The sequence below is a fragment of the Cornus florida genome, unplaced genomic scaffold (genome assembly GCF_030987335.1).
Source record: "Cornus florida cultivar Cherokee Brave unplaced genomic scaffold, ASM3098733v1 CherokeeBrave_3.0.0_Hap2_Chr02, whole genome shotgun sequence".
NCBI lineage: Eukaryota > Viridiplantae > Streptophyta > Magnoliopsida > Cornales > Cornaceae > Cornus > Cornus florida.
The window spans coordinates 27,189,745-27,333,923 of NW_026775572.1; the positions used below are offsets into that span (position 1 = coordinate 27,189,745).

Here is a 144,179-nt window from a genome sequence, read left to right on the forward strand (position 1 = left end):
TGTCTCACCCTTACATCACACTGAGCATGAACAAAAGCCTGTGGAAAAGCGTGTGGAGCGTGTGATAGACACATGTTTAAAAGAATTATGTAATTTAAGTACCAACCATCACTTTGCAGGTATCCATAGTGTTGAGGGAGAGATTAGAATTGCTTAATAGTTTAATAGTGTTGGAAAACGTACAAGTTTTAAAAACTTTTTAACAAATTTTCATGTATAGATCTTGATTCATCATATAGAGACAAGTTTTATGCAAAAATAAAATATAATGTATTATTCAATTAATAGGTTGACTACTTATATCAAAGATTTGAGTAAATCTTTAAATCTTTCCTCTAAAGTGAATGTTGTCACTTATTGTAAATCCCTTAACAAGATACCTTCTCCTTGAATCTCCATCTTTTTGGTAATACTCTTATCTTTAGAATTCACCCATAAGCCTCCATGAATGGCCTTGGAAAACTAGGTTTGTGGGAGTATCCATTAGATGAGAACATTAATCCTAAAAATCTAGAGAGAGAAAATATATTCTTTTTTTTCTTCCAAAAGTCTCTCCTAAAATATACATGGATCATGTATATATAGGCAACATAAAGATAAGAAAATGAAACAATAAATCATTCTCAATCTCTAATTCACATGCCTCAAATTTAATAGGATTCCAATATCAAATTGGGTTATGAGTGAGAATCCTTTGGGTTTATTATTTTATTGACTACAATGAATTAATAATTGGCCCGATCCATGGACCCAATTCAATTAATTCAATAATTAATTTCTACTCCACTAAAAGAAATTAATTGAAATCCAATTAAATAATAAATAACTTCTAAGTCAATGTTGCACTTTGACCCCTCTATTCATAATTAATTATCGAATAAATAAAGCCACCAATCTGACTACTTAATTAATATGTTTATTTTGGTACCTCTAATTATTTCTTGCTTGATCACAATAAAACATTTGTTTCTAAAAATACACGAAGGCCTTCGAATTTACTTTGTGATCAACCATAATCAATACAAAAAAAATGCAAGTAGCAATGATGCAAATATTGAAAATATAACCCTCTAACTATTAATTACATAATTACCCAAAGTGTCGGTCTAAGGATTCCGAAGATTCCGCCGAACAAATCAAAGTAATTACTAATTAATAAAATAGTCTATATTTCTCTCATACTTAAGAGTCAAATGCTATGACGGTGATAGGGAGCAATTGCATACGACGGCTCTCGCAATATATCTCAACCTAACGCAGATCCAGTTCAAGTATTAGTTAATAATAAGTCCATCCATAATTACCGACTATGAACTATTTATGATTACTATTTATATTCATGTATTGATCGCTATCACATATATATATAAATATCTCTTGTAATCAAGTGGACACTATCAATTCCATAATGAATCGAAACATAATACATTGAATTCACCAATTATATAAATCATAAATATTTCAAATATGTCAGAAACATATGTCACTATAATCCAAATAAGAATTCGCTATGTCAGGGCATATAAATCCCAACAGCTCCCACTTGCCCTCATAGCCAATTCAAATTGCATCTAACTCCAATGTTATCCATGTGATGATCAAAACTATTGATCGATGACACATTTGTTAATGGATCAGTAAAGCTGTGTTCCAATGCAATGTTCTAGCCATGAGTACATATTCTTGCCGGACAATATCATGTAAGACATGATACTTCCTCTCAATGTACATTGTTCCTCTATGGAGCCTTGGGTCATTGGTTTGGGCTACTTTTGCACTATTATCGCAATATAGCTTAATAGGCAAGCTAGTATGCTCCACAACCCTAAATCAGTAAGATCAAACCAAAAGGTTTTCTTTGCTGCCTTTAAGGCTGCAATGTACTCCACCTTCAGGTTTGAGTAAGCAGTTGAAAACTGCTTATCACTCTACCAACTGATTTTCCTTCCATTGAGTGAACATACACCAAGTTAAGAACCTCATAGTATTTACATCTGATTTAAAATCAGAATCAACATACCTGACTAAGACCATATCATCACATCCATAAATGAGTATGAGATTATTGGTTCTCCTAAAGTACTTTATGATATTTTTCACAACAAACCAGTTGTCAAGTCCGGGATTGAACTGATATCCACTTACTATCCCTACTATGTAGCGAATGTCCTGTTTGGTATAGACCATGGCATATATGAGAATCCCACATGCCGAAGCATATTATTTCATTATCATTTGCTCAATCTTATCTGATAGTCTTGGAAAACTACTGTGATACCCCCGGATTTCCGGATGCGAGTTGGCCAGGCCCACGCCCGATAACCCGAGGATATCAAATCAATTAGCAATAATCGAACACAGAATATAATTAAGATAAACATGAGTAAATAAAATTCACTGGAAAGAAACTAAATGAAAATCCTTTATTAAAAACTTCAGAATAAATCTTATAAATAAGAACTAGTCTGTTACAACCAACTTTTCCAATTATAATACAACTCGAGAATCCATCTGGTGGACCCCTAATCAAAAGCCAATACTAGAAAGCGAACAACTAAAAAGAAGTCCCCTGCTAAACCATGAAGAACCTCCTACATCGTCGGTAGAATGAGTAGACGTCTCTGCTCAGCACGAACAAGCTCTAATGGAACCATCCGTTACCTGAAAAATAATAGTGGGTCAGGCCCATGAACAAGTTCTATCCTAACTACAATCCAAACAGAGACCCGATACGCAGATACATCCTAGACATCTCAATCATATCTATATAGTCTGTAATAGATAAATATATATCCACACTACAGGACTCTCACTAACTATGCTGAGGGTCTCAACCTGAATAGAAGGTAACATGCAATACGCACCTGAGTGGGCATGACTACCTAAGCCTAACAGGGTATATCTCAACCAACATAGCTAGCTACGCATCCTACTGCATATACGCACCCTAACCGTCGATTATGAGACTCAAGCTCAAATCTCGGTACCATAATTTATATATATAAATTCCCATCCAAACCAATGTAGTGCCGCTCAACTGATTCATTGCCATGACACGACATAAAATTAGGATTTAAATGTTTTAGTTAAAACCCTATTCATCCTAACGCAGAAATATAAACAACCATCCAGCATGTCGTTCAACTGTTTTAGTTGGCAGGACATGAAACCATGTAGGATTTAACTGTTTTTAGTTAATCCTTTCCGTATGTATGAATGGGTAGGAATTAGCGTTGTGACCTAATCCATCCCTCCGTATGCCACCGTCCCATACCAGTGCATATATGCAAATAATCCGTAAATGATGCAACATTATAAGCAGTACATCAAATAAAGTCCACATTATCCATATAGTTGATAAACACAGAATTTAAACAAGTTATCAACTACAAATCCAAAATCCATCCATGTAATCAAACGAGACAAAGTTTACTAATTCGTCAAGTTAAATTCCAGCATTCATCCATGTAATTGACAAAAAATATATATTTAATTTTTCAATTAATTCCAGGCCAACATCCAATTAGATTGACAGAATCTAAGTACTAGTTCAGCAATTTTAGTCCAAACCCTAATCCAAGTAATTGCAGTGAAATGCTTAATGTTACCGCAATTAAGATTACAAGCTTAAGTCCATGCATTCCAGAAAAATATTTAGTATTTCAACAATTAACATCCAGGATATGCCTAGATCAAACTTGTTAATTAAATGATCCTAGCATGCCACCCCAACATGATTTATAAATATATACATATTCCGTTAAATTGCTAAAACTAATTTAGGCAATTAAACCCCCTTCATCCGTTAGCAGCCTACACCGTTGTATACTTCTCTACGGCTAAATCCATGAGCACAAGGACACTAATTATGCATATTAGGCTCTAAAACAACCCATTATAATTTTTGGAGTCTATACTACAATCCGTTAAATTTTTAAAACAAGATTTAGCAAATTAGTCCTTCCTATTCGTTTGCAGCGTGCAAAGTTGCTTATTTTTACACTGTTTATTCTAATTGCTCTATAAACCAAATTTCCCAATTAGAGAGTTTAAAACCCCTTGAAATTACTCTTAAAAATTTTATTTCAGGCCTTGCGACAATTTAAAGTTCCAAACAGTGCCCAAACCATCAGATTTCACGCATAAAATGGGAGTCTGCTCTTAAACTAGTTGAGCAGGCTCCTAAAAATGATGGAGCAGGCTCCAATATTTATTGGAGCCGGCTCTAGAAGGGTGGAGCCTGCTCCACTTTCCCTAGAGGCGGCTCCACTCTTGGGGGGAGCCAGCTCCCTCTTCCATGGAGCCGGCTCTCTCCCTCTCTGAGAACCGTCTGCGTTTCTGCCACTTCTACAGCCTTCTGCACCGTCTCCGGCCGCTTCCACCTCCTCTGTTCTTTATTAAAACTAAACCTAAGGGTCTAAATTTCATCTTACATCATTCCAGTTATTTATTTAAAACAGTTTGCATTCAAAAGAAACATATAAACTATTACCGATTCAAACATGCTTACAAATCAACCACTGACCCAAACTTTCCAGAACAATTTTAGTTTAATTTCAACACATATAACTACTTAATTTAACCTATATAAAGCATGTAAGATCCATTTAATATCCAATTAAAATCCTAGAGATATCTAGGATGCACAGAACACAAGCCAACGAAAGAGAGAAATGAGAGAACTTGCCTTTACAGTTTTGGATTCAAAACTCTGTTGCTGTCGTTCTAAGTTTTTCTGGCGATCCCATTCACTGTTAAATCTCCTATTGTTCCATCTTCCCTTCTCCTACGTCCGTCCTGTAAGCCACGGCCAAACCATCACCAAAGTAGCTCTGTTTATTTCTCACGACCCCTCTCTGTTGTTCTCTCAATACTCTGACCGTAAATAAGGTCTGTGATTGCTAAAACCCTAAGGTGACATACTGCTCTATATATATATAGACTTAATTGAAACCCTATTCCGTGTAAGATTAAAAACAGAGCCCTAATCTAAATACTAGTCGGCCCATAAACAGAACCTACGTTTAAAATCTATGTCGGATACACTTAGGTGACGTCTAAAAACTCACTTAACTTAATTATAATAATTTAAACCCAATAATGAAATTAACGCAACCAATACCAATAATCACCAATAAATCCATTCAGTCAAATAATAATATCATTAACACAAATAATTCAAATAATTACTAATAGGTCCAACAATTCAAATAATAAAATAAAAAACCAATTAATTTAAATATCACAATTACCAATTAAACCAAGGATAAATAAAAAAACTAACAAATCAATTTAATGTATAACCATTTAAATTCACCCAACACTTAATTTAATTCAGAAAAGCCTAACCACATAAATACCAAAAACAAATAAAATAAATAATAAAAACAATAAAAGGAATATTAAAATTCGAATTATAACCCTTCTAAAACTAGGGGTCTTACATTCTTCCCCCCTAACAAAAGGAATTCCGTCCTCGAAATTCACGAAACTCTGAATTATTTTTATTAAAATTCATTTCCATTCTCGTGTAGACTTCGCTCTATCAGTACGAATAGATTGAGTCATAACTTGGTAACTAACCCATGCCTTCCTAAGTATAGTTATTTATACTTTGGCAAATAAACCATGCCCCCTTATTGCATATTGTGATAACCGTTGCAAATCAACCATGTCGACAATTCAACCATGTCTGTGGCAAATCACCCATGCCACCTTAAGTATATTTAGTTATACTTGACAAATCAACCATACAGACTATTCAACCATGCTTTTAGAACCATATACCGATTTTAAACTTAACAAAGAACTAAATCTCATTTAATACGAGCATGCATATCAAACGTATTAATTTAAAACAACCAATCCAGATAGACAAATGAACATGTCTTACATCATCTGGTTCACGTGACCCGACAGTCGAAGTCCTGTTGTACCGTATAATTATCCGAGTACATTAAGAAGAAGTGCCGATTTTAAATCGTAATTCATTCCGACAACCCTAACAGAAACCACTAAATCTCCGTCAGTACCTTAAGCTCTAGTTAAGTAAAGTAACACCTCCACAAATATCAACCTTAATATTTGCAGTTGTCTTCCTTAATTTCCGTGATAATAGCCTGTGTCATTATTATACAGGCGAAACTACAACTACGAACTCAACAATGAGTCGCAAAATATGAATATAAGATCGGTTGTTGAGAGCGTCCACCTCCCTATTCCTTTCCCCCGAACAGAACTTAATGCAAAGTGTGAATCACCATCTTGATGCATCTAAGTCATCTTGTATTCCCCTCTATTCAGATGAACTGATGACCCACCAGTTCGCAATAAACCAGAATTTAGCTGACTTAATAGAGAAACGAACCAACATCCTAACCAAATCCGAATCCAAATCAGTGAAAAGGGTCTATCAGTTGAACATAGAAAATGTCTACAAGGGTCTAGGAGTCTCGAATGGTCCATCTCGATCATATTAGAAATGTTGTCAAAATCACTACATCCCTCTGCTTGCCAATTCCCCAAACCTCGGCTTCACACCGTGAAACGTTTTGTTTTCACCAGGATAAATAAAGAACTAACAGGGGTGAACCTCAGTCCTTACATCCTTCCTTCCCGTTTATCTCCAGAAAGTACCAACTGGTCTGGTACCACCAGCTTCTGTCTGCACCCATTGCTTACCTCGAAACATCATCAAAAGCTAACCCTGCAACTATATTGTTGCATCACCAGTAAGTGATAAATTCACCGATAATAAAATGAACCGGTACTTCCAGTCAGCGTAGGTTAATTCCTTGTCTCATTTCAATTGAATATAAAACCTTTGTTATCCTCCATATAGTCATCAGTATCGGAGCAATAGCTAATTGTTGCAAAAGATAACCCTGAAAAAAAAAAATCCACTTTTTTATACAGTGTAGAAACTTTGGTTCCTCCTCCAAGTGTAACACCAGCAACTCCTCCAAATGGCACCATCGTAAAATAATGTCTTGATTACGAATAGACTGCTAAAGATTTTATCAGCCCACTTGTAATACCCCTAAAACTTAAAAAGGATATAATTGAAATTTTATTATTTATTTTATTGTTTTTATTATTTTTTATTATGTTTAAGGTGCTTACGTGGCTAGGTGTTGATGGGTTTAATTAAATAATTGATTATTGATTTACATTTATTATTTACAATTTGAATTAAATGGATTTAATTGTTTTATGTGAATTCTTTGATTTATTTAAATTGTGTTCTATTTAATTTCCACTATGGTAAGATTAGGTTAGGGTTTTAGTATTATTATCACCTTCATTTATGCAGCCGACGTTGGTATAATATAGGTTGGTCTATGGGCCGGATAAATCATTTAGGGTTTAATGGAACCTAGAATTGGTGGTCTATAAATATACCAGTGATGTCCTGCCTAGGGTTGAGGGTTGTATTCACGATATAGAAAAGGCAGAAGTAATTTGGGAGAAGTCTGGGAAGCAACAGAGAGGGAAGAAACAGGGGGTTAGCCGGAGACTTTAGGACGACGTCGGTGTAAGGCAAGTTCTAATCCTAACTCTATCCCGTTGATTCGTGTTCTTTGCATGTCTAACATAACTCCAGGGAAACTGTTAAGGATTAAAATTAAACTGGTTTTCTTGTACCTCTGTTGTTTTAAAACTGATTGTAGTTGTAATGTGTGTACTGGATGTTTTAATTTCTTCCTTGTGTAACTTCTGTTTAATTCGTGTAATCTAATGAGTAATGATTCTAATTAGTTCTACAATATGTTGGGAAACGCTAGAATTAATTTAGGTTGCAAGTTTGATTGGCTACAACAGTCGATGCTCAAGAATGCTTAAACTGCTCGTATTAAATTCTTTTTGCAAAATCCATGTATTAAATTGAGTTTGGTAATTGAACAGAGAATTCAATAGATTCTGGAACATGTGGAAACTTAGTTTAAACATCTAAGAACCTTAGGATTGGAAGACAGTTCCTCAGAAATTCACCGGACGTGGAGACGATGAACACACAAGAAGAGAGACGGCTCAAAGTTTAAAAAGCAGGCTCTTTGGAAACAAAGAGCAGGCTCTTAAAATCAAAGAGCCAGCTCTTAGGGGACTTGGAGCCGGCTCTAAGACTAGGAGAGCCGGCTCCTAGCAGAGGAGAGCAAGCTCTTCTTTTAGAAGAGCAGGCTCCTTCAAGGTTTTTCCAATTTTTGATGTTTCGGCGACCGTTTGGGCTACGAGGGTTGGATGTTGGAAATTTCAAATCCTGTTAGAAGGTATAATTGGGGTTTTCAATATGTTCTAAGGCATATTAAAGTTTCAAAGGGTTGGTTAACTGGAATAAAATAGTGGTGTTTATAGTAAAACAATGCATAAATTGTTAGAGGCAAATCGGGTTACCGTTTTTGGAGATGTAGAGGTTTAATTGCCTTTGATCTAATCTAACAGATTACTAAGGATGGTTACACCATGTTAAACATGGAACTATGGTATGAACAAGTATGTCTAAGCTTTAATTACTGCTAGCTACGGATTAACTGTCATATAAAACTTAACTTGTTTCAGTTTTGAGCATAAGGACATGTTACGTTGATTGTTGTTTTGATGTCGTATTAAATTCCTACTATTATAACAATCTGATAGGATGCTGTTGGGTGTAAATTAGACTCATATGATTAGTTTTAAAAACTAATAGAGTGATAGGAATGATCCGGTGAAGGAGTAGAGAAGCTGAAACAGAGCAGAACGGAGAGAAGGCTCACAGGGGGAAGGAGAGCCGGCTCTGGAATGCCAAGAGCCGGCTCCCACCTGATTAGAGCCGGCTCCAAGGTTGTATGGAGCCGGCTCTAGGCTGTTTTGGAGCCTGCTCTACTTTGCCAAGAGCAGGCTCTTTCCAATTTGATGGAATTTGACGAATACTGTAATGTTTTTAGCTTCTCTTTGGGCACTTGGGGTTCTTGAACAATTTTAGAATTTTAATGGGGTTTTCATTAATTAGTTTAACCTGTAATCAAGGTCTTTAATTGCATAAAATACCCCTTTGTGTTAATGGAATTAATAGTACGCTATTTAACAACTATGCGTACGGTTAATGTAATACCCCTAATTTTAAAAAAGATATTCCTGGTATTTAATGGTATTTAATTTATTATTTAAGTGCATTTTATTTGATTATGTGTCATTATTTTTTTTTATTAGGTGCTTAATTGTTTTCTTTTGTGGTGATTTAATTTATTTAAATGATATTTATTTTTAGTTATTTGATTGGAATTACTTGTTAGTGTTTTAATTATTTAATTGGCATTAATGGTTTAAGTATAATTGGTTTAATTATTTGATTGGTTATTTGATTGGAATTACTTGTTAGTGTTTTAATTATTTAATTGGCATTAATGGTTTAACTGTAATTGGTTTAGTTATTTGATTGGAATTACTTGTTAGTGTTTTAATTATTTAATTGGCATTAATGGTTTAAGTGTAATTGGTTTAATTATTCTATGTGTGTCTTATTTTATGTGTGTCTTATTTGGTTTAATTGGATTTACTAATTATTATTTTGTTCAATTAGATTATTTGTTAAGTATTTAATGGTGAATAGGGTAATTAGGTAAATACATCTAACTAGGGTTTTAATTACAGTATAAATTAGGGTTTTATATTATAGCCGTCGTAGGTTTCTACGTTAATTGGATGGGCCGGTTAGGATTGTGAGTTGGACTTAAATGAACCTAGGGTTTAGGAAAACTCTATAAGTATAAGGTAGACGTCTGTGTAGGGTTTTTTAAACAAAGCACACATTTTGTGGAAGTGGAGAAGGAAAAATGCAGTTTTTTACATTCTCCCAAGGTTTGATCAAAGTTCCGATCCCACTTCGTCCGTGGTCCGATCGAGCTAAATTTTGGAGGAGAGGTTTACGACTCAGTGACGCATAATCTGAACGGTGGAGATCAGAGTTTGACCTCGGGAACAGTGATTCGTACTCGTGAACAGTAACTGGGTCGCACAGGTTTTTTCCATTCTGCCCAGATTTCATCAAACATCCGATACCGCTTCGTCTGTGGTCCGATCGAGCTGAATTTTGGAGGCAAGGTTCATAACTTAGTGATACATAATCTGAACGGTGGAGATCAGAGTTTGACATCGGGAACAGTGATTCGTACTCTTGAACAGTAACTGGGTCGCACAGGATTTTTTTCCATTCTGCCCAGATTTCATCAAACATCCGATCCCGCTTCGTCCGTGGTTCGATTGAGCTAAAATTTGGAGGATAGGTTTATGACTCAGTGTTGCACAATCTAACGATGGAGATCAGATTTTGAGTTCGGGAATAGTGTTTCGTACCCGTGAACAGTAACCGGGTTTTGGAACTCGCCGGGATTTTTTAAGAAGACGACGTTGTAACTTTGAACAAAAGTTTCTGAGGCAAGATTCTATCCTTACTCTTTCCCTTAGGCTTCATACTCTTTGCACTCTTAAATGATTCCAGGATTAATGAAGATTAAACCAAACTAAAATGATATCTGTTTTGCTATGAAACTGGTAGTTACAGTAGTGTTGTATGCTTGTTCAACCTAGACTAAGCATGTTTGTGGGTGCATTGTGGTTCACGTTTTTCCTTACCACTGCTAGTATAAATTATTGGAAGGATGGGTCTAGATGATAGTTATCTTAACTTCTGTAATAGCAACTGTTGGAACTTAAATACTAGGAGGATTTGAGTTTAACACTAGATCGGTTTTGTGGAACACTATAATTTGAGCATGTCTACATACATACTGTGAATATTGTTTTGATGCTTACATTATCACAGTTAGTATCAACTGTGGAGGTTAGGATTTTGTGATACATACCCTACATATCTGTATGTCATTTGTAAGGTGTTAAATGGAAGTTTTAATTAATTCTGTTTTTATATCAGACTAAAGGGAACAACTTAAATTGGGCATGTATATGTTGTTGTTGTGACCCTGTTTATCAATGCTTATTTTATCACTGCTAACATTGAATGTTGGATGTTGGAATTTAGTTGATATATACTTGATTTATTGGTATTATTGACTACTGGAGGATTGGAAAGTAGGCACCGGTATGGGACGGTGGCATACTAAGGATGGGTTTGGTTTTTAAAACAATACCATTACCCACCTAGTTGGAATAAGGATGGGATTAACTAAAAGTTAAGTCCTGTGGATTTGTATTGTCATGGCAACTACTTGTTGAGCGGCAATACCAGGGATTTTGGATGGATTTTATATATGTACTGTTATGGTGCCTCGGTATGAGCTTGAGCCTCAGGACCGATGGCTAGGGAGCGTATATGCATCGGGATGTGTAGCTGGCTACGATGGTTGGAGGTGTACCCTGTTTAGGTATAGGTACATATGCCCACTTCGTGTGCGTTTTAGCATGTTACCTCTATTCAGGTTGAGACCGGCCTGTAGTCCAGTGAGAGTCCTTTAGTGTGACTATATATATATTTACGGACTATTAGCTATTGTTGAATTGTTTAGGATGTACATGCGTATTGGGCCTCTGTTTGGATTGTAGTAGTATAGAACTTGCGCGTGGGCCTGACCCACTTCAATTTTTTCAGGTACACGACAGTTCCAGGCTTAGACGTGTTCGTGCTGAGCAGAGGTCTCTATTCACTCTTCCGACGATGTAGGGCTCTCTCTATAGTTTTATTTCTGGACGTTTATTACAGTTGTTCTATCTTCCGTTTGGATGTTTAATAGGGGTCCACTAGAGATGGATTCCTAAGTTGTAAACTGATGGAGTTTTGGAGTTTGGGTTTGATGGATTTTAATAATTATAATATTTTGCGGATTCTATTTTTAGTTCCTTCCAGCTTTAATTTCATTTCTTAATTTATTTTGTATTCCGTGTTCATTATAAAATATTAATTGTTTGATATTCCCTCGGGTTTGGGCCTGGGCCTAATCAACCCATGTCTCGGATCCGAGGGGTATCACAGTTGGTATCAGAGCACTCCGAGTTCAAGTGTCTCTAGGATGTTTTCGTATTAAGTCTTCCGCGTAGCGTTTTCTCTTGAATAGAGCTTAAGTTAGGATTCATTGTATTCCTTTTGGTTCGTATAGAAAGGGTACTGACGTCTGTCTTTTCGTGTTAACAGATGGTTAACGCTAGAAATGGACAGAACATGCAAGGAACTAGGAAGGAAAGGAGAACGGCACGTAGGCAACAATATCTCCTACGACGTCAGCAAATGGAGGAAGAGCAGCAAAGGCTTGGGTTTCATGATGACATGGATCAGTTTCAGGAGGAACAGGAGAATGTTCAACAGACTCTGGACCAGGTCAGAGATCCAGAGATTCCTCCTCACCTCAATGACCTCGTTGCTCGGGCTATAGAGGCTGGGGTAACAGCTGCACTTCGGAATCAGCCTCAGGTACAGCCGGCACCTGTACCAGCACCAGTGGTTCAGACGGATTCTTGGGGAAAGGCTAGGAGCTCTTTCACAAAAGGGAGTCCACCTGTGTTCTCAGGCTCAACCGATGCGAGAGCAACTCACCAGTGGAAACAGGATATTGAGCGTCATCTTCGTTTGGTTCAGTGCACGGAGGTTCAGAAGCAGATGCTTGTTACTTTCAAGCTAGTTGGGGATGCACTACAGTGGTGGGAGTCAGTTACCACCTCAAAGGAGAGGATGACATTGTCTTATGATGAGTTCAGTGCTCGCTTTGATGAGAAATATTTTCCCTATGCCGTCAAGGCAGCTATGAAGACCGAGTTTTTAAGTCTACAGCAGGGAAACATGACAGTGGCGGAGTATGAGCAGCAGTTCACACGCTTGTCTCTCTTTGCACCGGAGGAGGTGGATACAGACGAGAAGAAGCGCAACAGTTTTGTCAAGGGACTGATGTGGTCTATCAAAAGAGCTATTACAGGTAGTCCAGCCTATACTACCTATGCTCAGGTGGTAGACGCCGCTCTACAACAGTATCAGTTGACTGTGGACATCAGACAGGCTCGTGGTGAGAAGCGGGGAGATAAAGACTCTACTAATCAGTCAGCTGAAAAGGGGAATGGCAATGGTCACCGGCAGAATGACAAAGGCAAGTTCCAAGGACAACAGCCTTGGAAGAAGCACAAAGGTGGTTCAGATGCTCACCGGAATGGGGCACCAATTCAGAGGCAACAGAATGGGGGACTACAGGCAGGACAGGGTCAGCCACAGGCTAACCGACAGAGGAGGCCATTTGGTACTTTCCAGGGTACTTGTTACACTTGTGGAGAGTATGGTCATATCACCAGGCAATGTCCTAAAGCAGGACAAGGACAGGGACAGAGACAGTATGTGTAGCAGGGACAGAGACAGTATGCTCAGCACGAACACGTCTAAGCCTGGAACTGTCGTGTACCTGAAAAAATAAAAGTGGGTCAGGCCCACGCGCAAGTTCTATACTACTATAATCCAAACAGAGGCCCGATACGCATGTACATCCTAAACAATTCAACAATAGCTGATAGTCCGTAAATATATATATAGTCACACTAAAGGACTTTCACTGGACTACAGGCCGGTCTCAACCTAAATAGAGGTAACATGCTAAAACGCACACGAAGTGGGCATATGTACTTATACCTAAACAGGGTACATCTCCAACCATCGTAGCCAGTTACACATCCCGATACATATACGCTCCCTAGCCATCGGTCCTGAGGCTCAAGCTCATACCGAGGCACCATAACAGTACATATATAAAATCCATCCAAAATCCCTACTATTGCCGCTTAACAAGTAGTTGCCATGACAATACAAATCCACGGGACTTAACTTTTAGTTAATCCCATCCTTATTCCAAGTAGGTGGGTAATGGTATTGTTTTAAAAACCAAACCCATCCTTAGTATGCCATCATCCCATACCGGTGCCTACTTTCCAATCCTCCAGTAGTCAATAATACCAATAAATCAAGTATATATCAACTAAATTCCAATATCCAACATTCAATGTTAGCAGTGATAAAATAAGCATTGATAAACAGGGTCACAACAACAACATATATATGCCCAATTTAAGTTGTTCCCTTTAGTCTGATATAAAGACAGAATTAATTAAAACTTCCATTTAACACCTTACAATTGACATACAGATATGTAGGGTATGTATCACAAAATCCTAACCTCCACAGTTGATACTAACTGTGATAATGTAAGCATCAAAACAATATTCACAGTATGTATGTAGACATGCTCAAATTATAGTGTTCCACAAAACCGATCTAGTGTTAAACTCAAATCCTCCTAGTATTTAAGTTCCAACAGTTGCTATTACAGAAGTTAAGATAGCCATCATCTAGACCCATCCTTCCAATAATTTATACTAGTAGTGGTAAGGAAAAACGTGAACCACAGAACCACAATGCATCCACAAACATGCTTAGTCTAGGTTGAACAAGCATACAACACTACTGTAACTACCAGTTTCATAGCAAAACAGATATCATTTTAGTTTGGTTTAATCTTCATTAATCCTGGAATCATTTAAGAGTGCAAAGAGTATGAAGCCTAAGGGAAAGAGTAAGGATAGAATCTTGCCTCAGAAACTTTTGTTCAAAGTTACAACGTCGTCTTCTTAAAAAATCCCGGCGAGTTCCAAAACCCGGTTACTGTTCACGGGTACGAAACACTATTCCCGAACTCAAAATCTGATCTCCACCGTTAGATTGTGCAACACTGAGTCATAAACCTATCCTCCAAATTTTAGCTCAATCGAACCACGGACGAAGCGGGATCGGATGTTTGATGAAATCTGGGCAGAATGGGAAAAAAAACCTGTGCGACCCAGTTACTGTTCATGAGTACGAATCACTGTTCCCGAGGTCAAACTCTGATCTCCACCGTTCAGATTGTGTATCACTGAGTCGTGAACCTTTCTTCCAAAATTCAGCTCGATCGGACCACGGATGAAGCAGGATCGGAGCTTTGATCAAACCTTGGGAGAATGTAAAAAACTGCATTTTTCCTTCTCCACTTCCACAAAATGTGTGCTTTATTTAAAAAACCCTACACAGACGTCTACCTTATACTTATAGAGTTTTCCTAAACCCTAGGTTCATTTAAGTCCAACTCACAATCCTAACCGGCCCATCCAATTAACGTAGAAACCTACGACGGCTATAATATAAAACCCTAATTTATACTGTAATTAAAACCTTAGTTAGTTGTATTTACCTAATTACCCTATTCACCATTAAATACTTAACAAATAATCTAATTGAACAAATTAATAATTAGTAAACCCAATTAAACCAAATAAGACACACATAAAATAAGACACACAAAGAATAATTAAACCAATTACACTTAAACCATTAATGCCAATTAAATAATTAAAACACTAACAAGTAATTCCAATCAAATAACTAAACCAATTACACTTAAACCATTAATGCCAATTAAATAATTAAAACACTAACAAGTAATTCCAATAAAATAACTAAACCAATTACACTTAAACCATTAATGCCAATTAAATAATTAAAACACTAACAAGTAATTCCAATCAAATAACTAAAAATAAATATCGTTTAAATAAATTAAATCACCACAAAAGAAAACAATTAAGCACCTAATAAAAAAAAATAATGACACATAATCAAATAAAATGCACTTAAATAATAAATTAAATACCATTAAATACCAGGAATATCATTTTTAAAATTAGGGATATTACAGAACGGTTTTACCTGTTCTGTCAATTATATGGATTTTGTGGATTGTATGCACCGGTATGGGACGGTGGTATACTAGGGACCGACTGATTCAAAATACTCAATCCTACCTATTTTGGAATAAGGGTGCGAATTATAAAAACATAATTCTCCTTATATTTAAGTCTGTGCGGTTGAATAAACTGAACGACTTATTGGATCTCTTGTATAAGTCTGTGCAGCTGAATAAGCTGAACGATTTATTGGATTTCCTGTGGATGGATATGTATGGATTTTAAATATATTTTTATGGTACCACGAGATGAGCTTGAGTCTCAGGCTCGTTGGTTAGGGTGCGTATATGCAGTAGGATGCGTAGCTGGATATGAGAGGTTGAGGTGTACCCTGTTAGGTCTAGGTACTCATGCCCACCTATGGGTGCGTTTTCGCATGTTGCCTTCTATTCAGGTTGAGGCCCTCTCCATAGTCCGGTGAGAGTCCTGTAGTGTGAATATACATATCTACGGACTATTTAGTTATTGTTAAGTTGGTTAGAATGTATATGCGTATCGAGTCTCTGCTTGGATTGTAGTAGGTTAGAACTTGTTCGTGGGCCTGACCCACCTCTATTTTTCAGGTTCTTGTCAGTTCCAGACTTAGACTTGATTGTGCTGAGCGGAGACTACTACTCACTCTTCCGACGACGTAGGACTTTCCTCCATGGTTTACTCTGGATGTTCTTTAAGTAGCTTCCATTACAGTTTGGATTATTGTTAGGGATCCATTAGAGATGGATTCCCGAGTTGTATTAGAATTGGAGAAGTTGGGTGTATCAGACTAATTATTTATTTATAAAATTTTATTCTGGGGTTTCCAGTTTTGGTTTATCATTCTAGTTTCTTTTCAGCAATTTATTTATTCCTGTTTTCTTAATTATATTTTGTGTTCGTTTATTACTAATTGATTTGATATCCTCGGGTAATCGAGCGTGGGCCTGGTCAACCCGCATCCGAAAATCCGGGGGTATCACAGTTGGTATCAGAGCCTGACCCAGCAGGAAGTGTGCCAACGGGGACGTCGGGCCTCCAAGGGGGGTGGATTGTGATGACCCTGTGGGCGGGTGTGCCGTGGGCGGGTGCGAGAGACATTATCAGGCTACCATACTGGCGAGCTGCGGGTGCACAGTCCCACATCGCCTGGGTAGAGGAAAGGTGAAGTGCTTATATGTAAGTGTGTAACCTTCAATTGGTATGAGGCCTTTTGGGATGAAGCCCAAGAGCAAAACTGTGCGGGCTCAGGCCCAAAGCGGACAATATCATACCATGTGGTGGAGTGAGTTCTTACACCACTATCCTTTCTCAGCGTCATTCTAATAAGTACCTACCAGTACAAAATCCTCCGTCTGAACCATAGTAGAATTACAATGATCTTTACCTATCACAACCTCACGAATCCCCAAGACACTAACAACCACCATTATTATAGCGTTGTAAAAAACGAATCCCCACCTAGCATTGAGCATATCAAACTAATCCTTTTTTATTATTTGTCTCATTTTGATAGTTTAACTATCCCATCCTAACTAGCATACCATATTGATGCATACCCAGATCCAATAGATTGGCTATAAGTTTGTATTTCTACCCAATCCTATGACCATTCTGTCACAAATCCTAGCGTACATAGCGCTATTATCCATGTCATCAACATAATAGTTAGTTGATCACGTACTTGTGTCCCCAACCACTCTATACTCCCAATCCGGACAAATTAACAAAAACAAAACGAAACACATAATATCAAAATGCAACACAGAATAACAAAATCAAACACATAGATACACACAATGCAACAAAACAACCAAAATATAATTCCCAATTAAAACATCCTCCATTCCAGAGAAGAAAACCTCCTTTGAACTCAAGTTCGCAAAAGTTCATACCATAATTTCGTTGGTAATTATCCAACCTCGAAACTTCTCCATTAACCGTAGTTTAACTGCACAATCGTTTGCTTAAACAAATATCCAAAAAGCTTAACCCTCATCCTCCTAATATGCGGAATGTAAACCGTCTATCGTGGCTTTACAAACTAACTTAGAATGTCACAACCTAATCCCCATACTCTCCGGAATGTGATATAAAATCACGTCTTTGTTCTGGTAAGAACTCCATCCGATTCTCAAACTCCTAAAGGGTACTTTTCAATTGACTCTCTGAGAGACGATATGAAAATTCATCCATATATAGATTGGTTCACACCAACTCTACTAGTATCATGCACTATATTGCTGGTGAACGAGAGCACCCTCGTGCGATCCTTCATCTTCAAGCTTCAATATCCCCTTTCTTGGAGACGCTGACATCTCCTCCCTTAGGATCCTCTTCAGAATCCTACTCTTCATTTGTCTCCTTTTTGAGATCATCCGAAGTTATGTTGGCCCCGACATGCGGTGACCTAACACCTACACCCTGATCCGTTCATGGTGTATACTTTCTAAGTAATGCCAACCTTGGAACTAAACTTTCGATCCCAAGTTCTGCTTTTGGCAAAGAACTCGACAACCTACTCCTTTACTTCTTTGGGTCTATATCGCTTTCGCCTTGAACCCCATCCTCCTCCTAGTGTCAACCATTTATGGAATATAATTGACATCAACTAATCCGAACGAACCGTAAAGAGAGTACAACGAATCCTAATATGGCTTTAAGTTTTAAGAGACGCAACGCGGAAGTCCTATAACGAAAAACACTCCTAAGGACACTAGAACCTGGAATGCTCTGATACCAACTGTGATACCCCCGGATTTTCGCATACGGGTTGGCCAGGCCCACGCCCGATAACCCGATGATATCAAATCAATTAGCAATAATCGAACACAGAATATAATTAAGATAAACATGAGTAAATAAAATTCACAGGAAAGAAACTAAATGAAAATCCTTTATTGAAAACTTCAGAATAAATCTTATAAATAAGAACTAGTCTGTTACAACCAACTTTTCCAATTATAATACAACTCGAGAATCTATCTGGTGGACCCCTAATCAAAAGCCAATACTAGAAAGCGAACAACTAAAAAGAAGTCCCCTGCTAAACCATGAAGAACCTCCTACATCGTCGGTAGAATGAGTAGACGTCTCTGCTCAGCACGAACAAGCTCTAAGACCTGGAACCGTCCGTTACCTGAAAAATAATAGTGGGTCAGGCCCACGATCTATCCTAACTACAATACAAACAGAGACCCGATACGCAGATACATCCTAGACATCTCAATCATATCTATATAATCCGTAATAGATAAATATATATCCACACTACAGGACTCTCACTAACTATGCTGAGGGTCTCAACCTGAATAGAAGGTAACATGCAATACGCACCTAAGTGGGCATGACTACCTAAGCCTAACAGGGTATACCTCAACCAACATAGCTAGCTACGCATCCTACTGCATATACGCACCCTAACCGTCGACTATGAGACTCAAGCTCAAATCGCGGTACCATAATTTATATATATAAATTCCCATCCAAACCAATGTAGTACCGCTCAACTGATTCATTGCCATGACACGACATAAAATTAGGATTTAAATGTTTTAGTTAAAACCCTATTCATCCTAACGCAGAAATATAAACAACCATCCAGCATGTCATTCAACTGTTTTAGTTGACAGGACATGAAACCATGTAGGATTTAACTGTTTTTAGTTAATCCATTCCGTATGTATGAATGGGTAGAATTAGCGTTGTGACCTAATCCATCCCTCCGTATGCCACCGTCCCATACCGGTGCATATATGCAAATGATCCGTAAATGATGCAACATTATAAGCAGTACATCAAATAAAGTCCACATTATCCATATAGTTGAGAAAATATATATTTAATTCTTCAATTAATTCCAGGCCAACATCCTATTAGATGGACAGAACCTAAGTACTAGTTCAGCAATTTAAGTCCAAACCCTAATCCAAGTAATTGCAGTGAAATGCTTAATGTTACCGCAATTAAGATTACAAGCTTAAGTCCATGCATTCCAGAAAAGTATTTAGTATTTCAACAATTAACATCCAGGATATGCCTAGATCAAACTTGTTAATTAAATGATCCTAGCATGCCACCCCAACAAGATTTATAAATATATACATATTCCGTTAAATTGCTAAAACTAATTTAGGCAATTAAACCCCCTTCATCCGTTAGCAGCCTACACCGTTGTATACTTCTCTACGGTTAAATCCATGAGCACAAGGACACTAATTATGCATATTAGGCTCTAAAATAACCCATTATAATTTTTGGAGTCTACACTACAATCCGTTAAAATTTTAAAACAAGATTTAGCAAATTAGTCCTTCCTATTCGTTTGCAGCGTGCAAAGTTGCTTATTTTTACACTGTTTATTCTAATTGCTCTATAAACCAAATTTTCTAATTGGAGAGTTTAAAACCCCTTGAAATTACTCTTAAAAATTTTATTTCAAGCCTTGTGACAATTTAAAGTTCCAAACAGTGCCCAAACCATCAGATTTCACGCATAAAAGGGGAGCCTGCTCTTAAACTAGTTGAACAGGCTCCAAAAAATGATGGAGCAGGCTCCAATATTTATTAGAGCCGGCTCTAGAAGGGTGGAGCCTGCTCCACTTTCCCTAGAGGCGGCTCCACTCCTGGGGGGAGCCGGCTCCCTCTTCCATGGAGCCGGCTCTCTTCCTCTCTGAGAACCGTCTGCGTTTCTGCCACTTCTACGGCCTTCTGCACCGTCTCCGGCCGCTTCCACCTCCTTTGTTCTTTATTAAAACTGAACCTAAGGGTCTAAATTTCATCTTACATCATTCCAGTTATTTATTTAAAACAGTTTGCATTCAAAAGAAACATATAAACTATTACCAATTCAAACATGCTTACAAATCAACCACTGACCCAAACTTTCCAGAACAATTTCAGTTTAATTTCAACACATATAACTACTTAATTTAACCTATATAAAGCATGTAAGATCCATTTAATATCCAATTAAAATCCTAGAGATATCTAGGATGCACAGAACACAGGCCAACGGGAAAGAGAAAGGAGAGAACTTGCCTTTACAGTTTTGGATTCAAAACTCTGTTGCCGTTGTTCTAAGTTTTTCCGGCGATCCCATTCACTGTTAAATCTCCTATTGCTCCATCTTCCCTTCTCTTACGTCCGTCCTGTAAGCCACGGCCAAACCCTCACCAAAGTAGCTCTGTTTATTTCTCACGACCCCTCTCTGTTCCTCTCTGTTGTTCTCTCAATACTCTGAACGTAAATAAGGTCTGTGATTGCTAAAACCCTAAGGTGACATAATGCTCTATATATATATAGACTTAATTGAAACCTTATTCCCTGTAGGATTAAAAACAAAGCCCTAATCTAAATACTAGTCGGCCCATAAACAGAGCCTACGTTTAAAATCTATGTCGGCTACACTTAGGTGACGTCTAAAAACTCACTTAACTTAATTACAATAATTTAGACCCAATAATGAAATTAACGCAACCAATACCAATAATCACCAATAAATCCATTCAGTCAAACAATAATATCATTAACGCAAATAATTCAAATAATTACTAATAGGTCCAACAATTCAAATAATAAAATAAAAATCCAATTAATTTAAATATCACAATTACCAATTAAACCAAGGATAAATAAAACAACTGACAAAGCAATTTAATGTATAACCATTTAAATTCACCCAACACTTAATTTAATTCAGAAAAGCCTAACCACATAAATACCAAAAACAAATAAAATAAATAATGAAAACAATAAAAGGAATATTAAAATTTCAATTATAACCCTTTTAAAACTAGGGGTCTTACAACTACTTACTAGAAAGCAATCCATGTCAGTAAAGCAAGAACTCATTCTTTTGAGTTTTGCATACCAAACCTGGTCAAAACTTTATCAATGTAGGATTATTAAGATAAGCCTGTTTTCCTTTTAACCTGATCTTGCAAAAGCTTGATCTTACGAATATAGCTTATATCTTTAAAATCCTTCATTTCAAAGAAATTGAACAACTATTTCTTTACTGATGACGAAACTTTCCATATTATTCTAAATGAGTAAGATGTCATCAATATATATAGAATTAGAAAAATAAGGGCATTCCCTGTACACACATGGTTCATTCATTAAGAAATCTTCTGGTATCCTTTTGTAGATTTACTTGCCCTCTATAGGTATCACCCCTACTAGAAAGTTCTACAAGATTACAGATTTTATTAGATTACATAGATTCCAACTTTGATTTCATAGCAACTTGCCAAAACGATCTGTATCCATATCGGTTCACACTTCCGTGTAGCTTACTGGATCTAACTCATATTTAACAGGGATGTCCATAAAGGTCTCACCTAAAAACATGATTCTGTCGGATTGGAAGATAATCCTCCCACTACATTAATGTACTGATACAAGAATCTATGTTCTAAATGATACCGACGCATCAATAGGGAATTCATATATAATTCTTAATTTTTATAATAAGTGTGTTCATATGTGGTGCAACTGGTACTAATACCATATTCTCTAACATTATGCTACTAGGTATATGATTCATAATATGATCCTCCTATAGATAAACAGTGAATGTAAAAACAATAAACTTTTATCATTGAAATTATAAAATAATCCAACCTAGTGCCTTTAGAGTAGCCATCAAATCAAGCATGTATATGATCTGTTTCCAACTTACTTGTCCATATCAAGCGCACATGTGAAAGACTACCCATATGTGCATGTGATTCAAACTAAGATTTAGTAAAAAAAACATAGCACAAAAGATATCCTTGAGACAGACTAAGATGGAATGCAGTTCATAATGTGCATCGATATTGTCAAGGCTAAACTCTAAAATGAAATAGATAATATAGCATATCTAATCATAGATCTAACCATGTTAAGCAGAATTCTATTATTCCTATTTGACACCTCAATTCATTGAGCGTCAATTGCGGAAAACCTGTACGCAACACCCTCATTAACCATATAGTTTTTGCACTATCCCGAGAAATACTCAAATCCACAATCAGATCGAAGTGTTTTGATAAGTTTACCTAATCTGTGCTCCACATCAGTCTTGACACTTTCGGAATATACCAAAAGTTTTAAACTTGTGTCGCATCAGGTAAATTTATCCAAAACATGAATAATCTTGCTTGGATGTTCGTAAGACCACACGTGTCAGTGTGTACTGACTCCAATTGTTCTTTATGTCTATTTCATTTGGTTGATTAAGCCCTTAAGGTTATCTATCATTCAATACAGGATTCACAAGGTTTAGTCTCCCCTGCCTCACTAGGTTATAAACCTTCTTTTACCAATCTTTGAATCTCATTTTGACTGATTACAACCCAAAAATAGACACTAAAAATACAATGAGTCAGGAATAACAAATATTTTCATAACATTCAATCTAAAAAATGCAACATTAGTTTCTACATCATGAAAATATTAAGAGCTAGTGATTATAGTATATTAACCATCTTTCAATGCACCAGAAGCAATCGCACATCTATTCAATTTTATAAAAGCAGTTTACCAAAAGTAACAACACAATTTTTATAAACCAAAAGTGAAACAAGAATGAGATTGCATCTATCATCTGTGCATAAAGATAGTTTTCTAATACTAATATCCTCATACTCTCTAATTTCATATGTAATTGGTGCGACCGAGCGTGTGCACAAAATAATGCACAACACTTTAGGTTTAGAAATAATGTCAAGTGGGCACCATATTTTAAAATTTATAAAACCACTAAACACTTATACTATGGAGTATGAAGTGAGCAGGGATCGTCCCAAGAGATCTAAACAATTATAGGTTTTCCAGAATTGAATTATACTTTAGTGCTTCTGTGATTGCCAAAAGGGTTTTGTTTGTGATTAAAACTAATTTTAAACTAAATGATTGCAATAAAGAAATAGAGTTTAAGAGATTGGAAAGAGACTTGGGGTGTAGGATTCACCACTAAGCACATTCCCTAACTCACTCACTTTCAACTAATTGGGGAAATAATACTATGTAATCTATATGTGGCTAACAAGAGCAATGAAAAGTGTAAACCATCAATTTCAAGCATGAATCAACTACCTAATGACAATTAAACTAAGTGTAGTGCAATTCACCCATTCAAAGCATGATTTATCAATCCAAGTTACAAATTTAACACACATTAATCTAAAAGATAATGCAATTGTGACAAAAAGTATGGAATTCAAACATAAGTATGGATGGTCTACTTACCTAATAATTGAATTGCAATTAAATTAATTAAACTTAAATTAAACTAATTAAACATGAATTTAAAACTAATTAAACAACAAATTAACCTAAACATGTAGTACCATCCATCAAATGTAAGCATTTTTCATCAATTTGAAACACAATTACAACTAAGCAATACCATGCATAGCCATCACAAGAATCAATTAACAAAGAATTCGTGTGTAAAATTTGTTTATCAATCAACCGCACATAAGACAATATGAGATTAATACAGATAATCAATTGGAAGAATTTAATTCATAATATTCAAGACTATACACTAATTACATAAATTAATCCCCAAAAAGTATGAAAAGAGAGAGAGAATAGGTTACATGCTTAGGGTTTATCCAACCCTAAGTAGAAGAATCAGCCACTCATGGTTGATGGAGTCGAAGATAGGACAATCCCCATCATCTGCTTCATCTTCTCTGAACTTTTCTTCCAAACCCTAGCCTGTTCTTCTTTTTCCCTTTCTTCGCGTGTTTTTCCAGAGAGAAAATACGATACTACGATACAGAAAAAAAATCAAATAAAACTCTTTTTTTTTTTTTTTTTTTCCAATAATCTTTTTACCTAAATAAAAACTAAAACTAACCCTAATCTAATGGCTCACTGGGCCTTAAGTAACAATCTCATTAAAGCCCAACAGTTCCCAAAATGAGCCCAAAAATTAAATAAAAACTGTAATGTTGCTAAGTCCTGGGGGATCGATCCCCCACCCTGGGGATCAATCCCCCAGAGTTGACAAATTCCTTTAAGCCTTATTTTTGCCCCGGGCTATTTGGTTTGCTTCTCCATCTTTGGGAACATCATCAAAGGCCCGAAATTGACCGCTTTGTGCCATTGTCTGAAAATCTTTGCTTAACTCCAAAAAGGCTTAATTGGACCGTTCTTAGCTCATTTTAACTTTATTGCCCTGAAATACACATAAACATAAATTAGGACTAAAATATAAAATTAAGATAGATGCAAAGACTGAAATACCTTAGCTTAGGTGCTGAAATGTGCAACATTTAAGCACTTATCACGCCCCCAAACTTAGATATTGCTAGTCCCTAGCAATAAACAACAGCATGGAAATGAAACAAACATATATACGATTATGAACTAATAAAGCAAATAAAGATAACACCACTTTCGTAGGGATCACGGTTGCATTTAGCATATGCAACAAACCTTTTAAACCCCTAGGTTACCCCTAGTGGACGAGTGAAGTCTCGTGAGGGTTTACAGAAATGGTACCCACAAACATCAACAGCTCTTTCTTACTTGAGAAGTAACGACACATATTAAACAAGTGTTGAAAGTAGACTACCTCAAGTATGCAAATTTCTGCCATTTCTAAGCTATTATCAACGTTTCAACATCATGTAAGCAAAAACGGTCCTCCACACATCAATCAATTAATCATGCAAATTGAATCAATTATATCATCCTTTTAAGTGAACCGGCATCAAAATGTGTTGCTATCCTAGCAAATCAAAGTAATGGCATAGCCTTACCCTCAAACTAGCATGCAGATATAGTACCAGACATCAAGACATTGAATGAACCTTGTTATTTAATCAAACATTTTTTTTTTTTTTATTGATTTCATTTTTTATTTTTATGTATGACCATGTGCAATGTCCAAGTTCCTTAAGCTCTCTAATCACCCCATGTAACAAGCGTTGAGCCAACGACTCCCAAACCAGATGGTCTTAGGGCGTTAAGTGTAAAGACACTCCTAAGGGCGTAATGACTCGGAATGGCTAGGCTACGAACTCAAACTAATCATACATCTTACATTCTTCCCTTGTCTTCCTTTTTAATCAGTTGACATGTTGAAAGAATGCAGTTTTTTTTTTTTTTTTTTTTTAATTTATTTCTTTTCTTTCCTTCGCAAGGTCATTTTATCAAGAATGAAAGCTTTCAAAGCATACTAGCTCAATTGGAACAAACCAAAACAATAATCAACTAAGCATGTACCCCACAAATTGAATGCTAGTGTGCGCAAGTGCAAATGTAGAATTCTAGAATCAACTCTCAAAGCATTTTTAACCAACAAGATGATGTGTACCACAAAAGCAAACATGATGTCAAAAATTAAAATTTACCCCTAAATGGCATCCTAGAGCATACAAGAAGTATTAGACTCTAACAACTTGTTTTTTAAAGGCACTATGCTTCAAAAGTTCAAAATCATTGCCAAATATATCTCAAATCTCAATCATGCATCTAAAACTCAACTTAAAGTAGAATGTAACAAGGCTACTTTACCCCCAAACTTAAACTGCACATTGTCCTCAATGTGCAATGAGAACAATGAAAGAAATGGAAAGAGTATACCGTGATGGCAAAAGTTAATGACGTCCGGTAATGATCCATGACGAAAGAGGTCTTCCCCAAACTTGGATGCAAAAACCTACTAGAAAAGCCACACTAGCAACTCACATCAAATATCAAATGGAATAAGTAAAGCATACATTCCAAAACAATATAGAATAAGATGTAAAGAGATATGATATCAAGCCCTTTGTAAAAGATGAAAACATGCATAACTAAGCAGAAGGGCATAACGGGAACACATATTTTTGAAATTTTGGTGATATGTTTTTTTTTTTTTTTTTAATTTCAAGAATGGGATTGATTTCCCAGTTTTTTTTTTTTTTTTTTTTATTTTTATTTTTATTTTTTTTAACACAAAGAAAAATATTCTAAACTAAAAAGAAAAAATATATATTAAACTAAAAAGAAATAAATATATACTAAAATAAATCAATTCAAGTTTTTTTTTTTTTTTTTTTTTTTTTTTTTTTTTTTTTTTTTACAAAGGAAAAGAACATGTATATACAACCAACAAAATAAAATAAGAAAAATGGGCTAAGTTTAACGTCTCTAGCAAGACGGAATGTTACTGAAATTTTATTTTATTTTTATCAAAAATAAATAAAGAAATAAATAACTAAAAACACTACTACAAATTCTACTTAGCCTTTTTTTTTTTTTTAAACATCAATGCTACTCTTTTTTTTATCTATTTTTTTTTTTTTTAATAAATCAATTCAAAATATATATATATATATATATATATATATACTTTTTAATTATTAAAATTTTTATGTTATGTTTTTATTTATTTATTATTATTATTATTATTTTTTTTGTTTTTTTTTTATTATTTTATTATTTTAATTTTTTTCTTTTCTTTTTCTTTTTCTTTTTATTTTTTTTTATTTTTTTAAATTTTTATGTATCAATTGGAACGGCGAAGCCAAAAGCTCGCCGGAGAAGATGAACAGCCGCGACCGCTGTTGGAAGAACCAACCGCCGGAAATCGTGGCCGGAGAAGAACCAGCCTTGTTCGCCGGCGAAACCAAGCCGAGATCGCCAGAGAGAAACGAACCCGCGACGCCGGAAAAATGAACCCAGTTACGACCCAGCAGCGATCGGAGAAGAACCCAACCGCTATGCCGTTGGACGAACCAGCAGCAATCGCCGGAGAGACGACGCCGATGCAGCCGTAAACCAGCCGCGATCGCTGGGAGAAAAGGGACGCCGATGAAGCCGAGATCGCTGGAATATGATGCCGATGCAGCCGCGACCTCGCTGGAGAATAACGAGCCGCGAACCCACCAGCTGGAATTACCGGCTAACGAACCCAGAAAACGGCAAACGGCGTCGGAAAGACGAACCCAGATGCAACGCAGGAAAGCAATAGAGAGAAATGTATTCGTGGCTTCAAGGGCTAAGGTGCGATCGATCTGCTTTGATGGGGGATCGACAATTTTAGGCAAAAATTGTCCCCTTCACTGTTTAATAAGAAGGGAGAAACATAAGTAAAATGGGATCGATCCATTTCGACGAGGGATCAATCCACTTGGCCTATTTTTTTGTTGCTCTCTGCCAATAAAATGGGATCGATCTCCTACCCGTTTGGGATCGATCTTTCTTTTTTTCTTTTTTTTTTCAATTTTTCAATTTTTTTTTTTTAAATAATAATAATAATAATAATAAAAATAAACAAAAAAAACAAAACTAAAAAGAATATATACACTAAAATGAAAAATAGATAAAAAATAAAATTAAAATAAAAATAATAATAAATAAAATTAAAATAAAATCACTTGTCAACCTATACTAATTAATACTTTTTAAATTTTTTTTTTTTTTTTTTTTTTTTTTATGTTTTTGAATAAATCAAAATTAACATGAAATATATACAAAAATAATAAAAATAATAATAATAAAATAGATAAAAAAATCAAACACCAACCTACATTACTCATTTACAATTTTTTTTTTTTTTTAATTTTTTTTTTAAATGTAAAAATGTATAAATGTACAAAAGGAAAAATAGAAATAAAATAATAATAAAATGAAAATTAAAATGCAACGAAGGAGAAACTCGATACAACTAGTGTTTAACGTCGCTAGAAAGACGTGAGATATTCTCAATCTTCAAAATAAATGGGATCTACCAAGAGGGCAGATTCCACATTTCTTTGAAAATTTTGTCCATCAATATATGGTTTAAGCCTTTGACCATTAACTTTGAAGGTCCCTTCATCTTTTAGATTTTTAAGTTCAACAGCCCCATGAGGTGAGACGGAGATAATTTGATAAGGGCCTTCCCATTTGGTTCGAAGCTTTCCAGGGAAAAATTTGAGCCTAGAGTTGAATAACCAAGCCTTTTGACCGGCTTCAAAGGACTTTTTCACAATATGTTTATCATGAAATGCTTTTGTCCTTGCCTTGTAAATTTTTGAACTATCATAGGCATCATTTCTCAATTCATCTAGCTCATTGAGTTGGAGTAAACGGTCTTTTCCAGCCTTATTAAGATCAAAGTTGAGCCTTTTTATTGCCCAAAGTGCTTTGTGTTCTAGCTCAACCGGAAGATGACAAGGCTTCCCATAAACAAGTCTATATGGAGACATACCTATTGGAGTCTTGTAAGCTGTCCGGTAAGCCCACAAAGCATCGTTCAATTTTCTTGACCAATCTTTTCGGGTCGGATTGACAGTTTTCTCAAGAATATGCTTGATTTCCCTATTTGACACCTCGACTTGCCCACTTGTCTGGGCATGGTAGGGAGTGGCCACTTTATGTGTGACGGAGTATTTCAAGAAAAGTTGCTTCAAGAATTGATTACAGAAATGTTTTCCTCCATCACTTATCATAGCCCTTGGCATACCAAAACGAGCAAAGATATTTGATTTAACGAATGCAATTACCACGGAGTGGTCATTCGTTTTGGTAGCACAAGCCTCAACCCACTTTGAAACATAATCAACGGCAACGAGGATATATTGAAAGCCATAAGACATTGGGAATGGTCCCATAAAGTCTATGCCCCATACATCGAAGATTTCAACCACAAAGATTGAAGTTAAGGGCATCATGTCTCTCTTTGACATTGATCCCAACTTTTGACACCGAACACACACCTTACAAAAGTTATAGGCATCTCGGTGGATAGTGGGCCAGAAGAGCCCACTTTGAAGAACCTTCAACGCGGTGTTTTTTCCACTAAAATGCCCACCACAAGCAAGTGTGTGACAAAACGCAAGGACGCTCGGAACTTCACTTTCCGGCACACATCTCCTGATGATTTGATCCGGGCAATAACGAAACAGAATGGGATCTTCCCAATAGTATTTCCGGATGTTAGCAAAGAATCGGTCCTTTTCTTGTTTTGACCAATTAATGGGAAGTTTGCTGGTTGCAAGATAGTTAACAATGTCGGCGAACCAAGGCAACGTCCCATTTGAGATTTGAAAGAGTTGTTCATCCGGAAATGATTCATGAATTTCAAGATTTGGAGAAGATTCAACCATTAATCTAGACAGATGATCGGCAACGACATTGTCGGAGCCCTTTTTATCCTTGATTTCAAAGTCAAATTCTTGAAGAAGTAGAATCCATCTTATCAAGCGAGGTTTGGTTTCCTTTTTCATTAAAAGATGCCTAAGAGCGGCATGATCGGAAAACACAATTACCTTGGATCCTAAGAGATATGACCGAAATTTATCAAGGGCATATACTACGGCAAGTAACTCTTTCTCGGTGGTAGAATAGTTCAATTGGGCACCTGAGAAAGTCTTACTCGCATAGTATATAGCATATGGTAGTTTACCTATCCTTTGCCCCAAAACAGCACCCATTGCGAAGTCGGAAGCATCACACATAATCTCAAATGGTAAGGACCAATTTGGAGGTTGCATGATAGGAGCGGATGATAGAAGAGTGCGAAGTTGATGAAAAGCATTTAGGCATGCTTCATCAAAGACAAATGGAGTCTCCTTGGCAAGAAGGTTACACAAGGGTCTAGCAATTTTGCTAAAGTCTTTGATGAATCGGCGATAAAAACCGGCATGTCCTAGAAAGGAGCGGATTTCTCTCACCGTAGTAGGTGGAGACAATTCAGAAATTAGCTCAACTTTCGCTCTATCTACTTCTATTCCTCTTTTAGAGATGACATGTCCAAGCACGATTCCTTCTTGAACCATGAAATGGCTCTTTTCCCAACTTAACACAAGATTAGTCTCACGACATCTTTGAAGCACTTTTTTGAGATTTTGGAGACACGAATCAAATGAGGACCCAAAAACCGAGAAGTCATCCATGAAGACTTCTAAATACTTCTCCACCATGTCCGAAAAAATTGACATCATACACCTTTGGAAAGTGGCAGGAGCATTGCACAATCCGAAAGGCATCCGTCGATAAGCAAATGTACCGAAAGGACATGTGAATGTGGTCTTTTCTTGATCCAATGGATCTAAGGCCACTTGATTGTACCCCGAGTAACCATCTAGGAAGCAATAGTATTGTTGCCCAGCCAATCTTTCCAAGATTTGGTCAATGAAAGGCAATGGAAAATGGTCCTTCCTAGTAGCAGAATTCAGCTTTCGGTAATCTATACAAATACGCCATGAAGTGGCGGTGCGTTTCGAAATAAGATCACCCTTAGCATTTTCAACAACTGTGATTCCCGACTTTTTAGGAACCACTTGAGTTGGACTAACCCACTTGGAATCAGAGATAGGATAAATGATTCCCGCATCTAGAAGTTTCACAACCTCCTTCATGACCACTTCCTTCATATTTGGGTTCAATCTCCTTTGAGCATCCCTAAATGGCTTTTCATCATCTTCCATGTGTATGCGATGCATACAAATAGAAGGGTCAATGCCTTTTAAGTCAGCCACACTCCATCCAATGGCTTCTTTGTTAGCTTTAAGCACTTCCAAAAGATCATTCTCTTGGTCATTTTCAAGATTGGAAGCAATGATGACCGGAAGAGTCTCTTTTGGGCCTAAGAAGGCGTATTTCAGATTTGATGGAAGGGGCTTAAGCTCAAGAATAGGAGGAGAGATGAGAGATGGAACTGGTGGAGTACTAGAGAGTGAAGGAAGAGGTTCTTTCTTGCTTTTCCAAGGTGGGTAATCCAAAGTGGCCACAGAGTCCATTAAAGCATTCACCTCACTTATGGATCCTTCTGTGTCAAAACCACAACTTTCAAACATTTCGCAAAGGCACGCCTCAAGAGGGTCCTTAGATAAAATAGAGGGAAGAGTCTCCTCTATGTTTTCATCCAAGACATCTACTAGGAAACACTCGTCTTCATCTGTGGGATGTTGACTTGCATTGAATACATTAAGCTTAACCATCATGTTGCCAAAAGAGATGTCCATAATGCCGGATCTACAATTAATGGTGGCATTGGCAGTGGCAAGGAATGGCCTTCCTAGGATGACTGGAATGTGATTGGTGAGATTAGGGACTGGCTCAGTATCTAGTACCACAAAATCAACCGGGAAATAAAATTTATCAACCTTAATTAGAATATCCTCAACAATCCCCCTTGGTTTCTTAATTGATCTATCGGCTAGTTGGATTACTACCGATGTTGGCTTCAAGTCCCCTAACCCTAACTGCAAATAAACAGAGTATGGAATGAGATTGATACTTGCACCTAAATCAAGGAGAGCTCTACGAACTTCTTGGTTTCCAATAACACAAGAAATAGTCGGAGCACCTGGATCCTTGAACTTAGGAGGAGTGTTAGAAAGAATGATGGAACTCACTTGTTCTGTTAAAAGCACTTTCTTAAGGTCCCTTCCCTTGCTCTTCCTCTTTTGTGTGCACAAGTCCTTCAAGAACTTTGCATATGGTGGAATTTGCCTAATTGCATCTAGAAGAGGAAGATTGATTTTCACTTGTTTAAACACTTCCATCATATCATGAATTTTTCCTTCTTGTCTCCCAAATGATGAAGTTTCTCTCAAAGCTTGAGGAAATGGAGCTTTTGGCTCATAAGGCTTCTCTAATTGGGGAGATGATGATGAAGATAATGGAATGTCCTTTTTGGAACCACTAGCATCCAAGGAAATTGGAATAGAATTTGGAATGGGATGGATGCAACCACTTGGTTGTGCCAATTCATTATCCTCCTTAGGTACCTCTACCTTATTATCCACTTTCCTACCACTCCTCAAGGTAGTAATTGCTTGAACTTGCTCATTTCCAGAAAATTCTGATGAAGGACTTGCTTGCGCCATAAATTGCCCTTTAGGATTGGTCTCAGTTTGACTAGGCAACTTACCTTTCTCTCTCATATTTAAAGAATTAGCTAATTGCCCAATTTGAGCTTCAAGCTTTGCAATTGATTGAGAGTGAGAATGAAACAGTTGATTATCTTTTTGAAGATTACCTAAAGCCTGCAAGACTTTGTCCTCAAAAGCTGAACTTTTAGGAGGCGCTTGATTTGGATTAGAGTAAGATTGAGAATTTGATGCTTGAGGATGAGAGTAGGACTGAGGATTTGATGCTTGAGGTTGAGAGTATTGATTCACATTCTGAGGATAGAATGAAGGACGGTAACCTTGAGAATTCTGATTTTGATTTTGGAGATGTGGGGGAACATACTTTGCTTGGTAACCTTGATTTTGAGGAGGGTTTGCACCGTCTCCTTGATTTCTCCATGCAAAGTTTGGATGATTTTTCCATCCCGGATTGTAAGTATTGGAATAAGGGTTGTTCCCTTGATGAATGAAAGCAGCATTTGCTTGTTCTTGAGACTCACTTGGTATAATTTGTCCAAGAGGGCAATTTGAAGTATGGTGAGTGTAACTAGAACAAGTCATGCACATTTCATTGGAATGGTGAGGATATGATTGAGTTGCCGGACCTTGATTCAAAAGGAATGTATCAAACCTTTGAGTAAGATTTTTGACCTCAGCGGCAATTTCCATGGAAGAGTCTATTTGATTTATAGCTTTCTTTCCTCCCATATGTGCTAGGTGACTACCCCTAGAAGATGAAGATCTATGCATTGAGTTTTCACTCATTTTTTCGAAAAGTTGCCAAATTTCATCTTCATTTCTTTCAATGTAGCTTCCGCCACAAGAAGCATCAACAATGCCCTTATTGGCATCGGATAAACTTGAAAAGAAACATTGAACTAATTGCCACTTAGGAATGTCATGATGTGGACACTTCCGTAGCAAGTCATTCAAACGTTCCCATGCTTCATGAAGGGGTTCTCCTTCTTGTTGTTTAAATTCACGAATGGAAGTTCTCATGGCATCAGTTCGACTTGCGGGGTAATACTTTTTTAAGAACTCTTGTTGCAATTGTGCCCAAGAGGTGATTGTATTTGGCCGCAAGTTGTTGAACCAATATTTAGCTTTATCCCGAAGAGTGAAAGGGAAAAGCTTCATTTTTAGGACTTCTTCCGGAACATCCGTGATTTTCACGGTGGAACAAACTTCCAAGAACTCATCTAAATGTTTATAAGGCTCTTCATTGCTCAACCCATAGAAAAGGGGGCACATGTTAATGGTGGAAGCCTTAATCTCATAATGATGAGCACGAAAATTTGGCAATTGAATGCAAGTAGGTGCATTATATTGATTTGGAGTGTAACGATCCCTAAGGACCATTGGAGGATTGAGAGGATTGAGAGGAGGATATGGCATTTGACCTTGTTGATGATATGCCATTTGACCTTGTTGAGGGTATGCCATTTGAACATATTGTTGTTGTTGCTCACCAATTGGGGGAACAACATTTGGCCTTGGCATCCCTAGATTAGGTTGTTGCACCGCATGATTAACTGGTTGTGGCATTCCCAAGGGTGGATGCACACCTTGAGGATCCACAATATGAACTTGTGGTGGGTGGTGCACACCATTATGATCCACATGACCAAGATCTACAACGGGATCTTCAATTGGATCTTCCATTAAAGGTGATGGAAGATCAAAATTTAAAAGATTAAGATGACTATCCCTAGTACTACTTCTTAAACGCCGAAGAAAAATTTCGAGATTTTGATTTACAGGAGCAAGAGGACGATTAAGTGATCTACGACCATGCATGCACTAGAACAAGTCAACACACCAACATTTCAAAATTTCAACCTCCACATACGATGTTCCCAAACTCCTCAATAATATCAATGCACTTAAAACAAATAAATGCCTCCACACGGGCCGATGCCTTCTACAAGAAGGTATGCTTGGACTTAAAAATAAAACTATTCAATTTAAGCCTCCACTTGGGCTGTCCAAAGCATGCAAATTGGTATACAATTAAAGTACTAAAATTAAAGAGAACTTACAGATGGTCCTTAAGCAACTTCAAATTTTTTTTTTTTAATTGCTTCTAAGTCCAGCGTTTGCTCCACTTTGCTTCAAGTACCTAATTGACAAATCAAATAAAAAAAAAAATTAAAAATTAAAATGACTTAAAAGTAGACAATCAACAAAGAACTAATGTTTAATTCAATTCTTCAAAACCGTTAGATCCCCGGCAACGGCGCCAAAACTATGGTGCGACCGAGCGTGTGCACAAAATAATGCACAACACTTTAGGTTTAGAAATAATGTCAAGTGGGCACCATATTTTAAAATTTATAAAACCACTAAACACTTATACTATGGAGTATGAAGTGAGCAGGGATCGTCCCAAGAGATCTAAACAATTATAGGTTTTCCAGAATTGAATTATACTTTAGTGCTTCTGTGATTGCCAAAAGGGTTTTGTTTGTGATTAAAACTAATTTTAAACTAAATGATTGCAATAAAGAAATAGAGTTTAAGAGATTGGAAAGAGACTTAGGGTGTAGGATTCACCACTAAGCACATTCCCTAACTCACTCACTTTCAACTAATTGGGGAAATAATACTATGTAATCTATATGTGGCTAACAAGAGCAATGAAAAGTGTAAACCATCAATTTCAAGCATGAATCAACTACCTAATGACAATTAAACTAAGTGTAGTGCAATTCACCCATTCAAAGCATGATTTATCAATCCAAGTTACAAATTTAACACACATTAATTTAAAAGATAATGCAATTGTGACAAAAAGTATGGAATTCAAACATAAGTATGGATGGTCTACTTACCTAATAATTGAATTGCAATTAAATTAATTAAACTTAAATTAAACTAATTAAACATGAATTTAAAACTAATTAAACAACAAATTAACCTAAACATGTAGTACCATCCATCAAATGTAAGCATTTTTCATCAATTTGAAACACAATTACAACTAAGCAATACCATGCATAGCCATCACAAGAATCAATTAACAAAGAATTCGTGTGTAAAATTTGTTTATCAATCAACCGCACATAAGACAATATGAGATTAATACAGATAATCAATTGGAAGAATTTAATTCATAATATTCAAGACTATACACTAATTACATAAATTAATCCCCAAAAAGTATGAAAAGAGAGAGAGAATAGGTTACATGCTTAGGGTTTATCCAACCCTAAGTAGAAGAATCAGCCACTCATGGTTGATGGAGTCGAAGATAGGACAATCCCCATCATCTGCTTCATCTTCTCTGAACTTTTCTTCCAAACCCTAGCCTGTTCTTCTTTTTCCCTTTCTTCGCATGTTTTTCCAGAGAGAAAATACGATACTACGATACAGAAAAAAAATCAAATAAAACTCTTTTTTTTTTTTTTTTCCAATAATCTTTTTACCTAAATAAAAACTAAAACTAACCCTAATCTTATGGCTCACTGGGCCTTAAGTAACAATCTCATTAAAGCCCAACAGTTCCCAAAATGAGCCCAAAAATTAAATAAAAACTATAATGTTGCTAAGTCCTGGGGGATCGATCCCCCACCCTGGGGATCGATCCCCCAGAGTTGACAAATTCCTTTAAGCCTTATTTTTGCCCCGGGCTATTTGGTTTGCTTCTCCATCTTTGGGAACATCATCAAAGGCCCGAAATTGACCGCTTTGTGCCATTGTCTGAAAATCTTTGCTTAACTCCAAAAAGGCTTAATTGGACCGTTCTTAGCTCATTTTAACTTTATTGCCCTGAAATACACATAAACATAAATTAGGACTAAAATATAAAATTAAGATAGATGCAAAGACTGAAATACCTTAGCTTAGGTGCTGAAATGTGCAACATTTAAGCACTTATCAGTAATACTCCCACTGACTTAGCTACAACTTTGGCATCAGATCAAAAGACATATATATACATATCATCGAGGCTTCTAAATTCCTAAAATCCTTGCAACGAATTGCAAACATGTTTAGTGGCTCCAAAATCTATCCATCAGGAATTAATAGATACAACCACATAACATGGCTCAATGATTAAATATACATTTTCCTCTGCCACATCATTGTTTAGACAGTTCGTCCTTAAATGTCTTAGTTGGCCGCAAAAGAAATAGTTTCTTTCGCCCTCAACTTACACTGTCTTATTCCCTTAACCTTTTGGATACCCATGTTTTGTGCTAGCCTAGTCCTATTATCATCCTTCTTCTTTCATTTGCCGATCCACTTGGGCCTAGAAGAAGATGGTATAGACTAGGTTAGATTGATAGGAACGCCCATACTTTTGATTATCCCTTCATATGTTATCAATTCTATAAGAATATCAGCGAGTGTGAACTCAAACTGGTTCCTTATTTAGTTCACTCTAAAAGAGTCGAACGAGTTTGGTAATAAGGCAATAATCATGTTAACTTGAAACTTACCATCTAAGTCAGCCCTATTGACCTCCAGTTAAATTTTTAAATAATAAATAATCATTTTAAAAACACGATCTTTTACTGGAATTCCTTAGGCTATCTTAATGGTATTCAAGTCTGACGCAGTACTAAGGCGTAACTCTTTCTAATCTCAGCAAAACATCTCATTGAGATATATTATGATGCTTAAAACAAATAAAATAATACAAATATTAGCTTTGGAACGTATTCGAGATGAACTCTAGAATGTTGCACTGAGCCATATCATTTGTCTTATTTCACTTATTAAAAACATTAATATCAAACTGGGTATCTTAAAGTAAAACGATTAGGTATAGGAGTAGTAAATACATTTTGTACTCTTACGTTGTGAATAAAATATCTAAGTTCCTTTTCCGGTCAATATAAATGAGGTCCAAATACATTGAATATGTTAGCAAGTAGATTAAAATGGATTAGACATAATTAATCTAAATATAAATGCATTCGTACAATATGCAAGGTGAATTTATTAATACTATCATGCATACTTAAAATTAAAATAAGTTCGCCAACCACATAGTATAATAAATCTCAATAGAATAAGATTTCATTATCACTATTGGTGAACAATCCCTTTTAATTAATGTGGGTCCCTCAACTTCGTAGCATAATAAATCACACAATCAATACGTCAATAACTTATCCTGTTGGAGGAGTTAATTATTATTATTGTTGAGATTCATTTGCTATTAGGCGAGCACTTCCATTAAAATAATATGTGGGTCCCTTAACCACTGCATGAAAAATCGGATAACTAATATGCCAATCACTTATTCAGTTGGCGAAGTTCATTATTGCTATTGGCGGGAAAAATCCCATCATTTCCATATCTCTTAAGACAATGCCTTATTTATCTATATGAAATGATTCCCGATAATGTTTAACCTTTTTCTAAAATTAACTAGTGTAGACCACTCCGTTGGGGAGTTGACATTATTAATTTTAGATTGAGTGTATAACGTTATTAATGCTCCAACGAAAAATAAAACATTAAATATCTTGTCATTATAATCTAGACTCTTTAAATCATGCGTAGGGCCTTATTTTTAAAGATCTACTTACAATAAACATTTAATATTTTTATTTTCACGAGACAACCATTCTTGTAATTTTTAGACTCTTCAAATCATGCGTGGGGCATTATTTTTGAAGATCTAATTACAATGGTTAGAGCATCTCCAACACATCTGTTATATGGGCTGCTAATTCAAAATATGGCAGGTGGGCTTTTAACTGGGCTCTCCAATGCAATGTTATTTAGGCTGCTATTTTTTAACTTTTCTATTTTTTATGCCAATTATAGCAAAACAAATAGCAATTGCTATATGGGCTGGGGGCTACAGAAAAGAAAGGACGGCTCCAATTTCACTTGTATTTGTCTAGGGCAACACAGAGAGAGAGAGAGATGAGAACGGTGGCAACAGAAACGGAAAAGACCGGCCATCAGCAACAAAAGTTAATCTCTTCCTCATCGTTGTCTCTCCGATTCGTCATTAGGTTACCATCAATCCATTGCTCTTACTCATCGTTGTTAGACTCATAAACCCCCTTTATGGTTAGACTCATAAACCCCCTTTTTGTCCCTCATCGTTGTCTCTTCGATTCATCGCCAGGTCACCGTCAATCCATTGCTGACCTCTAAGGTACATTGTTGTTCATTATCTTCCTCTCACCTTTAATTTAAATCTTCTAGAAAGCAGAATCAATCAAAAATTGATTCATTAATATTATTATTATTTAAAATGATCGCAATATAGGTGAGGGAAAATTTGGATTTTTTAAAATGATCGCAATATTATTATTTAGTTCATTATCATGACCATAATAGTGACTTTGGACCAAGAATTTAAGATATTTTTGTTATGGCACAAGTTTAGATATGTTGTTCACTTATATTCATGTTACATATATTCATTGTTAAGCATATACTTTTGAGTATATATATGTATATATATTACTTATCAAAAAAATAGTATATATATGTATATATATTAAAAATATGTTGATCCATGAATCAGGTCAGAAATCTTTTGGACGACGACCCTGGAAACTCTGAATATGCTGACATGGAAAGGGAGCTTGTAGAGGTGTGATCCTTACTCAACTTATCCTCGTCAATTTGTTTTCTTTTTTATTTTATTTTCTTAGTTATAAAACTTCCTTGGGTATTTTGTTCTGTTCCTTTAACTTGAAATGCATGGGGTTGAGCTTGTTTTTGGATATTTGTTTTGAGAGAGCAGTGTTCATATTCTTTGGGCATAAAGGGATAATATTTGACTGTAGGTGATTATTTGTTGTATATGTTTTTTCTGTTATTATTATTATTATTTTATTTCTAATATTTCCCTCTTTCTCAAATAATCATCTGTTCAAACCAGCAACATCAATTAATTGCGAATTACTGGAGAGGATTGTGTTTTATTCTTGGGTTTAGAAGGTGAGGACACTATTCATGTTTTAAAAAAAAAGTAGTGGTAATTGTTTGATGCACTTTTTTTAATTGAAATATATGTTACATCAATTCTTCTATACCAGTGCGAAATGTTATTCTTGGGTAATGCCTTGAGCTGTTAAAAAAAAAAATGCCTTGAGAGCCATTATTCGCTGGTACTTCGAGACTGAGTCTTGTATTCATGTATGTTTATCCACAACAATAATATATATTTCTAGAGTCTGGAAAGTCTTTATATTCATATATGTTTTTTTTTTTTTTTTTTCACAACAATAGTACTATATATATATTTCTTGGCTAGTTAACCACGGGAGGTATTACATATAGAGACTCCTTCACCGTCAGTCCCAAAATATTTAAACAGACCAAACAGTTTCCTAAATATAGATCAATCATCAAAGCAGAGCAACAAACATATTTACCCCTATATATAAACTTCAACATTCTAACAAAAATGTCAACAAATATGAGAGTATGGAAGAGGTAACGTACATGTTGAAAAAACAATTTGCAAAAAGACATTCCTTTTATCGACCTTCTGGCAATGTGATAGTAACCTCATTTGAAGCACCAACTTTTTTCTTACTTTAATGAAGAATCAGTTTCATTGACACACCTTTCTGTGAAAAATCTAGGTTGTTTAGGTTCTGGTAACATTGGTTCTTCTCCATCCAACATCATAAGAACAGATGACATCGTTGGTCGGTCATCTGGTCATTGTTGCACACTTGCACACACAAAAGACCACCATGGATACATCTTATTGCTTCATCCACTTGAAATTAATCCTCCATTGACACATCCAATAATTCCAATGCCTTCCCTTCATCCCATTGCTTCCATGCCTAAAGGTCAAAAAAATTATGATATTTTAGTGAATTCCAAATCATTAGGTCCAAACTGTTCTCTCTCTTCAACCACACTATTTACGTTTGTGTTTTAAAATAAATATCAACTTCAATATTTCCCTCTTTCTCAAATAATCATTTTAATTTCCTTCTAATGTCTGTGCCTAATATTAATATTACTGATGCAAATATAAATGGTGAGAATGGTTGTTGAAAAAGAATGGTGGTTGTGTTAAAAAATAGCATTTTGCATGAAATACGCCATTGAAGCAGAATTGCTAAAATGTAGCATTTTGACACTGTAACACTGTCAAAATATAGATTTGGCATTCGAATTTAGCATTTTAGCATTGGAGATGCTCTTATAATAACGAAATTCATGAGATAATGTATAAAAATTTCCGCTCCCACTCAATTTTTAATCATTCATAATTAGGGTTTTCAATTTATTCATTTACATAATATAATACATGCAAAATGCCTTGATCTTAATCCAATTAAATTTAGAATATATCTGAACTTTTAAATGATTCACTAATATTTAATTTGAGTTACAATTTAAAAATAATTTTTCGTTTCCCAATAAGTGTCCTCTAATTAATTAGTAATCAAATCCAATTAATTTTTATAATTTAATTAATATAAATCAAACCATTTAAAATAATATCATGGATCCAATGCATGAACAAAAAATAATTAGCAATTAATTATTCCCTGCATCACATATATAAATAAATGATAGATAAAGCAAATTAAATGGCCAATGGATTTAGTTTTTAACATTTAACTGTTCTAAGTATTGCGAGGGGTTTTCCATTGGCTTGCAAACACCTGCAGGAGACTGATATACACTTGGAGAAGTAAAACAGCGCTTAGGACGCGCCCGAGAGGTCTTGCACGTGTTGGCACGCGCCTAAGAAGGTTCCCAGCGCGTGCCACGCCCTCACGCACAGAAAGGGAGGTCACAGTGCATGCCACACGCCGGCACGCCCGTGTGAGAGGTTGCCAGCGCGTGGAACGCGCTGGCACGTGCCATTTGGCGCTGGCTGCACTTGCGCATGAGAATCACGCGCCTATTGGTTGGAGCGCACCTAGGCCGCATTGCACCATATCATTCTCGCCACTTGATAATGATCCAAGGGCTGATGGTACCGGCGCATGTGTACCGCGCCGCACCGGATCATCCTCCCATACTCCAGCGCTATACTTGCCGCCGGCGACAATCCGGTTGTCGAAAAATTGCCGAAAAATTCCAGAAAAATATAAAAAAATTCCTGAAAAATTCCAGAAAATTCCTGAAGCCTAATTTAACCCTTTTGGACCTTCTTGAAGCTTCATAGCATCCTTTGATAAAGATTACACGGCTTTAAAAAAAATATTTACACTTGAAATACAATGAAAAAAATTAAATTACATTATTGAACTTTCAAATGGCTAAATCAAAGCCTTAATTACATTCATCCAAAGATAAAATTACATAAATTCAACCTATAAGCTTCATCCTTGGCCCAATCATACATTATCATCCATTCACAATTATACATACATCATCATGCATCAATATATATCAACATTTTAATTCATATATTAACATACATTAGTATATATATATATATATATATATATCCATGAATGATGATTTTGATAAAAACATGATCTCTAGTAATGAATCAAACCATGCTCTGATACCACTGTTGAGAAACGTGCAAGTTTTAAAAACTTTCTAAGGAATTTTCATACATAAATCTTGATTCATCACATAGAGACAAGTTTTATGCAAAAATAAAATATGATGTATTATTCAATTAATAGATTGAATACTTACATCAAATGTTTGAGTAAACCTTTAAATCTTTCCTTTAAAGTGAATGTTCTCACTTATTGTAGATCCCTTAACAAGATACCTTCTCCTTGGATCTCCATCTTTTTGGTAATGGTCTTACCTTTAGGAATCACCCATAAGCCTTCTTAGAAAACTAAGCTTGTGAGAGCCTCCATTAGATGAGAACATTAACCCTAAAAACTAAAGAGAGAAAATATATTCTTTTTTTCTTCCAAAAGTCTCTCATAAACTATACATGAACCATGTATATATAGGCAACATAAAGATAAGAAAGGAAACAATAAATCCTTCTCAATCTCCAATTCACATGCCTCAAATCTAATAGGATTCCAATATCAAGTTAGGCTATGAGTAAGAATCATTTGGGCTTATTATTTTATTAGCTACAATGAATTAATAATTGGCCCGATCCATGAACCCAATTCAATTAATTCATTAATTAATTTCTACTCCACTAAAAGAAATTAATTGAACTCCAATTAAATAATAAATAACCTCTAAGTCAATGTTGCACTTTGACCCCTCTATGCATAATTAGTTATCGTATAAATAAAGCCATCAATCCGACTACTTAATTAATATATTTATTTTGGTACCTCTAATTATTTCTGGCTTGATCACAATAAAAAATTTGTTTAACAAAAATAATAATTTAAATAAATAAATATATAATAAATCATTTTATCAAAAAACACACGAAGGCCTTCGAATATACTTTGTGATCAAGTATAATCAATACAAAATAAATACAAGTAGCAATGATGAAAATATAACCCCCTAACTATTAATTACATAATTACCCAAAGTGCCGATCTAAGGATTCCGAAAATTCCGCCAAACAAATCAAAGTAATTACTAATTAATAAAAAAGTCTATATTTCTCTCACTTAAGAGTCAAATGTCATGACGGTGATAGAGAGCAATTGCATACGACGGCTCTCGCAATATATCTCAATCTATCGCGGATCCAGTTCAAGTATTAGTTAATAATGAGTCCATCCATAATTACTGATTATGAACTATTTATGATTACTATTTATATTCATATATTGATTGCCATCACATACATATATAAATATCTTTTGTAATCAAGTGGACACTATCAATTCTATAATGAATCGAAGCTTAATATATTGAATTCACCAATTATATAAATCATAAATATTTTAGATATGTCAGGAACATATGTCACTATAATCTAAATAGGAATTTGCTAAGTCAGGGCATAAATCCCAACAAATGGGAGAACTTTTCAAGGATTATTGTTTATGCTTGTGGAATTGATTATTGGGTGAGCAAGTTCGTTATCAGAATTGTTCTGGGACTCGCCAAGTGGAATCGGTTGGACTTTGGCATAATGTTGAGTAAGTTTATTTTTGTGGTCTGCTCATATTGGTGATGATTTGTTTGTTCGGTGATGAGGGTTTACTACAAATTGCAAATGAGGGCTTACTACAAATGGTTACAAGTCGGGGTTTTTGCCATTTGTAGTAAACCCTCATTTGGAATTTTTTTTTGACACAAAACCCCCTCAACTAATATAGGGGTTGCTCAACTATTTTTTGAGACAGAAAATACCTCTTTACTTGCTTTGCTGGTGCTGGAATTGAAGCAAGTCACAGGCAAGAAGAGTAAATCAAAGGAGTGATGGAAGAGGTCAAATGAAAAAGAAGATGAGCGACAGGGCTTGAACTGCGTGTGAAATGGTGGTGGATTCTCTTCACGCCAAAGCCGATTCAATCAATCTGGCTAGTGTTTCTTTTACATGAGTTTCTGACTTTGGATTAGAAATTCAAGTCATAAATGAGCAAAATAAATTTCCCTTTAAGCCAATGTACTCACGAGAGATTAATGTGACTGCCATTAATGTTTTCTCTGTTTTTATATCCCTTGAACTAGGAAACAACTCCCATCTTTGGGTCCCCCTTCAAGGATTTACTTAAGCTCATCATCATTTCTAAGCTTAACGATGAAAAAACCCATTATTCAAAGTATTTAATTAAAAAAAAAAATTAGAACCAAATCTAAAAGTCCCATATATTATCAAATTTAGGCCTCAGCCCAAGGATTCCAATCTGTAAAATGAACCAAGCACCAATCATGCACCAGCATCATCTGTGGAGTTACTGAGTGTCCTAAATGGGCAATATATATATATATATATATATATATATATATATAGGGAGAGAGAGAGAGAGAGAGCCCATGGACAGATTGTTTTCTCCTTCACTTTCTCAGGGCTCAAGCTGTAACTCAAATGGATGAGAAAGGGAGAAAATAGCAGCTTCCTGATCATACTATTCCTCTAATTTATTTCTTCAATTCCTCTAGCAAGAAATAGATTGAAATAGATTATACCAGATTGTGTAATATACTCATATATTATTCAGCCGCATAATTTTCGGATACAATATCCAGGGCATGCATTAGCAAACCATGCAGATATAAAAGCATAGCTCAAGCTTCTTACCCTACTATGGTAAAAACAATGATTTCCAGTACAAATAAAATTAAAGACCCTCAAAGTATCTCATATGGTCTACAAATGTTTCTCCGTGTCGGATCTTGGCTACTGATCCATCTTCTTCAACCTAAAAAACATCAATTCAATTTCTCAGCACTTGGAATCCTAAAGGCAAAAAATTATAAGCGTAAGTTTAATTTAGTCAAATACACACAAGTCATTATGCATGCCAGTTTGAACATAAAATTTCCCCAGCCATGGGATTGAAAATGAAAAAGAAAATGACAGCCCGGGTGCTCATTTAGGGAAGAATTAAGTTTAGGAGAAACATTACGGAGAAAGACAGAACGAAGTTTTAATTATTAAATTCATGTTTAAATGTCATCTCTTCAAACTCTTTTGCATCATATGTGTGACAGGGAAATGCTCAACCTAGTTAAGTCAATAAAAAGGTTCACAAGACAAATTCTTCTCTTCCTTTATAAGCAAGCAGAAAATTTTCACTTGAGGCTTTATTTGGTTAGTAGGTTTAGAAGTGTTAAGGGACTCGAGTAACAAAACTGTTTAATAACATAATAACAACAAAGAAAATGCCTAATAAGTGACTTCTAGAGCCTATATATAAAAATAAAGGGGATATACGAAGTTTTACTAATTATTTTGATATACTATGAAACTTTGGAGAGAATCATTGGACAACAATTTAGACAGGTGACAGGAAAATCAATTTAGAATTATACATCGGAGGTCAATATCGATTGACGGATTCAGGTTATTTACTTATTGAGGAAACTAAGAAAAGATATAGAGAAAAGAAAAAGGATTTTCATATGGTTTTTATTGGTTTAGAAAAAGCTTGTGATAGGATTTTAGAGATCTATAATGAAGTTGTTAATCACCATCTACTCTAAAAGTTTAAGCTGTCAGAGAGGGTGTAACTTAAATATATAAATCATTCAACACGCCCCATCATGTGTGGCCTTCTTTTTTGGTCCAACACATTTTTTTTATTTATTTTTAATTACGGTAACGGTGAGGTTTGAACTTTGAACCCAAGACCTTTGGCTCTGATACCATGTTAATCACCATCTATTCTAAAAGCTTAAGCTATTAGAAAGAGTGTAACTTAAATATATAAATCCTTCAACAGAAGTCAAATGGCATACCCAGTACTCAGGTGGGCGCATCTTGAGATTGTAAGTTGATGCCATGCTCATGCAATAAGCACCAGCATCATGAACTACCAGGCCAGCTCCCTGAAAAGTGAGACTCCTGATAAGTGAAGAACAGAATAGTATTGCTGAAACCATCCCATAAAAAGTGGTACAACACATTACCCTAGCTGGAGTGGGAAGTTCCCTATCCTTCCCAAGAAATCTGCAGACTCGCAGACTGGGCCCACAACATCAAAAGTAGAATTCTCGGCTTCAGATGGTGAAGGAGAAACTAGTTTTATGTGCTGCACTCAGAAAGGAACAAGTCAACGATGATGAGAAGCAATAAACAAGTTATCTGGAAAGAACAACGATTATATTCAAGGTTATTGCTTTCTATTAGACACAAAGTTTTATGTAAACAACAGACTTGCAGGGTAATAAAGGTTTAATGGTCTTCTCTTCAGAAGAGGATATATGTAATTAGTACGAATTTGGCATTGTAGAAGCCAAAAAAACGCTTTCTGGAGAACAACAATGTTGGGTTTTGCTTTATATTAGATTAAAATTCTTAAAAGAATAAAGCTTGATGGTCTTATCTTCAGAACAGGATGAATCTATAGAGTATGAATTTTAGCATTTTACTAAAAGAAACAGCAGGCACATCATCAACTCCTTCAGCATATTAGGGTTGCAAATATAGGGAAATTTGTGAAAAAATAAAGCCATTTACTAACCTATACTACAAGAGCTCTTCAAAAATGTATGTACTATCCATGCTAGACGCATCACTCAAACATGGGTATGGGATGTGTGTCTTGACACTCATGGTTATACATGCACCAAACAAGCATATCCAAATAATTCAAATTTAATATTATACATAAAACTCATTTACTGTGTTCCTTTTGCTTCAAAAGAAGAGAAAATGTTATTATACATTAGAAAATAAAAGAAAATATTAAATAATATGAATATTTAGCCGTGTCCTTGTGTCCTTAGGTTTAGATACATTCCAGAACCCAACAAATGTATCCTGAGTCCATGTGACATAGTTGACACCTATATTTACTGTAATTATCGGGCTCGCTTACCAAGGAGAGATTATTAGATGGTTCAATCAAAATTATCCAACTAAAAAAAGTGAACCCAAAAAGTTTAATAAGATATTATAAAGAAACTTGAACATGGGGTTTGATTGGACTGGACCACCAGGTGGCATATGGTCAAAGACCATCTACTAATTTCTCATTACTAAGTGGTACACTTGGACAAGTGTTGGTGCCCAATATGGGTATTAGGCCTCAAAAATGCTACTTCAAACAAAAAATTCACTCTTATTGTTATTTATTAATATGGTGATCCACAAGGAAATGCATCAATGTGTCAACATGGCAAAAATGCCACAAGAAGAGTCTTGTAGGGTCCGAAGTATTTGGCTATCACCACTGAGAAAAAATTTCTGAGGGAGAAACTGTCAATTATCCAAATTTTATATTCTAAAGTAAACAACAACAAAAAAAGTGAAATGTGTGGAAGCACCATCCTCAAATGCCAGCAAATTTGGCATTAGGACTAGCTAATAAGACTAGGAATCTTACTTGATAAGCATCATAAAGGCTAGGACGGATAAGTTCTGACATGCTGCCATCGATGACAATAAAATTTTTCATCCCATTAGTTTTGACCCCGTCACACGATTGACCAAGCAGCACGTATTTGCAATAAGAGATCTCCCAGGTTCAATGATGAGATTGAGATTTCGTGAAGGACCAGCTCCCGTACCTGCAGCAACCATCCATGAAGAGAAAAGATAGTGAACATCAGATATTCCAAAGAATAAATTCCACCGAGTCTCTTTAATACCTGCAGCACTAGGAGGTAAGTTTTTAATCATCATTTAAACATCTCTTTCAACATTGAGTGGACCAAGAATAAAAACTGATTTCAATTTGGTTAAGTAATGTTCAATTTTATTAGGCTTCACTCCTTCAGATATATCAATACAGTACTATGACCGAAGATATAAACGATTTCTGTCTCTTGGTAAATTGTAGCTACTGGACACATGTATGACCACCGTGATCAATGCAATACAGTTTGGATCCTTGTCAACATAAGAATTACATACTAAATGTGTCCAGTTATAAAATCGCTTCCATTATATAGACTCAAAACACATAAAGAAATGTAAGATGTATACATGCAACGCAACACCAGGAAAAACACAGAATAAAATAAAACAACTAAATCTGAGGGCAACTTAAATGTAACAACAGTAACTGGACCCATCATCCTAGACCCATTAAGGCAACTTAAATGTAAAATAATACTGTCTAAGGTAAGAATGTGGTGTTCTCACTTACTAGAATATTTTGTTGACGACAAAAGTAATTTGGCAATACTTGGATCATAATGAGTTATCTAATACGAAAGTATTGCAGAAAAAAACTAGCTATGTATCAAGAACTACCATAATATTTACCATACTAAATAACATCCTTGCCATCAAACTAAGAACCATGGATGATCACGTCTTCCTTATAGCATGAATTTCATGTGACCTGTGACCATATGACTAGATTAGATATATGGTCTCACAGTGTTAATAAGATCTCTGGGAGTGGGAAGAACTGCTCCAGTGTGATAATAATCAATCCCTAGACCACCTCCAATGTTCAAGTAATTTATTTCGAAGTCCTGTGCTCAAATTTGGTCGATGTAGTTCACCATAAGGACTGCAGCATCCCTGAAAATGTCTACCTGAAAATAATAGTACTTTTAGACTTACAAATAACATAGAAGAATTTGATGCACAAAAAAAAAGTAAATATTTTTTTTAAAAAAAGCAAGTATACTGGATACAAAAAATTGCACAATGTCAGAACAAAAATAAATAAATGCAAATAAACAGAAAAGAAGTTGAATGGCAGACAAATCAAATTGAAATTGAGGAGATACATATACAAACCAAGATGTAAAGGCAATTGTCCAAGATTGGAAGACAGGGCAGAGCTACGGTAGACCCTCCCCCGTGCCCCAGTAACAAAAAAAATTCAAAAAACTGTTACTCATGACACTTCAGAAGTAGGGGTTTTACAAATAAACCTAACTTGAGTCCCCAAAAATCATTAAAATGAAAATAAAAAATTAATTAGTGCCCCCAACCCTAATTTTTTCACAGCACTTATTTATTGGCCCCAAATATAGTGAGTTCACAAATAAAAATAACTGTCCCCTTAAAACACACAAAAAATTGTAACTTGAACTTTTTTAGCTAACTTTTGAAAGCCCAAATATTGTGAAACAAAAAATTAAGTTCATTATTATAGTACTTCTTGCTGCAACATATCAATACTTAATTCACATTTACATCAACGTGTAATCTCCATTACATGAATTCAAGAGATTAAAAAATGGCAAATTACCTAATGATCCCTCAGGTTTGATAAAATACACAAGCTTCTGTTAGACATTTTCACTGGAAGGCGTTTACAAGAAAAATATTTATAAGGATATGCTAATACTCCATTGCACAAATTCGGAGGAAGGGGGAAGGATGGAAAACTAAAGTATTGCAGGACCAGGAAGACAAGAATTTCAACGACGACAATGATATCATATATACTAATATTTTTAGTTGTCACTTTTAAATGAAAAATTCTTTAGCTACTCCTCATATAATTTACAAAAACTTCTCTATTTTCTTCTTGATAATTGTTTTTGTTTAAGTTTACAAGATTTTGTTTATTTAAAATGGTACAAACTTTTCTTAACAATTCATCAATATAATGACATGTTTTCCAAACATGGAATTGAAGTACTCTTTTCTTTTCTTTTTTTGGGTTCAGAAATTGAATTTTTTAGATTGAAATAATTTCTGGAATTTTTTGAATTTTTAACAATGTTATAAATTTTCCAATTCTCTTGAACCTATAACTTGCCATTTCCTATTCTGTATGGTTTTTCTTTTTCATATCAATTTTCCAATCCCTATTTAATCAGGTTGCACTTTACTCATTTTTTTGGTTTTATTTTCTTCAATATATACTAAGACTAATATTATAGAGAAACGTATATTACAATTGATTTATTACCAAATGCATTAACATACAAATATACATTCATAATTGGTGTCATACAAATGGCAAAAGGAATCAATGAATCAGTTTTTTCAAGTAAATTTCAATTGTGTGACGAAAATTAATGAACATATTATGAGCACTGCTTGTTCCAAATTCATTTCATTGTAGTATAACATTGTAAAATCATATCCTAAAAAGCAAAGAAGAAAGCAGAGTCACGTTAAGGTACCGTGGTAATAGTAGAGCCAAGATGGCAATGGGCGCCCACAAGCTTCAGTTCATCTGGATGTGCCTTCACAGAATCCAGAAACCATTGCAGCTTCTCATTTCTAATACCAAATTTTGAATTCTTATTCCCAGTGGCAACATAAGGATGGACCTAAGAAAACAATACAGATTCAGCAGACACGAGTGAAATTTACAATTAAAACAATGAGAAATTAATACCTTCCCAAATTTATACACAGAACAACATATAATTGCAGAAAAAAGGAGAGAGAGAGGTAGCGAAACTTCCAAGGCCACGTACATATCATAGACATTAATAGGGGGGTCGAGGACCTTCAGGTGTAGTGATAGCAGGACATTGGCAGTGGACTGGTGTGGATGTGGTGGTTGCAGGGTGTCAAAGCAATAAGTGGCAGTAAGGTGACGGTCGTTTATTAATGCTAACACTAGTGGCAGTAAGGGGCAGCTGCAGCAGAAGTGGTAATGGTTATTGTGGTGGTGTCAGCACAGTGGCATGAGATTGTTTTAATGGTAGTGTGGTGACCAAATAGTGGTTAGAAGGAAGTGGCTGTACTAAATTTCTGGTGGTAGAGATGATTATGTTTCACAAAAATCAATGTCAAAAGGCTTAATGCAAAGCCTATGCATATCAGTGTCAACCATTTATCATGAAACAAAGCATTGTTTTATTGGCTTATTACAGAGAAGAAATTTCAAGATAGCTTCAAAGGTAACCTCACCTTAATCATGTAGAACAGTAGATACAATAAAAAAAATTACAACGATTTACTGAGAGAGTCCAAAGTTTGATTTCTCAACCAAAATTGATATATGAACTATGATCGAGTTGTGACCAAAAGAGATTTATAAACTGTGATTATTTTATGATTAGAGGAGATTTATGAACTACGAACAGAGTGACAAGATTGATTAAGGTTGACCTAAGTAGCAGTTGTGTTTTGCTGTTCAGGTCTATATCTTGAAGCTCGAGAAATCTTCATGACATTAATGGTAAATTTCTTCGATATACAGAGAAGATAATGCACTAGTATTGTCCGGTTCAACATGACAATATAGCAATCATACATTCACAAACAATAATTCTGAATCTTAGATTTTACGTATGACATTATCATAACGCATGAGTTATAATTTGGCACAACTAACCTGAGGGTCAACATCTGGATTTATCCGAAGTAATACATTAACCTTCTTCCCAGCAATTCTTGAAGCTGATACAATATTTTCCAAATCAAATTCACTATCAAAATTGACAAAAACACCTTCCTGGGCAGCTAACACCAAATCCTCCAGGAGCTTTCCGTATGGAGAACTAACAAGCACATTCCAAAACTACACTTAAACCAAGAATGAAATAATCAATAGGTAGATCGGTTGAAATTTTCATACCGCATATTTATATTGCCAAAAATATATTGCAAAGTGAAATTTGTTCATGATATTAATCTGCCTTTTTGTACAACTTATTTAGAAACTTGGCATCCATACCTTGTGGATTACTAATGAAGCAATTTTATATCTATCAGACAATTTGAAAGTTCTAAAATATAGCACTTCCATCCCTACTCTTAGAAATTTCGAGAGTGGAAAGCATTTTGATTTAAAAATACCTTTTTCTTCTTTTCTTTTTTCTGTATGGATTCTTACTATCATATTGATCCACTTATTGTTATTATTATATCATATTGATCCACTTATCAAAGAACAAAATGAACACATTGCATCCTCTATGAAACCATTTGCAAAATACTGAAGAATTGAATAATTCACAGTTTATTATACGATAAAATCATATTGTACAAAGATAAAATTCATTTTTGGTATGGTTTGCAACTACATTTGTACATACTACTTCTCACAATGAGCAGCTGTCTTAGGTCCAGAATGAATGCTCATTTTAGCACTGTCCAATATACAACAGACACCTTGTGAAAAACCAAACATTAATCAAAACCTCTCTGCCAAAACCCTAGTATCGATTTCTTGAGCAATACCACAATTACAAAAACCTCTGAATTTCTACTGATTCTATAAATCACAAAGATGCAATCTTTAGACGCTAACAGACACTATTAAGTACCAAAATTCCAAAACAAAGCACAACTATATTGTGACACCAAGCTAAAAATGTGTGTATAATGGCATATACCATATAATTATTTTACCTGGTGGGATCGAACCCGGCACGAAGTGCCACTCTGAGCTCATTACCACTGACCAACACAGCACCACAACCCAACTTTCTCAAATGCTCTAAAATCTTGAGATTATTGTTGGCTTTGATTGCATACCCAATAACCGAATTCAAACCCTCCAAAGCATCCCTATAGGCCTCGAAGTTTCTTGTGATTTGGGGCTTACCGTACATATAGAAAGGCCTTCTCTCCACAGTTTCCATGACATCCTGAACCTAAGACCCTCACAGTACAAATACCCATTTTCAGATTTGGTGAAACAATGCTGAAAATTTTGGGTTGGTGTATCAGATGCTAGGGTTTGGGGACAGAACTGCCCTTAGGGTTAGGGTTCTTGAGGTGGGTTTGAAGGGGATAATGGGCTTGAGAACAAATGGGGTTTTGGTGGAGTTTGAAGGGTATTTAAGGGATTTAGGAAAAGTTGGTGAGTGAGAGAGAAGATGAGAAGCTGCCATTGAAGGAACAGAGAAGAGTTTGAGTGAGAAATGTTTGTTGCACAGAGACAGTGTACGAAGAATGATGAAGTGTTTTAGGTCTTTTGCCCGGTTTTGATCAAACGGGCAGTTTTTCCGGCCAGATTGAAATCTTGGGCTGCCTGTGAGGTTTTTGGATGGACAAAGATTGGGGCCAAATCTGTGAAGCAAATTGGGTCATTGAGGCCTGGGAATGGCCCAATAGACGCAAAAATAAAAAATAAAAAGTTGAGAAGGCATTTCATTTGTGTATCTTGTAAAGTCTTTGGGGTGGGAATTGTCATGGGACTCCACATGGCCCAAATGGGATGTTGTTCAAAAGATAAATAGTTGTAGATGTACCAAGGGCTTCTGCCCCAATGGTCTTTTTTTATACTTCTAAAAGTAGATAGTGAGGATTCAAGTTTTTAGAGAAGTAAAATAGATGCATGGTGTATTTGAGTTTCTTACCAATTACCAAATACATATATATGATGTATGCGTCTCACAAGGTAAATAAATATATAAATTTGAATATATATATATATATCCTCTGAATTCGGAGGATGCCGGTGTTATATGAGTGGAGGTGTGAGCTTCAAGCCCCCATCATATAATATCGTCTGATATCATGTGGTGAAACTTATACTTTCGGCATCTCTAAATTCGGTCTTAAATTTGAAATCAAAATATAAGAGAGTTTTGTTTACCGACTAATGTCACAATTACTGGTGGGAAAGATGAAAGGAGAGTCCATTCTCATCCCTTTTGGTTACTCCCAGGTAACTCATCATCACACTTGTAAGAAACTTGTAGCTTTTTCACAGATATGTCAAGAGGCAAGGCTGAGTACCTCGTGCACAGGGTAGCATCTTTTCTTTAAAAAACTCTATAATGCTCATTAGATAGAATAGAACTCATAAAGGCATATAGTGAAGGTCGCAATGACTAAAGCAAGTTAATCTGCAAAACACTTCTCCAGTTATACTCCAATCTCCTCCATTGAACAATTGTTAAAAACACATAGCCTTGGGAACTAATATGTTTTCCAAATAATAACTGAAGAATAGTAAGACAGACGCGAAAATTCCAGAAAAATATGTATTATTAAGAAGTAAAAGGTTTGCTTATTAATTATTATTGAATTAAAATAAAAGGCTTCTAAGATGGGGAAATTGATTTGGCCAAACATTGAAACCTTTTCCACTCATCACTAAAACCTTCTTTTATCATAAACTATCCAAATTTCAGTAACATCCATTGTTCATGCATTCCATAATATAAGACATTATGTTTCACGACCAGCCAACTTGATTCATTTTATGCCATAAACTTCCTTTTTGTGGTCCAAGGACTATGCTACACAGTGAGATAGCCTTCCCTTCTCGGAACCCCCTAACCCGGATGAAGGCAGTATTCAATCTCGGAGCTCTGGTATGACTAACAAGATACTCGACCATCTAAAATAACTCACACCTTTGTAGAAAGGATTTCACCCTTTTGTGGAAAATTGTTTCTGAGGAAGTGCTCTCCAACCAATGTCTCGCCGGTAGAACCCTCCTGGCCAGTTGATTTCATCGATAGCTCGGTAAGCTCTTTCCCGTGCCTCTTCAAGATCTCGTCCCTTGGCAGTGACCCCAAGTACACGCCCTCCAGTAGCAATCAAGTTGCCATTGGAGTCGAGTGCTGTTCCAGCATGGAATATCTTAACTGATGGAATGGCATGCTCTGCTTCTTCAAGGTTTCGAATCAAAGTTCCCTTTTCGTAACTCCCAGGGTAGCCGTTACTTGCCATGACCACCACCATTGAAGGTTCAGGGGACCAGTTCAGAGATACCCCAGTTAGCTCTCCCCTACATGCTGCAAGCAGAACTTGTGCCAGATCAGATTCCAACCGAACCATCAATGCCTGCATATCACAAAGAGCAAACAATACGAAAATTTATGTGGCGACAAATAAGATCACGCAAACAGTTATAATATTCCAAATATGGGCAAATGAACCAGCATCTTACGTTTCTCCAACATTTGAATATAAAGCTCATTCTCTGAGTTCTCAATCCTCACCAACCCATTCTATACACTTCAAACAGTTTCCACCAAACCAAACCAAACCCAAAGAAAGATGTTTATTTTGGAGACACAACTCGATAGAGTATAACTTGTTCTCCTTCAACACATTATTATAAGCCATAATATAATTTAAATGTTGGCAATTCAACTAATGTTTTTCCTTATTCCCTTTTAGTCTTTAAATTTTCACCTTTTACCTTCTTTGATAGAGATCATTTTGGTGATCCTCATTTAATTAAACCGTCCCATCTCAATGTGGCTCCAAAGACTTGAAATAAAAAATGATAATGCATCAATGCTATTCATACATGCATATGCCATTTGTCAGATTAAATTATATATGGCACACAAAACTATGCAGGATGGTGGTTGTAATTCACCACTTATTAGAGCATCAAATAATTAACAATGATCAGAAAGAGTTTACTTGGACCATTGGCACCTTCAAACGACAAGATCTTCAATATAGGAGCCATTTTAAGTGAGAGATACGGCGATGAACTTCATAATCATAAAGTACAAACACCAAATTACTTAAACCAAGTAGCAGTTAGTCACTGAAAGACACAAGAATATTGCAAGAAGATGTGAGAACAAAGAGAAGTTGAAAAGGAAAATTACAACCTAAATATAAGGACTAGCCTGCATGATCTGTGCTTTACAGTCCTAACAAAAGTCATTGCCAACCAAAATTCAATTAAAACCAAGGTTTTTTGTTCTTGAATTATGACAAACATATTTTATTAATTTATTAGATAAGTACGAAGCACATTATCTGCAGTTATCCCAACAAAACTCTAGCTGTATAACAGATCAAAGTTTTCAGTGAATTCTGGAAGCCAACCGATGGAAGAGTCAATTCTTATGCAAGTGTCACAAAACTAACAATAGCATTTGAATAATTGAATCATGTTTGATTTTGATTGGAATATCAATTAGATGTATGTTAACTGACCTGGCATTCTGGGTCTCCAAACCGAACATTGTACTCAATTAACTTAGGTAATCCAGACTTCTTCTCAATCATGAGTCCAGCATACAAAACCCCAACAAATTTGCAGCCCTCTTCCGACATCCCTTTTACCGTTGGGAAAATTATAGATTTCATGACCAAAGATTGAAGTTCTTTAGTTAAGACAGGTGCTGGAGAGTATGCCCCCATTCCACCAGTATTGGGCCCTGTATCACCATCACCTACGCGTTTATGATCCTGAGCAGATTCTAAAGGTATTGCATTCTCTCCATCCACCAAAGCAAAGAATGATGCTTCTTCTCCTTCCAAAAATTCCTCAACAATGACACGACAACCGGCAGAGCCAAAAACACCCTTTACAAGCATTAAATCAACAGCTTCATAAGCCTCCTCCAGTGTCATCGCAACAGTAACTCCTTTTCCAGCAGCCAATCCATCTGCTTTGATAACAATAGGTGCCCCTTGCTCTTTTATGTACTTTTTTGCAGCCAAGGGATCTGTAAAAGTTTGATACTGCACAAAATTAAATAAAGCATTTGTAAGAGAGTTTTCTAAAGTCTGGTGAAACAGACTTCATAAATTACAAAATATTAATAAAAATGATCGAGCTAAATTTTATGTAGTTGGGAAAAAGCCGTGGTGGTGGTTGTTGTATCGAGCTAAATTTTATATGTAGGCAATAAATTCAAGCAGGCATGACAACAAGACAATAGAGATGGCAACATTGTCAAAATTATGAGATAATTCTTGGAGCTTGCTTGGTTCAGATTTTTTTCAGCTGATTTAATCCTTAAAACCAATTTAATCAGTTTTTTTTATCTGAAAAATATATTTGAACCGGATGGAATATGATTATATTATAACAACTTAAGCTGGGAAGCAAAAATAAAGTGCTTAAAACATAATCAGGTCTCAAGCTGATTGATTTAAAATAGAGTCATGCTAGGAGCTAAAAACAAAAAAAAAGGAAATCCAAACGAAATTGATGAAAGTGTTTCCTTTACATATCAAACAAATAAAAAAATTTGCAGAAATGTTCAAATTTTAATCCATTTTTTGATGTGATAATCAGAATCAACTGAGCTAATTGTATATCCATGACAAAACAATTCTGATTTTAACACCTATATATATAATAGTACAATATAAGCTTTTACCATTTTCTGTCCAAAAAGGTGTGGCAATGCTCTGAATATGAATGTTAAAACTAAATCAAGCTTACTGAAATTTTCATAGATAAAGACAAAAGAAGGAAACGATACCCTCTACATTGCATTGAGAATTTGAGATAAAGGGACAAACCTTAGCAGTGGGAATTCCATATTTGTCACACAAATTCTTCATGAAGTTCTTGGAACCTTCCAAGGCAGCTGCCTCCGATGAAGGGCCAAAGGTAGGAATTCCAGCCCTAATTAAATCGTTTGCAAGACCTGAAACAAGAGGAGCTTCTGGTCCAACTACAACCAGTCCCACTCCCCATTTATTGCAGAAAGATATGACAGCTGCACTGTCTAAGATTTCAAGGTCGGAAATGCAAGTGGCATTCCCTGAACTAGAAATCCCAGCATTGCCGGGTGCACAAAAGACAGCATCGCAGGAGGGAGATCGTTGCAAGGCATAACAAAGTGCATGTTCCCTTCCCCCTCCACCAATGACCAATACAACAACCCTCTCCTCTACAAAACAACCACCACCAAAAAAAAAAACAAAAAATGGATGGATCAATCAATAACAAAACATGACTTATCAAAAAAAAAAAATCAATGACAAAACATGACCATGTAAAGAAGCTATGCAACCAATATTAAAATAATCTTATGTTTTCAAATGTTGGTTGTGATAAAATACGTATACATACATACATACATACACACACACACACACATATATATATATATATATATATATATAATATCTCAGATTTTACTGGAAACAGTATAAATATTGAAGCAACTTTTATTCTTTGAATGGTTTCTTACTCAATGTAGTGTCATTCTCTCAGTCCTTTACCTCTTTTACTAGAATAATGCAATCCGGTGAAATTTCCTCTATTTAACTCATTAATTTTTATGCATTTAGTCCATATTCCCTTAATTCCCTTTTATTCTCTGCATGTTGGTTTCGTCACATAGTTGGAATCCTCCATCTGGGAAATAACTCATGACCAAGGCAAGTGCACTATAATCTGATTTTCTTTAGGCCACTCTTGGCCTTTCAAAGATAGTTTGGCTATTTGTGTCATCACACGCTTGGGCTTTTTGAGCCCTGGCATGCCTACATCCTACAAGACCAAGAAGCCAAACATAAATGTAGTTATGTATACATGCATACAGATATATATACATATGTTTTTATAGATAGATATACAAAAACATAAAAATATAAAACAAAAGTATATGCAAATATGAACACAATAAAGTAATAAGAATCAAATGGGAGGATTTAATGGTATCTCCAAAATGAGCAGTTGATAATGGCAATCAAAGGGTGATTGAGGAAAGGATCAAACTGAGTTTTACAATTCTTGTACGTTTTTTAGGATTTTGATTGGCTTTGTTGAGCAAATAATTTAGAAATTTCCAGCATGTGTATTTAGCAAACAGAACCAGGCAGCTGTTAGAAATGGACAAATTTGAAGACCCTTAGGTGGATTTTGATAACTGCGCAAAGAAGCAAATATGATTAGTAGTAAAGAATTAGCATGCATGCATTTCAGTTGCCATTATCTAGGGTTTTGGGTTTTGAGGAGTTCAAAAAGTGATTGAACTGTGAAGGAGATTGGAAGCCTAGTGTGGCTCATACACTTAACTTGCCAGTAGGACATTAAGAATGGAATAGTACTGACTTGTAAATTTGTTCTCAACCCACAAAGTCTTTCCCCAACTACCTTGGATTGGTTACAAACTTGTAAATTTGCAATTTACATATTCCGTTCTCAATCAGAACACTTAACTTTTCATCATCAAAATTTAACAACGTTACTAAAAACTGGATCAAAATCCCCAAAACCTTCAATACTACACAAGGAAAATTTTCTAATGGGTCAAAAATCAAATTAGAATCTCAAATATTTATCAAGCTTCAATAAAAATAAAAAATTTAGCCATATCCAAAAACTAGAATCTCCAAAACAATTTCATTGTAGTAGCATTTGGTATTTGCCTAATCGTCTGGTTCTCAAAACTACTATTATAATTTCCTTCATTTTCCCAGGAAACAAAAGGAGAGGGTAGTGAGGGTCTTCTCTTACCAGAAATGTCATTATCCGAAGAAACGGCATTAAACACGGTGGAGAAGGATCGAAACCTGTTTGGAAGGCGAGAATCACAAGGACCTCGAAAATTCGGAGATTTGGAATTGAGTTTCCTCAAGAAGAAATCTGATTGATTGCCGAAGAAGCAGTGACGATGAGTGGCTCCAAACAACTTTGATGAGCGATGGTGATGACAATCCAGGAACTTCATTGAAGCTCCTCCAATGTAGTGTGAAACGCAAGCCATTCTGTTTGTTAACCTAGAAAATCTAAATCAAAGCCAACATCAGTTGTTTTTTAAAAAATTAAAAAAATAAAATAACGACATTCAGACAAATATATAGGCGAATATATATGTGTGTATATATTGATAGATAGGGAGGAGGAAGAGGTGGACATATAAAGCAGTGAGGGTTTTAGATTTTAAAACCTCTGTTGGGGAACGGTAGGATCACTCTCTTCTCCGCCGCTGCCTTGGCACCAAATGTCTCAGACTCGCCGCCGTCTGCGGTGGAGGCACAGTCAAGGTTTTCGAAGAAGTAACCGTCGATCGACAAGCCCCCGAAGTGGCCACCTACTTTGCTTTGGGCTTGAACTTTTCGCCGCCAGTAGGAATCGACGGTCACGGTAGCGAGGTTAGCGGTGTCCGAGGAGAGAGAGCTCAGAAAGTGCTGACAACGTAATTCGCGGATGGGAGTCATTTTAGCCTATTTAGGGCAAGCAAAACGATGCCGTCCGGCTTGTCCTCTTTTTTAAAATTTTTTTATCAACCCTGCTGTATTTAAACATTTTCAAAGTTCTGTTTCCACCGAAAGTGGACATTAATGAGTGTGACTGTTTTCTAACCAAAAAACAAGGTTTGTTACAAGTTTGTTATTGAGGGTGAATTTTGCACTTTATTTTTGTCCAAATTTTATACTTATGTTTGGGAGCATGTCTTGAATTAAAAATGAGAGGATATTTATTTCAAAATGTTAAATTGAATTTTTTTCAATTGACAAAATACGTAATTTTGGAGTAATAATAATTTTTTCATATATCACTTGTTAATTTTATAGTTTGTTACTACCAAGCACATTCATTGATTTATTAAAGGAGATAGTTTGTTACTACCAAGCACATCCATTGATTTATTAAAGGAGGAGATACCATAACAGACCGAGTAAATTTCACTTTATGATCTGTATCACATTATGTAAACTTTATGATCTGTTTCATATTTATTTAATTTCGTAATAGGCAAAAACATCAATGCTGAACAATAAAAATTATAACAAACAAGACTAGTAGTGCTTGAGGTTCCAGTCATCATAAAGGGTTTAATTTATGGAGCCTTACCTCTGCCATGGGGGAGGCCAAGGTTATTTCATGTTCCAAACTTGATTCATGACCCTATATCGTGGCACAATAGCACAACTTTACCATTATATCAAATCCCGCCGAAGTGTACAACGAGGGGAAAAAATTTGCTTCTGCCGTGAGAAATGAAATGAGGGGAATGAATATTCAATTATCTCATAGTGGGGTTTTTTCAATACGAAAAATAAGCAAACAAATCAAATGAGGAGAGGACGCACTTTCTCCTATCTTTGAAAACTTTTGGGCGGGTAGCCCATTGAGGTACGGCCAAAAATCTTCTCTTATTTCCTGTTCAGTGCAGTGAGATTTGGGTTTCTCTTTTTTGCTTTCTCAACCTTTTTTCTTGGCAATCAAACACCGTACAAGGGAAGGAAAAATTCTTAAAAAGAGAACTACTCAAAACGTCTATCCAAAAAAAATTCAGCACAGTGATAATACATTACACTCTCATTTTGTTGTTTGGCAGCAAGCCATATTACATCCCTTTACAACAGGGTCCCTATAAATATGCACATTATAGGTTTACACTGTCCATGTGAAATCACAAAAATGAAAGAAAAGAAAAAAAAACACACGCACACCCTCGTTGACATTCAAACTCAAATTTCGCGTCTCCCAAATCGTCCCGGGACTTCATTTGCAAATCTTTACTTAGAAAGTGAGAGATAATAAAATAAAATAAAAACATGTGGGAAGGGAATTTTACAGACGTTGGCACAGAACCAGATTCTTGTTGCGAAAGCAAGTGGAGGATTATAAAACACCAAATAACTGCTAGGCGTGCAGAGCCATGAACAAATTCTGCTTTCGAGCATGCTCTGGAACAAGCCGGTGGATAACATCAGGTGGGATGCCCGTAAGCTCTGTCAAAAAGAACAAAAGAGAGCAGCAATATGCATGAGAAAATAGGTGTAAAAATGAATGACAGTGAGTGCGTGCAAGAGCTGAAGAAATGAACTTTTTAATTGTGGGACAATTAGAACAAGCTGGTACTGTTCAACATAAATTACCATCCAATGTGGCTTATATTCAGATACATATCTAGATTTTTTTTTTCCCCTGACAAACGAAGTGTTTTATCCATCTAGATCTCATGGTTCTGTCGACGCTTATTATACTGTCTGATGCAAGTGGATGCAGAAAGAAGAATTTAATACCCATAACTTTTAAAATACACTATAAAGATAGTCCTTAGGTATTTGCTATGAGAATAATCCTTTTCTATATTATGGTTGAGACTTTTCGCTCCTTTCTTAACCTAAAGATTCATTTATCCATGAAAGAAAAAAGGAAATAGATAAATATAAATAGCCATATTAAAGAGGACAATGATGCAATTTCAATATCTAGAGAATATTTTAGCTGTTCTGCTCCAGGTAAGTTTCCTCATTCAGGCTCAAAAAGGACAAGAAAAAAGAAGCCAATAGCCTTGCAAAAGTAGAATATCAAACTTAAATAAGGCTTATACAATGAATTTCTCTAGACTCTACATGTTCCAGAGAGGCATAAAAAAGGGTAAAATTGGACATCTCACTGCTGAAATACTTCCTTGAGCATTACCAGTTTTTAACTGTTTGGGAGATCACTGCATGCCTGTGGTTGCATACTTGTCTTCGAGGGTCAAGCTAAAAGATTTCAATAGACGGCTACCAAGAGACTTTGGTGGTTTCAAACCACCTTTGAGGATTACAAATTGCATAGTTGTAGTCAAAGATAAATAAATAAAAATAAAAAGCTCTTATGGGGGCACTGCACCTCTTCTTTTTTTTTTTTTTTGGTAAGTAAGAATTTTATAAAAAAATGCTCAAAGGGGAGCGAAACCCATGGAAACAAGAAGAAAAGGCCACAAAAAGCCTCAAGCCTTCAAAGAGGCCAAAAAAATAACAATCTCCTCAACAGAACGATAATCTCTCCCTGAGACCCAACAAAAGAGAGTAGAAATAATAGAGAACTTGAGCATAGAAATGGGTTTCTCCTTGCCATCAAAGTATCTCCGATTCCTCTTCAATGCGAGGTTTGCAAAATTTTCTCACTTGGAAGACCATTGCACCCCCTGGTTGAAGACTTGCCAGAAAGGAGCAAGTGTGGAGAAGTGTGAAATCTATTTTAAGAAACAAATGGGAGATTGTCATGGTACCAAACCAGTAAACCACCTTCACCAATTATGAAGTTGGTCTGTCAAAAGATATTGATGATAACCTTTTTAATTTTCTCTTTCATTTTTTGGGGGAAAGGGGTCAAGTGATGATAAAGCTTCTACTGGCATAAAATAGCAAGCAGACTCTGCAGAACTTTACAGCGGGGAGAGAAATATCTTCCCTGGCTGGCTCCAGTGCCTCTAAGTCACACCCATTTTCATGCGGACATCATTATATAGAAAACTCTACAGATAACTTGTTTAAGAAAAATATTAGAGTTTCAAAGAAACATTTCTTTTGTGGAGCTGAAGTTGATTCAATAGAGCAGGTTGTCAACTGCCAAGGTTTGGGAGTGGAACTTGATATTCAACTTTTTGTATAAACAAGTATGCTGGATAACAAAACTGAATACAAATACTTTCTTATTCTCCACTTTATGCTATCCTCTTATCATTAATAAAATTAACATGCATAAGATATTATTCAATAAAAACCGATCCATGTAGAAGATAGTTTTCAAATTAAGATCAAACATAAAGATGTGCAATACACATTATTATTGTGCCCGACTATTTCCTAAATTGATTTTCAGGTTAATGAAATATAAAGGCATAACCATTAATTTATTGCCTTGAAACCATAATCACTCTATCATCATACTTCAAAGAAAATGACGAGCATTGTGACAATAAATGTGCCTTTTTGTTTCAGGTATTGAGCAAAACTTACCTTGGGGCTTGAAATTAAAGAGTGGGGGAAGAGGGCGGCCGTTAGGAAGGCGGGTATTTGGGTCCCTCAATTCGTCAAAGAAAGGGTGAATGCAAGCTTCCAACTGCAGAACAACCACGTGAGAAATGATAATTGATACTTCATCACTGGAGTTTTAACAGCTTAAGTATGAAAGTTGAACGTACAGCAGTGCATCGCAAATTGGGGGAGTACTGGAAAAACCTGCAGACAAGGTCCACTGCTTCGGGAGGTAAACGTTTCTGGAAAACCTGGAAGATGAGAATTAAGTTCACAGTGAATCTTGCATGCAAAGGGACACGTCGTAGGAAGGTGAAATCTCACCCAATTGTAGTCAGGAAGAAGTTACACATCCACATACAATCAAAATGGAATCATGACAGGAGTCAGTATTCAAATGGATGAGGTGAAGGTGGATAGAAAACTATTATAAAACCGAGGAGGCCTTTAAAAAATAAATTAAAACAATATGGCGAGAGCAACTTTATTTCTTTTAAGAAAGCCCTTAAAGTTCAAAGAAGGAAGAAAAAGTTAACTTTTTTTCTGGGTGGGGTAAAACAGGGGCCTTGCTCACTTCACAACCCAGTCACACACCAAGCAAACCTCTCCACTCAAAACTGAACAACAAAACCCACAAACTTATTACAAGGAAAAAAATTCTGCTTCTGGTCAATTACATGTTTGATTAAACCACACAGGATAAAATATTCCTTCTTGAAATCATTACAAGGAACCAATAATGATCCATATCACCAAACTTGAGTGAAGTCCATATAGCACAAATGAATAATGTCAAAGTGTGGGCACTAGCATGCTTTGAACAAGAACCAGGAGCCCGGAAGAACACCACACATCACTGACCCAAAGCACCATATTCCGAGGCAACTCAACTCAAAAAAGCTTTAAATTGTAACTAGTTGGGATGAATAACACTTGTTTTAAAAATAAAAAATAAAAAAATTCAGTTCTACCAAGAATTGCAGTTAAAATAAAGTTGAGTTAGCTTAAAAGCCATATTCTCAGCTAATTCTAGGTCGTAAAATTTTTTTCAAACGGCCCGAGCCTGGGCCCTTCGTGGGAATTTTTTTTCTTTCTTTCTTTTCCTACTAAAACCTTTAACTTGAACCCAGTAACTCTTCCTCCAGGTTTATTCTGTAAAAGGGACGCTAAACATGAAATAGTTGAGGTTTACCATGCTGCTAGACACCATACTTTGCTGCAAACATTTTAACTGGAGGGGTTTCAGGTTCCAACTCATAATCCCAGCAACAAGGTTACAAAATGACTTCGGGTTCATCATATTCCAACACATCTAAGTATTTTTGAGTCTCCATGATGGCTCACCTTGTTCATCACTTGGTTGAGTGCAACTTCAAATTTGCAACAAGGGCACATAATGCCATCACTTGGACCATAACAACACATGAATATGAATAGTAAATTTTAAATAATCAAACCTCAAATGCCGGACTTTAGCTCTATCTCAACAGCAGATGTTATATGTAATACTGAAACTTTTGGAGCCTTTCAAGTAAAAATAAATTATGTGAATAACATAGCATATAAGTGAAGATGAGGAAAAAGAATTTTACCTTGTGCCATGGATGAGGTTTTATCTGTGGAAACTTAAATTCTGTATAGTTTGGATTCATGCATTTTATCTCCTCCCTCGTAGGTGTACCCAAAACCTGTATAACAATTTAAAATGCAAAGAACCAATATTTTTAAAATATGGGGATAGTTTGGGTATTTGCTTCAAAAAATTAAATAAATGACAGTAGTATTTGTTAGAAATGTTTCATGCTCATCGGGCGCTACATTAATTTTTTCTGTATTTACAATGCTAAAATCTCCTTTTTCTTATTCCTTCTTCTTCTGCCTGGTATTTGTTGTTGTTTTTCAAGAAAACAGCAAGATTAAATCTCAGCTGAGATTACAACCTTCATAGTCACCAAACAAAACCCAGCAGTAATTTCTGTTGCCAAAAAGTTCCAAAGCAGAAAAACAAGTTTCAGAAATCTATTTCATTTCCAGAGTGACTGAAATATGATCTGAAGCAGAAGTCTAATACATGGTACACCAAGATTTAATGCATTGGTTTTGAATTTCCTTAAACTTCATCTCTCAACTACTTCCAGTTCTAGGAATGGACAATATTTAACCTTTTGTTCAAGCCATGCCTCAAATATCAATGAAATTTATTAAGACAGATGGCTCAAAAATATCACCTTGATTATCTCAATTAATTGATCGACTCCACTCTCTCCAGGAAACAAAGGCTGTAAATAAGTTGGTTATATAAGTAATGAGAAATAATGAGATTATAAATAAAACTCTTGAGAAGCTAAGATACGCATTCACGCACAAGTATATCAGACATAAAATACCTGTCCAAGAAGTAATTCAGCCATCACACAACCTGTAGACCATATATCTATAGCAGTTGTATATTCAGTGGCACCAAATATGAGTTCCGGAGCACGATAATATCTTGAACAGATGTAGGAAACATTAGGTTCTCCTTTCACCTGACGGGTTGGTAAAGGAACCAAAATTAAGCAATTAAATAAACAAACAAGACACTGCCATGAAAAACCAATATCCCATGAAAGAATTACCAAAACTTTTGCACTTCCAAAATCGCAAAGTTTCAGCTGATGCGTGTGCGGGTTAACCTGATTGCAAGAACTTAGCAATTTAGTCTTTCATAATACGCTAATGTCATAGATACAAGATATCACCATGGACCTGGAGATACTAATCTATCTAGTGGGACAAATCTAACATCCTAGATGGGCACCACAATATATGTCTCTCTCACTTACTTTTGATTTATTTGATTCTATTAAATATTACGCACCATAATACAATAACTACCAAAAATGTTTCTTTTTCTTTTTTTGGTATCATATCCTTTACAGAATATTTCCTACAATTTTGGAATCTTTTGCGCCAATAATAGTTTATCTAATCAGTTTAAATAAGTCCCTTTAGGTATTCTTTATTCTGAAAGGGCAGCCAAAAATAACATGAGGTTATTAAAAATGATTTAAAAAATTTAAAAATAGTAGGTGAATTGGCATGAAATAGAAAAGCTTGAAGAGAGAGAATTCATGTGGCCGACCCCATGCACATGGGATTAAGGCAAGGATGATGATGATGATGAGGTATTCTTTATTCTCTCCTTCCAGAAAACAAGCAAAGGTAAAATGCTAACTGCCTTAACAAATATGAATAGATGAATTTAGGTGAGACGGGTCTTGATTTGGTAAAATCCTAGACCTCAGCCTAAAATATAAATATAACATATTCTCATCCAAACCCCAGTTTTCTATTACATCATGAACAGTGTTCAAGATCTAATTGCACTGGTTCGCTATTTGACCCCATAGTTGAGTTAGTGTTGTGTGTAAGCAAAAAAATATGCACATGCTCCCCCAACAAAAAAAGAAGGAAAAAAAAAATTAGCTACAGATGGTTGTCGTGTTATTTACTTCCATTACATTACAATTCAATGTAGATGAGTATACTTCTCAATATCCCACTAATAATGCAAAATTATCACATGTTGTCTATAAATTTCTAGTGAGAAATGGACACTTGGCAGTGACTAGTAAGTTTATGACTTAGAAGGTTTTCCTGTACTAATGCAACTGGAAAAATCAGATAACATGCATATTTGCAGATCATAAACAGTTAAAAAACGAGTTGCAAATCCCAAATCCTCAATTCTCAAAGAAGAAGAATCTTACAAGTAAATTCTGAGGCTTGATGTCACGGTGACAAATACCAATACAGTTGTGAATATAAGCAAGCGCCCTGCATATCTGCACCCAAAATAAGAAAAGAATCCGTGATAATGAGAAATCAATTAAAAATGATTAACCCATACACTAGTAAATAAGCTTGCACCACCACAAAACATTTCATATTGACATTTAAATTCCATTAAAAACAAGTTAAAGATAAGCTATTATATGTATTGCAGAACAGTTCATATTGAAATCTCAATTTCATTGGAAAACGTCTAACTTTGCACATGCATAACTATTATATATATTTCTTATTAATATTTTTTGAAAGATATGCATAATCAAGCCTGAAAGGCAGCACAAGGAGATGTCTGAACTTTCTCCTCAGCGGCTAGATTATTACATGGGGAATACAACAGCTTTTGCAGGAGTAAACATACAATAACACTTGATACCACATTAGCATTCTAATGCAAATATTATTATGAAGAAAACATTATATTCACTGTTTCTCCAACACTCTTGATAAGTGAACTTATGTATGTCATATAGGTTCTATCTACCGCTGTTATAATCGCACAGGTAGGTGCATCAAGTCAAATTCTAGCTGAGAATGTACTACCAACTTAGAGAAAAGGCATTAAATCCAGTAAGGATTAGCTGATCGAATTGGCATGTGATCTCTAGACAATCACATCCTTTAAACAGAAAAGATAATGTTTGAACATCTTCAAATTTGACAAGCCTCGCCAAACTGCAAAGCCTGGTTGTAAAAATGACGTTACGACTTTAGGAAGCTCTGTCAGAACTCAGGCCCCAAGGTTACCACAAAGTCCGAATCTCATATAAATGACGTGATAAAGTGTTGCACCTTATCACAAAATCAGTCATTAATTATACAATTAAAAACAATGCTGCATACAATGGGAACAATGAACAAATTTCTTATAAGAGTAGCACTTCACAACAAAAGTTTAGTGAAACAGTACGTTCATAATAAGTATACTCTCAAAAGGAGACATTAGAAGTGACACTAGACCGAAGTCCAGCAAGAGTATAAACCATTAAAGAACAAGTTAAGTACACGCGTGTGATACCCCCTAATTTTGGAACACGGATTGATCAAGTCCGCGCACAAAATCAAGGGATATCAAAACAATTTAAGTATTTAACAAGCACAGAATACAAAGATGAATAATAAAGAATAAATAAACCGCTGAAGAAAACTAATAAATAAATATTACTTAATGATTCTCCAACAATTACAATTCGGAAATCCCATAACTCAAGGACCCCTTAAAACATTATCCAATAATCCAATACTATTTAAAAGTACACAAGATGAATAGACGAATGACAGTCTCCCAGCTGCGGATCCTCAACCTCGAGACTGGAACCTCTAATAACCTGAAAAATAAATCGTGGGTTAAACCCTACGAGCAAGTTCACTCTACCAGGCCTCTGAAAACCAATAAGCAGATCATCTCTGATCAAAACCAAACCTAATAAAGTTTTAACTTTAATAAAGCACGATATACATGTCTATATATAATTATATATACTATACTAATCACATCCATTAATAGGTTTATTAAATTTCCATACCTATTAAATAATTATTAAAATAATATTCATACCTAGACCAATCTACCATTTCATTTTATAAAAACTCCTTTGACCTTAATCCCATCCTAGTCAGTTGTTTAATCATTTAAACAACAAATTATAATAAAAGAAATACTCTATTTAATCCCAACCCGATAATGATTTTAATTGTTTAAATCACATATCAAAAATCCAAGTTTTGACAAATCATCCACGTCTTCCCCAATATTATTTTATTAATGTAAAATAATACACTAACCAGTAAGTACTAAACTATTCTCATTTAAGAATATCTAACCCTAATCCAATCCATGCATACAACAACCATAGATGATATTTTAATCATCTAACACATAACAACGTAATTATGCTTTGGCAAATCAACCATGCCATTGTAAATATTTTTATTTATATATTGGCAATTCAACCATGCCTCCATAGGTATATTTATTTATACATTGGCAATTCAACCATGCCTCCGTGTATGTATATTTATACATTGGCAATTCAACCATGCCTCCACAGGTATATTTATTCATACATTTAATTAGCAATTCATCCATGCTTTCCATATATGTATTCTATTCATACAAATATTTAGGTAATATATTTAATCATTTGACAATTCATCCATGCCCACACTTTAACCATGAATTAACTTTAAAATTAACAATACGCTAAATCATACATAGCCATCACATGCATATTATACGCATATCATTAATTTAACAACCAGCCTATTAAGATATGCCAAATAAGAATGATAATATTAATCATCTTAAATGATTTTTATATATATATACCTACACATATGTTATTTAATGTATATATGTGTTTAACACCTTCTTTAATAATCCTTGATTATTTAAAATCAATATACATACATACATACATATATACATATATATATATATATATTCATCCTTCCATACAACTCATAGACAAATTAAACTATATATACACATATATAAATAATTTTATATATATATATATATATACACTTCCTTCCATAACAAATTATTAATTTATTATATTTACGCAAATTAGTGCAACTAAATATGTCAGAAATAGTTTCCTTTAAATACTCCATATTGGTTTAAATAGTTTTCCGACACTTTCTCACTAAAACATAAATATCTCCTAGTAGGATGGGAATCTGATAATGAAATTGGTACCATTGGAAAGAAGACGAAAAATCCTTGAATTTGAGCTCAAGAATGACCCGATTTCGATTTAAAATGACTAAGTTATGACCGTTTTAATTTCTAGTGTCGAATTAGGCCAACATAGTTTCCCACGCGCGCCCACGTGCTTACTATGCACTTGCACGCACTGGATTCAAGCCTCCTTGTGTGCTGGTATTGGCTAAGCTCTTTCAGCTACCGTGGGCTCACCACACTGAATCCATCACTTCCTTTATGCCGCATCCAATGGTCATAAATGAGTGCGCAAATGAACACGCTCACACTAGATTATTTTCTATTAACTATAATAGATCTAAGGTCCAGATCAGCGAGTGCACCATCTTCTCATGGTCTGCAATACACCAAATAATCCCATAGTTGACCAGACCACTTCTATGGTCCAGATACACATGCGCACCAAAGTTTTATGTGCCGCGATGCACCATATCAATTCACATAAGTTTAATTAATCAAATGGCCCTAATTGGCGTATACACCCTATTATCCTACACCGCACCGCACTGGATCAATTCTTTATTGTGCCGCCGCACCACATGCGCCAGTTAACTAGTATATATATATATAATTATTTTCCTAACAAATAATAGGAAAATAAATCCTAATAAATTCCTAAAAATATCAGAAAAATTCCAGAAAATTACAGAACAATTCTAGAGAATAAAGAAACCATAATTAACTCTCTTGGGTCACAAATCCACCTATAGATTGATTTTAGAATATACATAACACCTATATATATCAATTAAAATTCAATAATCTAAAAATCAAATATAATAGTTTATACTTTTTAATTATTCCGATCTAACCATAATTTTTAAACAAATAAATTAAATTAAAGCCTTGATACTCAAGGTGAAATCCTTATGAGTTCTAAGAGGAAAGTTAGAGAAAACTCGCCTGAAGGTTTCGAAACGAAACCGACGCTTTAAGCTTTAATTATCTCTTCCAATTCCGACGTCCTCCTTTTCAGATCCGACCTCCTCCTTGTCAGCCCTTCTTCTTCCTCTCTCTCTGTCTGTTTTATTTTTCTAATGTGTAAAACCTTTAACCCTAAAGCCTTATGTGTATTTTTATACACCTTAAATTCCAAATCCTATTCCAACTAGTATTATGAATTAAAATAATAATCTTTAAATAATTTATATCTATAAACATATATATATATATAAATATATATTCCTTCCATAATTAACTCATTAGTTAATTAAATCATATATACTTATAAATATCAATAAATATATATCTATATATATATCTTTCCATGACAATTATTAATTAATTATATTTATATATAATTATATATATATATATATATATATATATATATAATTGATACAAAAGTGATCATTTAAATAATTAAATAACCACCGGCCTTCATTAAGTAATCCAATAAGGTTTCATAGAAACCCAAGACCACATCTTTTGGTCCAACTTTCCTTAAACCCAATCCAATTAATTTAAATAAATAAGATAATTAATTAAATACTAAAATTAAAATAACTAATTACATGAAGCACATAAACAAACAAGAATTTACAACTAAGTCACACAATACCAATAAAATCAACACACCAATAATTCAATCAATAATCAACCACACAAACAATCAATCATCATACATAATCACGAAATATAACTTAATTAAAATAAGATAATTAATCTAGCACTCAATAAAATAAAATAAATCATTGAAAAATAAAATAAAATAATTAATCCTAATTAATAAATCCTTTAAAAATATCGGGATATTACATTCTTCCCCCCTAACAAAAGGAATTCCGTCCTCGGAATTCACGAATCCCTGAAATGAAAACTTTCATTATTTAATTTCAAATTTCATTATTCCTTTTATCCGTGTGGAAATTAACCCATCCACACATAATCATAATTAGCAGGCACATCTCGTAATTAGTTAATTCCATATTTATATAATTGATAAATATAAATACACATTAGAGACTCTCACTGGAATAAAGCAGTCTCAACCGGATAGTGGGTATCTCATGTAAAACGCACACAAAGGTGGTTACGAGTCCTCCTTCTACCAGAGCCCACACATCCTTAAACCCAGCTACCCATCTCAATAGGCAATATACGCCTCCATCCTAACCACTGATCCTGAGACTCAAGCTTATATCATGGCCCATATATGTGTGTGTGTGTGTGTGTGTGTGTGTGTGTGTGTGTATATATATATATATATAATCCATTATATCCACATAAAAGTAAACTATCCAACCATATTATTTCAATGGCATACCATCCAACTATTCCGTTGACCTGACACGAATAAGTAGGACTTAACGCTATGGTTAATCCGTTCCCTTATAAATATACAGGTAGGACTTAACTTCTTTGGTTAATCCGTCCCTGAAATGCCACCGTCCCATACCGGTGCATTAAACCATATAATTCATAAATAAATAGGTAGGACTTAACTATTCCGTTAATCCGTCCCTAAAATACCTCCATATTATTTTATTGGTGCATAAATCCATAAAACCCATACTTCAAAATTAAGGGAAGACTCAACGATTTACCAATACCTTCTAAATCGATGTCTTACCATTTTCATGATAAGACTCAATGATTTACCATTAGGACACACTAACGGACCGAATATAGAATACAATGAATCCTAAACTTAAGCTCTAAGTAAAAGAGTACACAACGCGGAAGTCACACAACGAAAGACACCCTAGGGACACTTGAACCTGGAGTGCTCTGATACCAACTGTGATACCCCCTAATTTTGGAACACGGATTGATCAAGTCCGCGCACAAAATCAAGGGATATCAAAACAATTTAAGTATTTAACAAGCACAGAATACAAAGATGAATAATAAAGAATAAATAAACCGCTGAAGAAAACTAATAAATAAATATTACTTAATGATTCTCCAACAATTACAATTCGGAAATCCCATAACTCAAGGACCCCTTAAAACATTATCCAATAATCCAATACTATTTAAAAGTACACAAGATGAATAGACGAATGACAGTCTCCCAACTGCGGATCCTCAACCTCGAGACTGGAACCTCTAATAACCTGAAAAATAAATCGTGGGTTAAACCCTACGAGCAAGTTCACTCTACCAGGCCTCTGAAAACCAATAAGCAGATCATCTCTGATCAAAACCAAACCTAATAAAGTTTTAACTTTAATAAAGCACGATATACATGTCTATATATAATTATATATACTATACTAATCACATCCATTAATAGGTTTATTAAATTTCCATACCTATTAAATAATTATTAAAATAATATTCATACCTAGACCAATCTACCATTTCATTTTATAAAAACTCCTTTGACCTTAATCCCATCCTAGTCAGTTGTTTAATCATTTAAACAACAAATTATAATAAAAGAAATACTCTATTTAATCCCAACCCAATAATGATTTTAATTGTTTAAATCACATATCAAAAATCCAAGTTTTGACAAATCATCCACGTCTTCCCCAATATTATTTTATTAATGTAAAATAATACACTAACCAGTAAGTACTAAACTATTCTCATTTAAGAATATCTAACCCTAATCCAATCCATGCATACAACAACCATAGATGATATTTTAATCATCTAACACATAACAACGTAATTATGCTTTGGCAAATCAACCATGCCATTGTAAATATTTTTATTTATATATTGGCAATTCAACCATGCCTCCATAGGTATATTTATTTATACATTGGCAATTCAACCATGCCTCCGTGTATGTATATTTATACATTGGCAATTCAACCATGCCTCCACAGGTATATTTATTCATACATTTAATTAGCAATTCATCCATGCTTTCCATATATGTATTCTATTCATACAAATATTTAGGTAATATATTTAATCATTTGACAATTCATCCATGCCCACACTTTAACCATGAATTAACTTTAAAATTAACAATACGCTAAATCATACATAGCCATCACATGCATATTATACGCATATCATTAATTTAACAACCAGCCTATTAAGATATGCCAAATAAGAATGATAATATTAATCATCTTAAATGATTTTTATATATATATACCTACACATATGTTATTTAATGTATATATGTGTTTAACACCTTCTTTAATAATCCTTGATTATTTAAAATCAATATACATACATACATACATATATACATATATATATATATATATTCATCCTTCCATACAACTCATAGACAAATTAAACTATATATACACATATATAAATAATTTTATATATATATATATATATACACTTCCTTCCATAACAAATTATTAATTTATTATATTTACGCAAATTAGTGCAACTAAATATGTCAGAAATAGTTTCCTTTAAATACTCCATATTGGTTTAAATAGTTTTCCGACACTTTCTCACTAAAACATAAATATCTCCTAGTAGGATGGGAATCTGATAATGAAATTGGTACCATTGGAAAGAAGACGAAAAATCCTTGAATTTGAGCTCAAGAATGACCCGATTTCGATTTAAAATGACTAAGTTATGACCGTTTTAATTTCTAGTGTCGAATTAGGCCAACATAGTTTCCCACGCGCGCCCACGTGCTTACTATGCACTTGCACGCACTGGATTCAAGCCTCCTTGTGTGCTGGTATTGGCTAAGCTCTTTCAGCTACCGTGGGCTCACCACACTGAATCCATCACTTCCTTTATGCCGCATCCAATGGTCATAAATGAGTGCGCAAATGAACACGCTCACACTAGATTATTTTCTATTAACTATAATAGATCTAAGGTCCAGATCAGCGAGTGCACCATCTTCTCATGGTCTGCAATACACCAAATAATCCCATAGTTGACCAGACCACTTCTATGGTCCAGATACACATGCGCACCAAAGTTTTATGCGCCGCGATGCACCATATCAATTCACATAAGTTTAATTAATCAAATGGCCCTAATTGGCGTATACACCCTATTATCCTACACCGCACCGCACTGGATCAATTCTTTATTGTGCCGCCGCTCCACATGCGCCAGTTACCTAGTATATATATATATATATATATAATTATTTAATAGGAAAATAAATCCTAATAAATTCCTAAAAATATCAGAAAAATTCCAGAAAATTACAGAACAATTCTAGAGAATAAAGAAACCATAATTAACTCTCTTGGGTCACAAATCCACCTATAGATTGATTTTAGAATATACATAACACCTATATATATCAATTAAAATCCAATAATCTAAAAATCAAATATAATAGTTTATACTTTTTAATTATTCCGATCTAACCATAATTTTTAAACAAATAAATTAAATTAAAGCCTTGATACTCAAGGTGAAATCCTTATGAGTTCTAAGAGGAAAGTTAGAGAAAACTCGCCTGAAGGTTTCGAAACGAAACCGACGCTTTAAGCTTTAATTATCTCTTCCAATTCCGACGTCCTCCTTTTCAGATCCGACCTCCTCCTTGTCAGCCCTTCTTCTTCCTCTCTCTCTGTCTGTTTTATTTTTCTAATGTGTAAAACCTTTAACCCTAAAGCCTTATGTGTATTTTTATACACCTTAAATTCCAAATCCTATTCCAACTAGTATTATGAATTAAAATAATAATCTTTAAATAATTTATATCTATAAACATATATATATATATATAAATATATATTCCTTCCATAATTAACTCATTAGTTAATTAAATCATATATACTTATAAATATCAATAAATATATATCTATATATATATCTTTCCATGACAATTATTAATTAATTATATTTATATATAATTATATATATATATATATATATATAAATATAATTGATACAAAAGTGATCATTTAAATAATTAAATAACCACCGGCCTTCATTAAGTAATCCAATAAGGTTTCATAGAAACCCAAGACCACATCTTTTGGTCCAACTTTCCTTAAACCCAATCCAATTAATTTAAATAAATAAGATAATTAATTAAATACTAAAATTAAAATAACTAATTACATGAAGCACATAAACAAACAAGAATTTACAACTAAGTCACACAATACCAATAAAATCAACACACCAATAATTCAATCAATAATCAACCACACAAACAATCAATCATCATACATAATCACGAAATATAACTTAATTAAAATAAGATAATTAATCTAGCACTCAATAAAATAAAATAAATCATTGAAAAATAAAATAAAATAATTAATCCTAATTAATAAATCCTTTAAAAATATCGGGATATTACAACGCGCGCGTGTGGGAGTGTGTGTGTGAGAAAGAGACGCTGCCCCTGTTTTACTGTTCTTTTACCCCTCTGCATGATTTCATCATTGAGATGTCATCTGAAAAACTTAACAACCTTAGGCAAAGGGTCTATTAAAATAGTGAACTTGGGGACCATTAAAAACACCGAGGAAGCATCCGATTTTATGCAAAGATACTTGATCACATAGCCTTGGGAAAACAGAAAGGTCTAGGTGTTCCACTAAGGTGATAAATTGAACATTTTTTTTTTTCCTCAGCAAGACAGATGCCAAACCTCAGACCCTGTTCAAAGGGGTAAAGTTCAAATAGACTCCAAACCCAAACAGGCTTGCAAGAATTGGTTAAATTGAACATATTACTTGAAAGCATTAAATCCATGAAAATAGTACATGTGCACCCACTCACATGCGATGGTGATTTGTGCAGACACAACATATATGAACCAGCTGGTAAACAGGAATGTAGCCAGAAATTATGTTCCCGGGGGGGGGGGGGGGGGGGGGGGGGGGGGATAAAGCATTTTTTTAAAAGTTGAGGGGTGGGGCACATGCCCCCCCCCCCCCCCGGGCCTTAGTTGGCTCCATCCATGCTGGTAAACTTATAGACAATCAGTCTACAAACATTTATGAGTTCTGAAGATTTAACGACCTAAAGACAAACAATCACATCTATCAAAGATTTAAAAAAAAAAACTTCCAACATGCCTGATACGTATAGAGTTTGACATATATTAAGGGCATTCGCTGGTTGATCCTGCTGTAGTTCCTTGCAACCCGATTAACAGTCTCAGGAACAAATTCAAGTACAAGATTGAGATACACCTCTTCCTTGTCAGTTGTTGAAAAGAAACAATGCTTCAGGGCAACAGTGTTAGGATGGTCCATCATTTGCATAATCTGTAATTCCCTATTCTTGTAGCGCTTGTCTTGGAGAACCTTCTTAATAGCAACAATCTCCCCAGTCTCTCTGCACTTTGCCTGCATCAAGGAAGTTTAATCATATCAATATTTCAATACAATGCTGAAGTATAACAAATAATTCAATGTATCAAATATCATAGCTCTGCCTACTTGGAAAACGACACCAAAAGAACCAGTTCCAACCACATGTTCCGCTTTGTAACTGATGGCCTGTCAACCAGACAAAACACATGTTGCAGAAATTGTGAGAAGAACACCATGAAAATTAAATAATAACATCATTGCGTAAAAGCTTATGTTATCTTTGAATTAATTTTCTTCCAACCTGCTTAGATTTACCATTACGACCACCAATAGTTGTTCTTATTACATGTCCTGCTTCAGCACCAACACCATCAATTATATCTGGTTCACTATCCTGCAGTACATTGTTTTAAAACGAAAAACAACTTTTTTGAGTAAGTAAAAAGCAAGCGTCACTATAAAGTAGAGGAGAAAATTGAAAAAGTTCCACAGCCCAAATTTGTACAAATCAACTAGACATTTTTCAATTAGGTGTCTTCCAAGTGCCAAATGAGCAAAATGCTCCAGAACCAGTTTACAAAGGATTGCTCTTTACAAGCGGGGATCGGAACTCGTCCATAGGATAATTGCGATGATTGAGTGAGAAGCACAGGAAGCACAAACCACCAGACATATATAAATAGACAAATAAATATTAAAATAAAAAACCCACTCTGTCATCGTCATGGTCAACCTTGTCCCTCAAACTCATCTCAAGCATTTCTTTTCCTAACCAGTCAACTGAACTAGATGAGCCCTTGAAGCCATTTACAGCTCTGGAACTGCCCGCTCCGCCATGTCCTAGGCTGGCAGAAGCCATATATGTGCCCGATGAGTATTACGGATGCTAATATTTGATATCCTTTACATATTTCTCTGTGTTTCGGCACTCCATCCCATACAAGCACCTGTCTTTCTAATACAACAAAATGAATCCTCAAGTCAGAAAAGAAAACACACACACACACATAAAGAGAATAGCGCATTCAGGCAAGATAAATGGCAAATATGATTTTTTTGGTACGGAACATTCCTTTAAAATTATATAGTTTTTGGGTTAAATCGAGTCCTCATTTATATTATTTCTAATAATTGTGCTGCTGGGTCTTTTTGTTAATTTTAAAGGGTCGAGGGTATTTTGACAATTTTATATGTACTGGATTTAGGCTGTAGTAGTGGTCCGTAAGTTACTTAATAAAGCTACTAAATTTCCACTTTGGAATCAAAATCCTAGTGAGTGGAAAAACCCAAGCAGCATATAACTATCCATGCAATCTTTCTATCCAAGTGAACTGAAATCTCAAGTTTAAGAGAAGATTTTAAAGTTCTATTTGATGTATGATGTAACCTTACCTTATGAGATGATTCTAGAAGAGAGTCCTAGATTATCTTTCTTCTTCTTCTTCTTATACGTCTCTATAATTAATTGTAAGGTTAGTGTTCACAGCACCACAGCAGCCCAAAATTCATCCCAAAAACCTAGCATAGCAAGCCAATCAACTATAAACCCTTTGGTCTTAATTTAAGATCTAAAATCCTACAGTAGTTGCTATCCGGAAATTTAACAACTTATCTCAAAAATTCCAGCAATCAATCACTTTTAAAACCAAGCTGAATCCTATCTCCTTCCTACAAACTCTACACCATATCTTCACTTAATAAACCTATATATCACTTTCGCATTATCTTTACCCATCATAAATATATGTGGGCAGTATAAATCCAACTTCCCTAAAGTGTTCAACAATAGACTTTCTATCTTTTCTTTCACATGATGATTAAATATAAAGAATTCTCCCTCCATCCCATAATAAGTATCCCTTGTGAACTTCAACTTTTTAAGAGGACATGCAATGAATGCATTGTTCCCCTTTGAAATTCCAAAACTAATCCGACAAAATTTACAGATTCACATTAAAAATTTTGGGACTTAGTGTACTTGCCCATAAAATTAGATCATGTGCTAGTTACATATTTCATTCATAGTGGCAAACGTCTGTGTGCATTATCAGACTTGTTGTTTGACACCACAACTCAGTACTTAATTCTGAGTAGATTCAGCACAACAAATATTTGATTTACTGCGTTTTATAACGCAATAAGAATACGGGGGGGATGCCACTTAAAAAGTAAAATTTTAAGTGATGGGGATTTCATTTATCACTTAACACTTAAAATTTTAAAGAAGTCTAATTCTCAATTTATAATTATTAGTTAAAATTTCAACAAATTCACCCCTTAAAAAAAATTAAAAAATCAGTCCTTAAAATTTTCCATTTTACAAACACCGCCTTAATTTAGATAATAGCATTATGAGGGTAAAACAATTATGGTTTTGATGTTAGCATACTTACAAGAGTGCAACAGGCGCTGCATCACTACCCAGCATTGGGACTCGCAGTCATTCCGATGCAAAAGTAATTTCGTCTCATGATCAATGAGTATTTATGTGAAGGAGGAAAATTTGACAAAAGAGAGGGACACCAACACCAAAAAGCTAATGAATTTGTTCTTTTTTCTTTTTTTTCATTCATAATTGTTACGATAAACGCAACAAACCAAGCAACAATTACGAAACACGGAAGAAAAATAAAAACACCACACAGAGAACACAAAGATTTATACGTGGTTCGGCAAAGCCTACGTCCATGGTAGAGATCCGGTGAAAGTCTTCACTGTGTGTAAAATCGGAGATTACAAGTTTCAGCTCCACACTCTCAATTCTGTACGAATTTCAGTGTCTCTCTCACACCCACTCCAAACCTAAACCCCTTTGTATATTTAGCTACAAAAGAGTACTAATTAGGGTCCACGACCCATGAGCAAAAAGGGGTCAAAATTACAAAGCTCAACAAACGGGTCGTTGCGACCCGGCACCAAATTTGGGCCACAACATCACAATAACAAATGGAAAATCTTTACGATGCAACCATACAGAGAAAAGAGGAGATTTACTGAAGAAAATTTTCAACTTTCAACTACTTCCTATTGTAGATTTCAATTTTCAATTACTTCCTATTGTAGATTTCTTTTGGCTAACATATTCCTTTCTGCTCTATTTTTCTCACATGTTAGAATTCCAAAGTCACAAGGATTATATATGTAAATCAATGGAGGATCTTAGTGATTTTGTTAATAGCTTGAGATTGTAGAGTATATGGTTGGGTGTTGTCTATAAGATTGTTTAGAACAGCCCACAAAAGAGCTTCACAAAAGTTCAAGGTTCACAAAGGATTCACAACCATCTTCATCCGTGACGCTCGGCACGCCAAAAAGAGGTGGCTACTTGTATTTCTTCATTGACTGGGGCTTGGCCTTTTGTATATCCTTGGTCGCACCCCTCTTGAGCGGTTTTAATGTAATTTACGTATAAAAATAAAGAATTATATGATTCCTTGATAACCTATTATTCAGTCATGGTGAAACCAATTGCATCATATCAAATGGCAAGCTAATTGTAAAACCTTTTGCTTCATAGCGTTCTATTTTTCTAGGTGAAGATGTCTATACATAGTTAAGTTCAACTTCTCAAACCTAAAACCATTACCGGTGTTGTTCCCTCATTAATCGAGGGTGTTAATAAGGGCAGACGGGACTACAATCGTAACCATTGGCATTGCACGAAGTGGTCAAGCTTAGTTCAAGCTTTTACCATTCTACCAAGCAATGATCACTACATCAGGTTTACAAAATTGATCTGTATAAATACTAGTCATGCTACCCACTAATTATCTACATTCGACTTCCTATGGAAAGTCTTTTTTCTAACTCAATATAAGAAATTAATAGTCATTACGCAATTCAAAGCTTTTCAACATGCATTAATTCCTATTGCAATGAGGTCAACAAGTCTGCAGCGATTTGCAATTATTAAATGAGTCTATAAAGTTTTATATGGGATACAAAGCCCATCCTATTCTTCATATCACTTAAATGAGCCTATCTGTTTTAGTCATTACTTGATCAAAACAAGGAAATCATCCTATTCTTAATATCACTTAAATGAGCCTATTTGTTTTAGTCATTACTTAATTAAACCAGGAAATTATCAATTAGAAAGCAATGAAGTCAAACAGGTTTTATATCCTTTGATCAAGTTCTTTAAATTACTCTGAACCCAAGAAAATAGAGTACCTAACCGTCTATTTGACTTCAATCAATGATAGCACTTCGATTTTATTGATATAAAATTGCAAATTTTATGTTTCTATGTATACCAATACTGAAGAATCCAACTTCCATCGTACAGCCAAAGCACCAAAGGCGCCATATCATATAGCCAAACAATCAAAAAAGATGAGATTTAAATTTCTAATCAAGAATTTTTCATTATTTAAGCTCAAGTCGTGTTTTCCTCTCCTGGAAAACAAAATATGATAATTTACATATAAAATTAACTTTTCTTTTTTCCTTTCCTCAGAATTCTCAGCAGCCAAACAGATGGTAATTGTAGTATTCTTGATATTTCATCATTTAACACACACACACAGAGAGCAAATGTTACGAGAAAAACCTGAATCAGAATAGGACCAGTGCTAAAATTTACCCATACATACATAAATGCACATACACAGTTGATGCTAAAGCTTACCATATATATAATATATATATACACACATACTATGTATGTAAACAAGTGATCAGATCTAGAGAACAATTACTCCAAATTTCAATCCAAATCATCGCAAAATTCGAATAGGAAACCCTTAACCTACACCGATTCCAATTTACAGACCAATCAACAGCGATCCTCAAGAATTAAAACAATTCAATTGCGAATACATCCAAATATAATATATATATAGAGAGAGAGAGAGATACATGTACATACAGTCCTCACGCACCTGGATTAACTTCGCAGCGAACTTGAAGCAGCGTTCACGCATTTTGGTGAGCCTTCAAATTGAAAGTCAAATCAATTTCACAGTCTTATCCTATTGATTGATAATACATTTGTGTGTATATATATATATACAAGTACGTGTATATGTATATGGAGATGAGGTGGTGAAGAGATGGATCAGACTCTGTTGATCTGATCAGTTTTAGTTCTCTCTCACTACTGTGCGATGTGCGAGTGTGTGTGAGTATTGTTAATTGAGTCCTCTCTTTTCAATGCTTCCTAGTTACTACTGATGGTCTTCTCTGACAATGTTCTTTCACCCCTATTAATAACAGTGTGCATCTCTCAAAACACTCCATAATTCGCCTATGACTCGTAGGCTCTGTTTGTTTCTGACTTAAAATATTTTTTTTTAAAAATATTTTTTTTTAGATAAAATATTTTTTATTTATTTTTTAAATTAATTCTACCTACACCCCCTAACATTTGCTTATATTCCACTTACATTTTCTTTCCGTTTTATAATTTCACCTACACCCCCGGTCATTGACGGCCGTTCACTTTACTAACGGAAATGTATGATTTTACGATATTACCGTGAATTATATATTAATATTTATAATAAAATATATTTGAAACTGAAAAGTTAGAACTACCCTTTAATTATCCGGTACCAAATACTCTACTTTTGTCTCCATTTGTTCCATTTATGTTGAACACATATGCCGCCAACCAAAATGGTTGGCATGGGTCATTAAAGCTCGTTGCTAATGGAGCTTTCAGTTCAGTTGGGTCATCACAGAAGCTTCCAATTCGGTTTTCCTTTGATCGTCTGAAAATCACCGAAAATCAGTCGCCTAAGGTCCTGTGCACTCGTCGGCGTCAATAGATGTTGAAGTTCTAAGTACCGCCCTCCGCGTCATCGATCAACACCTAACACAACTCAATACCCAAACAACCAAACAAACCCAACCTCACAGTCCTTCATCACAATAACTATAGCCATCGATTTTACCGGAATATGTTATTTGCCATTGGCGTCGCTATTGGTTGGGTGGGGATGGTGGTGCTAATTACTGGGATGGAGATGGACCGGATGGTGTTGCCGATTGCGGGATGGGGATGGATGGTAGTGCTATAGTGGTGGTTACTTGTGGTTAAAAGAGAGTGTTTATCTTTTCTCTTCATTTTATTTCAACTGTCTACTGTGGGGGTTGGGGATGGTGGTTCCGATTACGGCATTTTGATCAACTCCGATGGCGATGCTTTCGGTTTGGCTCGCCTTTGTATTACCCATCGCCGGGGAAGCAGAGACAATCAGGGCTTGAAAGTGCTATTGGAGACTCCGGATTAAAGTGCGAAACGGAGGATCGGTGATTGGTTTGCGATTTTAGGGAGATCAGTAGTGTTTGTGGGCTTCAAAACAGAGGACGATTCATGAAAAGACAACCAAAATGACGTCATATCGATGGTAGTGATGATGGTGTTGCCGCCACTCCGCTGCCGTCTGTGATGATGGTGATGCGGCGACCGTTGCTGCCGTCGCTTCCTCTCCTCTACATCCTTATATATTTTGTTTGAAAGATACCCATTAGAATTTTCATCAGATTGGGATGGATTGTACGGTGGTGGAGACCGTCATCACTGAGATTTGCAAAGGTTTGTCAATATGAGGGCACGTTTGAAGAAGGTGTTATGGGTTCGGTGATATGATGACACAGTTATCCTTTTGAGTTTATAAGTTAATGGTAATTTTGTAAATTTGCATTGGTCAATGAGGTTTAAAATGTCATTTCAAGTATAATAAGCGCAAAATTGACCTTGTACCGATTTATTCATGCTGACACCGTCAGTTGCTTAACGGCACGGGGTATTTGTTACATAGACCAAAACCTCAAGGGAGGTAGATGGAATTATGAAACGTATAGGGGGTGTAAGTGGAATATAGGCAAACGTCCGGGGGTGTAGGTGGAATTAACCCTTTTATTTTATTATTTTTGTAATTCCAAAGGCGAAACTTAAGAGTTTTATGAGATGTGAACATGCTGCAAACGTAAAATGACGTTTTGATCATCAATGACTTCTTTTGAAGAATTATATTCCAATTGGAATGCCAAGGCCATTCTTTGTACCACCTCGACCTCCCATTGTTTAAGCAAATCATGGGGCTTATGTAGAGCCAGAGTGTGTTTTAATGAATAAAAATTGAATCTTTGAATAAAATTACCTCCATCAAGATTCATACAGAAACAAAATGAGGGGCTGAAACTTGTAATCTCTGATTTTACACATATTGAAGACTTTCCCGAGAATTTTTTTTTTTTTTTTCCCCCGATATACCCAAGCAATAACAAGAAGAGTGTTTTAATGACCAAAGATTGAATCTTTGAATGAAAATACCTCAATCAAGGTACCTGTCATGTCGCGCGGTATTACTCCCCGGTCCCACGAAGTGGTGATACCTGAAACGACCAATGTAGTCTCGCAATGACTCTCTTTTGATTGAAAAAAAAAAAAAAAAAATGGAAGAAGGAAGTCGTTATGGAATAAATTATTTCTTTTGAGCAATTTTTCTAAGTAAGGTGGCTTTCACTCTAAAGAGCCAAGAGTTACTCTTTTGACATTTCCAAAGCCGAGCAGAAAACCTTGTTACGACTTCTCCTTCCTCTAAATGATAAGGTTCAGTGGACTTCTCGCGACGTCGTCGACAGCGAACCGCCCACGTCGCCGCGATCCGAACACTTCACCGGACCTTGTAAACTCCAAAGCTCACGTAAATTCTTTGGTGGCGGCATCTTTTGAATAGCCTCAACTTTATTAGGATCAATCTCAATACCACGATGACACATTCAAGTTTCACCTAGCTAGGGTTGTATAGAATCAATCTCGAGTTATTAGGTGCCTTTATTGCACCTAATTCGTTTATTTATTAGGTATTATTTTTTTAACGATGGTGGAGTTATCAAGGGCTCTATAATTCACCATCGGACACGTGAATGGCCCAAATAATGAAGATATAACTCAAGTTATTTAGGTTCGATTTATTAACTAGAAAGAGGGAAATATTCAAATTTTATCTTGAGAACTAAAGGAGTGAGAGGCACAACATGAACTATCCATGAATTGGTAGTGATTACTTGTTGTAGTGTATGAGTATGTTTTCGTCGATGAAGATCTAAGGAGGAAGCCAGTTACAGAAAAAGCCTTGAGGATGAACTTCTACATCAATGCATTTTCTTGGCTACAATGAATTAATAATTGGCCCGATCCATGGACCCAATTCAATTAATTCATAAATTAATTTCTACTCCACTAAAAGAAATTAACAAGGCAACAATAGTTCGGTCGACCGAAGTGGACCCCTATACCGATCGACCGAAATGGCCATTTCGGTCGGCCGGTTGTGAACTAAAAATGTCCTAAGGCTGGTTCCATTTTACTATGTTGGGACTGATGGATGCCCAAAAGAAGAATAAAACAATTTCATTTAACTCCTATCTTTTTTTTTTTTTTTTCCTTCTTATTTTCTAACGTTTGGTTGCCGTAAAATATTTACGAAGAAAAAATATATTAAAATTTAACACGCTTCTTCTTCATCATCATCATCATCATCCCTTTTTATTATTTTTTTATTTTTTATTTTTTTTTGGGCAAAGTAAGTAGGTACTAAGGCTAAAGAACAACAATGATATCCAAAACATGCATCGCCGAAGTATCTATTCCGGTCGGCCAAAATGGTGGCAGTGGTTCATGTTATTACGTAGTTATATTACAGAAAATAATTTTGCAGTTGATGCCAATGACATACTCTTCAACATATGTGAATTTGAGAGTATTCGAAGATGTGGTGATAATTCTATATTCTTGTGGATTACTGGGTTGTGAGAGGATTTTTAGCGCTTGAGATTCTACGTTCTCTTAGCGCAACATATCCATGACCCTACGTAATCTGGACTCTCTTTTAGATTTTTGAATGAAGAAGTTGAATCCTTGGGAGCAAGAGTTAGGCAAGCGCCAGACCCCGATGAGTAGGAGGGAGCGACGGTCGTTGCAAAACCCTGGGCACGAGCCGGGGCAAAGCGGCCGTCGGAGGTTGAGGTCGAGTCCATCGGAGCATGTAAAATAACTTGCCAAAAATTGATGGATAAGTTATTTTTATTAAATTTTAATATTTTTGTTTTCGTAAATATTTTACGACAATCAAGCATTAGAAAATAAAAATATTTTACATCTAATTTAAAAAAAATATTCATAACCTACCACCAATTTCATAATCCACCACCAAGAGACCCTCCTAAGAACGGACCCAAATAAATATATGAGTAAAGCCAGCTTATATATATGTGTGTGTGTGTGTGTGTGTGTGTGTGTGTGGCGTGCAAGTTTTTTTATAAATTCAAGGGGGGTAAAATTTAAATTTTATAGGTATATAAATCAAAAAAACAAAATTAGTAAGTACAAAATGCAAAAAAAAAAAGAAAAATTAAATTTAACTGCCGTCTCCCATTCCACCTGTACTAGAAAATTACCGAAAAGCCCTGGAACATATATATATATATATACCCACATGTTACACCTCCTACTTTACTAACAAACTTAAGAAATGTATTGGTAGGGACCATAGGGTACACCAATATATATACTATTCACATATATATACTATTCATATATATATATATATATATATATATATATGAATAGTATATATATATGAATAGTATATATATGTGGGAGGAATTTAGGTGTGTCTTGGACCACCAAATGTTGGTGTACCCTACCAATACATTTCTCAAGTTTATTAGTAAAGTAGGAGGTATAACATGTGGGTGGTGGATCATGTTTGTTCATTGTCTAATGATAGAATTGGTAGGAGGGAAAAGCGGGAAGAAAAGGATAAGATGGGCATGAAGCGTATGGGTGCTTCATGTTTGGTAGAAGGGAAAGGGGAATGAAAGGAGAAAGTTTATCCCTCCAAGTTTACTATTTTGAGAAATAGTTAAATTTAACGTTGAAGTTACAAGCTTACTATAAACTGAGGATGATTTTAATGAAGAACGACATTTGTATGGTTCGCTGTTGTTCATCATATTCAGAGACTCCAGAGTGTTCGTTAAGGTAGAGATTCGATAGAGTTTTGGTATTCTATTCGTCTCGTATTCGAAATCACTTAGTTTGTGTTTGGAAATACCGAAATTAAAAAAATAATAATTCTAATCTCAAAACCCTAATTTGAAACTCCCAAACATAACATATAGTATTTGTGACTTTTTTCTTTTTTTTTTCAATCACTAACAAATCAGTCAAAGTTAACCAATGGTCAACCTTAGATATATTGTAAGTAAATTTTAATCATGATTAAATGACAACAAATGCTAAAAAACACACACAAACACACACACACAAAATTAATAAATCTTATATAAACACTTTTTATTGTTTTATTATATGCTCTTCATCTTATTTCATATTCAAACAACCAAAATTTCTCAATCACTATATGATCTCAAATGGAGAGGTCAAATGACAAACTCTTTTTTATATATTTTTAAATTAATTTTCCAGACAAGCATATATCTTAGGTTTCTCAAAAAATTTGGGAGGCCATGGTCCCCCTTGTTCCATACTATGGTCCGCCCCTGCCTACTCTCATAATTCAGCAATATTTCACTTGTTTTGGAAACAAATTCTAAGTACATCCAACCTCTCCCACTCCTTTTGAAGACCGAAACCACATAATTTGAATTTTAGTGGGTAAGTGCAGAAAATATTCTAATGTATATTTTGCGTATCACTTTCACCCTATTTTAAAAAGTGTGCGAAAAATATCTTTATTCTTTTAAATTTGTGAAGAAACACCCCTCGAGCAGAAATATGACATAAAGTAATGTTGTACAGAAAATGTTCAAGAGGGTGTATATACTAATAATCTCATAGTATAGGGATGTTATTTGCACATTAACTATATTTAACCCACTTTTTAAGGATTTTCTGTCACCTTTTTAAAAAAATAATAATAATCTCAGTATATTTCCGCAAACAGTGTATATATCTCTTAAAAAAAAATTTGTTGTCACAATTATCAAATTAATGTAAAGTATATCATATGGAATGAAAACTTCAATTCCTTTTATAATTATAAAAAGAAAAAAAGTATTCCCAATTAAATTTTAATATAGTTATCAATTTTCATTAAATATATAATTAAAAAATTAAATTAAAGATACTTATTCTTTTATATATAAACAATACATTTAATTTTTTAAACTTTAGAATGTGCAATAAATTTTCACAAATATATATATATATATATATATATATATATATAATTATTTGCATAGTAATAAATGGGTATTCAACCTTTATTGGAAATAAATAAATGGGTGTTCAATCACTCACTGTCATCATACTATTCAAATAGCGATAAAATTACGTTCTCAATTAAATCTAACAGTTAAAATCAAAATATTCAAAATAACAATAGTTTATAAAGTACGAAAAACACTCCTATAATATGTTTAGGGTGCGTATCACACCCTTCATGTACTAAATGACCATTTTTGTCATTTCATAAAATGATGCATTTTTAAATAATATGTAAAATGTGTATATAAGGGCAATTTCAAACTATTTACACCAAATTGAAACTTTATGAGTGTTTTCTACACATGGAGTGTCTGTAAGCATACTATAAGGTATTTTATGCACTTGACCCAATTTTAATCTACTGATATGTCTAAAGAAACCGTGTTTACACAGATTTATAGTTCTTCTAAGGCGTTAGAGCCCTAATCTTTTTTGGAAATGCATAATGATGATTAGAAGAGATCAACTGTTTGTTTGAAGACTAAAACTTGCTACTAAATTTTAATCTACTGGTGCATCTAGTTTTTTTTATTTATTATTATTATTTTTTTTCCTCTCTCCTTATAACACGTGTATCGACCTCACAATACACGCATGTGTATCAATATGTCTAATTGATTATGCAGGCTTGTGATTAAATTAATGTTATATTTTGTTGCGGTGTATGCATGATGCAATGTGTTCTTTTATACATCTAATGAAAGTTATATTAGATTAGGTCATTTGTATGTGGTGAATATTTTCATACAAGTTTTCCTTTTAGGAAAGTTCGAGCAAACACATGGATAATGCTTAGTGCTCATCGCATATGTGGCATAATCTTGACACATCATTTTTTATTGTCAATAAAAAAAATCAAAATAAAAAAGAAATGGAAGTTAGGTCGACCAATTTTATTGATGATAACGCATAACATGATTGTGTCATACATGCACTAAGGATAGTGTATGTCCAAGTGAAGACTTAAGGTCCCACACATAATAGACTCGAACACAACCTTTAATACGGAGAGAATGGATCAAACCATGCCCATTGCTACGCCTACATTCACAACAAAACCTTATTAAGGAAAAGATTTAGATACTAGTACGGTCTTGATGTATCACTTCTTTTATGTCATATCATAGTTTCACACAAAAAGAAAAAGAGATTTTAGAGCATCTCCAGCAGTCTGTTAAAATACTCTTTTGTATAAATAATGTGTAATTTTTTTTTTATCTCCAACAGTGTTAAGATATACTGTCACGTCACCAATGTGTAAAATTATTGTATATTTTATACAACATTTTTACACAATCACATTAGCATATTTCTTTTCCAGTCCTTCTTTTTCATTCCATTGATGAATCAACCCTATATTAAGTAGGTTTGTAAAAATTATGTAGCGTCCAGACATACATTAGTTAGTTATTATTAAGGGATATTTTTTATGCAAAATGTATAAAACAACTACTGAACCTAAAAATAAATAATTCAAATTTTTTGTATAAATCTATTGTGACATATCATATTTACAAATATATATATATATATATATATATACATAACGGTTGAAGATCCTCTTATATGTCTTACCCAAAAAAATATATATTTTTTCAATGAAAACCTACGTGTCAATGAGCTTGTATTTTGATGTAATTATATATTTTATTTTTTATATTTTTCGTTATTAGTCCAACTCAACGAGCATCGCTTTTGATAAAGAGATTTGCCTTCTCACACTGCATTGTTTGGATCCATATTTTACATACTACTAGTCTATGGCCATTTCTTTTGGCTGTGGTTGCCCTGGGAGGCGAAGAATTATAGATACAGAAAAATGGCCGGTAATAGATGATAATCTGCTACAGTACAGTACAATAATTCAAAATATAATTATCTTGAGGTGCAAAGTCTAGTTTGGATTTTAAAAAACGATATATCTCTCGGACCAAGCTATGGACCTATGGTTATCTCATCAGATTATTTCTGTAACACATATAATACGAAGATGATTATACAATGTGATACACAAGCGATAGAAGTAGATATCACAAAATTCTTATATAGTATGGAGTTATATAGATAGTTAAATATTTTATGAACATGTAGTCATTGCAATGTGGAGAAATAGGCAACTAAATATTTTTATCATTTATAACTTTTTTTTTCATATCTTCTCCTCGTCTGCATTAATCACAGCCATCAATTCTGCATTTGATAATTCCTGTGAAATTTTCCGAAATAATAACGAACTATATACCTAAACAATTTGAGTGTAATAGTTGAATGGGATAAAGGAAACAAAATAAATGGATAAAGTCATGCTTATAGTAATATTATGAATTTTTTCACTGTCAATCAAAATAAAAAAATTTGATCCAAACTATATATCAATAGATTTAGGGTAATTTACACAAAACTCCCATTTAGTTTGCCATAATTACAGGGACTTCTCTTCCAATTTCAAAAATTACGCGGACCTCCCCTAAAAATAAAAATATCCTGACCTCCCTTCTATTTTCAATAGATTTATTTTATATGCATACAAAATCATATATATATATGTTTATATATTTAATTTATTTTGATTTTAAAATATCGCATTATATATATATATATATATATATATATATATATATTTCCATTAATTTCATTCTAAAACATATTATTACTCATTTTTTTAATATAAAAAGACTAATAATTAAACTTTTTATATAAAGATGGTAACATATAATTCATAAATAAATTAGCAGTGTGGCTTTAAGAGCATCTCCAATGAGCTCTCAAACTCAAAATATAGCAGATAGATGAAAATAAAACACTCCAATGGCCTTTCAAAAGACCTCTCATATTTTGAGATTCTCAAATATAACAGCTCTCAAATGGCCTCCCAAACTTAAAATATAGTAAGTGGATGAAAATAAGCACTCCAATGGAGACTCTTAAAATACCTCTCATATTTTGAGATTGTCAAAAATTGCTAAAATAAAAATAAGGCACTTCAATAGATTCTCAAGTGTCAAAAAATAGTATTTTGAATGAAATGCAGCATTGAAACAGAATTATAAAAATATGACATTTTGACACGGTAACTCCTCTCAAATTATAAATTTGTCATTAAAATATAACATTTTGCATTCAAGATGCTCTAAGAGACCCAAATTAAATTCGAGGTGTTTCAGAATCCCAAATTACCAAGACAGACTTTAATTTTAAAAATTAAAATTAGACCCCAATTTTAAGAAAATTTGTGACAAGACCCCAAAGCTTTAGAAAAATAGCAATAAAACTTCAACTCCATTATTTTCTAAATATTGATTAAATTCTCATTGTATATTCCACCTGGTACCAAATTCGTTTAAAACAATTGTATGAACCTCATTGGCAACAATAGTGTGTCCATCTATAAAAAATATGAGAGAGAGAGAGATAACATAACCAACAGACAACACATAAAAGTGAAAATTGTTAGGCAAACACAAAAATAAGGCAACACAAACATTACTGAGAAAATAAGTACTGTAGCACCTGAGACGGGTTAAATAGAATCTTGAGGCAACACATTTGACCCTCATCTACCCAGATGGCACCCCTAAACAAAACCCAACCAGTTCCTATGAGCAATAAGTTTCTCTATGCATCCCAGTATCCAAAACATACTACTTTCAAGTTGGTGGCTTCACACAGTTTTCTTCTCTCAATCAAACCCAATTACAGAAAAACCCTAATGTCCACCATACCACAAACATATGCTCACCACTACTGCATGGCAGACCGATCAACAAAAAATATATATAAAGTATACGAGGCAGTATACATCATCACTGATTATATTTACAGTTCAACGAAAAGAAGATAACTACCTATAAACCTATAACATCTCAATACCCAGCTCCGTCAACAGCAAGAATGAGGATATCCATAGCACCTCCTGTGAGCAGAACCCCATAGAAGGGGCACCCTTGTTAAAATGGTGGTGTTATGTATTATAATTGATACAATCCGCTCCATCCCTTCTTTTCTTTGGTCCTATTCCGTCCGTTTGACTAAGTAGGATTAGAATTTCTTCAGCCACCAAACAGTAAGTACATTAATGTCTTCATCACTCAGATAAACTGGAGCTCCTCCTCGAAGGTCTTCCAAAATGGACCTTTTTTGTTTGGAACTACTTTTTCCGTTCCTGGAACTTGGTTACACCAGATATTCAGTCTAGTAAAAGTGATCTTCCAGCAACCAGCAGATGAATCTTCCACTATGGTAAACAGACCAAGCCTTTCTTTTTTTTTTTCGAAAGGTTAGAGACCAAGCCTTTCACTGCAAAGCATTCAATAAGATAACAAAGTATCATCTATCACAGCAAAAGGCAACTTTTGGCAACAAACTACTTATGGTTAATAATGCTGATAAGAAAGAAGATCCAGTTTTCATAAAGACAACTACAAAATCAATATCATTTATTGATTTCTTTAAGAATTTAGTCCACCTCACATTTGAATCTTGAAAAGAATCTTGCAGGCAACCGGATTGCACAAAAACTATTTAGTCTTCTTTTCCTGTACAGAAAGTCAACACTGTTTGAAAAGGACTTCTAAAAGCAGTGCCCAATTTCAGCTTCATTTTTTGTCGGTTTTTACAAAAGCCAGATATCATTCAGAAAGAAAGTTACACTTGTCTTATCCGGGCAGATTCCCGGGAGACCTCAAATCCAAATGTGTAATACTTCAACTAATTAAAAGAAACCATTTCGTAAATCATTCCAGGAATTTTCAACATACACCCTAAGCCTACATTCACAATTGGTAGATTCAATATTTGTAAACAAGTTAAAATCAATATTATATATATTTTTTCAAATATTTAAAATGATGTCTGGTCGAGGAGGAACAACTGTTCATAAAGAGGTTGAGGTGGGTTTTCATACCTGACCCAACATAACAAGCAGTTAAGAACCTCAATCCAAACCATTAAATTTGGTAAGTGGATTGACAGGTTCGTAAATTATTGCCATCTCTACCAATTATGTTCCCAAGCCACCTTTTGGCTCCGCCTATCCCCTTCCCTCTGATCTCTCAAGCAATTCTTAATCGACCATACTAAATTGCTTTTCTTAATCTCTCCTGTTTTATTACCCCCCTCTCTAAAATTTACCCGTTCCTCCCACTGCATTTCATTTCATTTCAAATTAAAATTCCACTTCATGTCATCATTTAACAGGTGTAACCAAAACAATAGGAATAGTCGTTCTATTACATATCATTTTATACCCACAATAAATGGAACAGTAATGATCATTCCATTCCTACAATTCCATTTCATTCCACATTGCATTTTATACTTACTCCTTGTGTACAAAATGTAACATTAGGTTTGCACCCTTGGTGAACTTAATATGATTAAGATCTCTAATTCTCCACTCCCTTAACTTTGCAAGTTAGCTCTTCCATACTTTGCATGTCAGTCCTCACATGATCTATACTTGATTTCTATTACTATTTTTTTTTTGAACATTATTTTTCGTGTATATTATATGTTTCACAACTCTAATTAGGGCAGGCATGTTTGGCAACTGTTTTTGTTTCATGTTACTGGTGTTCTACTGTATGGAAGCAAAACACCGAAACGCATTTGGTAACTTCTATTGTGATTTGAATAGTATTGTGTTTGTTGCCGAAAAGAGGCCCAAATCGGATACACCAAACTAGTGTTTCTTAATGTTTTCGCACTATACCAAACAAACTATATCGGTGAACAGTACAAAAAACACCAAAACCCCAACAAAAAAAAAAAAAAAAAACTCTAGGTGACATTTTCTAACTAACCAATTTGTTTGTCAATCTTGCAACATTTTTACTAAGCACGTTTTCATGGTTTTGCTTCCAAAAATCTTACAACAAACTTTATGTTGCTTCTGTTGGAACATTTATATATATATATATATATATATATATATGTTGGGTCATGTTGTAAGTATGTATAGTTGGTAGGGTCAGCTTCCAATCACTATTTGAACACACTCCACAACAAAAACAATGTTTCTATTTAGGATGAAAACAGAAACGCAAAACAAAAATGGTTGCCAAACAGGCCCTAAGGTTAATGTTTCATAACTTTCTTAATTTTCATGTGTTAAGATGTAAAACATTTTTTTTTGGGTAAATTATAGTGACACCCCGTGTGATTTGCCCTGTTGAGTATTGACAGCCAGATACAACTTCACCCATTTTTTGACAATGACAACCCATGTCAGATATTGGATCCAAACAGCCCCTAAAAAGATGTGAAAAGTGGAGATTACCCTTCATTAGATTATTGACTTTTATGTAAAATATCAAGAGACTTAAATGACGGAATTGCCCTTGATGCATTATTAACCACTATTTCTCTGTCTAAGCTCTGATCTCGTTGGTGGTGGCAACAACAACAAAGCTGGTGGTGAACCCAGTAGCAGGGATGATCAGACGAAGATGGAATGCGAGTGTGAAGGGCATGTTTCAAAGGGTAAGAGAGTGGCCTATTTCGATTTCAAAAGTCCAAGCAACAACTCCAGAGAAGAGACCTTCAAATCTAAATCGTCGAATTGACGATCGTCACTGGTACTTTCCCTCTCTCCTATCAATCTCACCTCTCTCGGTTGTAGGATTATCTGAGTTATTGAGAAGAACCCCTAATTTACGGCTACACCGCCAAGACCAAGACCACTCTTACCGAAACCCTAATCCACTACCACCACTACCTGGCCATATTCAGAGCACCGATTGTCACTGCCAATTTCTACTTTTTTGGGGTTGGTGTCTTTCCTGACAAAAGAAACGGGCTTAGCTTGGCACGATTTGGGCAGTTGAGCAGCATTGCTGATTCATCTAAGCCTCCATTAGACCTATAGCTCCGTCGATTCCAGCCCAGGGCTCCAGCAACCCCACTGATACGTCCTTGTGTCCTTTACTCTCATTCTTTCTATCTCCCTATATAATTTATTTCTTTCACACACTGGAAACTAAGGCATAGTTATACATCTGCGTGTGTGTGTGTGTGTATATATATATATTTACTGTACTCATACAAAATTTGTTGTGTTGTGTCCTTAATGGTATTAGTCATTTAGTTCTAGACTACCCCACATTCCCAACTTCCACAGCTTAAACTCTCTCCCAATTCTAGTCATCGTGATGGACCAGCTGCGGAAATGTTTTCACTTTAATACAATAATGTACCTTAAAACATCTAGAAAAAGCCCAATCACAACTCTGGTCACCAATTGAAGTATAGTCCACTCACATTTTTTTTACTTTATTTCCAATTCCAGTCACCATGAAGGAAAGTCAGTCCATGCTTTTGTTGATCAATATGTAAATCTTTCTGCAATGACCAAAACATTGAATTTCTGTTCCTCAAGCATTTCATTCTACAAGTCGGTATCATCATTTTCCAATTTATACATAAAACCAAATAATAATAATAATAATAACAACAACAACAATAACCATTTACAGAGAGCAGAGGCATACCAGTTATAACAACTAAGAACCCGAACTTGACTTTTGAACCCACACTTGTTTCTGCATTTACATCATAATTAACCCAAACAATTAGCAAGAAATATGTAATCAGAACATAGGAACTGCTTGTGCAAATTTGACAACCAAGAAATTATTGGCATGCACACCTCATGGGAACCATAGCCAGAAGAACCTCTTTTTAAGGGCTTCCCCTCACTCATTACGGAAGAACCATCACCATCCTTCAAATTATGTGGTGGTCCACGGCGACCACCATGTTTATAGGAGCCTGCAGATATTGCAAAAACAAGAGTTGCGGTATGCAAATCACACAATCAAAGAAAGAGAGGAGGGCCGGGGGGGCGGTGGGTTTCATATGTAGATGATGCATTCCTTATATATGGGGAACTCATTAACAGTGCACCTCCCTGTTTATATGCATATCAGATTTTCAAAGACGACTTACCATTATCAAGAGAGGAATGACTGACGCGTCCAAGGGTTTTAACTTCTCCACTCCGTGCATTTGACATGTCAGTTCTGAATTCTCCTTGACTACCTGAAATGTGTAAGCACATAAGTATTAAAACTCAATCAAGAGCAACGGCATCTAGACATGTACTTTTGGCAAGATGAATTGTAAATTCATTTCCTTTTTTCCATTTGTATGAGTGCCGTTTTCATGTTCAGTAGCGAGTCTAGTGACCATACCTTCTGTGGAATCAAGTTGTAATTGGGAAGGTTGAGAAGTAGAGGATGACAAAGACTCATCACTTGCATGTGATCCATCTGAACGCCGAAGAGGAGTCCAAACACCACGATCAGGTCGGTCCTTATTCCTCGTACGCTTCTCCTGTTTCTCGCCAGAGAAACCATGCAAATCATTTCCAACAGCTTTATCTTCGGATGCCCCATTTGTATCCTTCAAAAACAATTGCAAATTTGGTGGTCGAGGAGGTCTTTTGTCCTTTTCCAGACTTGAGGTCTGGATTTGCTGTTCAGCCTGAACCACAGATGACAACTGACTTTGATGTCCATCCTTATTTTGAAGTATGCTTCTGAATATCCTTCCACTAGCTTCACGTCGCAGGTTCTGTTTGAGAGGAGTAGAACCAAGTGAGTTCTTACCAGGAAATGTTGCACTTTGCATGCCACCAGTCACCTGCATGGAGAATGGAAAACAAGCAATAAGAAATTGTTTCGCAATGGAAAAAAAAGGAAGTCACAAAGTTTTCATTATTCCCACAGGACCAGCAAGCAGGCTAATTAGGTATACCATATGATGCAAGACATGTACAAATACACATCCAAATTTTGGACACATTTTAAATTGACTCCCCGTATCCTAAAATTTGGAATTCGGAGAGGTCAAACACTTGCACCCAACAAGTTCATGTACCATAGGGATGACAAATTTTGAGTAAAATAAGAGCAACCCAGTTGTAACTAGATCAAGCACAAATTAGCATGCATACATGGATAAGCACTTCATCTACAAACAAGTAACACCAATTCCAACAGGGAATCTCAATCAACATAAAACTTTCTCAACTGTTTTGAAAGACGTATTTGTTAAATATTATGCAAGCAAAACAAGTGATCAGCTTGTGGGGATAGTTCTGCATGTCTTCATTCAGTTTGTAATGCAGCCAAGGCAATTAATGTTTTCAACCAACAAGAGGTAATTACATCAAATCATGTGACTAGTGATTGCTATTTCCAAGTCACAATTTGCATTTTCTAATTCTACAATAATTTTCAACCATTTTCTAGATATTCACCATACTGTTCCCTTTCTCTTATTTGTTGACTTGAACTCCATTCTCTTTTTCCACATGATCCTATTGGTACTAAATCAAGAAAATAATAATAATAACACCTATCCAGCCACCATTTAAATTTAGATGCTACAAATAACCACCAACCCAGAACTGTGTAAACCTGAAAAGAATAACAAGTGTTTAGGGTCCAATTCTTACTCTTGGGTGAAAAAAAAATGAAATAAAAAGCTTACATGAGGAATTTCTTTCTCTTTTCCCTTCAAAAGCAGGATTTTCTTCTTCCCGATATCATTGATTCTAGGAACTCCTGAAACAAATTCATTGGTGTATAAAAAATTATTGAAATATTTTTTAAAAATAACAAATAACATCAACAGATATAAGAGCAAATTTATACTCATAATACAGTAGACACTCCAACAATTAAATATGAACAAAAGATATTGCAATCTGAACAAAGGGATAAATGTGAGAGAATGATGACGGCTGACCATATGTCATTCGCCAAGAAACCAAAATGTGAGAGCATGAGGACAACTATAAACTTCAACCAAGGAAACAGTTGCAAGAAGACAGGAAGAAAAATAATATATAAATAGCCAAACCAAAATCTGCACTCAAACAACACTAAGAACATTTCAAAGTAGGTTCTCCTATATCTTACTAATTCAACATGAAGATGCATTCGATATCAAGTCGCTGAAGTTAACATGAACACAAGAAGCATGCGTAATTGAAAAACACTTACACACACACACACACACAGAAAATCTTTCCTTTCTCTGGAAGCTACTCAGACTTGCAGATTCCAAATGAGATAACCAATCAAAAATTTTCAATTATCGAGGACAAGTGAAAAATGGGAACTCTAACAACACTAGTGCACAGATATAATTGACTTCTCTACACTTCTTTGGGTGTTAGAACCCAAAGAGAAACTGGGTCCAATCAAACAGGAAACAATAGCTATTACCCAGTATAGTCTCTGTCAATCGAGGGTATTTGTAAAGGGCAGACTAGTCCATCCCTCAACTTTGGTACTTTTGCACCAAACAATTGGCAACTACACCAAGCAAGCAATACTTATCAAAAAAAAACTACACCAAGCAACGACCCTGACGCGCCAAATAGAGGTCAAATCTACAACTTCTTGCATAAAATTTTTTTTAAAAAGGGCAGCTACCACAATAGGAACATGTGCACTATTAGAAGTACTCTCTTTAAACTGGATTTATTATTTTTTTTATTTTTTTTCAGTTGAGAGAGAGAGAGAGGCTATTGTCCAGTGCTCACACCACCTATTCGTGATGCTTGGAGGGCTACGTCTCTGTTTGTGTGGTGGTGCATTTGGCTGGAGAGGAATAGAAGATATTTTGAGGGCAAGGAGAGGCCTATTTCTTTTCTCAAGTTTTCTATTCTTTCCACTCTTTTTTTTTGGGTTACGGGTAGAGATTATAGATCTTTTGAGGATATTGTTGTTTTCTTGGCCTCTTTGAAGGCTTAGAGGGCTGTTTTCTGGCCCTGTGTTTGTTCTCCTGGGATGCGTACCCCTTTTGAACGCTTTCAATGCATTTCTTACTTATCAAAAAAAAAAAAAGGTATAAACTCAACCTTCTACATTATTTGTAAAAAAAGGTTGCTGAACTTAACCAAACTTGGGCAAACCAAACCTTTACATCAAGCAATAGCCCTATCCATCTAACAGATGGGCCTTATTTTAATGCTCACATGCCTTTCCATGTTCTAATTCTACTTTCCTCACATTCCTATGATGTTTTTTTGCCCTGAAGGTATAAAGGGAATAGAGCCCTTGTTTCTGAAGGCTGCTGGTCTTGACAGCTCCAGAAAAAATATTAACCAAAAGGTGTCGCAAGTAGTATTGATCAATTTTTCAACGGCACTAGAAGCATCTCCCCTGCTGTCTTTTTATGGAAATGAATGACATCCATATCCATTAGCACTGTGGTTATGAAGACAAGGACAGTGAATGATAATGTTTTTAATTGTAAGCTTAAATGAAATTATTTCCAAAAATTACTGCTAAAGAAATTGAAGGTGAACTAACATCTACAAGGCTCTCACTGGTATTATTGGTTCAGAACCATCATAAGCTATTTGAGACGCTTCTGTAATGTCTCTTGGGTGCAATTGGATGAAGGAATTTGGGAGGGTAATTTCCTCATTTGGGTAACAAGTTAGATTATTTTCTAACGAGCACTTTTAGGGGGATCGAAACAAAGAGATATAATTTTAATTTGGGCCCACCACATCAAATTTCAGGTCAATGAGCATCCAAAATGGAATTCAATCACCCAAGAAACAGAATCTGAATTTCAGTTACAAAAGAAGACTAACAAATCTCGAGGGATAAGATGTCATCCACAAATTAAATCCAACAAACAATATGTTTGCTTCCACATAAAAATAAAGTGCTTCCCGTATCAATTTTTCACAAGAAATAAGAGTATTTTTAATTTATTTTATATGCTTGGTTGAACCTATGAAAATAATTCACCCAATCAATACTAAAAAATGCAAAATATGCACTTCTATAAAGATACAGCCATGAATATATGCGCTTTATAACAGCAAATGTATAGGGCTAGTACATGGGCATGTTTACGAATATATGAATGTGTATTTATGGGGGACAATGATAAAGAGAGATAGAGAAGAATATACAAGAAACAAGATTCACAAAAAATGGGTTGGTTAGGAGAGGGAGGGTTGAACTAGTTATATCTAATTTAATGGCTATAAACCATCTCTTGTGGATGTTCCGGAAAATGATTTTAGAATCCAATTGAATCTAACGTAGGAAGAGCTGAATTATGTAATGGAAGTAAGACATGTATATTCCACTCTATATACATGTACAGGAACATATGCTAGGTGTTGTCTGTGCACGTATATAAACGTATATTGCTATATGCATATACATTCCTACTGTTTAGGCACACAAGTCCAGGGTTTAGTATCTATTAGAAAATGACTAACAGGGAAAAAAAAAAGTCTTGTTCAGGATTTATAAGCAAATTTCATTTTTCCTAAGAATTTGTATAACATTTTACCAGAAACCAACATCTAGAAATGCCAAAAATATTCTCTGGAAAATGTTCTATATTGAAACAACAAAAAGTTTAAAAGAAGAAAAGGCAGTCAGAAATAGAAAACATTAACCACTATTCCCACATCAACCACGTTAACCAACCCCATCCCGAGTATCTATAAAATAATTACTTGTAGAAAATATGCCATTTACACGTTTTGCAAGCTATTTTATTTTTCTAATACATATCTTACATAAGGTGTCTTTTGTATCCATATCTTCGTTTTTCGAAGCTATTTATATATAAAATGATGACCTGTGGTAAATACATCATTGCCACATTTTGCAAGCTATTTTGATTTTTTGTAAGCTTTGGAATGGTAAGAAAACCCAACATTGAGATGCGTTGATCTTATATGTGTAAGATATGTATTTATGTATATCAATAACAAATCATTATACTCGCATGTGCATGGCAGGAATGTTTTCATGAATTAATAACTTTTAGCCTTACAGAACCTGAAATTTTAAATGAGTTGTGAAGTTTTTTATTTATTTTTTCCAATTTTTTTGTTCATTAATCAATTTTTAAATCATTTTATGTTGCTGTTGTTCAAAGAAGGTAGTATTTTGTGCTCTTCATGATTCATATTTTGGATACAGAAAATTGTTTTGGTTGCTGAAATTGAAGTTTTTATACCTAGTATGTGAAATTTTGGAAAAAAATTATATGTACTGGAGAAGATATGAGAACATAAGAGAATCATGAAGTACACAAAAATATTACCTTCTTTGGACAACAGCAACATTAAAAAATTTAAAAATTGATTAACAAACAAAAAAATTGGAAAAATTAAATCAAAAACTTCACAACTCATTTAAAATTTTCAGGCTCTGTAAGGCTAAAAGATATTAATTCATTAAAACATTCCGGCCATGCGCATGCGAGTATAATGAGTATAACAGGATCAAAGTTAAGAATTCCAATATGAACCATACCACTTTCCACTTCCAATGCTTCAGCTCCAGATGCAGCAGGAGTAGAAGACTTGTCGGCAAGATGCTGATCATCTCGTCTAGGAACCAGAATGTACGTAGATTTGTCTTTGCCGCTTGTGCCCTTTGCAGTCTCCCTTAAAACATACTGCCAATCAAACAGGAGAAAAAAATTATCAACCACACTTCCATCGTCTCAACTTTACTTTATGATGCACATCTGTATGGTAACACATAATTTGATAGAAGCAATGGGCAGGCAAACACCAGAGTCAGCACTCAGAGATGATATCTACAAACCACACGTAAGATAAGAAATTGTAAAAGGAAAAGAATAGATTAATGTGGCCTTCTGTAGCCACATCAATTCTTCATTAGACGCATTATTGACACCTTGTAGATCTCCAAAGAAGTATCAATGAAAACTATGGTATCGATGGGGCTAAAGACCGTTATAGTTCGAGCAAAGATCCGTGATCTAGACCTAGGAGGAAGAGGAGGGGGTAGATCTTGTAGCGTTAATAAATTCTAATTTTCTGAATTTTTAAGTAAATTACTGATATTTCAAAACAAACTAAATATTAAATATAGCAATTGTAAGTTGTCATTTGTCCACCAAATAAACTAGTAAAACTTAACTGAAGTATGTTATGTGTATTTAACCACAACAAATAAAAAATAAAAACAAATAAACTAGCCTCAGCTTGGATTGCAAAACTTTCCTCTCTCATCACCCCTGAAGGTGGAGGATGCAACAAAACTTGCTGGAAAAAAAAAAAAAAAAAGGTGTGTGCATTTACTAGCAAACGGAAATCATACGGCAAGCACAAGACCACATATAAGAACACGGTAATTGTAGAGATAAAAACTAGGATCCCACACACAAACTTAACCCTGCCACAGCACATATTTAGGGTCAGGTACGACACAATTCAAATTTCTGTCCTTCAATTCCATAAAGGGTCGAATTCCCTACCTAAAGAATAAGCATGTTGTCTATTTCGCTGCTTTTCATTCCATATTATTATTCAGTGTAGCATAGCCTGAAACCCACCTACTGCAATTTAGAGACAACATTCACCACAGGAACTCTTTCTTAACTGCCTAATTTAGTTCATCAATAACCAATGCAAGATAAGGGCAGAACACTAAACTTTAATGTAAACTTAATGTCACAAAAATTCAATTCTCTATTGCAATTGTTCAATGATATGTAAAATATTTCTCGCATTCAATACTCGTGTGTCAGACATTAGAGGATGGTGGACATAAAAATGCCCCCATATCTATTAAGACACATTTTATTTATCCCCATTAATACTTTGCATGTACGGCACTTCCTGACGTGAACCTCGTTTTGGCATAAAAAAAACACCTACATGACTTATCAAAATAAATATAAAATAAAATAATACCTACATGAACATTACAGACTTGTGCAGTCACCATTATCTATGCCTTTTTTGATAGGATATGCCTTTCTGATCAAGAAACTAGTTTAAAAGGTGTTGTTTCTTCACTATTTTATATTCTTATTTTCTTCAGTAGACAAAAAAGTGCAAGTATTGGGACTAATAGAGGAGAGTCACACGGATAGTGTGCCCTATGCCTAGATCATGAAAAATTAACAGGTCTTGACACCTTGCATCCTAATCAATGTGTGACACTCAAGCCAGCGCCCACTGAACATAGGTCCTCGTTTTAATTACAACATCATGTCATCATTGTACTAATCACTAATAAAATTCTATTTCTAGTTTAAGCCATTTTACCATTAAAATTGACACCAAAATTAAATTAAGAAGGTTTTTCTCCACTAAAAATCATTCCATCAATCATTATAAAATCTTGAACAACTTGCATCAAATGGACTCGAGTACAAGAAAATCTTTTAGGATATAGGGAAAGCATATGACTATTGAAATGGCCATTTATCATTTTTTCTTCTTCTTAACCTCAGGGTGCATTGATACATTGATGTAACATAACATACTTGCAACAAATACATAATATACTATCACCAATGCAAGAGTCGCTCATTCTAAAAGCTGCTATTAATCAATGTGTAGTAGTAATTTTCCCTCTGTTTTTCTTAATCAAACATGACTATCGTAATCTATTCCCATATCTATATTTGTGTCGAACCAAACATAGGAACTTCACGTATATTAAAACGCCTAAAGCAAAATCATCTCAGGTCAATCTTGTGAGAGAAACCACAGTAAATTCGAAACTTAATTTCATGCCTTAAATGTGTCCATGCTTCATGGTACAACTGAGAACCTTACTTTCCTGACAGTTCTAACATAAATTTACTGCTTCTATTCTTTATGGATATCAAAGTTCTGTAATAACCAAGTCCATTTCTATTATTGTCCCTTATCATGTTGAATTAGTGTACATCTTCTCCAAATCCATTTAACACTGGCATCTCTATCTCTACATCTTAACAAAAAAGAAAAGTCAGCTTGGGATGCGTCTCCATTTGAGGGCCTTTTAATGAATATTTTCTTTATAAAAAAAATATATATAGAAAGGAAAACTCAACTCAACATAGCTTTGATATACATACTCATAGCTAGTAACTCAAACTCTTTGTCACAATACTCTGCTCTATCTATGGCCATACCTACTACCTTGGGTTACAGGATATCATGTCCTTGACCACCATCCACACACATGTACTTTAAACTTCCTATTTCTTGTTGTACCACAAACTTGTATCTAGTCATCTTTACCATCGCATTCATTAGCCATTCTTGGCATTTAACCATCTTTATGATTGTACCTCGGCAAAAAAAAATTATAATACTTTACTCAAATATACTCCTCTAAAAAAATAACTAATGCACCATGAATACCACAGTAGACTACACGAACACCTAGTTCTATAGCAACACTTGTCGGAGTGAGAAAGACTAAACAGACCCAACAACAACCAAGCCTTTTCCCAATTATTTGGGGCTGGCTACATGAATCTCATGTTTCCATTCTGCTCTATTTAAGGACATAGTCTCGGTCAATCCACATGCTACCACCATATCTTTCTTTACTAACTCTACCCACGATAACTTTGGTCATCCTCTTCCCCTAGTATTACCAACATGGACTATGTCACTTTTCTGAACCAGCACACTTTAAGGTCTTCTTTGCACATGTCCAAACCATCTTAACCTTCTTTTGGTGCTACTCCAACCATCACCCGAATGTGATCATTTCTAATTCTATCCTTTCTTGTATCACTGCACATCCATCTCAACATTTGCATTTCTGCCACACTCACTTTATGCAAATGTTGATTCCTAGCAAGTAGCAACCCAACATTTGGTACCGTACGGTATGACTGGTCTAATAGCTGTTCTATATGACTCTCCTTTCAATTGGAAGGGGGTACGTTTATCACACAATATACTGGATGCACTCCTCAATTTTGCCTTTGGTTTAGAAGGACTAAACAAACCATCAATTCCAAAATACTAAAGGTTGACTGCATGAACAATTTTCTGGCTTAGCTCTATCTACAGCATCCATCTCCCTTGAATGCTTGATATCACAGTTAATCTTGTCTTCTCTTACCATATATATCCATGTTTGTTCCTTGAAATCATGTTTTCATCAAGTCGGTTCAACTTAACAGAATCATTGCTCCTTAATGTCCCACTTAGTAGTGTGCATTTCACATAGCCAACCAAGGCCTAACTTATATCACATAACCACTTATTAGAAAGACTAAACAAGATACAAATGGTGACTTTTGGTGTCTCTAGGCCATTTACATGTGTAGGCATACACATGTGCAAAGTCACATAATACCAGCCATCAATATATGATTAATGTTATGGTCAAAAAAAGCACCGTCATAACATCTATGTCTCTCAAGTATATTCCTCTAAATTCTTGCCAATCAAGGCCTAATTTATTTCAAGATATTAACTCATGGGTATAATCCAAAGGGAGGCAAATACACATGTCACTAAGAGTAAACCTTCACTCGCAAATAAAAGGATTTTTTTTTTTTTTTTTTTTTTTTTTTTTTGATAAGTAAAAATATAATAGAAAAACGTTCAAAAGGGGAACGCATCCCTAATACAAGAGAAAAGATCTAAGGACCAATAGAATCCAAGAGATCAAAGAAATCATCAATCGAGGAGCATGTACTTCCTCTAACATAAAAGAATAAAGAACGAAGAATATGAATTTTTAAATTAGCTAAGGACGATTCTTTTCCTTCAAAGGATCTGTTATTTCTCTCACGCCACAAACACCACCAGACACAATGAGGAACAATCTTCCAATAAGCACGAGCTTGTTTCTTAACAGGACAGCTTTTCCAAGCGTTAATCAACTGAGAGGAGTGCTTAGGCATTACCCAAAAAATGCCGAAAATGCTGAAAATAAAACTCCAACAACCAAACGCCACAGGACAATGCAAAAGAATATGATCCACGGATTCACTATCGTCTTTGCATAAACAACACCAATTAACAATGATGTTGCCTCTCTTTCTCAAATTGTCCAAAGTCAAAATCTTCCCCAATGTAGCTGTCCAAGCGAAGAACGCGATTCGAAGAGGGGCTTTAGAGCACCACACGGACTTCCAAGGAAACTCGGAACCAACGAAATTGGATAAATGAATAAACATAGAGCGGACATCATACCGACCATGAGCCAAAGGAACCCACAAAATATCATCACACCCTCTGCCAATATCCTTCTGCCTATACAAAATATCCAAAAAAGCAGAAACTTCCTCCATTTCCCAATCCTGAAAAGACCGCCTAAACCGCACATCCCACGTAACTCCATTGTTATCAAGATGATAACAATCACAAATAAAAGGATTTAAAATTTCAAAAGCACCAACAAAAGCATCTATGCTTATTCCAGCGCTTAATAGAATCCCAGGCAGTTATAATTCCATAAAAACTGAGGGAAAGGTTTTGAGCTCGCCCAAGTCAAGGAAACTGCAAAAAAAAAAAAAAAAAAAAAAGAATAAAAGAAAAAAAGAAGAAGACAGGTTACCATTGCAGATTGCGTGAAAATCACGACAGGTCGAATGGCATTACATGTATCATTCATTTCACCTTCATAGTGAAATGGACAAGAAAGATGGCTTCTTTGGCATGTTTCACGCTTAGGCTATTACTTGGATTCAAGGAGGCGGATTTAAGGTTAGGACTCCTCATAGAGCACTCGGGATGACTTCTCTCATTGTCTCAGGTTCCCACAGAAATCAATTTGAAGCACCAAAGCACCTCCCAAAGCTTTCTTTCTTCAGTCAGACAGTGACGTTGGAAATGATTCTAATAATTAATAAACTGCAGAAGAGGAAATGATTGCATTTGCAAAGGATGAGGAATTATAGCGTTGTTGAGTAGCCAGGAGTTGTCCCATTCGTATTCTTTATACTGTATCCAGTAGGTGATGCCTGGTTCAACGGTGGACAAAAGGGAACTCCATTATGCCTTTGGTACAGTACTTTGGGAGAGGAATAGGCCGTCTTTCGAAGGAGTGCAATTGCATTCTGACCCTGATAGATAGGATGTTGAACTTTCACTTCTTTAAAATCACAAGGGGATTGTCTACTTTAAATAACTCTTCTCAATGGTTCCTTTTTAAGAATTTGGCAGATATAAGAATTCAGAGTGTATAGATACGGTGTATACAGAATGAGTGAATTGGTGCGCGGTTATTGGTGCTTTTTAAATGATCTTTCTAAATATAAGCTCAAGTGATATATTAGCACCAACCTTTAATGATCCACCTTCACAAATAAGAAATTGTACAAACATGAATGACCAAAGTTAATCTTTTCGTAGCTACCAATAAATGACAGTGGAATTAAAAGGTGAAAAAATAAGACCAGAAGAGTATCAGATCAAACCATAATATCTCGAATAAAAAATGAAATAGAAGCGAATTTGATGCCATACAAAACTACCAAAATTGCAACATCTTATAAAGAAACATCATTTCACAGTATTAAATGCTTTAGAATCATAAAGCAGTAAAATGTATGGAAAACGTAGATACCATGGTCGTAGAAGTCCTTCTCTTTCCCAAACCTCGTTTTGATGAAGCTGCACTAGGACTTGCAGATGATGCTCCAGCAGATCTTCTAGACAATTTCCCATTAGACAAAGATCTCTGTCATAGATTAGACAATTATGTTCAAGACATCTATTACATAATACTGAAAGATGGTATGGCAGCCATCTTACAAGTATATTCCACAGGGCTAATCAAGAAACACATCCAGTTAGAACTAGCAAATAATTAATAAAACCAAAAGATTTAAAATAGAGCATATGCAACAACAGATATATATGGTGCTGATCGGGACATGGCGATCAACACCACTAATCAAATCTTCTAAGGAGGGCAATTGACCCCATTTCAGTGTATAAGAAAGATATTGAATGCTTGACAACAAACCCATCCATTATACTTTCCCCAAATCCATTTTTGCAAAAAAAAATCTGGAGCAAGTCAGCTGCATTTGCTTATGCCCTCCCATGTTTTTTCTTTGCCCTCTCAATGGTAGTACAAAAGCTGAATTCCTAAATGATGTGAAAATCCTAACTGCATACTTTACGAAATATTAAACAGCTTCCAGCATTTTCTTACTATTATGGACAGCTTGGGAAAAAAATTAAAGGATATAACTAAATTCCCACAGCCCAACACTATAATAATAAAAAGGCTTCAAGTTCAATTCGAGCAATTGAACTTGAGTTAGACAAATAAAATCATATAAACAGTTAACAATCAGTTCAGATAAAAAACCAGCATCCAGATCACAACAAACCCATTGACCTGGATGACAACCCTGAACACAAATTTGGTCAAAAAGGGATGAAAAATTATTGCATTAGCCAATTAAAAAGTCGTGTGCAATTGTTCATCATATTCCATCTAGTTAAGCTATATTTCCCAAACAACAACTTTCTTTCTTTGATAAGTACGATTTCAATAAAAGGTGCTCAAGAGGGGTGCACTCCCAAGAAAAAACAAACAAAGCCAAAAAACGGCCTACTACAAACTCCACTGTCAACAAAACCCAGAAGTTTGCCCATAGATTTATAAGTTCGCAATTTACCCAAAAGAATAAAGAACTCAAAATGTTGTATTTGAGAGACCAAACAGGAGACTCTTCTCTATCAAAAGATCTCATATTTCTCTCATGCCACAAGCACCACCATAAACATAGGGGAGTGTGGGCCTCCAAACATCTCTGACTCGACTCTCCACTATACACTATACACCCTCTACAAGCCTCAATCGGGCCACCGTGGAGCAGTGAGACACCCAACACATACCAAAAGCAGCCAAAAACATAGACCCAAACATCCCTAGCCACCAGACAATGAAGGAGGTGGTTCACCGACTCATGTGTCTTTTTGCACATGCAACACCAATTTACCACAATCTGGCACCTCTTTCAGATATAGCTTGTTACATAATTAAACATTTTCTCATTCTAAGATTTGATATTCACTATATAGTTGAGTTGGAAATTGGAATGTTAAACAAGGATAGTATGCAATGAAGTAATTGATTCTAATTTTTAAAGACAGTTACCAAATTAGTCAAATAAAATAGGTTCAGACAACTAATTCATGTGTTTGGTGGTAGCAAAAGAAACCACACACGAATCCCACCTTCAACTGCCCAAGATACTCTAAGCTGTTAGCTTAAGTAATATCTCTTAGTGTTCTAATCACGACCAGAGAAAAGGGAGAGTACATATAGTAATTCATTAAAAACAAAACAAAAATCAGATCCCAAGGTATCCACACTAAAAGGCGTGGATAAACACTGTTCCAACATTTGCTATACTAAATTTAACACCCCATGTTGACCAACATCCACAACCAGCAGCTTCAAGATGTTGCCCAGGCATGAATCCACCAAGGAACCTATGCACCAACAGATAAACAGAATGTGCAAAATTTTCTACAAACATATATATAAGATAAACAATAAAACAACAACAGAAACAGAATGTGCTTGTAATCTGACAGCATAGAAAACAAAGTATTAAATATGGATCCCATGTCAAAATTGCTTCTTTCTATAAATCTTAAGTGTATGGTAAAAAGGTAATAATAAGAACTCTTACCCGAGATCCAACCTTTGAAGCTCTTTTCTGACGAACAAAATCCATTAAGGGTGTAATGATAGGAGCATCCTTTGCCGTGCCTAGAAAAGAAAAAAGTGGGAATAGATAAGTGAGAATAGAATACTAATATCTCCCTCGTGCTACCATCTCCTACAATTTTTACCCTCTCACAAATCTCATTTCAGTTCACAGCATGACAACATATAATCTGATAACATTCTGACTAACCAGCTCGTTCTGCTTCTCTTCTCTCCAATTGTATCTCTGCACTGGGAAGATTCTCAACAGGCTTCGCAAGAAATTCAAGGAACTCCAGATACTCAGGATCTATACATTCATCAAAATAATAATTGTAACTGTAAATAATAAAATGCTGCCACACATGTCACAGGTAATAATGGAAAATGAGTGATTTAAAACCTTTAAATATCGTCCCTTCACGTCCATCTTTTTTAGACCACTGCTTTGGAACTCGTTGTGAAGGAGCATACTCAACAATAGTTTTAAATTGAGTACCTGAGAGAGGGGAAGGTAAAATTTTCCAATCAAATCATCCGAGTCCACAAAGTTCTTAACACAATAGAAAGGAGAGGGGAAAAATAAATTGTAAGATTTTTCCAGTAACCATGGACGGTGTCAAAAATACAGCAACAATACTCCTGGCATAAGGATTACCTTTCTCGTTAACAAAAACATGCCCATCAAAAAACTCAGCGAACTCAACAACATCCTCTGGCCTCTTGAAGTCAATGTATGCTCTAGAATAGGATTGACACTTCTGGCTGCAAAGCAGTTAAGAAAACAATGCACTAAGAGAATATGAGCCTAGACACACAAATGTTTCATATGGCATTTAACTATTACAATCAATAATGATCAAGTTTATTGCAGAAAATTCCAGCTTAAAAGGAAAAAAGTAAAAGGTATTTCCCATTAGGATGAGTATTACCAGTGACATACACTTAAGTAGTTGGTATGACTGTTTACATATAGAAGGCCTAAAATTCATGGTAAATGATTAAAGGGTTTTGTGGAATGTTGTCATAAATGGATTGAGAGATGGGCGGAATTCTACCCACTGACATAAAAAATAGCATTTGGAACACTCAAGGTCAATTTGCATTCAAATTTAACTACAGATATAGAAAACCCTCTCGAAACAAATAGTAACAGACCCTGCGCACTCAGAATTTACAAGGTATATTGTTAATAAATATGTTATGTCAATTCCACGATTCAATGGCAATAAACCCTAGCACATGCATACATGATTATCTGTATTGTCAAAATTACCAACACTAATCTATATATTAGTGTAAACTAGGTGTCTTGGAATATTTATGCGTGTGATTTGTGATGCGTGATGTGTGTAGAGAGGGAGAAAGAGAGAAAGAAAAAAAACTCTAACCTGTTCTTGCCGGAGGGGAAAGAGAACCAGTTATAGCGGTCAGCAAAGCGGCCGTCGATTTGCTCCATGAGCATCGACTGTGAAATCGACGGCGGCAAGTGCCGGAGCACAACCTTCGTCCGATCTAGCGAACCCTTCATGCGTGAACTTCCACACAAGAAAAAAATAAAACCCTAAAATCTTTTATTAGAAACCAAATGAAAGCTTCAGAGATTGATGTTTCAGCCCTCAAAAACTTCGCAATCCCCTTAAAATTACATCTTTATTCTATCGATCGTGGTCGATTTCGTGCCCTAATTTCGAATTCAATCCGCAATTGCCATGCATGAGAGAGTTAGAGGGAGAGTCGCAGAAGAGAGGGAGAGAGAGAGAGAGGTACGACAAAAGAAGTAATGAAAGGGGATTTCGTGTTCATATATATACGGTCGTATCTTCGAGTTGAGTCCCCCTCTTCTCTCGTCTTCTGTGTGCATATATATTGTGTGTATGTGTGTGCACATGTAATCAATACATGTATATACATATATGCAGTATGTTTTTCGCATAAATGCGTATTGTACACGCTGACGCGCCACTCTCGCTGGAAAGCGCAGGATGCGCAGCGCAACACTCTCGTCTATTTTAACTTCACTTTTTTTCTGTTTTTTCTTTTTTATTTTTTCATTATACATGATGTGCAAGTATCCTTAAGACTGCTTTTGGTGGGGAGGATATGAATGGAATATAAATGAGAATAGAATAGTCTGATTCTTTTGTTTAGCTGCAAATGTGTAAGAATGATAATAAACATTATAATGTTTAATTGAACTAATTTAAAATTGAAAATAAAATAAAATTTAAATTGAATTTTTCAAAATTTTTCTCTTGGTAACAAATAAATTAAATTAACAAAATGAAATTCTCTATAAAAAAATAAAAAATAAATGGTGGCATGAATAGCGACTAGAACTCGCCCACAACGTACTCAAGGTGCGGTAGCATCGACAGTAGTGGTGACGATAATGGTAGAGGTGGAAAGCGATAGTGATGTAGGTGGCGGCGTTAAAAGGCAGCAATGGTGGAAGGCGGCAGTGAAGGTGGAAGGTGGTGGTAATGGTGGAAAGTGGTGGCGGTGGTAGTGTTGGAAGGTGGTGGTGGGAGGTGGTGGCGGTGAAAGGCGGTGGTGATGGTTACAACGCTGGTGCAAGGCGATGGTGGCGGTGGCGATAGCGATGGTGATGGCAATAGCGGTGGTGAAATGCGGTGGTGGCAAAAGGTAGTTGCGGCAAAGGAAGAGAGTGTCAGTGGGGAAAGGCGGTGGTGGTGATGGTGGTGGGAAACAGTGGACGATGGTAAAGTTGTTGGTGGTAGTAGTGGTGGTGGTAGTGAAAGGCAGAGGTGGTTATGGTGAAAGGTAATTGTGGTATTTGGACTTAGAACATGAGGGTTTTTTGAGAAGTTGATTTTTTAAAAAAACAAAAAGTTTCTTGGGAATAAAATGGTTATTCCATAGGTTTAATTGTGAAATGGATTTTCATTCTAATGGAATGGTCATTCTCACTTTAAATTACACTAAATAAATGAATAGTTAGATAGGCATTAAACCATTCATTTGTTTTGTATGCAATTTAGGGCTAATTTGGTGCACAAGAATGAAATAGGATGGAATGGAATTTATAATGGAATGAAAATTGAATGTAATTGAATAGAATGACTAATTTCATTTTAGTGTTTGGTTGCAAACGTGGAATGGTGTAAAAAATGGAATGATAATTCTCATTTATGTGTTTGGTTTGACCAATTTAAAAGTTGCAATGAAATGTATTTATATTATTTTCTCCAAATTGCCGTTTATCATAAATAAATAAATTTAACTAAAAAATTAACATCAAAAATTTAAATTGGGGCAAGTGATAGAGAGAGAAGTGCGAGGCGTAAGGAATGCGAGGGTTGAAGATTGGAGCAAATGGGAGGTGTTGCCGCCAGCGAATCTACCTCTGACGGAGGAAGACATGAATAAAGAAAAGAGATAAAGGAGGCGTTGAAAGATTTATTGAAGATGAGGAAGTCGAATTTATCTCCACCAGCAGAAGAAGACGGTGGAAGGAGGCGGTTTCTTGTAGGAGCTCATTGCAGAGGTTTGGGTTATATTGTGTTCTTGTATATTGCACCATCGATAAAGGAGATGATGATGGCAGGCGCCCGGGGGAGGGCGGGAGAGTGTGATACCCCTCGATTCTAGAGTCACGGGTGATCAAGTCCGAACACAGATCCGAGAGATACCAAACAATTAATATTTAAAACGAACACAAAATACAAAATTGAATGTAAAAATAAATATTAAAGCTGAAAGAATTCTAATTACAAAATCCTCAATGGTTATTATTATAAAACCCATAATCCAAAACCTCCATTTATTTACAACTCGGGAATCCATCTAGTGGACCCCTAATAAAATCTCAAATCGTAACGAGAATAACTGAACCAAGTCCAAAGCTAAATATAGAAAGTAATCCTACATAACCGGATGAGTGAGTGTCTGTATCTGCTCTGCACGTCCAAGTTATAATCCTGGAACTGAAGAACACCTGAAAAATAAGAGAGTGAGTCAGGCCCACATGCAAGTCCTGTTCTACTACGATCCATACATAAACCCGATACACAGATACATTCTAGATAAACTCAACAATATCTAGAGTAGTCCATATATGTATAAGTACACACTATAGGACGCTCACTAGTCCAATAGGTCTGTCTCAGCCTGAGTAGATATACCATGCAAATCGCACATAATGTGGTCGTATGTACCTAGACCTACCAGGGAACAACACCTCTGTCCAACTATCCATCCTAGGCGATATACGCACCCTAACCATGGTCCTGAGACTCAAGATCATACCATAGTAACATAACATAAATATATAAAGTCCGTTCCAAGCATGTCATTCAAAAGGTTTATTGACCTAACACCTAGTTATAAGTAAGACTTAACTTTTGTAGTTAATCCATCTTATTTCAATATAGATAGGACTTAGTGTCTGGACTGATCCATCCCCAATATAGGTAGGTCTCAGTGTTTTGAACTGAGTCATCCCTAATATGCCACCGTCCCATACCGGTGCATAGATATCCATATAAGTAGGACTTAACTTTTTTATAGTTAATCCAACTCATTCCAAAATAGGTAGGATTTAGTATTTTACTAATCCATCCCTAGCATGCCACCGTCCCATACCGGTGCATATAATCCTCTAAATAACATACTTGTTAAAACAGTAATTATTCCTTATCAACCACTAGCCAGGATATGTATAAATACAGTTCAATACATATATTAGGGCATTAAGCATTCATGACAAAACCTAAAAATCACCTTCCGAATATTTAAATTGCTAACACGAGTTATAGCATTTAAATCATCCACATAATCCAGTAATTGACACAATTAACAGAATATGCGTATCAATTTATTTCAAACCAAGCATAGATGATTTCAAGAGGTTACTATGCTTATAACTATGTTTAAACATAATTAAACTGTATAAAATTTACATACAACAAAAGCCTCAAAACCTAGCACATAAGTTAATTAACCACAACAGTGTGCCGTTTATAGGTTTTTCCCTAAACCCATCTCGCTCCATCCCTTAATCCAATTATGAATTAATGTTTTCCCCTACTGTTATAGGTATAGTACAGTCCCATACACTATTTAAAACAGTTTAAACTAACCGAGAAAAACCTATTCAGTCCAAACAGCCCCTGAGTGTCAAAATTGGACCATTAAAAATGGAGCAGGCTCTCTTAAACATTGGAGCCTTCTCTAATTCACCTAGAACCGACTCTAGGACCTTGAGAGCCTGCTCCAAGGAACCACGAGCCGGCTCCACTTCTTTGGGAGCCGGCTCCAAGGGTTTTGGGAGCCTGTTCTCCCTCCCTTGGCAGCCGTCGTCTGTTTTCACCTTGTCTCCTTCGAATCCGGTGATCTCCAAGCCTCTGTAATGGGTTTAAATTATTGTTCTAGTGTACGTTTAACACTCTAGATTAATTACTAGGCAACCATATGAATCGTTGATCTCGAATAAGTAAGAATTAAACATGTTTATAGAATAAACCAACTAACAGAAACCTAAAGAATTTTGGTATATCAGTTTCATTCAACGAGATTAATTATCAATTTAAACATGCATAACAGATTGTTTAAGCATTCATTAAACTCCTGGAGTCCATCTAAGCATGCATATATCACGAGTTTAAGGGAAAGAGAAGAATAGAGACTTGCCTTTGAGACTTTGGATTAAAATCTCTAACTGTCATTTCTAGATTTTCAGGCAAATCCATCACCGATCAATCCCTCTATTTCTCCTTGGTTCCACACACGTACAACCCCTTCAATCCTTCCTTGGTTCAATCGTAGCCTAAGGCAAAACCCTATACTTCATCTCTGTATCTCTTTCTGTATTCATCTCTGTAACTCTTTGTTTTTTCCACTATGTGAAATAAAGATTCTGTCTTTTAAACCCTAAGTTGACATATCGTATAGTATTTATAAGCTTCATATATCACCAAAACCTAATTCCTATACTAACCATAAGTCGGCTACAATGTGAGACATAAAACCCTAACTTACACAACGTAAAATAAATAAATTGTGGACACAAAACAATTCAATAATTAACTTAATTAAATAATTACCAATTTATCAAATAATATAATTTAACGAAATCGTTAAAACAAACTATTTAATTAACACCAGTAATTCAAAAGTCACGATCACAATTAACTCAATTAATTTACATAATCACAATTTTATTAAAGTACTTCACATAATCACAATATAATTCAAGTAATTCACATAATCACAATATAATTCAAATAAGTCAAATAATAACAATTAATTCATACAAACAAGCAATTAAACAATTAAACCATTAAAATTCCAATTAAACAATTAATGAAATACCAGGACTATCTTTTATAAAATTAGAGGTATTACAGAGAGACGAATGGATTATGGAGAGGAGTATAACATATATGATATCGGGGCCAAAGATTGGCAACGTCGATGTAGTTGAAGGTGCCGATCCAAACTTCCAAGGTTTCTGGTTCGATTACTTCTTTTGCTTCAGCACCTTTTCTCGTCGTCGTGGTTTTAGGTCTTAGTATAAACTCCGATGTCGATGGGAAAATATAGGAAGGGGGCCGATTGGAAGAGAACAAATATGTGACAGGAATAGACGATGAATGGGTTTTTTTGTCATTATTATTTTTTTAATCCTATTCTAGTCAGGAATGGAATCTTCATCCCATTTTTAATGATAATGAATGAAATTGTGGGAATGGTCATTCCCAAATAATGCGCATTCCATATATTCTTAACTTCAATTTAACCTATCAAACATGGAAATGGAATAAAAAACATTTGTATTCCCTCTTAATTGAGTCCATTAACCCAAACCAAACATATTAAAGTGGGAATGACCATTCCATTTGAATGAAAATCCATTCCACGACTAAACATATGGAATGGTCATTCCATTCCTAATAAACAAATAAATAAATAAATAAATCAAGTTCCCAAAAAACCCTTATGCTCTAAGTCCAAAAACCATCACCAACACCTTTCACCGCCGACTTTCACCATCACCACCACCTCTATTGCATTATAGCACCGTTGCTGCCACCGCTACCATTGTTGCAACCTTCAACCAACACATCGTCGCCGCCTTCACTGCTTTTAGCCACCGCCACCTCCACTGTCTTCCACCGCCATTATTGTCACTATCGCCACCACCACCACTACCACTTTTCACCACTTTCACTACCGTCACTGCCACCGCCACCACCGTAGCTACTTTCCACCACTATCAAGCATCCGTTGCCTCCCATGCCTTCCACCGCCACCAACTTTCATCACCACCATTACCTCGACCTCCACCTTCACCAGCTTCCATCACCACGACCACCTTCTACCACCACCCCTGCCACAGACTTCCATCACCACCACCACCGTCGATGCCACCTCTACCGCCACTGACATCAACTTCCATTGTCACCGCCACTACTTTCCACCGCCACCTCCACTATCGTCTTCCACCGCCATTGCCTTCCACCACTGCCGCTTTTCGCCAGCACCTACACCACTGTTGTTTTCTATCACCACCACACCACTGCCATCGCCACTGCCTTCCATTATCATCACCTACGCCACTGACGCTTTCCACCATTATCGCCTCCACCACCGCCACCGCCACCGCCTTCTACTAACACCGTGCTGCCTTCCAACACCACTGTTGTTTTCCACCAACATCAACAATCGTCACCATTTCTTAAATAAATAAATAAATATATATATAGAATAATGTTATTTTGTCAATTAAAATTATTTGTTGCTAACAAGGGTATTTTGAAAAATTCAATTTGAAATTTATTACTTTCTAAATTTTACATTAGTCCATCCTATAGATTTCATATTTGCAACAAAATAATAGAATGAACATGATCATTATATTCCATTATTGTTTTCATTACTTTTTCACTTACATTTCATTATATTCCATTCCTGCACACCAAACGCATTGGTGTTGGAAAAAAAGAAAAAAAAACTTTTACTTTTTTAAATTAAGCAAATAAGGACACTTTGTCAATTTAAAAATAAAAATATCCAAAATGCCCTTAAGACAAAATATAAATTGAAAATATATTATTGATTTCAAATTTTAAGGATATATAAGGGTATTTTGGGTTTTTACAGAAAAAGTACTGTGAAGATTTATTAGAAACAATTTGTACACATTTTCAACGTTAAAAATTTATATGCACAATTAAATAACACCGATATTTTACACAATTTTTTAATATGGGAGGACCATTTTTTGAACTTTACCCTTCAACCGCGGACAAGTTTTATCTTTTTCATATATACTGCGGAATCTTCGACATTTAAATTTTAACTTTAAATTGTTATAACTGGTAGTAATACAAATATGATCTCTAAAGGGTGAAAAGTGCAGTTTGGTAATAAAGAACATGAAATTAATGTTACAAATTTTGTAGGGGTTGCATTTCATTTGATTTCTTCATTAATAGAATGACAATATTGTCTAAGTGTAAGAGAACTTTTTCAGATAATTGTGGAGTGTGAGCATTTTTTTTTCAAAGACAATTCTCATCGTCTTTTTTATTTAAAAAAAAAGAAAGACAAAGTGCAAAAATTTCCTCAACTTTCAAGAAAATTTCCTTAAACTTCCATTTTTGCACAAAACTCCCTTGTATTATTTTAAAAAATATACAGACACATCCCTACGGACTGTTACAATAGTGACAAAAAAAAATTGCATTTTTTTACTTGAAATCTCCATATACCTTTCTTTGTTGATCAAAATTGTCAAAATTTTAAATTCAACCCAAAATGTAAATGGATTATATAAATTTCACATCATATATTTGCAGTCCCAATTTTTTTTTATATATTATTTATTTATTTTTTATTATTTTGTCATTGGGAATTTATTTGTCATTTTACAACGGGTGTTATTTTTAATTTTCATTTCTTGTGTGATAAGATAGTAAATTAGATGTATATCACCACACTTAAACATTTCTGGTGGGGTAAAATGGTAATTCAGGCATAATTGACATTTTTATAGCTTTTTTCAGGTAAAACATGAATGAGACTAAAACCAACCACCTTTATTGACATTTTTATTCACAACATATATCAATAATATAGTACATGAACATGTGTAAAAGAACAAATAAAAATCTATTTAAAATTGGGGTGAAGAAACAATGATAAAGACTGGAAAAAATTAAGCTGAATGACCTAACAAGATAAGGTAAAAAGCCTAAACTATATTGTATTTGATGAAACGTGGAAGAATTGTAATGATCATAACTGCACAGAGTTAAATGAAGCTACTGTAATTGGTTGTTGTTTCCGGGGTAAAAAAAAAATTGATTGTTGTTGTTGTTTTTTTTTTTTGGTTGGTTGATTGTTGTTATTTATCAAGCATATTTGAAAACAATACTTAGCTTGGTTGAAGGGTATCGAAAGAAAAAGAAAAAGAAATGTAATGGAAGGCAATATTGAAATATTATGTTTGGTATAAATTTTTAAAGGAAAAGAAAAAAAACGGAGCAATTATGAAGAATACAAATTATACATCTTGCGTTGGCTTTGTTATCTCTGAAAAATGGGAGAAAATGGAAGGAGGGGAAGGAATTACTAGTATTTTTAATTAAACTTTGTTAATACCAAATTTGTCCTTAAATTTATGAAAAAGGGTATGGTAATAAATTCATTAAAATTCTTTCATTTCCCCTTGCTATCATTTAATTTATTTTCTTTTATTAATAAACCAAATATGATAAGCAGAGTGATAAGTGGTTAATAATATCCTCTCATTTTATTTATTTTATTTTCTCTTCTAACTAATCTTATCATTTATTTTCCTTTCTACCCTACTAAACACGGCAGCCCAGCTTGGTTGGAGAGTATTGGTAGGAAATGAAAATAAAGGCAATGAAGGGAAATGAAATATTACGTGGTATGAATTTTGAAAGGAATGCAAATGAAACATGATACAAACTATACATCATGTGTTTGATTTTGTTATCCTCAAAAAAATGGAAGAAAATGAAATAAAATACTAGTATTTTTAATGAAACTTTATTAATATAAAAATTGTCTTTATTCTTATGAAAGACAACATTTATAAAAAAGGGTATGATACTAAATTTATTAAAATACTTTAATTTCCTTTCATTCCCTAAACACTTTATTATTTTCCTTTATTAGAATTCAAGATATTTGAAAATAATGATGGAATGAAACTCCCATAATAATTATTATTATTTTATAAATATTAGAATTCAAGATATTAGCAAATAATGATGGAAGGGAACTCCCATTATTATTATTATTATTTTATTATTTTCATCTGACAATAAACTCAAACACTTTAACAGACCACTTGGAAAAAACAATATTAAGGAAACACTAGCGTTCAACTTATTTTAAGATCAATGAAATATCTTAAAAGTAGTTGAAAGGTTCAATTGCAAGTAAAAAATTATACCGCTTTAATTCCTTAACCATCAATCTTATTGCAACAAAAGTAAGCAAAATTCCAGCCTTCAACTTGGAATACACAAAAACTTGTTTAAGAGTAAAGAAATATATCCTTATGTTTGGTACATGTAATTATATTTTAAAATTGAATTTAATTTAAAATAAAAAATATTTTAATTCAATTAAAAAAGACCTACAAAAATTTATAGCTTCAATTACTTGAAGAAAACAAATTGTACCTTTTTGAGTGAAAATTAAGGAGGAGGATTCTCAAAGGCAAAACAGACCAACAAAATAGATGTGTATATATATATATATAAAAAAAAAATACACAACACATATATAGAGAGTGACACTCGAAAAGTTAAAATTGCTTACTTGGAATGAAAAACAAACACAGATTGTTACCATCAATAGAAATTAAGAATATTTATCAACTCATCGGTACCATAAAAGCTAGAGATGATAATAAGACATTTATTTGATTATACAATTTATCATTTGATAATACAATTTCATTTATTTGATTATACAATTTAACATTTGATAATATAATTTAAATATTTTAAAATGATAGGTGTTACTTAATTTTGTTAAAAATTTAAGTTACATATGTTTCATTTAATATTTTTGACTACTGAATGTTAAAATTAAAAAAATACATAAAACTTAATTTTATTAACACCTAAAAACCATTTTAAAAATTTGAGTAAATTTTAACTTATATCAAATAATAACATAAGACCATATATAATTATCACAAGAAAAAAAACGAAAAGAAAAAGAAAGAGCAAATTCAAAGATTTTATTTTATTTTATTTAATCCAAATGGTAAAACAAATTCAAAGGTCATGATGAAATAGTTGGATGTGTCGTTCATAGTCACATTTGCCATGTCGAAACCCTCCCCACATCTTTAAGAATTGAGAGGTTTGCTAAGCCAAATGCCCTTTGGTCAAATTAAAAGATTTGACATAAAGCCACAAAGGCCACAGCAAATAAGGGAATCGCAGAGTCCTCCTCTGTTGGGGGATTTTCTCACTTATCTGACCCCTCACCTCCTCACTTCCCCAAGAAGAGTCCAGTAAGGGGTTGAATCCTTACACTGCCCCCAATTTCCCTCCATCTTCAATCTAGATTTCTACTCTCTCTCTAAACTCTCACCCCCTCCCCTCCCCTTTTCTCTCTCTGTAGAAGCATATATAGATACATGTGTACACCCACTTTGGATTTTTCTTGAATCTGGGTTTATTACCCACTTTTTCTATCTAGGTATGGACAATAGAATCCCACCTGGAAGCTACTTCCAGTACTCTCCCACGAGAGTCCATGGTTCACTCCAAAGGTCTTCCTCTCTCCCCTCAGATCTTGAAAGGTTTGTCTCAACTCCTTTACATCTAAACCCAGTTGTGTTTGATTGCTTTATTTTATCTGTTTAAATTTGTATCTGTATCGAGCTCCTCCTATGTGCCTCTTCTTGGTTCTGATGATTGCCTTATGATACAGTTAATGTTTCTGTATGATTATCGTGATTCTTATTATAAAGTTCAATTTTTTTTTCAATGTTTGAGCATACTGGTTGACCATTATTGATATCAGTTGTTTATAATGTTTACGAGCTTTGAGATGAAGATTCATTCAGACATGGGTGAGTGTTGCTTCATTAGGTCACAGAGTACTGTGATGCTTATCTTCGTGGGTTGACAATGTGGCCAATGTCATAATTGAGCTATTGATGTGTTCTATTTGTTACTTTCTGATGGAATAAATTTTAATTTTAGAACTTTTATGACATTTTTGCTGCACCACATTAATGAAGCATTCCATTTTATTCCGCTTGATCTAAACATTTGTGTTGTTGGTGATATTTAAGTGTGTAGATCGAAAATATCCAATTACTTTATATGCCCAGATTTAAACCTTTGTCAAAAGTTATTTTTGCTCGTAGTTTTGTTCTTAGTAAAGTGTTTTAGAAGAATCATTCTCCTGTGCAAGTAGTTATGCTGCTTTTCATTGGGTATTGGGCTTTTAAATGTGATTTGGCTGGTATAACACTGGCAGATATTTGGCAGAACTCTTGGCGGAAAGGAAAAAGTTGGCTCCATTTATGCAAATTTTGCCAGGATGCAGCAGGCTTCTGAATCAAGGTTCTTAAATCCACCATCCACCTTTTTTGTAGTATATGCTGTAGTTTATGGATTTTGGTTACGCCATCACTGTTTGTTTTTCTCCTTTTGGTCTTCTTATCGAGATACATATTTGAATTGATCTTTAAAATATTGGTTTGGGGTTTTGTGATAAATTTGAAAACACTTTTTCATTTTTAATGCCTGTCATTTATTTTGAAAACTATTTTATATACATAGAAGACTATTTGGTATACATACTTAGAAAATAGTGCATGCCTTGCACGAATTTTGGCCAAGTATGCCTTGTTCACTGATTGAATACCCCTGAAAATAAATTTAGATAGAAAAAATACTAAATTTATTAATCAATCAACCATAGAAAAAGGATAAGAAAATGTCCAAGTAACCCAACAATCAAGGTTTCTTACACTACTTCCAAATATTTATGGTGTTGACTTTGTGCCGAATAGCCTCCAAGACATGCTTCCTAAATCAATGGCAAAGTGGCCTTAGCAACGGGTTAACCCATTTATCTTTAGTCAACATGCATACAGTTGACTTCATTGCTCTCCATTATTCATGTTGCCTCGTGGATATAACCTTGAGCTGTCCTCCGTGCAAACCATCTTCTTCCCCCATCTCCCCACTAAAAGAAAGAAAGAAAGGACACACCCAGCCACAAAAAGGAAGAGAAAGGAAAACGAAAAGGAAAATTACTACACTTCAGGCACGTGCATATATTTATATTAGCCAATTTTATTATTAGCCCAACTCGTGTCAAGCATATTATTAAAATTTATTTCATGTTGGACCGCATGACTAAGGGTAAAGTGCATGATTGGAAACATTTCAAGTTTGAGACAAATGACGTTATGTTGGTCATCACTATAAAGAGAAGTAGAGGAACTTGACAATGAGAAATATATATAATTCAAGCAGATTTTAAAAGTTTACAAAGGCTTCAGAAATCCTTAATTGGAACGTAAATAGGACTTGTATTGTCCTTTTTGTGTTTTGTTTCCCTTTATTCATTTTATTTTATTTATTCTGTTTGGGGGTCATATTCCAAGGTTAATCATGTTGTCAGGGAATATGTTCAATCAATACGTGCTGGCTGTTCTCCTAATGAATATTCTTATCATGGAAGGTTGATGCAGTTTGCTACAATAATGTAACTGGAAATGGTATATAAGGAGGTGTTGACGGACATTTGAAGGGTGTTTTTGTTTTGCTATGAGGTTACTGGCTTCGGTGGAAGGCCTTAGGTTATATGGACACAAGATTCTTTAATGATTGCTGTAGTAACAGGGTAGTTTCAGTGACTTGTTTGTGTAAGTGCCTTAAGGACCAGTGAGTTTGAATATTTGTGGAGGTTTATGGACCGAATGGATGTCAAAAATTCTCTGCAATGAATGATCATGGCCTATCTATTTCACCATTTTATCCTCACACATTAATATATGGGTGTTGTTTGAAGTGTAAAAGTTTAAAAGTAAAAGATTCCTTCTTTCCTTTCTTTTTTTTCTCCCTCACTTTTTGTCAGTAATAGAACGGTGGACATAGAAGAATTTACGACACCCCTCTTTCTGTCTCATTTCAACTTTCTTTCCTACCAAATGACTGAGGTAGTGTTTGGCGTGGCTTAATTGGCTTACCAGAATGACTTCGTAAAAATCAATTTGAGAATAAAAAGGCGTTTGGTTAACCTAAGTTAATTTAACTTTTGAATGGTATTGGTAACTGCAAAATGATCTACAATTTTACACTAATACCCTGACATACTAATATTTATCTACATCATTTTGACACAAATTACTGAATCTACCACCAGTTTTATCATTTCAAAAAACACATAAAATTGTATTTTAATTATGAAATAAAGGAATACACACAAGCTATACATACATGCATGCTTACATCTGGACATTAGGTACAATGTAGAGAATTTCCTGGAAATTTAGGAACAATGTAGAGAATTTCCTGAAAATTGTTTTTTTTTTTTTTTTTTATAAAAAAAAACTCAAGAGAGCTATGAAAGGTGTAGAGAACTTGCAGATTTGGAAAATTAATCAGAGTTTTACAAGCTAAATTTAGAGAATTAGAAACCCTTTAAAATTGCTTTAAAATTGTAATTGTTAAGAATGCCAGTCTTAAGTCTTCAACTAAAAAGCATACAGAAATTCTTCATTCTAGAGATGACCATAAGAGACCTTGATCCCAAGAAATTCTACAGAGATAGAAATAAACATATAGAAACATTGATCCAAATAGGATTCTTCAACTACAGGGCAGCAAGGGTTAGAATTGATGAAGAATACCAACACTCAATTTTATCTTTTTCTTACACTCTTAATGCCATAACATTCAGCAATCATTCAAATTAATATGAAATTGGAGGATAATACGAAAGGGTATTCTTTGCATGCCTCTCCCCCAATTTCATATATCAATATGATCGGTCGTCAAAACCCTAACCACGTAATTTTTACGCATTCATCGAAATCTTTGAACTTGTGGGCTGCTTCGGCAAAACTACGGAGAGAAGGAAGAGCAGCCCCCACTGGCGAAACTACGGCGAAAAGGAAGAGCAGCCTTCTGGTGAAAGTCTCCTCTAGCAGCTAGGTCGTCATCCCCAGAAGACACAGCTTCCTTCTATCAGTAATAAAATGGAGAAAGAAGGTTAATTTGGGAAATATTTTATAATTTGTAGGGTCAAAATTGTGATCACAATATTTATCACTTAATCTCCCATCAGCTTCCCAAGAAATTGATTTCAAAAGCCTCTTTTTGTGGCTTCTGTTGAACGGACTTTTGAAGACCTTGGCTTCTTAAGGAAGCCCGTTTCAAAAAAATTACCAAACATGCACATTTTTGTGGAATGCCTTCCAGATCTTAGAAGCCCGTTTTGGAGCCCCTGGAAGCCACGCCAACAGGGCCTGAAAATTTATCTACCTCTCCCTTGTCCTTCCTCCAATTCATTCCTCAAACACAGTCTGAGGGTTCTTTTGAGATTGAAGAAACAGTAATTTTATTTTTCTTTTAAAAATCTTTTGGTAAGAACCATGAGGCACTATGTAAGGATTTAAAAATTGATACAACTAGTGGTAATTGGTAATCATTTGAAGGTGTCAAGGGCAGGGGTGCTAGAGAAGATCAGAAGACCAAATGGACTGAGTAATGGGGAGGGTTTTCTTGGCATGAGATCACCATTCGGACAAGGAAAAAATAACAGGAATACAATAAATCAGTGAACTAAACAAATATTAGTTGGTGACAAAGAATGGAGTTATCTAGCTTAGGAAGGGCATTAGAGTGCTAACGTTTTTCATCAGATAGCAAATGCTTCATGAACGACAAACCATATTTCAGGGGGGAGGAGCAGATTAAGGATGCAGTCTTTAGCTTTACAAGCACTGTTACTAACGAACAACTATGAGAAGGTCACCATTAGTCGGCTTATATTAGTCATGACTCTTCAGAGTTATTAGAGAGGCCCTTAGAGATGAGTAAGAATTTATTCTTTCTTTCTTTCTTTATTTTTTTAAACTGTGGCAAAACAAAAACAGGCATCGATATTTTCCCAGTTGTGCAGAATTCGGTAGATACAAGGTTCGGTCTGCAGCTTAACAGGGTGACGTTGGTTTTATGCTAGAAGTGCAGGGTGTTTTTAATGCCTCTCCTTATCATTAGATTCTGATCTTAGACTACATCCCTGTAGTACTTCACTCTCTGTACATCATACCGATAATGAAAGGGATACAGAAAGCCTATATATTTTAGACATCTTACCACTTCTGAAAGAAAGGCAGGAAGCATATATCCTAGCCAGTGTAGCACTATGTGCAGCACCACAACCACAAAATGTGCTCTTATCTTGTTACCAGATATTTCAGGCTACCAACAATTTCCCTGATGGCAAGAGCAAATTTTCCTAGTTATGGAAGAGATGAATGTAGAATCACTCATTATGCACAAAAATATTCTGTGTCTATCATGCACCCCAAGTTCCGAATGACCTGAAAAACATATCTCGCTAAAACTTCCGATCAGATGCTTTGTAAAAAGAAAAAGGATACATATTCTCAGGCCTTGGATCATTTTCAATATGAATAGATTTCTTTCAACAACAACAACAAAAAAAAGAAAAAAAAAAAAGAGAGTAAAAGGAAGGAGAATACAATTAAATTAGAAATTCTCTTTAGAATTTCAAAATTTTTTTTTCAAACAAAAAGAAATTTATTGTCTGATGTTGCATCACTTTAAGTGTTAATTTAGTTATATGCATCACTTTATTGTTTGTGTTTTTGGCAGAGGACAGGTGTAACAGGTCGTATGCTTGCCATCCGACTTAAAAGCTTAAGTTGTTAGGTGGTGCTGCCTACAACCCTACCGCCCTTTTAAGCCCAAGATCCTCCCCATCCCCATCTGATATGGGACGGACCCCTTTTAAGCCCAAGATCCTCCCCACCCAAAACCGTGATGACCTCGTCATCAACGGGCCATCTTGCCTACCCGTCCACCCTACAAGCAGCGACTCATAATGACCTAGACACCTTCGTGTGGGTGCTTGGCATTGTAACGGGTCAGCCCCTTGACATCCGACCCAAAAGCTTAAGTTCTTAGGTTGTGCAGCCTACCCGCCCTTTTAAACCCAGGCCTCTCTCCATCCTTATCGGATGTGGGATGGATCCCTCTGATAACAGGCTCGTTTACACTAATACAATGTCTCCCAAGTATTTCTATTTTAGAATTTTACATTTTTTATTTCTTTTATTATTATTTTTTTTCCTTTGCTCATAATCTGTTCTATATTATTCTCTTTTCTTTTTTCCCTTCTTTTTGTGGATTTTTTGGTTATTTGCGATAGTTTGTTTGATGAAGGGTTTTATTGCCAAGTTAAGAGGAAGCTAAAAGTTGCTTCCTGCGTAAAAAGATTTCATAATAGCTATACCTTCTTCTCCTAGTAGACCGTCGTGATCATTGATAAATGTTCATTACTCCCATTTCTGAGATCCTCTTTCATATCTGTACTTCATGTCATAATATAGGACTTGTCCTCCCGAATCAGATGTTTTGTTCTTTCAAGTGATTGTACATTTACGGGTTTTTATTTTTTCTTTCTCTCCGTACTCGTAAGTATTAGACGATGCCAAAGATGCCACTCGTCAAATATGCCAAAAATTCTCAAGGCATTGTTGCAAATGGCGCCAAATACCTGGATGGTACCAAGTAATTTATTGGCTGATGCCTTTTGCAGTCAGTATCGAAACTTTCTCCTGCAATTCCAATCAGTATCAGAGGACTCTCATTGGTGTTTGCTGGTGCTCATACATTATGCCAGCATCTAATGCTGGAAGTAGAATTCTCTTGAAAAGAGCTTAGCTGTGAACACCAAACCATCGGCAGTTTTATGTTTATAGTAATCCACACTTAATATTTAATTGCATTGTTGGTCTTTTCATCTTAATGCAGAAATCGCGCGGGTATCAGGATTGATGTCCAATCAAAGTTTTGTGGATCGTGCAAGAATTGGTCCTGAGCACCCATTTAGGTCATCAGGTCAACAAACAAATGGTGGACCAATGGATATGGAGGGATGGTCTGCTATGCAAACGGAGGTAATGGTCTTTTGTATTTCTCTTGGAGTTTCATTCTGCAATGTGTTACAACTTTACTTGGACAATGAATTCCATTATCTAATCACATCATGACTAGCTTTAAATATGCTGTCAAAAACAGTTTACAGGAGTGATTGATTGATCTGCCCGCATTTATGGGTCAGTCATTCGTCTCATTTATGCAAATAAAATTTTTGTTGTGAAATGGGACCATGCAGTGGTTTTTCCTGTATCATCAGGGAAAAATCTTAGCATGTTAGTTATTTAGAAAAGAATCAATTTATTGAAATTTCATCGATGATCTACAAGATGAAATTAAATGGGTTTTCTTGGTGGCTGGGAGAGTTATCAAGCCGCAGAAATATCATTTGCTGTCAGTGAGCTCTGCAGTTTTATTGAAGCCAGATATTTCTAAATTATATATTTAAAAATATTAGATACTCTTCTCTTGTTGGTTATGAAAAGTAAATTACCAATACTAAAACTAATGGTCTACAAAGTACAAAATGGGATTCTTTGCCCGTAACTGTACCTTGTGGGAGTGTTTCTTTGAAATCGCTCAGTTGATTACCCAACTATAGAAGGTCATCTGGTTGTAGAAAAATGACTTTCCTGGATTGATCCAATTTCTAATGTAGTGTTTTGATGATTAAACAATCACAGACGTCTTCATCAGGTTGAAGAAAAAAGACATTCCTGGATTGATCCAATTTCTAACTTAGCATTTCGACATCAAGTACACGCACATATACATATACACAAGTACATGTACACACACTAAATAGATGATTCTTTTGTATAATCACTAATGCGTTTTCTTTGTTATGGGTCTTGCACTTTTTCATAAAAATGTATACATCTAGCATATGAAATGATATCCTTTGGATATTACAGGATACGACTGCAATTCAACTTAAACTGACATTTGTTTATAAATTCCTTGATCGACAAAACTTATATAGATATATGTATCATGTTAATATAAGGTAGTGACAACTACTTCTTACAAAAAGGGTTTATTAAAACTTATAGCTGTAGAGCTTAGTCATAGCTTTCCTTGTTTGTCAGTTTAAGAAGGCTTCTTTTAGTAACTCTGACAGATATTACTCATGTTTGATTGGCTTTTTAGGGCACCGTGTAATGTTCGTTTCCTTTTTTGTTTTAACAATTTCATCATTTAGTTGCTACTTTTGGTCAGTCAGTTCACGATATTGATTCATTAGAAACAGTTATTATTGGAGGAAGAAAGGGTGAAAGCTCATCTCCCTTAATAGTATACAACTCTTTTCGCACAAATGACAATAAAAGCAGCCAATCAAGAGTGAAGGGGGGAAAAGGGCCTCCTTATCTATGCCATGAAAAAGAGAAAACATCATTCTAATAACATGCCTTATAGACTTATTTGGGTTACCGTATTGATTCATTAGAAACAGTTATTATCGAAGGAAGGAAGGGTGAAGCTCATATCCCTTAATATATACAAGTCTTTTCGCACAAAAGCCAAGAAAAGCAGCCAATCAAGAGTGAAGGGGGAAAAAGCTGCCTTCTCTATGTCAAGAAATAGAGAAAACATCATTTGAATATCTTGCCTTCTAGATTTATTTGGGTACCTACGGTAATCCTAAATTTTTTTCTTCAATTTCTCTCCTTCTGAGTAGGACAATAATTAAAATGAGGCACCGTCTTCACTGCTTTAGAAGTTTTAGAAGTTCCTCAGCTTTATGGAAGCTTAAAAATGTAATTATGATTTCTAAGGAATGTCATTACATTGTGATATTTATTGATTTTTCTTGTTATATACTAGAAGTCGATGGTTATTTGTATTCCTCTGTACATTGGAAACTACAAGTACTGCATGATTACAGACACACGGTATATGTCATGCATTGATGAATAAAATTCACAAGCTAAACTTGAAAGTAATAGTATGTTGAGAAGTGGGTTTACAATTTACGTATGCTTGTGGTAGCTTGCTAGGTCAAAGTTGAATGTGAGACGACATGTCCATATCATCTGATTCTCAACTGGCAAAGAAAACCTATATAAACAAAATGGTTATAATAACACAGTCTACAATAATCTATGAATAAAGATATCATTTCTATTTCTGTGACTGGATCTGAGGATTGGAGAGGGAATGGAAACAACATTAACCATCTCCCCCGCGGCGATAAATCCTGTGTGCATGGCTGAACTAAAATTTTTCTTTTCATGTCCAGTTGACTGATTGCCTTTCTTCAAACTTAAGTGAAATGGTAAATGTTGCTCCAGGAAAATGGAGTTCACCAAAGAATGGCTCCTTTTCAAGCTTCCTCTATCGGTTGGCATGGAGTACCAGGAATCCCAACCAACAATCCTGTTGTAAAGCGAATCATCAGACTTGATGTTCCTGTGGACAAGTTCCCAAATGTAAGTAAAGTTGTTATTTGCAATAACTGGGAGTTATTTTTTCATTCATCTTTCTTTTCTTCCATTTTCTCTAACTCAAAAGCGTGGCAGTTTAATTTTGTAGGCCGAATACTGGGACCACGTGGGAACTCCCTGAAAAGGGTTGAAGCCATGACAGAATGTAGAGTATATATAAGAGGTCAGGGCTCAGTGAAAGATTCAGTTAAGGTACTAAGATTTTCTTCTCACCACGATTTTTGGTAAAACATATCACTTCAAGTAAACTACTGGTAATTAGACTGTCAACAAAACCAACTTGAGTGAGTAATGAACACTTTGGAATACTTATATGGAGTTTTATCGGTCTAAAGTTTGTTCATGTGCATTTTTGCTTGTGGATATTGATAAGTTTGAGTTCACATCGAAGTGATTCTGTTTTTCACTTGCTTGTTGAGTATTATGATTCATTATTGATATTTAAAATTTAAGTTGATTAATGTTTCTTCTGATGTTTATCTTGTAATTCAATCTTCTGAAGTAAGGGATTGCTATATTATTGGTGATGCCAAATAGCTTTTGTCCACGTTTATATGGTAGTGATGCGCGTCTCCGTTCCATATTTATATGCAAACTTCCTGTCTTCACATGTATATAATTTTGGAAGTTAACTCACTTGATCAACACTAATGGATATACACAATTTTGGAATGATAAATGGTCTTGTTTTCACGGGTAGAAAGACTTATAGTTTAAAATTTATTGCTGCTCAATGTCAACTCAAATATAGTTTAAAAGTTGTGTCACTAGTGTCACAGCACTCCAATTTAGATTCGCGATTATTTTCATAAGAAACTAAACAAAGGAAAACACAGAATTATTTATGCTTCATAATGTAAGCGCATTCGCAAGTGTCCTGTTCGATTCGATTTTTCTAATTCTTGGCCATTTCCTTGGTGAATCACTAGTCTAATGGTTCAGCAAAAAGCAAAATTCAGTTGCTTTATCTACAGGGACCAATGAAATACTAGAATTCTGGCTTCCTTTTTCCAACACAATGAAGATCGACTAAACTTTCCCAGTGTCATTTTTTTACATTTTTTGCCCTTACCCAGTATCGAGGGTGTTAGGACTTAGGAGGAGCAGACTGGGTACATGATACTTTTCAGCATTATTTGCAAGAAGTGTATAATAAAATTATATCTTTTAATGTGTAAGTGTATAATAATGAAAACAATCAACATCCATTTCCTTGCACTTTTTTCCCCCTGAAATTCATATCTTGTATTAATGTATTTGTCAGTTTGATGGAGCCCTGTGGTATATCTACTGAAATCTCTACTCTTCATCATCGTTATCTTCATCAATTTTTATTAGTTGTAATAGCGGAGCTGCATTGCCTGGCAACTCAGAATGGCATTATCAAGTGGTTGATTGATTTTGTTAGCAGCAAAATGTTTTGATTTTTTTTCCTGGAAAATTAAATGTTTTAATATTTATTATCAATCATCTATATAGTAGTTATTTGTTGTATGTTCTCCTTTTCTATGATGTCCATCTGGCTCTGAGTGTTGACATGCCTAATAATTTCTCACACTAGACCTCTGCTCTCTCTCTCACAGGAGGAGAAATTAAAGGATAAACCTGGATATGAGCACCTCAATGAGCCTCTACATGTGTTGGTGGAAGCTGAATTTCCAGAGGATATAATAACTTCACGCTTGAATCATGCAGTGGCGGTGCTAGAAAACCTATTGAAGCCTGTGGTATGAAATATGAATTAGATTAACCTTGCAGCCATTTGGTACTGTTAGTCCACTTTCTCTAGACTTCTTATTCATCTGTCTTTATATATATATATATATATATAAATATATTTGTGTGTGTGTGTGTAGGATGAAACCATGGATCACTACAAGAAGCAACAACTCAGAGAGCTGGCTATGCTAAATGGCACACTAAGGGAAGAAAGCCCAAGCATGAGCCCGAGCATGTCTCCGTTTAACAGCATAGGAATGAAACGAGCGAAGACAGGACAATAACACCTATATGATGAAAGATCTATACAATTGCTGGACTGCTAGCAGCTGGTTGTTTCCAACGGTTTCCGAGGTGAATACTGCCCACAAGAAACTGCGTCATAAAACAGTTTGTAGAAAAAACTTCTTAGCTTGCATGGGGGGCATTTGACGTTGTGGTGTATTAGGGAGGAATCTGCTTCATAACTTGTGTTGTGTTCTGTTCTGTTCAATAATATTTCATATTTATCTGTAATCATACATTCTTTCATGTATCATTGATTTTGAGGTCCAACTTCGTTGTTTTGGTTTTAGCAACTTTTAATTCTATATTTGATTTTGGCACATTCTTAATAGCTGCAATGCCATGAAAAATGTCCTTTTATAATAATATTATTCAATGTTAAGTTCTACAAAAAAAAAAAAAGAAACCCACGAGAATGGAAGATTTTGGTGCTTAATTTCAGAAACCCATTCTCTAATTCATTGATTATTTGGAGTCTTGGTGTGTAGATCTGGGAATGAGGTAGCTATTTATGTTTTTAGGTGTAGCCATCGGAAAATGTAGTTTTGATTGGGATGCACTTAGCCTGCGTTTGGCGTGCTGGAATGGAATGGAATGGCATGCAACTTAGAATGGAATGGAATGGCGTGCTGGAATGGAATGTAATGTAGTTTTCATTGGGATGCACTCTATTCATTCCATTCCTGCATACCAAATGCAACTTAGAATGAGAATAGAATGGAATGAAAAATTATACTCAGCCTAATAAGAAGTTAGGTCACGTAGACGGAACTAATGATTACGCTTGTGGGATGCGAGTGAGTATGGTACCGGTCTAGTGTTGGATCCATGAGATGATTAGTATATGTGTGTACATGAATCTGTTATTAGTTGTCAAGTAGCCTAGTTTTTCACAGAATATTATATATATATATAATGTGGAGTGTTTGATTGGTTAAAATTATGTTAATAAGCCACAGGGAAGAACTTTTAAGTTTATGAATTTGGTACCTCTTAATTTGTAAATAAAATAGTTAGATCATTAGTGTAATAGACTTGAATTGATCAATGAAGTGATAGTCATGTTAAATGGACCTTCCTGACCTAGAATGTTGGTGGGTGAATGTGATAGGAGAAGTTGCATAAATTGATTGAATTTGTCTTTGGGTGTGCGGGATGTTGATTACCTAATTATCATTATAATTGTTATTATTATTTGTTAGTTATAAGGAGGTCCGTGGGGTTACAGTTTTAGTTAATGTTTTAATTATGCAATGATATTTATATCATTGTTGGATGCGTTCCTTATGTATTATTGGATGGTTGAATTAGTTCCTTGTTTACTTTTGAACTAGATTTGTTCCATAAATGAAATACTAGAATTTGTGCAAGTAATTAAAAATTTAAATGATTAAAGAATTAATGATGGAAGGGTCTTAATTAATTAAGTTGGAAAGCTAGTCCCAAATGAATGAAAGTAAGCGGAAGAGTTGTTACTATTACATGCCTATTACAATATATGTGTGTGTATATATATATATATATATATATTTTTTTTGCTTATAATTGTGCAATTGTTATTAAGGTGTGATAAAAGTTTACTTGTTGAGCTTTGAGCTTGCCAAATTGATGTTGTTATGACGAGAATAATGTGGAATAATACAAATGCCATTGAGAGAGCTGTGGTTTGACGAGGGTCTTTAAAGTCATTTTATAAAATTTGTACAATCGAAACCATCAAGAGAGGCATTCCTACCACAAAGAACACATGGTATAACACAATAACAAACGCTAATGATACGTTACTGTGCATTCCTCCCCACATTGGAGTAATCGGTCCTGAATTCAACATCCATGTATGTATCTGAAAATTCACAAAATTTAAAATCACTGGTTGGAAACAAAATCTCTCTTAACTCTCAAAATATGTTAAATAAACGTTTCACTCCTCTTTATTATATAATAAAAAGATCGAGCCCTAGAAAAGGATAGTACCAATCTAATTACGACTGGGTTGGTTATATATATATATATATATATATATATATATATATTATATATGGAATTTTCAATCATATCTTCTAATATTTAAAATAAATTTATCAGTGACCATTAAATCACCTATATTATTTCTTTTTAATACAAAATCACTATTACTATTTTTAGTTTTTAAATTTAATATTTACTAATATCACTAATTACAACAATAAAAAGTAATTTAAAAAAAAAAAATTAGAAACTTCTTCACCCTGAAAATTCTCTTTTTTTTCTATGATCACTCTAACTCTCAATATATATGTTAAATAAAGTTTCACATCTCTTGTGCCTCCTTAATATATATATTATATAAAGAGTGACCTAAAAATGATAATCACAATCCAATTAGGGCTGCTTTGTGTGTGTGTATATATATATATATTCGATATATCAAACCAAATCAAATCAGTACAAATCATTCTAAAGTTTTTAGTAATAGGTTAATAAAATAAAATAAAATCTGTTAAACCAAACCACCATATTACATTACCTTTTTAATTTTTATTTCTTAAAATAAAAAACCTAATGCTATATTTGTTCGGAGGGAGGGATGGATGAGAGAGTGGAGAACAATTTTTTTGTGTTTAGTTAGACGGAAGGGAAAAGAGGAAGGAAGCAAGGAGGGATGAAGCATCCCTCCTTTCTTTCTTTGTATTTTTCTATCGGCCCAAAATTGGGAGGAATAGGAGCGAGAAAGAAGTAACAATTAGCAAAAATATATATTTTCCATTTCTAACCTTACTATAAACTTGGAATAAATATATAATTTTAAATAATAAGAGTATATTGGTAAAAAGAATATAAAAACTCTTTTTTCTCTTCCTTCCAACCAACCAAAAATAATTTATCACCTCATCCATCTTTTCTACTATCCATTTCATCCAATTCAACAAAATTTGAGGGAGACATCCATCCCTTCCCTAGGAATGCCTCATCCATCCCTTCTCCTCCCCCTTCTATCAATTTATTCATCCCTCCAACCAAACAGAGCATAAATCAAATGTCATTAACAAATAAATAAATATTTAATAATAAAAAATTTGTATGAAATTTGATACTTTACATTATTTCAATAGTATTTCACATTAAAATATAAGACTATTGAGATTTTTTAACATAAAATAATGGACAATTTAATTATTTTTTTTGATTTTTATTAATAACACAGGTGGTGTTAAACACACCATACCAGACGCTGTAACAAATGCTAATGCCACATTACTTCAATCCTTCATCATGTCATCGTTGTCTCTTCCTCTGTCGAGAGATCCAGAAAGAATAATCCCCTATCTAATTAGGGCTGCGTTATATATACACTATAGATATACTTATATATGGAATTTCCAATCCTATTCTCAAAAATTCAAAATATATTTGAGAGTTTGAAACATATGTAAACCAAGTCGTATTGCTCCGGAGTTAGAATGGGTCACCCGTCCGTTCTCAGTTTCCATTAAATTCCCTAAACTTAGATGAATAATTTATAAATAATTGTGTTGACGCGGCTCTATACTTATTTTGGAGATTCTAAGTTTTTGGTATGCACCATTTTTAGCATTTTACACTTTATTATTATATTATTTTTAAAATTTTATTTATTAAAAAATAAATATTTTCTTTTTCAATTGTTTGTTTGTTTGTTTTTTGCAACTATTCTCAGGACAATGCTTTGAGTAAAAATTTCATACTTACTACCCATGTGGCAGGAGCATAAAGTGACAAGTGTCCCTCTAATATAAAATAAGAAATAAAAGATTTAAAAAGTTATTTGGGTTAAACTTAATAAAATCTGAATTAAATCCTAATTTAATTATTTCTCTTTCTCATAAAATCTAAAAAAATTATAAAGGAATTGGATCAAGCTTTTTGATGATGGTGAGACTTAAGAGTTCAATTGTAAACTTAGCCATTCCCTGTTAGAGTATTTGCGTTAAAATAGGCTTATTAACATTATTCAAATAAAAAAAAAAGTATTTAATCATGATTTGGTAAAAAAATAAAATCTTTTTTCCTAAGAATTCTTTTTGGTTGAATAATTGTAAAACAATAATAGATTCATATTTATTTTCACATGTGGGATAAGACACGATTAACAAGTGCAAGCATCTACTTTTACACAAACAATTTGTTTGTTTGTTTTTTTTTTTTTTTTCAACAAGAAGGCAATGGAGGACTAAACAACACAAGCCACGCTTCAAAAGAATAAAAAGCAATCGAAAATCCTAATCCAATTCCTTTCATGAATTTGATTTGAGTAAGATACTTGTAGTTGTGATTCTTTAAGCTTAAGAATTAAGGCAATAGAGCAGTATGGAAAAGAGATAATTAGATATAGGTTTGATTTGGATCCTACTAGATTTAACTTAAATAACTTTCTTTTCCTTACATAATAAGAACACTTGTCACGTTATTATTACGTCACATGAACGATAAGCATCAATTTTTTACTTACCCGTCAATAAACAAGTGTTGTACCTATTCTCAAGCAGTGAACTTTATAAGTATATCATCATGACAGGAAACATCAGGTATGTCCTTTGACACTAGCTTCCACGCAAACAATTCAACTACCAAATTCTTCTGGATTTCTGACTATTCAGATAATTCCATCTTCCCACCTCTTTCTCTCTTTCAGTGATTCGACATTTTCATTAGAATATTTTAACTTTTTTTAGCACTTCAGACCCCATAATTAAGTTTATGTCAAACACACACTAGAAATTTAGTAAAAAAAATTCTACAAAACAAAAACAAACTAACTTACCATAAGCAGTTGGTGTAAAGTTCACTATTTCAAATAACATACCATAAAAAAAATCTAAAATATATAAAACGGCATTTAAGGATCTCACGTCATATGACAATGTAGATAAAGCAAATGTCAATAATATTTTGAAAAGAAAAATCTTATTCTCTAAAATTCAAAATACATTTGAAAGTTTGAAACATACCTAAACCAAGTCGTATTGCTCCAAGAGTCATGATAAGTCACCGTATATTCTCGGTCCCCATTAAATTTTCCTAAATTTACATAAATAATTTATTAAATGACAATTTTTTTAAGACTTATGGAAAGGATGAATCACATCTATTTATAGACATGCTAATCTCCCCTTTACTTAAATATCTTATAAATATCTCGAAATTATGTAATCTATATGGCTTTTACAACTTGTCAAACACCCTGTAATCTTCTTACTCTCTCTACGAAACTCCTAAAACTTTATCAATTACTTCTACTTCACTTTTATATGCAAAATTATTCCCTTCTCTTAAAAATTTTATAATTTATGGCTTTTACAAATCATCAAACATTTTATAATCTTCTCACTCTCTCTACAATACTCTTAAACTTTATCAACCACAATTTTATTTATTTGAAATACAAATAATAAATTTAGAGAGGCAATATTCGCATTCTCCTCTCCTATAATTGTACTCCACCTTTTATATTTTATTAAAAAATATATGTATTAAATGTTATGACTATCAATTATTGTGAACCGAATAATATATTTAATTTGGAGTTGGGTCGCATCGCATCTCATTTTATCACTTGACCACCTGTTGGATGAGCTTTGTGTGAGCCCAAGCCCACTATATCCGAAGAAATTTTTTTTGACTCGTTTATCTTGTAACTCAATATATAAGGTTTGGATTAGGATAGATTGAGACACTGAAAATCAAGGGAAAGAAAGTGAAAATTTGAAACTTGTAACTTCACGTAGATGTAGATTTTACCAAACTGGGCTAAATCTTTATGCTATTTATATGACGTGTTTATTATCTATCATGATTCTTGATTTTATCTTGATTCGATGTATTTATCATAACACAAGTTATAAGAAAAATGAATTAATTACCTAAATTGCGGTTGTTATATTGGAAAATTAACATGTTTAACTGGACTTATCTTTTGCTGAATTATTTGTTTTATTTTTTCTTTTAGAAAAAAAAAAAATTGTGGGGGAAAAAATAATTGTCAGCAGTTTATCATATCATTCTTACCTTTATCCCCACATCATGAATAGAGTTGGCTACATAATTTTTTATTTTTATTTATTTTTTGGTTCATTCTTATTATATGACTACTCTGTTAAATTTGATGTTTGCGTTTGGTTTGACTTATTGTCGTACACCTGAATCCAACTATTTTATCCTATCAGCCTCCAACTTCTCAATATCCCTACTAAGTTTGTCTCACTTATGCAAGCTTGTATCATCTCACCTTCCTTCACCATTGCAATAAATGGTGAGTTCCAAGACTTTTTTTAAGGGCAAGAGGGGATTAAGGCAAGGTGATCCATTGTCTCCCTTCTTATTTGTCATAGTCATGGATGTATTGTCTTCAATCATCAATGAATATGTGCAATGGCGCTTTGTGCAATGGCGCCAGCTTATTGGGGAAAATTGTTCATCTTTGGACAATTTTTTGGATTTTGTTCACAATTTATTGTTGCAATGGCGCTTTGTGCTTTTTTGTTTGCTTTGTTAAGGATTTGCTCCCCCCTTTGCAAGCCTTTGTTAATATACATTTACTTATAAAAAAAAAAAAACAGAAGAACAAGACATCTCCTGAACAAGACTAAACCTATTAACGTCGAAGAGTTTGAATAAAGGAGCCGAAACTGATGGGAGCTTTCGTCCGTTCAAACTCTTTCACTTTAAAATTGTTAGATGGGCCTAATGTCACGGGCCTAGAGATTTGGCGCAGCGGCACGGCCCGTGCGGCACCAAGGCGTTGCTTCAGCTCGCGCAAACGCCCTGGTCAGCCACCACGACCTGCCCTCCCAAGGATACATGCTGACTGGTTTCGGCCTGCCATGGCCTCGTCAGGGGAACGACTCCAGCTCCCGACCAGTTTGTGCAGGGATGGCCAACTCCCTTCTTCATAGTCAAGTCCACGACCAGCGACAAGCACCTCGAACTGAACCGAGTCGACCTGCCTGAACTCTGAAGAGGTACCATCCTGTGCTCCTGCACGCCCCTTCCCTGGAACCATTCCCAGTCAAACTCTGCTCTTTGCCAACCAGCATGCGTGTCTTCCATCCTCCAAGCGTCTTAGGAATCACTTCGTGACATTCTCCCCCACCCAAATCCTGCGACGTCCTCGTCGCAGTGCGGCGCTTCACTACTGCGTCCACTCCCTTCCAAAGTCTGCCTCCATGCGGTATGCTCGCCTTCCCACCATCGCTTCCTTGTGCAGCTCCCTGCACTGCACTCGCCCAATGATAGGCCTCGGACCAAGGGGACGTCCACTCCTCAAGGACGTGACTCTTCTCCGTCATGCCGCCTCCGCGACATCCCGAGCAAGCAATGGCCTCCTGCCGACTTGATGCTCGCCCTTCACCATGGTTTGCATCACCCAAGGACTAAGCACGAACTTTGGTGTGCGCGGCCCTCCGGCCCTTCAATGCGCAACTTCAACGGACGCCTCTTCCTGGGGAGATGGAGGCTCTCCCCCCCAACTGCATTGATTCCTCCTCATCGACGCAACTTCAATGCACCGTCTTCATTCTCTGACCCCTCCAGGACCGACAAGGGGGCACCCCACCGTGCTTTACCCCAAGTCCTGCTCTGATACCATTTGTCACGGGCCTAGAGATTTGGCGCAGCGGCACGGCCCGTGCGGCACCAAGGCGTTGCTTCAGCTCGCGCAAGCGCCCTCGTCAGCCACCACGACCTGCCCTCCCAAGGATACATGCTGACTGGTTTCGGCCTGCCATGGCCTCGTCAGGGGAACGGCTCCAGCTCCCGACCAGTTTGTGCAGGGATGGCCAACTCCCTTCTTCATAGTCAAGTCCACGACCAGCGACAAGCACCTCGAACTGAACCGAGTCGACCTGCCTGAACTCTGAAGAGGTACCATCCTGTGCTCCTGCACGCCCCTTCCCTGGAACCATTCCCAGTCAAACTCTGCTCTTTGCCAACCAGCATGTGTGTCTTCCATCCTCCAAGCGTCTTAGGAATCACTTCGTGACACTAAGCTTGAAATTTTCAAATCTACTTTAACATCTATGGTAACCTGAACCTTCTCTTCATTTTGATTAGTCAAAGCTCGGCGAGTAAGGGCTTGGGCAGGTCTGGTCTTCTAGTTGTTGGGCTGGCCCATGGGGCCTACTAAACCTAATTAACGCTCGAACAATTATAGTTCATCCATGTAGTACTGAAACTTGTCTCATAAGAGAATGACATTTTGCTCTTTAGTGGACTTTGCATTTCCGATCTTTTAAGACTTGTGAAGATTGTTCCAGCCCAAAATAAAAAAAAATACAGTCACATTAATTAAGTAATGTTGTCATGTGCACAACAACTTGATTAGGAAGCCTCAATTATACTATAACCTAGTTTTCAATTAAAGGCTTAGGTTTATCCGATCAACCAAAAGACACTCTCATGTATTCACCATTGGTTATATCTCAAAGCTTAAACATAAACACTTGTTTCAAGTTGAAATGTAATCCGAATCATCATTGCAGTCACGGTAAAAAAACAGTTATAATTAATACATTGTTCCTGAAGCATTAAAATCTAATTTTGTAAAACGACATTACCCTTTTTCTTAAATTTTATTCTCTCCATCACCACTATACTTCTTTCTTGCTATTCATTAGGGGTGGCAATTCGTGTTCGCAGGTTGTAATCATGTCGTGTCGATGTAAAGACATTTTACTAAACAACTCAACCCAAATATGACCCGTTTAATAATTGTGTCAGAAACCCTTAACACTAACTCGACCTGTTTATTAAACGAGTTACACGTGTAACCCATTTAATTACCTGTTTAATAAAATCAAATAATTTATTATTTAAATTATTAATAATATTCAATTAAACATTAAATACTAGAAAAAAAATATAAATTTCAATCCAACCAAAATACTAAATAATCTCTATTCTACAAAAAAAATAAATTATAAGATACAAGTTTAGATAGTTATTTTGAAACTTAAATAGAAATTTACTTATGATACATATAGTTAAACAGGTATAAACGGGTCGAACCCATCAACCCAAACACGACATGATTAACTAAACGGGTTAATCGTGTTGACCTGTTTATGACCTGAATTCGTTTAAGGTCAATTCAAACCCGTTTAACTCGTGTCCTGTTCGAGTCATGTTGGCGGGTCGTGTCAAACTTTACCACTCATACTCTTTCCTAAATCATTAACTTTTATCATTTACAAATAATAAAAACTTAATTATACAATTTTACTTCAACTAAAATTCAAGAAGTGCTATTATCCATCCCATCACCACTATATACTTCTATCTCCCTCTCTCTTTACTAAACTATTCACTTCTATCTTTTTCAAATAAACTAAAAATTCACATCTAAAGTATAAATAAATAATATTTAATATATACATAATCCATTTAAAAAAAAACTGAAAAAATGAAAGAAACAAAGAAGAAGGAAATAATGAATCCATTTAAAGACAATTGAAACAAAAAAAGAAAAGAAAATGAAATAATGCATGGACAGAAGAATATATATATATATATAGACACGCGATTGAACGCATAAATAGATGCCAAAGTTCAAAATTGCAAATCTATCAAACAAAAACATGCCCTAGTTCAAAACCCATAAATAGATGCAAGTTCAAAACCCATTGCCGACAAGAGGAAAGGGGTGAGAAGAGGACAATTAGGGGTGGGACAAAAAAATAATGGAGCAGAAAAATATCTAAAATTTATAATAACCTGTCAAATCAAGTCTGATTAATTCTCTTACATAAAAGGCTGTTATAGAAAACAAACCAAAAAGGGACTTTATCTAGTTCTGATCGCGCCAGAGTAGGGTTCTGGAGAGGAAGGACTTGAGACCGATCTAACTTTTGATATTTAACAAAGTGGATGCTCTAAAACTTGAAATTGAGCAGTGGCACTGATGTTCAAGCATTCTATAGTTGAACTAGGCAACGGTCCTCGTCCACCGTTCTAGGAACAACCTAGAAATTAGAGCATAGACAACCAAATAAGGGAAACAAACTAAAACACGAAACTTAAGGGAAAAATACCAAATAAATTCAAAAACTTAAAAATAATTATAAGAAAAAGGCCTGGCCGATTTGTCTATGCATGAAGTAGACAACAATGCCAAGAGTAACATTGTGGCAAAGCAGTGATTAGGCTATCAAGGACATTTATAATCTGATCTCTAGGTTGCGCAACCTAGAATGGAGTGCTGATGATCGATGAAGCAGTTCCACTTATGGACACACCAGATGGGGAAATAAGGTGACAAATCCTCCACATTGAAAGTTTACTAATCCCCATATCTAATGGTAAGTAAATTAATTATGCATTGCCTCCTAGCTTACAAAGATATTGTAAGGTTCAATGGCTCGGGCATGCATATTTTTGAAGGAGTTTTTAGAATAACACTCTGGGAGTACATATACCAGAACAAAATCTCCTTCGTTGAACTCTTGATCCCCACAATACTTAATAAAGATAAAAACTCTTGATTAGTATTAAAGCACCATAAAAAACAGTGTCCCAACTAAGAATTTTACTTTTTCAATATGAGAGGCCAAAAGTGAATGGAACAGTGGGACAAGCATACTTCTATACTTTGTCGGCCTCTTCTTCCAGCAATTTTTTGATGGCCGCCGCCGCCTCCTCTTCGTGGTGATGACGGAGAACCTTTAACATTTTGATGCACTCTGATGCAATCTCAACAAATTGTTTGCAAGCCCTGATAGTAGTTACCAGGCATAAATCAGCCGGTTCAATTGCAAAACATTTTTCTCAATTCCCTGCATGCCAGTGCTGATGACGAAGCAGTTCCACTTATCTAATCCTCCACATTTAAATTAATTATGCATTGCGTCCTATATGATAAAGTTCAATAGCTCGGGCATGCAGTTTTTTGAAAGAGATTTTAGAATAACACTCTGGGAGTACACATACCAGAATTGTTCCTTCGTTGAACTCTTGATCCCTACAATACTTAATAAAGAAAAAACTCTTGATTCCTAAGTATATGATTTTCCTACAATACTTAATAAAGAAAAAACTCTTGATCCCTAAGTTTATGATTTTCAAAATAAAGATATGGGAATAATAAGGTCAACAGGCTGATGAAGGGAAAATCTAATTATTATATGCAAACTCCGATGTTAGTTTCCATGATTGATTTTAATTACTGATTAGGGTTCTTCCCCAAATTTCTTCTTCTTCAAGCTATTCTCTAACATGTGTATTACAATTCTCTATTAAGAAAATTTGGAATAGTTGTTCCAGAAAAAGAATTCCCCACTGCACATATTAGTATTAAAGCACCATAAAAAAACACCTAAGAATTTTACTTTTTCAATAAGTGAGGCCAAACGTGAATGGAACAGTGGGACAAGCATACTTCTATACTTTGTCGGCCTCTTCTTCCAGCAATTTTTTGGTGGCCGCCTCCTCTTCGTGGTGATGACGGAGACCCTTTAACATTTTGATGCACTCTGGTGCCATCTGAACTAATTGTTGGCCAACCCCGATGATAGCTACGAGACTTATAAAAATTAAATAAAATGCAATCATACCCACAAATAATACACACAATACCACACAGAACACACACAATACCACAAAGAACACACAGGTTATCACTTCTTGCCAATCAATACCCATATCGTTGTTATCTCTTCCTCTGTCGAAAGACCTTTCTAATCTAATTAGGGCTGCCGCTCCTTTTTATATAAGGAATTTTCAATCCTATCCTCTAAAATTCAAAATATATTTGGGTTTGAAACATAGGTAACCCACGTGGTATTGCTCCACGTGAAAACACTAGTGATTCAATTCGCAGCAAAATT

At 35.0% G+C, this 144,179-nt stretch overlaps 4 protein-coding genes, 1 non-coding gene and 1 pseudogene across 13 annotated transcripts; 2 read left to right on the forward strand and 4 right to left on the reverse strand.

Moving 5' to 3' along the window:
* The first annotated feature begins 33,440 nt into the window (after window positions 1-33,440).
* LOC132297832 (small nucleolar RNA R71) lies at window positions 33,441-33,547 on the forward strand. Its single transcript, XR_009479422.1, has one exon. It is a non-coding gene; the product is annotated as a small nucleolar RNA R71 (small nucleolar RNA).
* Window positions 33,548-44,480: 10,933 nt separating this feature from the next.
* LOC132294427 (diaminopimelate decarboxylase 1, chloroplastic-like) lies at window positions 44,481-52,995 on the reverse strand (annotated as a pseudogene).
* Window positions 52,996-53,852: 857 nt separating this feature from the next.
* On the reverse strand, window positions 53,853-59,756 carry LOC132294425 (phosphoribosylamine--glycine ligase). Of its 3 annotated transcripts, none has more exons than XM_059792274.1 (5): window positions 59,495-59,756; window positions 59,062-59,312; window positions 57,114-57,487; window positions 55,794-56,324; window positions 53,853-54,674 (listed from the first exon to the last, which is right to left on the reverse strand). In XM_059792274.1, the coding sequence occupies exons 2-5, from the start codon at window positions 59,309-59,311 to the stop codon at window positions 54,258-54,260; spliced, it is 1,572 nt and encodes a 523-aa protein (XP_059648257.1). In that variant the 5' UTR covers window position 59,312; window positions 59,495-59,756; the 3' UTR covers window positions 53,853-54,257. The 3 variants fall into 3 exon arrangements, with proteins under 3 accessions (XP_059648257.1, XP_059648256.1, XP_059648254.1); XM_059792273.1 differs by having other exon boundaries at window positions 59,062-59,324; XM_059792271.1 differs by having other exon boundaries at window positions 59,062-59,333.
* A 1,073-nt stretch (window positions 59,757-60,829) lies between these two features.
* LOC132294426 (shaggy-related protein kinase kappa) lies at window positions 60,830-82,251 on the reverse strand. Of its 4 annotated transcripts, none has more exons than XM_059792277.1 (13): window positions 81,923-82,251; window positions 77,752-77,990; window positions 77,341-77,433; window positions 77,166-77,225; window positions 76,800-77,072; window positions 67,061-67,135; window positions 65,927-65,983; window positions 65,696-65,836; window positions 65,537-65,587; window positions 64,901-64,996; window positions 63,476-63,559; window positions 63,291-63,393; window positions 60,830-61,286 (listed from the first exon to the last, which is right to left on the reverse strand). In XM_059792277.1, the coding sequence occupies exons 2-13, from the start codon at window positions 77,896-77,898 to the stop codon at window positions 61,198-61,200; spliced, it is 1,269 nt and encodes a 422-aa protein (XP_059648260.1). In that variant the 5' UTR covers window positions 77,899-77,990; window positions 81,923-82,251; the 3' UTR covers window positions 60,830-61,197. The 4 variants fall into 4 exon arrangements, with proteins under 4 accessions (XP_059648260.1, XP_059648258.1, XP_059648259.1 ...); XM_059792275.1 differs by having other exon boundaries at window positions 77,752-77,994; XM_059792276.1 differs by having other exon boundaries at window positions 77,752-77,994; window positions 81,910-82,251.
* Window positions 82,252-91,751: 9,500 nt separating this feature from the next.
* On the reverse strand, window positions 91,752-111,605 carry LOC132294428 (regulator of nonsense transcripts UPF3). Of its 3 annotated transcripts, XR_009478066.1 has the most exons (14): window positions 111,119-111,605; window positions 110,386-110,492; window positions 110,131-110,226; window positions 109,939-110,037; window positions 109,711-109,790; window positions 107,622-107,735; window positions 101,592-101,736; window positions 97,777-97,850; window positions 96,474-96,924; window positions 96,229-96,321; window positions 95,930-96,051; window positions 95,772-95,822; window positions 95,542-95,622; window positions 91,752-92,580 (listed from the first exon to the last, which is right to left on the reverse strand). XR_009478066.1 is itself a non-coding variant. In XM_059792279.1 (13 exons), exons 1-12 carry the CDS (start codon window positions 111,256-111,258, stop codon window positions 95,784-95,786), a joined length of 1,560 nt encoding a protein of 519 aa, XP_059648262.1. In that variant the 5' UTR covers window positions 111,259-111,605; the 3' UTR covers window positions 91,752-92,580; window positions 95,772-95,783. The 3 variants fall into 3 exon arrangements, 2 of the variants coding, with proteins under 2 accessions (XP_059648262.1, XP_059648263.1); XM_059792279.1 differs by lacking the exon at window positions 95,542-95,622; XM_059792280.1 differs by lacking the exon at window positions 91,752-92,580 and having other exon boundaries at window positions 95,541-95,622.
* Window positions 111,606-121,127: 9,522 nt separating this feature from the next.
* LOC132294430 (KH domain-containing protein At1g09660/At1g09670) lies at window positions 121,128-132,667 on the forward strand. Of its 2 annotated transcripts, none has more exons than XM_059792282.1 (7): window positions 121,128-121,545; window positions 122,232-122,317; window positions 127,772-127,917; window positions 130,189-130,326; window positions 130,417-130,533; window positions 131,925-132,111; window positions 132,198-132,274. In XM_059792282.1, exons 1-6 carry the CDS (start codon window positions 121,445-121,447, stop codon window positions 132,072-132,074), a joined length of 738 nt encoding a protein of 245 aa, XP_059648265.1. In that variant the 5' UTR covers window positions 121,128-121,444; the 3' UTR covers window positions 132,075-132,111; window positions 132,198-132,274. The 2 variants fall into 2 exon arrangements, with proteins under 2 accessions (XP_059648265.1, XP_059648264.1); XM_059792281.1 differs by having other exon boundaries at window positions 121,130-121,545; window positions 131,925-132,068; window positions 132,198-132,667.
* The last annotated feature ends 11,512 nt before the right edge of the window (window positions 132,668-144,179 follow it).

Bases quoted from the DNA above. Each gene is read 5' to 3' on its own strand.
- LOC132294426 (XM_059792277.1), bottom strand. From the start codon at position 77,898: ATGGCTTCTGCCAGCCTAGGACATGGCGGAGCGGGCAGTTCCAGAGCT. The intron at 65,837-65,926 runs GTAATTCTTTCA...CCAACCCGTCAG, and splicing joins TTGGAAGTGCAAAAGTTTTG to GTGAAAGGAGAACCTAATGT. The intron at 61,287-63,290 runs GTAAGTTTTGCT...TCTTTTTGACAG, and splicing joins CTTTAATTTCAAGCCCCAAG to AGCTTACGGGCATCCCACCT.
- LOC132294430 (XM_059792281.1), top strand. From the start codon at position 121,445: ATGGACAATAGAATCCCACCTGGAAGCTACTTCCAGTACTCTCCCACG. The intron at 121,546-122,231 runs GTTTGTCTCAAC...TAACACTGGCAG, and splicing joins CTCCCCTCAGATCTTGAAAG to ATATTTGGCAGAACTCTTGG. The intron at 127,918-130,188 runs GTAATGGTCTTT...ATGTTGCTCCAG, and splicing joins GGTCTGCTATGCAAACGGAG to GAAAATGGAGTTCACCAAAG.
- LOC132294428 (XM_059792279.1), bottom strand. From the start codon at position 111,258: ATGAAGGGTTCGCTAGATCGGACGAAGGTTGTGCTCCGGCACTTGCCG. The intron at 96,322-96,473 runs GTATGGTCACTA...TACACATTTCAG, and splicing joins ACAACTTGATTCCACAGAAG to GTAGTCAAGGAGAATTCAGA. The intron at 95,823-95,929 runs GTGTGCATGCCA...ATGTAAATGCAG, and splicing joins CTGGCTATGGTTCCCATGAG to AAACAAGTGTGGGTTCAAAA.
- LOC132294425 (XM_059792274.1), bottom strand. From the start codon at position 59,311: ATGGCTTGCGTTTCACACTACATTGGAGGAGCTTCAATGAAGTTCCTG. The intron at 57,488-59,061 runs GTAAGAGAAGAC...GTTGTTTTGTAG, and splicing joins TTCGGATAATGACATTTCTG to AGGAGAGGGTTGTTGTATTG. The intron at 56,325-57,113 runs GTTTGTCCCTTT...AATTTTGTGCAG, and splicing joins ATGGAATTCCCACTGCTAAG to TATCAAACTTTTACAGATCC.